The sequence below is a fragment of the Hydractinia symbiolongicarpus genome, chromosome 5 (genome assembly GCF_029227915.1).
Source record: "Hydractinia symbiolongicarpus strain clone_291-10 chromosome 5, HSymV2.1, whole genome shotgun sequence".
In the NCBI taxonomy this organism is placed as follows: domain Eukaryota; kingdom Metazoa; phylum Cnidaria; class Hydrozoa; order Anthoathecata; family Hydractiniidae; genus Hydractinia; species Hydractinia symbiolongicarpus.
In genome coordinates, this window is record NC_079879.1 from 16,656,222 (window position 1) to 16,792,377 (window position 136,156).

The 136,156-nt window shown below is 36.0% G+C and overlaps 6 protein-coding genes and 1 long non-coding RNA gene across 13 annotated transcripts; 1 reads left to right on the forward strand and 6 right to left on the reverse strand.

Moving 5' to 3' along the window:
- The first annotated feature begins 13,860 nt into the window (after nucleotides 1–13,860).
- On the forward strand, nucleotides 13,861–15,239 carry LOC130646002 (uncharacterized). The gene is made up of 2 exons (XM_057452133.1): nucleotides 13,861–14,025; nucleotides 14,110–15,239. Exon 2 carries the CDS (start codon nucleotides 14,112–14,114, stop codon nucleotides 15,237–15,239), a length of 1,128 nt encoding a protein of 375 aa, XP_057308116.1. The 5' UTR covers nucleotides 13,861–14,025; nucleotides 14,110–14,111.
- A 25,624-nt stretch (nucleotides 15,240–40,863) lies between these two features.
- LOC130645002 (uncharacterized) lies at nucleotides 40,864–45,516 on the reverse strand. 2 transcript variants are annotated; one of them, XM_057450828.1, is made up of 8 exons: nucleotides 44,905–45,364; nucleotides 44,157–44,207; nucleotides 43,930–44,016; nucleotides 43,407–43,454; nucleotides 43,088–43,147; nucleotides 42,772–42,825; nucleotides 42,585–42,680; nucleotides 40,864–42,458 (listed from the first exon to the last, which is right to left on the reverse strand). In XM_057450828.1, the coding sequence occupies exons 1-8, from the start codon at nucleotides 45,362–45,364 to the stop codon at nucleotides 42,316–42,318; spliced, it is 999 nt and encodes a 332-aa protein (XP_057306811.1). In that variant the 3' UTR covers nucleotides 40,864–42,315. The 2 variants fall into 2 exon arrangements, with proteins under 2 accessions (XP_057306811.1, XP_057306812.1); XM_057450829.1 differs by lacking the exon at nucleotides 44,157–44,207 and having other exon boundaries at nucleotides 40,866–42,458; nucleotides 44,905–45,516.
- LOC130645001 (uncharacterized) lies at nucleotides 45,460–58,237 on the reverse strand. Its single transcript, XM_057450827.1, has 14 exons — nucleotides 53,239–58,237; nucleotides 51,914–52,073; nucleotides 51,541–51,730; nucleotides 50,885–50,944; nucleotides 48,520–49,374; nucleotides 48,240–48,275; nucleotides 48,083–48,142; nucleotides 47,888–48,004; nucleotides 47,754–47,810; nucleotides 47,550–47,654; nucleotides 47,389–47,472; nucleotides 47,115–47,225; nucleotides 46,721–46,816; nucleotides 45,460–46,554 (listed from the first exon to the last, which is right to left on the reverse strand). The coding sequence occupies exons 1-14, from the start codon at nucleotides 53,360–53,362 to the stop codon at nucleotides 45,460–45,462; spliced, it is 3,150 nt and encodes a 1,049-aa protein (XP_057306810.1). The 5' UTR covers nucleotides 53,363–58,237.
- Nucleotides 58,238–61,555: 3,318 nt separating this feature from the next.
- Nucleotides 61,556–79,070, reverse strand: LOC130645004 (uncharacterized). Its single transcript, XR_008982667.1, has 2 exons — nucleotides 78,684–79,070; nucleotides 61,556–61,706 (listed from the first exon to the last, which is right to left on the reverse strand). It is a non-coding gene; the product is annotated as an uncharacterized LOC130645004 (long non-coding RNA).
- Nucleotides 79,071–82,381: 3,311 nt separating this feature from the next.
- On the reverse strand, nucleotides 82,382–111,239 carry LOC130645005 (testicular haploid expressed gene protein-like). 6 transcript variants are annotated; one of them, XM_057450834.1, is made up of 10 exons: nucleotides 110,905–111,078; nucleotides 110,040–110,088; nucleotides 105,063–105,094; nucleotides 104,845–104,902; nucleotides 104,695–104,754; nucleotides 103,005–103,145; nucleotides 91,386–91,523; nucleotides 90,596–90,737; nucleotides 90,199–90,357; nucleotides 82,382–82,694 (listed from the first exon to the last, which is right to left on the reverse strand). In XM_057450834.1, the coding sequence occupies exons 3-10, from the start codon at nucleotides 105,085–105,087 to the stop codon at nucleotides 82,431–82,433; spliced, it is 987 nt and encodes a 328-aa protein (XP_057306817.1). In that variant the 5' UTR covers nucleotides 105,088–105,094; nucleotides 110,040–110,088; nucleotides 110,905–111,078; the 3' UTR covers nucleotides 82,382–82,430. The 6 variants fall into 6 exon arrangements, with proteins under 6 accessions (XP_057306817.1, XP_057306815.1, XP_057306813.1 ...); XM_057450832.1 differs by lacking the exons at nucleotides 110,040–110,088; nucleotides 110,905–111,078 and adding an exon at nucleotides 111,103–111,239; XM_057450830.1 differs by lacking the exon at nucleotides 110,040–110,088.
- Nucleotides 111,107–113,868, reverse strand: LOC130645006 (uncharacterized). The gene is made up of 2 exons (XM_057450837.1): nucleotides 113,521–113,868; nucleotides 111,107–111,261 (listed from the first exon to the last, which is right to left on the reverse strand). The coding sequence occupies exons 1-2, from the start codon at nucleotides 113,831–113,833 to the stop codon at nucleotides 111,107–111,109; spliced, it is 468 nt and encodes a 155-aa protein (XP_057306820.1). The 5' UTR covers nucleotides 113,834–113,868.
- A 10,239-nt stretch (nucleotides 113,869–124,107) lies between these two features.
- LOC130646004 (uncharacterized) lies at nucleotides 124,108–125,550 on the reverse strand. The gene is made up of 2 exons (XM_057452134.1): nucleotides 124,766–125,550; nucleotides 124,108–124,723 (listed from the first exon to the last, which is right to left on the reverse strand). Exons 1-2 carry the CDS (start codon nucleotides 125,548–125,550, stop codon nucleotides 124,108–124,110), a joined length of 1,401 nt encoding a protein of 466 aa, XP_057308117.1.
- Nucleotides 125,551–136,156: the final 10,606 nt, after the last annotated feature.

Below are 136,156 nucleotides of genomic sequence, written 5' to 3' on the forward strand. Positions count from 1 at the left end.
TTATGGCTACTCACTCAAAGCTATACAGCTCTCCCGAAAAATATTCGCAGACAGAAGAAGCAGCTATTTATGTGGTATCCACACGAACGCAGTGATATGAAGCTGATAGACAAAGAGACAAACATAATCAACGAATGGAGTCCGATTAAAGCGGGGCTGAGCAAGTCTAAACACTCCTGCCTGTATGAGAGGCTGGAGCACCCCAGAAATTGGAGCATGTTGCATTGACTTTCAACTAAATAAATATGTTTTGTGTCGAAAAATTACGAGAGAAGCTTGAGGGAGAGATCCAAAAATTGGAGAGTACAATCTCCCACTTGGAAGCGATCAGGAGCTAGAAGATATCGGAGGGAGAAATGCATAATATAATGTCTGCACCGTAAGGTCATAAAATGTGCTGATTTAAGTTGTCCTTTTTCACCATAAAATTTCTGCTTGTTGATAGAACATTTTTAAGAAACTTTGAATGATGACGTTAAAAGATTTCGCAACAATTGTTTTTAAAGACCGTGTCCACGATGTTGTCGTCAAAACACTGAAATTTTAGGTTATTCTTAAGTAATAAAAATGATCAATGTATACATATCAGTGCATAGTCATGTGTTTTTCATTTTATCTAATAGAAACGTATAATGACACTTATGTTTCCTTCTTTTCTCTTCTTTCAAACTTTGCATTTCTTTTTTCATTTGACGTAAAGCGTCGGCATGATCTGCAACTAAGGGGATTTATTGATAAAAACTTATTAAAGGCAATATAAAAAAAGGTTTTTAATTGATATTCCCTTTACTGAGTTTACGCAGTATAGCTACATGACCAACTTACTTTCCTTGTCACGCCCCTCTCTCAGTAACTCAGTATCTTTTTTCAACGTTACCGAGGACTTTTCTTGTTCAATACCTAATTGGAAAATTCTATTGGTAGTTAAATGCAGATGTGTTCTTCTTAGACAAATAAAGTTTAATTAAAAGAAATTAATCGTTAGAGTATTTCTTTGAGAGCGCACCTCAGCATAATAATGTTCCACAATTCTTTTTTTAATTTTATTATCATTTCGTCTTCTTCCATAACTAAGCAAAAAAGTCATTTATTCTTGGCTGTGTTCTTTTAGATAAATAGAATTTTGAGGAAAAATAAATTGTGAATTATTAATTATTGACATGTGAATTAAAGAAGAATTAACAAAGTTTGTTTCTAGTGCACGTTTTTGCAAATACTCTGATAATAATACTTTGAATCGAAAAGCTATAGATTTTTTTTCAATCAAACTTTTTCAGTTCTTCTTCAGCTTACATAAAATTACATGGATTATTATACTCAAGATAATTGTGCAAACAATCGTGGGATACTTAATATTGTTTTCCAAATCATCCATCTTAAAATCTAGTTCTATTTCACCCATTTTAATATATTTATTACCTATAACAAAATGTGCGTGATTTGTTTAACTTTATGAAATATTATAATACACTTTGAAAGTAGAATAAAGAAAAGTTTTCGAAAAGGTCGGTTTAATCCACTCGATCCATAATTTTTGCAGCACTTTTAAAGATAATGCGCAGGTTCACTTCTATTAAAATTTTAACTTTTTTACCGTTTATAATGATGGTTAGATCTACAAAGCTATCATTTTTGTAATTTAAAAAATGCTTTGGCTTTCAGTTCATAGAAAGTTCCTTGTCCGTAGCAATTTTTTGTGGAAAACATTTCATTTGAAACAATTTTGTTCATTTATAGATTGAAGTTACTTTTAGTTCCGTACAAATTCGCAAAAACTTAAAACAATTGTGTGTAATTTTTATTTGAATCAAATAAATCGACATAATTAATTCGATAAGAAGAGCATTTTGGCTTTTATAATGGTCTGTAAAGTTACAATTTAGCCTTGTTCTTATAAACATTACTAAAAGTACGCACGATGAAAATCCAAGAGTCAAATTTTACAAAATTTCTTCAGTAATATAACTTAGCTCTAAGCGATGATGTTTTGCCAAAAAATATATTCGAAGTCAAAATAAAAAAAAATCGACCATAACAATGCAGTCTATTTGTAATCATGAACTACATAAAACTGATTAAAAACTGAATTCTAAGTCCGAAAAAAATCCTATGAAATAAAAATTTATAGATGTCAAATGAGCGTAAAATAACTCCAATATTATTTCCACAAGAACTGCTACGAATATGGTAAATCCACTTAACGAAGTGCACCACTGAAGGTAAACCATAGGTCCTTGCACTTCACCTAAAAAAACATAAAGCTAAGTCTTTATGATTCTACCCTTTTTAGGCCTGCACAACAGTTGGTGAACATTGAAAAGCAATGCAAAACAAAATATTAAAGTGAAAGATTTTAAATTTGAGTTAAATAATTTATTTATTGACGTTTTTTATCAGTGAATTGCACTGAATTCATGTATGTAATAAAAGTGCATTTGAAATTTCATTTTTGTAATTTTAAAGTAAATGTTAATCCATAGCATTCTTCTTGCAAGAATCATATTATCTTGCGCAGGAATTACCTTATCCCATCTGGCACTGTGAATTAACATCATACTTTCAGGATACGGTAACCCCCTTCAGAGTCATTTTTTTTAAAAAAAAATATTTTTTTTAATTTTGATTCTTTGGCATATTTTCCTGACATTTTTAAAAAAAGAATCAAAAATATTTATTGTTAAGAGGGATAAAATGGGAAAAATCCTTTTATCTTTTAGAGTTTTCAATAGTGTGCTCAAAGTTTAAAATTCCTCAAATATATTTAATCTGTATAATAATTAAAGAGAGTTAGGCAGAACAAATAAAAAATTGCATCCCTACATATAAAACAGGAATCATTTTCACTTTAATAATCTATACAAATGTATTATCATTTATCATCTATACCTTTATAAGTTATTTCTTTATTTTTTTCGTTTTTATCTTGTTAAGTTATGTTATCCTGTTGTCTGTTTAACAATAACTAGACCCATAGTTCTACGAAAACACTTTATCTTTAATTTTAAATAAAATATTCATGAGTTATTAATTATTCATAACGTTTAATTGGGTGTAACCATGATTCTTGCAGGTAAAAGCAAATGTCTTAGATTTGCTTTTTCTCGAAATAAAATTTTTAGTCGTAACGGTATATATTTTTGTCGAACACTCCCCTCCATCTTGTCGAAATTGTACGAAAACAAGTTAGTTGCGACAATTGTATCTTTGGCTACAAAACTTTGCTTTTTCTAACGCAGAAAGTGAGTAAATATCAAGTTATTGATCTATCATGCTTAAAAATAGATAAATCAGTCATAAAACAGCTATTGTAACACAAAATATGCTATATTTTTGGAACCACGTGTTGTGTTGAGTAAAAAAGCAAAGTTTTTTAGAGCTGAATAAGAGCTTCGCAATGATATTTTTTTCAACGAACAAAAATTTTACTGAGGGGAGTGTTCGACAAAATGAACTGGAAGGGTGAATTTTTGTATATAATTTTTCTTCTCCTTTTTGGATTTTTTTATGGAAATATTTTTTCAAAATTCTAGAGATAATTTATTTGGCTTTCAGAATATATATATTTGCTAGGCTTATTATAGCGAGCAGAGGAGATATTTTAAATATGGTGAGTATATGCCTCAGGGGTTACCGTATCCTTAATCAGAAAAAAGCAAGAACTCGAAAAAATTTATTATTAACGAATTCAATTTTAGAAAAAAGAAATAAATGTTTGTGAATTAATAATGTAAAAACTCAAATAATGTAATTTTTAACAATTGACCGTCCTAAAAAGAATGCTTTTAAAGAACTTAAAGCTTGTTAAAACAACTTTTCCGAAAATTTTTTTTTTTTTTAATTTTTTGTTTTATTTTGAAAAATAAAATTAAAAAAACAAACTTTTATTCTAACAATTTTAAACGGAAAAGAATGTGCATGTAAAAATGCCAAAAATGAATTCCTGCCAGACAGCCTAGATTTCTCAATTTCAAATATGACAAAAAACTGACTGTCAGCTGGGCTAAAGTACTTGCTGATAAACAACATTTTTTGTGTAAGATTTATTTAAAACATCCTTGTCTTTCTGTTCTTAACAACTTTAATATCGTTGAATGAACGCATCCTTGAAAAAGCCACATCAAGTTGACCATGAGAAAAGCAAAGTCTTCGGAGAAAAATCCCAACTTTTTCAAAGGTTTGTTCTTGTGCTTTATTGATTGCCATTGCATATGACAATCGCAACGAAAACTGACGCCTTCGGAGCTGAAAAGGTAAGCCAGTGTCAGAAGGCAACCTTTGGAATGAAAACTCTATGACCTTGGACTATACCAGTTAATATTTCCGCAACAATTGTGTTCATTCTTAAGTGGCGCACAAATAGCCTTGTGCCATTACACAATCCTGATTTTAAGTCAAGAAAAACTTTTAATGACACAAATTTTGTTCTTCAACATCATCTGCTACAACAGAGTCAGCGCTAATATATGTTATTACATCGCCTGGAATCTTTTCAAGAACTGAATCATTTATCTGCAACGTATCTTCATTTGTCGCAGATAATATAACTCTTGATGAATAGTCTTCAATATTAATGCCATCAAACATGATATCGATAAGTTTTTTACTGTTTTTAATACACAAGTAGGAGGTATTTCTATGCAGTCCGTAAAAGGATCAGCTGGTTTTGTGGGAAGTTGGTGACTTCCAACCTACAAAAGCCAATCTGCATAGTCCTGCTCTTGTAGTCCGGCTCGCATATTTAACCGTAGTTGAAAAGAAGTTTTTAATGGCCATATATATATGAGCTCTTTAAATATACATCAATTACTTCTGCAGGTCTTGCTTTTTTGACTACAGGTAAAATTTGTCTAAAATCTCCGCCTAAAAGAACAACTTTTCCTCCAACTGGTAATATTCCTAAGCATAGTGTCAATAGCCTGTAAAGCATACTTTGGAATCATGCAACACTCCTCAAATACAATAAGATCTTGTTCCCTTAAAAATAAAGCTTGATGACTTGTAGGAGACAAATTACACGTACTCGTATCCATTATAGCAACGGGTTGCCTAAATAAAGAGTGTACAGTGACACCCTTATTAAAAGAGTCGCAGCTATTCCGGTCCAAGCACAGGTTGCTACTTTCATCTCCCTACTTTGCAAATATAATGTAGTTGTAAGTATATGCTTTCCTGTGCCACCAGGACCATCTAGATAAAATAAGCGGGAGTTCTGTGGATTACCATTACAAACATTTGTTACAGCGCCAATAACGGTATCTGCTGCATTCACCTGATCACGATTTAATATAGATCGAATAAGCAGTTCAGTGAATTTTTCCCCTAACTACAACAAAATAATATATCTCCACTAACTTTATAAAAAACTAAATCGCTATACTATAAAAAATTAAAAACCATAATATCAACGTTGACAATGTTGAAAACATAAAAAACAGACACTGCTTTTTTGGGCTGTAACAACAGACCTGCACAAGAGGCATGTGCCCAAAAATTACAACGGCTGTTGTCGCAACCAATCCAAGTCGTTTTTCTTTGGCCACTTGCTTTTCTAAATGCAATATCCTCCTTAGATTAAAGAAGACGTATGATATATGTAAACAACCTCGCGAATAAAGTTTACAAAAAGCTGTCTATCAAATTATGACTACTTCTGTTACGAAGTTAGACACGACATATTTTGCTATTCGGATAAGCAATAATATTTGTTATGCAGTACGCAGTTATTTTTCAAAATTGATTTGTGAAATCTTCTTGAACGGAAAATTCCTCGAAATTTCAATTTTCGTTAGATCAGTCTGGAGTAAACTGATTGACAGGAAGAAGAAAGACCACAAGCTCCACCTAAAATTTTCGAAATTCAGTAATTCAGTAACCCCCCAAAAAAAACAAAAAAAAACAAACAAACAACAACAACAAAAAAAAACAAAAAAACCAGGTATAAGAAAGTCAAAAAGCAAAATAAAGAAAAATAATATGCGATCTTAATTGTTCGAAAAAGAAAAATAGCTTTAGTTAAAAAAAACCATATTACCAGAACTGTCACAAACAGCAAACTTCGATAAAAAGAATCCTGTACACTTATGGCGCGGAGACAAATAACAAGCAGGGAATCGAAAAATTTACCCTTTTTTCGGAGTGTTTCCGAAATCATATTTCACTATGTTGGCGTGTCATTAGCGTAGCGAAAAGAATTTCGTTCTCGTCATTATTTATATATGGTGGAGCGTTTCAGACTACTTTCCAGGATTTGGGCAGACCTTAACTCTGCCTACATTCACTTTGAAAAACTTTGGAGGAAACACCTTTACTTTACCAGTTAGTTAAATAAATCTTATTTTTTTAAAAAATACACAAGATGCAGCCGCTGCCTGAACTATCTCGCTATTAAAAATGCACACCTATGAAACATCGAAAATGGGACCCAATTCTACAATTTCTGTTAAGAAAAAATACAGCCTATCATTCATGGTTGAAAGTCGCGCGATGGAACGTCTATGGTCTTAAACGTTATTTAGTTGACAAAAAATTAACATTTTGATGTCACTATCATGTCCAGCATACTTTTTTTGTTAACTTTGCCAAATTTTGTCGAAAATAAAGTAATTTTAATTTTTGGACCAATTTTTGCCTAAAATGACATTTAAGTGACAAAAAGTAAAATTTTGATGTCGCCATCATGTTCAGCATACTTTTTTTTGTTAACTATGCTAAATTTTGTCGAAAATAAAGTAGTTTTTATTTTTGGACCAATTTTGGCCTAAAATGACATTTAAGTGAGAAAAATGAAAATTTTGATTCACCACCATGTTCAGCATACTTTTTCTGTTAACTTTGTCAAATTTTGTCGAAATTTTCGGACCAATTTTGGCTTAAAATGACATTTAGGTGACAAAAATCAACATTATGATGTCACTATTATGTTCAGCATAATTTTTGTGTTAACTGTGTCAAAAACAAATACCAATTTTGGCCTGAAACATCATTTAGATGGCTTCTAAGTACTTAGAGAGTTTAGGTACAAAGTTTAAATCTGTGACGTTGCAATTGACCATTTCGTTAGTTACTTACGTGTTGGAAACACATCCTCACAGGCGAGATAGATAAAAAAAGTAAAAATAGTTACCAAGATGAGATTCGAACACATGACTACTCCCGTGTCGGTGCTTAGAGAGGAAAAAATTTCCATTCTTGTAGGACAAATTTGCGTTTTAATACAAGCTCAAGAGCTTGTAATAAAAAAATTACACTACATTCTTTACACTTTCCCGATGTCCTTGTGCTGGTCGTATTGAAAGTCTTTTTTTTCACACCAGGAAGATTTTCCACTGTTTTTTTAGGTGTGTTTGTAGTAACTTTACAGGTGTCAATAATTTCTCTTCCAATTTCTCATCTAGATTCATTTTTAACAACTTTTTACTACATAAAAAAAGTTAATAAAATATATTATCTGCTAGCAGTAGCACATATCATCCATACAATATTCTAACCTATGTCTTTGTCTTTAGCTAGCTAGCTATAGGGTATCATTTCTTTCACGAATATTTTTTTACATTAGTTTTTTGTTAGTCTACTTAATTTTATTTGTTACCTACGCTAGCTAGTAGCTACTTATTTGTATTGGCTAGATAGCCGTTTTGGTGTATCCTGGAAGTATGCAGTAGCTCTGTCGTCTGTACGTAGCAAGAGACTCAAATATACTTATTATTCACAACCTAAGTAACCTTGCCTACTTCAAGACATCAACATAATAAGAACAATCTTTCCAGCATATTAGCCAGAAACAAATAGTATTTTACCATGTTGTTGATCCAAATAAATAAAAATTAATAGCGCCAGAACGGCACGGTGAATATCTTTTAATTGGTGAATCGGCGCAAAATACGCACGTGGCTTCATGTAAACAAAATTGACCCGCAATTTTTTCCAGCGGCTTTCCTTTTTTCAAAACAATTTTTTTCACAAAAAGTACTCACCCGATCCGGGTAAGTGTCAACTAATTTGGAAGTTGCAGACTCGCCCGATCGGGTGAGTCGGCGAGCCTTATCGACTAGTCCTATATAATAATACGAAGTGTATGTGACGGTCATAGTGGATGTGTTCGTTTCCTTTTGAAGTCGCCGAAATTTTCTTCTGAAGTTGCCAAAAAGTGTGCCTCAAATGTTAAATTTTCTAACGTTACGGCGCGACGCCAATAACACTACTTTAACGTCAATATCCTATACTAGGGCAGTGTCCACACTGGTGCGACCGCTGCGTGCATCAATTTTTCAGTTCAAATAAATAAGTTTTCTTGCGAATGGTCATATATATCATCACTTTTGTTGAAGGCCAATTTATATGTATATATATTACAGATATTTATTATTGACTGCCTTTCAGCCTATTTGTATACCTGAATCAGTTGAATATGCTGCTGGTTCCATACTTTCTATGCAAGAACTTATTCTATTTTCTGCAAAGCTTGCATATGCGCAGCAGTTGGAAAAGTGGTACGCTACGATAGGTGACCAATTTGCAATACCGCGAAATTCATTTTTCCATCGTTCAGTACGGCTAGGGCAGGTTAACTTTTCATTGGAAAATTTTTGGCCATGAAAAAACAGAATATAATACGCGGGAAGAGGCCACATTGCGTAGTTACTTTTCAGCATTGGAAATTGACGAAGCATGGTATAACAAAACCAAACGTACTTTTGTTTTTAAAGTAAATATTTACAATGTGAAAATAAAGAAAAGTCACATACCTATCAAAATAATAACAAAAAATAGAGAGCAAAAAAGTGGTTGATCTTTATGTGTTAGACCAGCTACATGTCGTAAAATGCATATTTTTATTTTTCACTGCACCTGAAAGTTTATACCGCAAACCACCCACTTCAATGATGGTCTGTATTTTCAACTGATTCTGCATTTCATTGAAAAACTCAATGAACAAAACTGTTGCTGGGGTGGTCAAAGCATTTGGCACAGTAGTACGTTCTCCACACAGAGGACAAACAATGTTAGTGACAAAAAAATTATGTGCAAATAAATACATATGCCAATTGTCATTGAAATGAGCAAGTGGAAGAGATCTATAATTGGACACGTATTGTACGAAACTGCACATCGAACCGCATATAATCCTCCCACAACACTCGCAACAATCATTATATTGAAAAGATGTGATAAATAATGCTTTTTCAGAATCATTCAAAGATCCAAACACTGATTCCTGAAAAATTTCTGAGAACTGAGCATTGCAGTCCCTCCTACGCAATGAGGGACATCTTGATTGTATCAAAGTCCAAATGGGATCCCTAACATTATAGGCGATCAAGTCGTAAATTAGTGAAGGATCAGTGACATTAGAAGATAGATGTTGGTCATATTTGACACATGCGTCATATATTTTGTGACAGAAATGTGTCATATCTGGATGAATATTTTTCAGATATGGATAAAAAACATAGTAACACAACTCTAAAAATGTGTCTATTGCACAGCTGTATATACCTGGACTTTTAAGGACCGCATTCAAGAAATGGTAGCGCTGAGAAATGAACATTTTTTAGACGAGTTTCACTTTACTGAACAATCAAATATGAATGAAGCTTTCATGCTCGTTCGAGCCTTCACGCTCATCCGTTGAAATAAAAATTCTATAATAATTCTACTTACTTGTGAAAATACCGCCACCACAAACACGTGCTTATAGAAAGTTCGTTTCGAAAGAGAGAGATGTGAAAATACCGCCATCACAAACACGTGCTTATAGTAAAGTTCGTTTCGAAAGAGAGAGAATTGAACAGCAGCGTGCACACTTGTTCTTTCAAGGGCAGTCTGCTGCTCATCATATGATGGCGAAGCCAGCAAATCTTCAACTGTTTTCAGCTGTATCTCCATCATTCCGCGACCTTTACATTCAACATGGGACCACAGCTACGAACGCAGAAATTTTTTGCAAGAAAGACTACGCACCCAGGGCCTCCGGAAGTGACCGCCTTCAGGCGGTCGATTAAATTAATAAAGCCATTATAGTGCACCTAAATCTTTAAGGCCAAATAACTTGGAAACGAGTTGGTGACGTGAATGATTCTTTACCGCGAGGGTAACTAGGGACCACCTGGAACCAATTTGGATAAATTTCCCAAACCTGGGACGGGCTAATGACGTCACCAAAAAACGTTTAAACCGTGTGTTAAAAGTACCTGCTGTGTATATAAATTTCCTTAAAAAAATTTTTTGGTACTCTTGGGGACTTTGCTGACGTCATCAAAATTTTTAAACCCCTATATCTCATTCACCGTTCATCAAAAACACATGATCATACACATTTTCTTGATCAGCAGTTTAAGCTCTGCACAATAGAGGCAACGAAAACAAGGTTCTAATTTTTTTTTGTGGAGACGTCATCAAAAAATATTTAAACCACAATATTTTTGTAACCCTTAGTCAAGAATACATGATCCTATACATTTTCTTAATCAGCCTTTCAAAATTTTAACGATCAAGGCAACGAGTATACGAATTTCTACAAAAAAAATTTTGTACTTTGGGGTGACTTTGCTGCCGTCAGCAATTTTTTAAGCTTTTGTATCTTCTTAACCGTTCGTCAAAGGCGCATGATCCTATACATTTACTCCATCAGCGTTTCTAGCTCTACCCGATAGAGTCAACGTGCAAACAAATTCCCAAAAAAAAATATGTGTATTGACGGGTCCTTGCAGATATCATCAAAATTCCAGTTATGGTTTTCATTTCCATTGTACTCCTGCCTAAGTGGATTTTTCCACGGGCCTTATTGACTAGTATATTAATAAGAAGAACGTGTCAATTTTCTTTGATGTCGATGCAAAATAAATGTCAATAGCTTAAATATAATTAATGAAGCCATTACAATGTAGTTAGAATTTTGGGACAAAATAACTTGGAAATGAGCTGGTGACTTCAGTCATTTTTAACCGTGAGTAACTAGGCACAACCTGGGACCAAAAGGGGTGAGTTTCCAAAACCTAGGTCTCCTAATTCATTTCGAAATGGACGGGTTAATGACGTCCACGAAAAACGTCTATATTTCCTTAACCGTTCTTTGAAAGCATATAATCCTATAATCCTATAATCCTACATTATTTTGATCAAAGCTTTAAGCTCAACAACACCTGTTTCTGTAAACTGTGATCTATAGACATCGGTAACAGGTGCGTACTGTGATACGATGGTCATCGCTTACAGCTGTATCTCTGTATCTCTGGAAGTTTACCGAACAAGCTTGATTCCGGAAATTATACATCTAAGAAAAGTAAAGTAAAAAAAGATGACAGCGATGCTACGAACGAACCCATTCCCAACGAGCGTGTTCAGTTTAGTTTTCCACATTTATCTGCCTTAATTTACTTTAGGGATTCGCTTTATCCTCACAACTAGCCATAGTTACCACTAATACGCCCCGAATTGCTAATAACTACGGTGGCCTCTATCTGCCAACAATAAAACACTTCAAAGAAACCATACAGAGTTTTTGCAGCAAACATTTAAATCGATTGTCAACTCTGAAAAAAGATTGCTTAGTCAACTCTATCTGTACAAATTGATCACTTAGCAAATCCTATCTATGCAAATTGATCACTTAAGGCTGAAATACACTATCATTTTTCAATGATCATTTTCCAATTATCATTGAAAAATGACAGTGTATACAGAAAAAAATGTCATTTTTTACACTCTCATTTCCAATGATCCTTAAAAATTAAAAGTTGAACATGTTTAACTTTTAATTTTTCAATGACATTTTTTTTATTGTTTTAAATCGAATCCATTGTTTTCGCACACGTGTTTGTTGCACGCGATGTAGTTTAGGCGTAAACATAGATAAAAACAAAGATTTGAATAAGTAATTCACCTCAGAATGAAGACGCAAGAAGCCACTGAACATTTTTTTGAGATTTGGAGAAGCCAGCCCAGTTTGTGGGATGTTAAATCCCCGTTCTATAAGGACAGAAACGAGAAGGCAAAAAGTTATGAGATATTCAAAGGCAGACTAGGAATGGAATGTTTGAATTGAATTGAAGAAAGTAAACAACAGCAACAAAAGTGGAGTAGAACGAGATGATGTTTACGAAAGTAAATGGCCATACTTTCAGTCCTTGCTATTCCTACGTGACTCCATCGTCCCAAGAAAAACAACTTCTTCGATGGTGGGTATAAATTTCAGACAAATTCTTCTTGCCATGGAACAGCACCGGTGGAGTTAAAGTACGCACAAAATTTTGCATCATTTCTGTAGTTGTTCAGATGAGATTACTTTCCGTACCCTCTTTCAGAACACCGCCCGTTCAATCTCCGATCCCAAGGAACTCTTCAACAGATGCCACACAAAATTACCCACCCTTTGTGTTGCCGCCGTTATCGCCTGTTTTACAGAATATGTACCGACACCCAGTGAACATATATCAAAACACTTATCAGAGTCGAGAAAGTTTGTCAGATCTCAACCCAGAAAGTGAGGGCTCACAAAGTGCAGGGTAATAATGTTTGACTGCTAGTTTAGTACGTTTGTTTGATAAATTACTGAACGAAATATATATTTACCTTGAGGTATTTTTCTTTTAATCGTATGTAAATAGCTTCGCAAACTTCAGCAATGAACTGTGACAAGTACTTTTCTGAACGCGAAATAAATACTGTAATTCGGCGTAATTTATCCCACATGAAAAAAACTTCAAAGTTGCAGCTTCTTTGACTTTAGCAGGAATTGGGTCTCGCAAATGCGTTTTTTTTTTCTCAATATCAACTTCAAGGAGATTTAGGAGCTAATCGAAAATATTCGGCGGCATTCTTAAAAATCGCGTATACTCTGCAATTTCCTCTACACGCAGTTCATACATAAGAGTATTGTAGATGCCAAGTTCATTTCGCCTATACGGCTTCACTCATACATTTCTTTGCTTTTTTTCCTATGTTTAGCTCTCTTTTTTGATAACATATACACAACAACAGCAGCTGCTATTTCTTCTTCAGAGTCCATGTTGCAAAGAAAACATGCTCAAGTTTCATGTTTTTAATGATAGTGTATTTGCGCCAAAATTTGTCATTTTTAATGTCATTGGAATGTATCATTGGAAAATGATCATTGAAAAATGATAGTGTATTTCAGCCTTTAGAGAATTCTATCTGTACAAATTGACAACTTAGCATATCTTATCTGTACAAATTGCACACTGAGCGAATGCTATCTATACAAATTGATCACTTAGGGAATGTTATCTGTCCAAATTGATCACTCAGCAAAATGCTATCTGTACAAATTGCACACTTAGCAAATGTTATCAATGTAAATTGTTCATTTAGCAAATCCTATCTATACAAATTGACAACTTAGCAAATCTTATCTGTACAAATTGCACACTTGGGAAATGATATCTATGCAAATTGATCACTTAGCAAAATGCTATCTGTACAAATTGACAACTTAGCAAATGCTATCTGTACAAATTGCACACTTAGCGAATTCTATCTATGCAAATCGATCACTTAGCGAATGCTATCTGTACAAATTGATCACTTAGAGAATTCTATCTATGCAAATCGATTACTTAGCAAATGCTATCTGTACAAATTGCACATTTAGCAAATGCTATCTATGCAAATTGATCACTTAGAGAATTCTATCTGTACAAATTGACAACTTAGCAAATCTTATCTGTACAAATTGCACACTTAGGAAATGATATCTATGCAAATTGATCACTTAGCAAAATGCTATCTGTACAAATTGATCACTTAGCAAAATGCTATGTATGTAAATTTCATACTTAGCAAATGCCATGTAGTAAAATCGTTTACTCAGCTGTACATGCGCACAACACGTAAACACTCCTCCTTTGATGATGTAAAATGCTGCCTTTTTATTGGCTGCCTTTTACCTCCCCCCGTTGGGGAAAAATATTCATTTGTTTTAAGATGAGAAACATTGCACCAAGCTTGCAAGGCGAAAGGTTTTGGAAGAATTAAAAGTCTTTCTATTTATATGGGATTACTGAGCAGGTTTGCTTTGATTGTTTCATAATGTATATACGTTCTCTCTGCTCACGTTTCTGGCTTCTAGGGAAGTTTTTGTTGTCATCTTAGATATGGAAAGCCTGGATGATTTGGTGAAACTTTATTTCAAACGTTGTTATTCCTATCGAGAAATTTTGTATACTTTACGTCATGTACACAATATTTCAACAAGCATAAGAACGCTTCACAGGACTCATAGGAGGTTGAATTTGTATAGAAAAGGGCATGTCTCGGATACAAAAGATTTGATAGAGTTTGTGAGAGAGGAATTAAACGGATCAGGCTCTTGTGTGAGTTATCGACAAATGCATCATCGATGTGTCAATAACGGTTTGAGGGTGAACAGAAGCTCCGTTGCTGCGGCCATGTCGGTCATTGACCCGGAAGGTGTGGAATGTAGAAGACGAAAGTACTTACGGCGCAGGATGTATTTTTCACGTGGCCCAAACTGGGTCTGGCATATTGATGGCTATGATAAGCTGAAGCCGTATGGTTTTTCTATCCACAGTGCAATAGACGGCTTCAGCCGTAAAATCATTTGGTTAGCTATCTCACGATCGAATAAGGAACCGCGGTTTGTTTGCTCGTTATATCTTAACCATGTATCGCAAGTCAACAGAGTACCGAGGATGGTTGTCGCAGACCTCGGTACACAAAATATATATGTTGCTGCTGCACAAAGATTTCTAAGAAGAAAACACACAGATTCCTCATCTGCATTTAATAGCTTCAAGTACGGAAAATCTACAAGCAACCAAAGAATTGAAGCTTTATGGTCTCACTTGAGGCGTGGCTGTACCAATTGGTGGATGAACTATTTTAAGGATCTCATCGAAGTAGAAAAATACAACAGTGCAAGCCCAATTCAAAGGGAGTGTCTTTTTTTTTATGATGGTTTGAATTCAGACTTAAAAGAGTTTAAACAGAGTTGGAATGGACATCGATCAGACGTGTTGTATCATACACCATCGTTTTCTGATCCTTCAATCCAAACTTACGAACAAAATGTTGATTATAACGATCTCAACCTACTTCAAACAACATTTCAATATGAGACAGTTACTAAGCACATTTGTACTGTGGAATTTTTTGAATTGGCTAGCATACTTATGGTTGAAAATAGTTTAGTTCCAGCAAAGAATGCAGAAGAAGCGCTATGCTTGCATGAAACATTATTGAGATTAATAGATGCGGTATAAATTCAATGTTATTATTTATTGCATTTTGTCCTTGCCATTAAAATTTTCATCTCATCCCGCGTTAAGCCCCAAAACGATTCGTTTATTTTTTCTCATTTCTCTGCGTGAGCATGGTCTCTCAACTTTCGTAGCAAAGTGTAGTGCGCTTTCAGCCCAAGGCTTGCTAATATGCATGCGCATGATTTGACAAAGTAGCAAAAGAAAAGCGACGAGAGCGAATTGATCCAGAAGAACGCAGGAAAAAAAACGGGCAGGACCACGAATTTACAATCGCTAAAGTTATGTAACCTCAACCTCTTGACCTTTATGCGCCTGTTTGACCTATCCTTGTCAACATTTTTGTGAATAAAAATCTGTGATCTAGCTTTGCATAGAAAATTTTTACCCCACTTGTACTAAACTCGACTTTTCTGTCACGTGAAGAAAGATGGCAAATTTTCTGCATATTTTAAATATCGAAATTTCTGATTTCAACCAGCTTTCTAGCTTATTAATTCATATAAAATAAGTACAACAGTGGCAACTACTTCTTAGACAGCTTTTTTAAACCTCGGGAGTAACAGAACTGTAAAAGAAAACCAATTTGCTGATCATTATTTTTTTCTTTCTTTACTTCACATATACAAAAAAAATTCTAACATACCTTAATTGTAGAAACTTTTGCGAGAAATGTTTTGGATAAACGTTCGCAAATAGAAAAGTTAAAAACATTTCGCTATATAAATTTATATTTTCGATTGAGGAAAAACACATTATTCTACTTTTCAATCCATCTGCGCAGAAATTCGAAAAATTTTCGCCAATGACAAAATTGAAATTTTTTTGCGAGAGACTAAAATTGCCGAAAGTTTCTTTTGCGAAAGTTTCTATGATTAAAGTAGTCAAAACAATGTTAATAATAGCGTTTCAAAATATGTTTAGTCATAAAAAACACAACATACAAAACAAAATATCAGCAAATAACGCTCTTCAAAAAAAGCTATATACATATATACATGTGCAAATCGAGACACCATGCATTATTTATCATAAATTATAGCACACTCATAGTCTGAAGAATTGTTTGAAAGATGCAGTTTTCTATATAAAAGTGTTATATCAAAAAAAAAGAGAAAAAATGAATAAAAAATGCATAATCAGCAAGTTTATGATCAACAAAATATAAAATGAAAGATCTTTGAAAAAAATTTAATGATCTCTAATTTAATGATTTCACCAGGTATAAGGTTTGATGATCCAGTTATAAGTCTGACAAGATCCAACAAAGCTTCCTGTTTCAATGAACGTACATAACGATGAAACCAAGTTGTAATTTTCTGGTGAACTTGATTTTTTTCATCGGCTTCGATAGCTTTTAAAAATCGTTCAGGTGTGGGATTTGTTTCAGCAGCTATAGCATCGGACATATTTTGGCTGACGTTTTCCCATTCCTGTAACTATTTCTTTCAAACAAAAGGTTGGTAACCTTATAAGTGAAATTTTTGCAGCTTTAACAAATAATTCAATCGCATTTTCTTTCTTTGGCATATCAAAAATACGAGATTCAGTCAGTATGTCTACTATGGGATGGATTTCACTTTTTTTCCCAGCTGCAAAGTTTTTTACATACTCGGCTTCTGATGATGGAATATAATTCATAAACGATTTGAACAAATCTTGATCAGTTATTTCTTCAAACAATGTATACTTCATATGGCATCATGTGATAATTAAAAAGGATATACATTATAAAATACAAAGCCAGAGGTAATAATTTTTCTCACTGTATTTAACTCCATCGCTTCCGAAGTGGGTATTGGTACTTTCTCAAAGTAGCCAACAAATTTTCCATACATTTTTTTAAAAAATAAAGCGTAGAGATAGAAAAATGGGGATTCTAGCACAGTCCACGGACTGTGCTAGAATCCCCATTCCCTAAATTTGCGAAATCCGAAATCCCAATACCGACAAATCCGAAAACCATCAATAAAAATCAGAGCATGCGCAATTGAGTAGGGGGAATTCCCATACTCAAACTACGACTGTGCCAGAAATCAAAAATCTATATAATAAAGATGAATACACATACTGTGAAACAGTTACATGCTATAGCGAAAACCCGTGGATTTACGGGATATTCCAAGCTACGCAAAGCCAACCTTGTTGCTTTGCTGGAGGCACCCCCAAGATCTGTTCCTGTTCCAGAATCAAGGCCACAAGCATTTACACCGGAGGCCCTGGATATATTTGAACGTCAAGAAATGGCAAAAACCCGTCCCATTAGGAGTAAGATAGAGCCTTGACTCCCCACACCCGAAGCCATGAATGTATTCGAGCGCCAAGAAATGGCGCGGACACGTCCAGTAGTCAAGAGTAAGCTGTGAGAGTGGTCTGACTGGCTTGTGAACTATGTACAAGAGGGTATTAGAAAGTCGGTGCAAGGTATATATGCATCAGCAAAAAATCATCCTTGCTCTTTATGATGGGGCAAGAAAGACCCTGATGGGTGAAGTTGAAGAAGAGGCAAAGGAGGATCATGCTGAAGATAAGCAGCAACCAAACCAAGGTTTCACGCCTCAAGAACATAAGCATGCTCACCATAGAACTTTCCACATCCCCGGAATAGACGGTACGGATGTCGATGGGTACTTGGAGATGGTGCGATCACACGTGAAAACCCTGGTTGAGAAGCAGGTTAAAGACATGGGGTCTGCTAAGGTGCAGTGTTCCCTCTGGATTCTATGGAAGAAACCGGTGGAAGGTACCAGCGAGGATGATACCGGCAAGTTTATCGAAATCAATAAGGTCTTTCAACATGCCTGACATGCTCCTGATGTTCGAAAGAGGTATCCGTGGAGGTATAACTCAAGCTGTGCACAGGTATGCCAAAGCCAACAACAGGTACATGGGGGACCAATACAATCCGGAGGTTGAGTCGTCATACTTGCAGTATCTCGATGCCAACAATTTGTATGGCTGGGCCATGCGTCAAGATCTACCCACGCACGGATTAAAATGGCTGTCGAGCGTTGAGACCTTTACAGAGAAGAGGATCGAGAAATTGGTCGCTGACAACAAGCACGGCTACATCTTGGAGGTTGACATCAATTATCCAAAGAGCCTACATGACAAGCACAACGAACTACCCTTTTTACCGGAGCGTAAGGTGGTTCATAGGGTTGAGAAACTGATACCACATCTCGAACATAAGCGGAAATACGTTGTACACATCGGGGTTCTTCATCAAGCCCTGAAACACGGGTTTGAGCTCAAAAAATTGCACAGAGTTATCCAGTTTAACCAAAAGCCTTGGCTCCGTGACTATATAGACCATAACACGAGGCTGAGAACTGCCGCCAAGAACAACTTTGAGAAGGACTTTTATAAACTGATGAACCTATCGGTCTTTGGTAAAACCATGGAGAATGTCCGTAATCATCGGAATATCAAGCTAGTCACGAATGAAGCTGCCTATACGAAGCTCGTTATGCAACCAAACTTCAGGGGTGGGAACTATTTCAGCGAAAACCTTATGGGTGTTGAAATGGGTAGGACGGGAATCAAAATGAATAAGCCCGTGTATATTGGTCAAGCTATTTTTGGATCAGTCAAAAACCGTCATGTACGAGTTTCACTACGACTATATGCAGCCCAAGTACGGTAGCAAGCTGCGGATCTGCTATATGGATACCGATTCCTACGTCTATCACATCAGAACAGGGGATTTTTTACCGTGATATTGCTGATGATGTAGAGACACGCTTTGACACGAGTGCTTATAGCAAAGATGCTATAAGCACTCCCTATAGGCCTCTCCCCATTGGTAAAAGTAAGAAGGTGGTAGGCTTGATGAAGGATGAGCTAAGCGGTAAGATCATGACAGAATTCATCACATTGAGAGCCAAGCTGTATGCATACAAAGCCTTAACTGAAGAGGGTGGTGATCGCAAGGCCAAGGGTATGAAGAAGTGCGTAACCATAAAATCCATCACCTTCGAAGACTATCAGCGCTGTCTGGAGGATGGTGTTGATGTATACAAAACCTGGGTCTGTATTCAGAATAAGGGGAATCAAATCTACACTCAGGAAGTGAACAAGCTGGCACTTAATAGGGCAGATGACAAACGGCAAGTACAAGCGAACCAGATCACAATGCTCGCCAGGGGTCATTATCGTTTAGCGGTTAAGGAGACATAATGACTGAGGTTTCCATGTCCAAAGTTTTGTGAAGTACTACTTCACGAAAGCAACAACAACAAAAAAAAACAATATGGGGGATATCAAGAAATGTTCAAAATGTAATCACTCTTTTACACTAGATAATTTTAGAATCGACAAACGTAATGGTCAATTGACAAAACAATGTATCAAATGCCTCGATGTTATGCGGGCTTCAAGAGAACGTATAAAATGTCCAAATGGAAAACAGAATGGTCATTGCAAAGACTGCAATTTTCATGGGTATCAACATCACCTTATTCTGATCAGGATTCGCGATCCTCTAAAGTATGACACGGAGATAGCTTCCACCGAGTACCTCGGTTGTAATATTGCAACATTCATGAGGCATATTGAAGCCCAATTCAGAGACGGTATGAATTGGGGCAATAGAGGTGCTTGGGAATTTGACCATAAGATCCCGATTAAGTATAGGGAGAATGGAGAATATCCCAGCGTGGAGGTACAATTATCAAGACTACATTATACAAATATGCAGCCAATATGGGCTATCGAAAACAGTCCAAGGGCAGCTGCTTTATCACTGAGTAGTTAGCGCGCTTTACCGCATAGTTCCAAAGGTGTGGTTAAGCTTCACTTTTACGCACAAAACTCCAATAAAATGGAGGTAATGTTACTGATCGCAATACTCCTCCCGTATATCTTGCTTGTTTCTATCGGTACAGGTTTATAATAAATAGAATGTCAGATCTCGCTAATATATTTGATGTTGCTGATACCCCGGCATAAGCGCTTGAAAAACCTATAGACAGGCGTCAGGCTTTGAAGGATGCAATACGTCAAGGTAAATAGCACCTTCTAACCAAGAAATGCACAGAAGCCTATATTGACAAAGCATCAGGCGAGGTGGTCGATAAGATACACACTGCATTCGTTCAGCGTGAAATCCAGGAAAATGGTGCAAAGATTGCCAAGGCACTCTCCTGTCACACCATTAGCATATATACCAAAGCTGTCAGCAACGTGGTGCCTCTAGATAGTGCCGATAAGCTCCGTCAAGACCTGGAGGAAGATCCTATCATCAAAGACTCTATGACAGATCTAGGTATTCTCGTCTATTCCGCATTCCTCTTAGTACCAGCCCACACTATCAACCATGTGTCCAGGGAAGGTTCAGGGAAGGATGATGAAGAGAAAGATAAGAATGGGAAACAGCCTATCGAAGATACACATGGGCAATCGTGAGTTGGTTGAACGGGCAAACAAGGTACCCACAGGCGGAAGAAGAAGACCAGCCTGCAGGTATACAGATCTTACAGCCGTTTACGGGGACTGTGCACGTGGTATAAAAATCCTGACACCTGCAAGAGATCGCTTCCCACCAAAAGCATATGATTTAGTGGCAACTAAACATATGAATAGGGTCGATGGTAGAAACGGTTTAAAGGTCATCAAGAGGAGGCCTTGTATGTTATGAAGAGTAAGCTAGGGTGAAGTTATTTTGTAAGTCTCACGACTTACAAATAAATGAGTGAACAACAGACGCAAGAAAAGAGAGTCATAATAAAGCAAGCCAGTAAAGCATCCGGGGAGAGTCGCACAAGGTCACAAGTTGGCGGCACTGATGAAGAAGAGGAAGGAAGATATGAAACAACAAGAGTGCACAGTAGAATCTACAGTCAAAACCTCTCTGGCGTAAGTTCTGTACAGTCAGGCAGTGTATATATTGGTGGAGGCCTTGTTGCTATACTCGCCTGTGTAGGAGTTGGATTCTATATTTACCGTAAGAAGCCCGTAGTGGCTCAGCAGCCTGCAGATATCCCACGTGCACCAGAGCAGCGTCAACCTTTAAAACCTCAAGCCAAGCCTGATATCGACTTTTTCAAGATGATATAATCTATAATATAAACATGAGTTCTAACGTTACACCCCTGCAGAAATAGATAATCGACGTTCTATATGAGACAGTCGTGGACCTTGGGTTCACATTTGCATATGCCATGGTTGGCAAGAGGTTCCATGGGATTAGTAGTCCCTGTACTAAGTTGGATACTAGCTATGTGATGAAGATGATCGCTTATTATTCAGCGGGACGGGGAAGTCGTAAGATGGCCGTATCAAAGGGATGGATTCCTGCGAGTATAGTCCCGAAGAAGTAAGCTGTCCAGCGAAAAAGTTGTGTATATCAGGTGGTATACACAAAAAATGGAGACCAAGAAATGTTCAAAATGTATTCACTCTTTTACACTAGACAATTTTAGAATCGACAAACGTAATGGTCAATTGACGAAATTTTGCATCGGTTGTCTCGATATTGACAAGGCGTCAAGAGAGCGTAATAGATGAAGCGAACATGGTAGACAGAGATTCCGATGCAAAGATTGTGTAGGTGGAAGTATATGCCCACATGGCAGACAGAGATCCAAATGCAAAGATTGTGAAGGTGAAAGTATATGACCACATGGTAGACAGAGATCCCAATGCAAAGATTGTGGAGGTGGAAGTATATGCCCACATAGTAGACAGAGATCCAACTGCAAGGACTCTTGGGGTGGAGGCATCTGCCACCATGAAAAACGAAGATCGATTTGCCCTATATGTTCCCTTGCTGGACATCTCGTTCATAATGTACGCAGCCGGGTCAGCCATACCCTACAGAGGGGTAAAGAACTCAGTTCCCAGGAGTACCTCGGGTGTGATATATCGACATTGTGAAGTCATATTCACACTCAGTTTTCAGATGGCATGACCTGGGATAATTATGGAGAATGGCATATCGATCATAAGGTACCGCTACAGTATCAGGAAAATGACAATGCTCATCGCTTGATGAGGTAGCGAGACGGCTCCACTATACGAATACTCAACCAATGTGAGCAAGCGATAATATATCCAACGGTAATCGATATATCTCCGACTAGGTTTGGGTGTACCTAGTGGTATACACAACTAGAATAAAATGCTGGACATAGTGCTACAACCTCATACAGCAATTTTTACTAGGCCTACCTCGTGCGTGAAAACACAGCGTGTACTCGATCTCCTGGAGAACGAGTAAAAGCACCATTTCTTCAACGTTGTCATCCTCTGCCCAACAATTTGCTGGAACAAGACTTATCTCGATAGAGCATCGCTTTGAAAGGATGACTATGTATTCCTAATTGAGCCAGGCGATAAACTCTTTTACTAGATCGAGCAACTATCAAAGCTCCTTTGGAGTGACGCGGACATCAGTTGTATCCCGGCGGGTACAACTGAAATTGGAGCATTTTTTGCCTTGACTTTCAACTAATAAATAAATATGTCTTATATCGAAAAATTACGAGAGGAGCTTGTGGGAGAGATCCGGAAATTGGAGGAAACAATTGAGAACTTGGAAGCAGATCACCAGGAAAGAAATTGGGAGCTGTATAGGTTGAATTTAGGGAAAAATACAACAACCGGATCGCTTTAATCCTGTGTTTTTCGTCGCTGGCGCTTACCATGATCCAAATGATGAAGTATTAAAACCCGGGTGTTACGGCGCTAGAAGTCGTAGTTTTGTGGTTTATCAAAGCCACAAAAACATAGAGCACAGTCCATGCATACACCATCCCTGATTGAGAACTTTTAAGATAAAAATGTCTTGTATTGTAAAATTACAGAGGAAGATTAGAGCGCAGAAAAAGCAAATTGAGGCTCTTGAATATGACCTGATAAAACGACAGGAATGTGTTGACTATAAGAATGAGAATCTCGAGTTCCTGAACGAATATCTCGAGGAAAAATCCCGGGAAATTGCGACACTTCGAAAGATGTGCCGCGCGCAGGATCTTGGGCAGGGTAGTGTGATGGTAATTTACCGTAAAAATACCACACCCGACGATGAAGAGTATCTTCTTCTCCCATATATGCTACAGCGTGTTCAAAGACGCGATATCCACAGCATAAGGAGTTGGTTCAAAGAGAAATTTCCAAAGTCGGAAGAGATTGTCGTCATGAACAATCCCAACCTTGCACGCGCCTTCAACAGGTTTGAGGAGGTAGGACTTGTCGAGCGATACAGAGGCCACTTCAAACTGATCGATCTTACTCGAGATGACTTGTACAACCTAGGTGTTCCAGCACTAGGGACATAAGCGCGCACATGTTTTTTTTTGTGGGTTATCAAAGCCACAAAAATTACACGTACAACTGAGCGGCTTGGCAGCTGCGGACGACCCGGTGAAATGGCCATCCTAATCGAGAAATTTACCATTCAGCGACATGTCACCAGCAGGTATATAATACGATATAAGGACGTCCACAACCGCCGAATCCAGATACAATTTTATTGACAGAAGCAAGCCTTTATTGCTTCCTCTTGAGGTGCGGTCATGTGGCAGAGTCCGCCTGACCATGATGCTCGTTGAGCTCCAAGGTTACAAGAAAATGGATCTCACCCTGTTTAACGCTACTGGAGTCATCGAGACCCTAGTAAACAACCAGGGTCAGCCTATGTTCAAAAGAGCCGATCTTGGAAGATTCTTAGGGATTGCTAATATTGTAGAGTCATATCGAGATATCCCAACCATTTCACGTCATGAAATAGACCTGGTTAGTAAGCAGGCCTTTGGCAAGACTAAAAATCCAGATGATGCTTTCGTAACATTAGACGGTGCCCTGGGGTAAGGTAAGTATTAAGGTGAACCTGTGGCCCACCTTAGCTGTCGGCAAAAATCAGGAGCACCGTCCTTGCATATACAACCCTCGGATCAAAAAAAAATTACAAGTAGATATGTCTCTCGTGGTAAATTATTTCAAAGGTAAACAAGTCAGATCCTTTCCCGTGGAGGGAAAGGGTTATTGTTTTGTAGCCCTCAATGTTGTTAAAGCTGTAGGATATAAGGATAAGGAAAACGGGAAGAGAGCGGTTCGAACCCATGTCCCCAGCAGGTATATAATACGATATAAGGACGTTACAAATGATCTGCATAAGGAGGTCCTTATTGACCCCCTTCATCAAGACATGTTATTGACAGAACCAGGCCTTTATTCCTTGCTTTTAAGATGTCATAAACCCGAGGCCGAAGCATTATATAGATGGGTTGTAGAGGATTTGCTGCCAAGGGAAATGAGAAAGCTTGCTGAATCGCTTGAAGCAAAGGACGTGATTATTGCTCAACAGTGCCAAGCCATGGCCATCCTCAATGCTGACCTCGAACAAAGGGATTTAACTATATCCAACTTGGAGGATGAGTTGCAGGATCAAGATGAAGAAATCGTTGAACTAAGGCATAGATACGTTCCACAACGCGATCCATATGACAACATTTTATGTGTGATTAAGAAGAATGATCCCGGCGAGTGCGGAAAAGAGGGTAAACACCCTTACCTAATGATTCGTTGTCATCATAAACGTGTGGGCAAGCGCATAGATTCGATTTTAACAAAACAATATCCTGATGGGACGGTACTAGGGAGATGTTACAATGCCAATGCTGTGCATGCCTGGTGCCGATTTAAGGACGACAACCTGGGGGCTGCGAACTATTACAAAAATCATTTTACACTCCCCGACGATGAGAAACGGGAGAGGTTCGAGAGGTTCCGTGGCATTAAAATTGTTCAGAACCCAAGATTTTTGTAGCTTTAGCAAGCCACAAAAACAATACATTTACCACTCCTTGACATGCTCCGGAGGTACACCCTCTGGTACTAGCATAAGCTCCTCCGCCACAAAGCTTCGATCAGGCCTATCTGCCAAATAGTACAGGAGAGGTGTACCTGTCACAATACGGTCGAGTCTATACGTTTTCTTGCTCCACCAAACATCCGTTGCACGTCTTTTAGCATCACCGTGCTCTTCTCCAGGTTGTAGCAAGTACAAGTATAAACCGTCATCAGGTAGAGGCTTTTTCTCAGGGCGCTGCTCATTTTTCATAAGCGGGACTTCATCCAGCTTGATGGCTTTTGAAGGTTTCATGTCGATCATAGCCGTTTTACTATTGTTCATGCTTTTCACGATAGTGTGCAAGTGTTTGACCCTTGTGGTACTAGTTTCGTTAGAGGCATGCTTTTGCGCATCTTGAGGTTTGAACAGTCTCTCCGCGAGCGCCTTTTTATAGGACTCCAGGAGCGCCGTGAAAGTATGGTGGTACTTGGTAGTTGCACGTTTTATCTCAACACCCTTGGTCTCTAGCAGCTTACTCACGTTCGACTTGAACTCACTGCCGTTGTCACACTGGAATATACTCGGATATTTAAGGGGCCTGGATTTTTATATATCCTTGAGCATGTCAGCTACTTCACTAGCTTTTTTTGTTCTCAAGGGTCTCGCTACCTTATACCTCGAAGCCACGTCGATGCCTGTGAGTATATACTTGTACGTGTTTCCATACACTTTATCGTGTGGCATGTAGAGTAAGTCAAATTGATGCATTTCATTAGGCTTTGTAATAGTGAAATGTGGGTAGTTGATGCGCTTGGGGCCTTTGATATGTCTGAGCCAAGCAAGCTGCCGAGTCAACTAGTGAGTAACACGCTTCTTAGAGAGACCACTCTGCTCAGATAGTAATTTGATCGCTTTGCGTCCAGTCCAGAGATGTTTGGGTTGGTAATAGGTTTGGCTTAGCTTTTCGGGTTCTTCGGCCGTAACAGCATGTGCTACACGCTTTGCTAATTTTGACATCTTTAATAATGGCAAAATACTTGCGCGTCGTTGCCATCATACCCATTTGTAGGCTTCAAAACCTAGAAGTGCTAAGGATCCGAGAATAAACATGAGCTCACCGTCTTGTTGTTGCTTGGAAGGTACGTAAAAATCTCAGAGTTTGGGGGCCTTGTCGATAGTGACGATATAGTATTCTCGCATGCCTTCGTCTAACTCTTTTAAACTTTCGCCAGCTTGTCTTTTAAGCTCTCGCTGCTGGTTGTACCAGCCGATCTTAGCTTGACGATCCCGCACCCACTATTCTTGAGCAGCTTGAAGTTGTTCGATCGCTTTATCGTGTCTTTTCCGCTCTTCGTGGCTATGCCCTGACAGTTTTGAAAACAGGAAATTTGAACCAGAAAACGCCAGAGCGTTAATCGCAGCACCTGCTACAAGAACACCTATAGTTGCCAATTATTTTAGTATTCCACAGAGTTGAAGCGCCCGTCGAGAATGTTCAACTGTGCGTCCTGCAACAAGTACACATAACATTTGATCTCCCCGGTTCCGTCAGCTTTCTTCGTGATATTGAGAGTGATACCGTCTGACAACCTCTGCAGGGGTCTCCCACTACCATGTAGGCTGTGATCGGGTTTCGCTCTAAAATCAATGAACAGAGCATAACGCGCAGTCATGAACTGACCAATGGTCACCTCCGAGTCGTGGCTACCAAAGAGTTTAACAATTTGCTCGAGATGATCTTTCGGGAGCATAGCATGCGAGTAGAGTTCGGTAGGCTCTCCTTCTACCGTGATTGCGATTTTCTCGATCTTGGGGTTCTAGAAGACCTCGTTAGCGCCAGCATAAGATTTGACTTTCCCGGGGTCTACGAATAGTAGTAAGACGCCCTTTAAACTCTTGGCAGGAGTGTCAATCTGGAGATTATAGCTGGTATCAGCCTTTTTTATCGTTATAACCTTGCTGCGGAGTACACGCTCATAGGGTAAGGCGAGACGGCTGTATCGAGACATTATAGCGCTCGCTAGACCCTCGTTTGTCACTTTATCAAACTCAAGCGCGATATTGGTAATTTTATAACCAGCATCAGCTTGCTTGGCTGTCGTGCTTCCAGCAGCAGCCGTACCAGCATCTTTGATGACTTGGTCGTAAGGTGCAAAATGTATTACAAACGGCAGCCTGTCGTGTAAGCCTGGTTGATAGAATGGCAGATCCCTCGTAAGTTCATTTTGCCATCATTTCGCCGATATGGATGCAAAAGGTGTTGCTGTAAGCTGCGACAATCGCTTTTTCTTCATCATTTCCAACATGGTCGCTAGCTTTTACCTGTAGAGCCCTGATGGTGCCGTCATTCGGATTTATGCCCTCTAAAATTAGGTTGTTCTCTCGGTCAAACTTTGGGATCCACAGATCCCGATACACTGCCAGGATGTTGTAGTCCGAGATGTTTTGCACTTCGTGACCGTTCAGGCTTATGCGAAGGTTTTGAACCAGGGCCTTGCCGATGTTGCTGACGATGGTGCGTTTGGTGTTGGTACCAGTAAGCTCCAAGAGAAGTTTGATGGAGCTTGGGAAAATTATATCATTCTGTCCCATGTTTGGTACGTCGACATACAAGTCTTCGTTCTGGTTAATCGTACCGGGGTTATGCAAGACTTTAACACGCTGTTTCTTCCCCTTCATTACCAGCATCACTTTTAATTTCTTCTGTGGATCTAACTTAGTTCCATACAATTATTAATAGGTTGTAGAGGGTTGAATAAATGCCGATTAATCCAATATATGAAGGAGATGACTTTACGCCGGAGGAAGATATTCCAGACGAATCTGAGGAGTTTAGTAGCGAGAGCGAGATCATTCGACCCAAGGATATTCCCAGAGTAAGCACTACGCCTGCAACACCTTCGGGAGGTACAACGACGCGACAACAACAGCTCATGGCAATGCAGAAGCTACTAAGATCGAAAGTTGATAGCCTTTACGAAGCTCTTAGTGGGGAGCCTAGTGCAAGATACTACAACGATTGTGAGGTCAACGGAAACCGGCTTCTTTACGATGGTGTAGAGCTCACGAAAGGGAATGGTGAATTGAGAAGCGTTTTTGAGATGCGGAGGAGGTTAGGTGCAGGGCGATTGAGCGGCCATGGGCCTTACCGACTATACTACACCACACAAGGGCAGTAAGACGATGGCTCAGAAACTCGTTAACCAATTGGATAATGTCAATGAAAAGGCTGATGACATCGAAATGTTGCCGCTACTCGAGAACGTGCTCGATGACACGGAGAGCCTGATCTCTGATACTTCCTTTGGCGGGGATATCACAGAGCGTGAAAGAAGAGGGTTAAACCGCGAGCTACAAACGCTAAGGGGTAACCTCAAGCGCTTGAAAGGTAACATGGTCTTCTACGACAGTGAGATCGACAAAGCAGAAGCCAAGGTAAAAGAGCTCGAGAGCAAGAAAGCCACACCTGGAGCATGCGAGGAACTATCTGGAACAGGGATATAGCCAAGGCCAAGGAAGACCTGGAACGACTGCATGATCAAAAAGAGGCTACTGCAAAAGCGCACGGTTTACTATTATCCGACACTCAAAGCCAGCTGCTACACATCAAAGAAACGTTGATGAAGATCGCAGGGGATGATAAAACTTTGGCTAAAAAACTCAGTATCCTGTTCAAAGAGCAGGGTATTACTATAGCAAGTCTCCGCTGTTGGTCTCCTGATTTCAACCATCGTGCTCGCCGTTACGGGAGGTGGAGGCACTGCTGGAGGAGCTGCTGGAGGAAGTACAGGTGGTAAAGGTTTTGTACGGAAACAGCTTGAAAGACTTGGGAGATTTTTGAAGTACCTAGCAGGCAAAGCAGGTGCAGCCCTTCCAGGGATTATTGGCAGCGTGGTCTCATTCTTTTTCAGAGCTGCAGCGAGAGTCGTCGAATTCGCGGCAAAGCACTTATACATGGTCATGGCTGCTGCTGTGGGGATTGTTGTGGCTTACGTCGGGGCTAAGAGGGGAAAAGGGTCGTAAATTCACGTCTAATTTGTTGATCAACAGATTAGACTTACTTCCACCAAATATATGCGAGGATCAGTCCTACTCCCAACGTGATAACGGTAGCCTTGGTATACTCATGGACATCCGCAGAACCGATCGGGGGTGGGGTGGGACCCTGCCCCATTTCAGGACTTTGTGCTTGATGTTTCAACGATTCGATAGTCTGCCTCGGAGATGTGGTGAAGGATGCCTCATGCTTGACAGCATGGCCCATGGCTTTGGTGTTCAGATCTAGCTCCACACCTACACCTATGTTAGAGGGCGCGATTAGAATGTTGTTGTTATACCCCACAATCTTTCCAATGCGAAGGTCCATGTTGGAGGGGAGCATGTACACGCTGGATATCACTGTGAAGTTTACTGGAGTCCGTGCATACTGGAGCACCTTTTGAAACTCGGTGATGTCTTGACCTACGTTTTCCTCACGTTGAACCATGGCCTCGAATTTCTGCAAGAGGATCTGTCTAGTTATCGGCGTTAGAGCTTAGGATTGAGGCCTTGGCACTTGCTTGGATCCTAGTAGCAAAATCACGTAAACGCGAATACTCTCGCTAAGCTTCATCAGGCCCTCCGATGTCAGACCCTGGCTAGTGGGGATGATAAACTTAGCCCAATCCCCATCAACCTGTGGCCACCATCCAATTTGTCAACGATGACACCAGGGCTTTGAACTTGTACAAAGCGTTGTGATCCGCACCGTACTTACGACATATTTGCGCATACCCCGAGGTGAAGTAGGGGTTCTCGTACGGGAAAAGCCTCTTTCGTAGGGCATAGGTACCTTCATTCTTGCGAGAGTACGTCGTCTCATGTGGTAGTACACGTGGAATTTGGAAATGGATTAAACGAGGGGTACGGAGCCACTCATGTGCTTGGCAGAGATCTCCAACGCCGTTGTCGCGCAATGACAAGCAAAATTCACCTGGATGTTCCTCTGTTGGACTTGTACTTTGCTCTAGGGTTATACGAGTAAATGCTCATGTTTCTTTAAAGAAACATGAGCCAACTGCATGTCACAGATATAAAGAACCCTACGATATTTGAGGACTACCTGGGGCAGGACACGAGGATCGCTCTGAAGTCGATCAGTATCCGCCCTAGGTGGGTGAACCTCTTCACTAAGATCGAGATCAACATCCAGAAGGCGGGGTCTAAGCCGACTGAAGTCGACTGAAGCCACCAGCAGCTGAGACTCGTATGCTCCCAGCTGGATCCGGATTATTCTCTTTTAAATGGTGAGAAATCCAATATACTATCCAATCAAAGAGCTAAACGCTTGGGGAGATATGGTGACATGGAGTTTTGACACTCCTGTATACCTCCCCCTTAAAGGTTCAACAGACAGGTTAGAGTTCATGCCCATCAAGGAGTATCAAGACGATAAGAACCCTTTCGTTGGAATCACCATGCACTTGCTCATAGAATAAATGACAGACATTGCAAAGCTTTACCCTACCTTACCTTCTGCACCTCCGAGGGGTACGGAGGACACTTCACAAGCCTACAGGCTCGGCCAAATTGATGAAGGGGAACAATACCTGCGTGCCGAGATTAAAGAGCGTGACAAGCTCGCTAAAAAGTTCAAGATGCATGGGACCTGGGCGCGCTTCTGCGACCACGGCTTGTTAAGAATCAGCATTATCACATCTGGTGTTGGAATCGGTGCATTGGCATCAGGGTTAGGAGTACCTATCTGCATAGCTATGGGCGGTATCACTATCGCCGTAGGGTTAGGGCAAGCCGGTCTACGAAACGCTTTGAAGAGGCTGGATACTAATAGTAAAAAGCATGGGGAGATAAAACTATTGGCAGAGACTAAGTTGAACTCTATAGTTGATTTGATTTCGAAAGCTGTGGAGAATGGAATCATCAGTGACTATGAATTTAGCTTGATTATGCATTAGAAACAGACGTATATGATGCTGAAGGAGCAGACAGCGTATCAAGAAAATCGTGGACAGTATCAATGAGCAGGAATGTATGCAGCTGGTAGCACAGGGAAGACAGGAGGCCAAAGATGAGCTATTGAAAAAACTACAATCTATGCAGCATGTAAGTGCTATGTAGAACAACCACCTGCCTACATCATCTGAGTCGTCATCCGAATCCAGGTAGAGGGTTGGCTTGAAATCCTCGATTTTATACTTGCATTCCTCCAGGGTAATCTGCATGTGATGGTTCGAGCCGTGCTTGTAAATACTCGCCAGTTTGAAAATGGCCTGGCACCTGCAGCTTTTCCCCAAAGGGACTTCTTTGGGATTGAAAGCCGTTTTGACCTTGCCTTCCCACTCTTTCACTTTTGTGGTAATATACTTACCCTTTTTAACGGGTTGGCTAGCAAAGTTTGCCCCTTTCAAGGCTTACCATCGTTATTATATCCAATTAAAGTGTGCTCATCCCTGCCCTTGTTGGCGCTAAAGGAATCACTTAGCACGATATTCTCAATGTTTACATCCTTGATATTTAATGGAGCCGCCTTGGCGTAAAAGTCTTTCGAATTAACAGTCTCGGTACCAAATTTAAACATCCTTTTATTTTGTGGAAACTGGAGTTCAACTAGGGTTTATTATAGGTACAGCTTCCACCATTATACGTAACGTACTAATACCAGCAGTACCAGCATAGTATCTTACCTTTTATGAAGAACCTCCGTCCACAGGAGCATCTGTCATAGGTGTCGAATAACCGTTCACACCCATCGCATTGTTCATTCATCGTTTATTTACTCCACAAGAGCTCAAGATCTGCCTTTTCATCCTCCGAAAAACACCAGTCTATGACCCTATCAGGATGCCATGCAACCGGAGCTAGCTCATCCCTAATTCTATACTTCTCCGCTTTTCGCTGATGATAGGCTTCGAGCAGATCATTGTTACCCATGCACATTTCCCGCGTCACGAACCAGTCCGGAACATACTGCTGCAGCAGGGAATCTTTCCGAAGTGCTATGATACACATCTCTCGGGTCTTGAAATGTTCCTGAACATATTTGAAGGCCCAGGCATAACCACAAACCGCTCCATCACACATTTCCTGCGTTCTGAATTGGTCCGGAACATACCTCAGCATCCATCCCTGTTTTTCGACTGCTATATTACACATCTCCTGCGTCTTGAAATGTTTCGGAACAAACTCGATCATTCGGGGCGTTGCCTCAACCAACCCAGTCCACATTTCTTGGGTTCTGAAATGGTCTGGAACATCCTTGAGTATATGTGGGTACAGCTCATCAGCCATGGTACACATTTCCGTGGTTTTGCATGATCCGGAACACCATTAAGCATCAAAGACGCTGCTTCAATCAACCGAGTCCAAATTTCTTGGTTTATGAAATAATCGCGAGTTGCATTACCATGATGTCGGCTCATATTTATATTACATCCTAGCCTCAAATAGCAATCACAACTCTATGGACTTTCCCCTACTCACTTGCGCAATCTCTATTTTTGTTGATGTCAGCATTATTCCCGTTAGTCGTTGGATTTTATCGGAATCGGAATTGGTTTTCGGATTTGTCGGAATTGGGATTTTGGATTTCGGGAATTTAGGGAATTTTCCTTGTTGTCCGTCGACTGTGCAGGAATTCCCATTTTCCTATCTCTAGCGTCCCATGCAACACCATCACCCTGAGCTTCCTCATTCTTGAATTCGATTGAAGCCTTTTTTATGTTAAAACACTCACTGGAAAAAAATGTCAACATTTAATCCAAAATATTTTCTCTGACTACAGTTACTAATTGTTCCCCATTATTGAATTCACCCTCAAGGGATAATAAACGGAATTTTTGTAAATCTTCGAAATTTACTGTTGTTATCAGTTCACTGTCTTCTTCCGAACTTGATAATAAACTTGTTGTTGAGGTAGATTGTTCAGTTACAGAATCATCGTTATTGGACTCTTTCTTTGTTCCAAATCCCATAAATGCTACTGAAGCTCCGGATCTCATGTTAACTGGATCATCGCGTTCTCTAATATGAAACATTCCTGATTGAATTGATGAATCTGGGACAATAACTTTTCAAGTAAAATCTAAAATATCATAATGTTCAGGTTCAATGCTCAAACTTCCTGCCCAATCATACACTACAGTCATTGTTTCTCGTGCATAAAAAACACATGTTTACGACCTTCTGCAGGGTGATGTATTGAAATAGTACAATGGTCATCAGTTTAAAGAGCTTCAGGAGGAACTATTGATTTTCGTGCTGCATTGAAGCTTTGTAACTTTAAGTTTCTTTTTTCTATATCAGCTTTTTCTTGTGCTTTCTTCCAATCAGATGCTAAAGATGCACAGTAGGCATTGTCCATCTCTTGTCTTACCTCTGCTCGTTCATGAGAAGTTCTAATCAATGGTGTCGATGTTCTAAAACCACAAGCTGGAACAAAATCATCTAATTCGTCATTGTCAGAACTCACAAATATTGGTGCTGTCAAGTCTTGTATCATTTGGATTGTCTTGCACTTTGTTCTGAAAATGAACTTGGTTCTAGCCATTTTTGTTTTCTGACAATACAGCTCAATTGTAAAAGGTTTGCATTGGTGGTTAAAATGTTATTCACAACTTCCCTCCGGATATCAACTAAAAAAAAGTAACGTCACTTGTACCAAATGTAAGAGGGTTGTCCCTTTTCTCCCAAAATAACTCTTTGCAAGTATTCAATAAATCATCATAGGATGCATTCGACGGAAGCTTGATGCTTCTCAGTCCACCTCCTCTGTCTCCTTTCACTAGAGCAATTTTTTTTCCTCACATCAATAGTGTTCCCAACTGAGGTAAACGACTCTTAGTTTCTTTGTTACACTTTTCCTAACTGGGGACAACACTCTACTTTTTTTGGTCTAGCTGATCCACCTTGAATAATGGACTTTAACTCAAGCTTTCGATCTTCTATTTGCTCATCTGAGGAACACATTAATCTGATTATATCACCATCCTTGGTGACACCATGTTTACGTAAAATGTTGTCGTCAGCATGCAGTACAACTATCTCAGTGAGCTTAAAAGGGAAACATGGATAAAGTCAGCCAAAATTGCAAGAAAAAAAAACAAACATAATTATATATAGCTACCATCTTTAGCGCGAAGACGCTCCTCATGCAGGGGGGAGGGGCACGGGGGTGTAAACAATCTCTTTCAAGAGATTTACTTTTCGTTGATAAAATTCTGAATCGTCATCTCAGATTGGTCCATTTTTTTAAATATTGAATTTCCTAAAAAAAAAATCAGTTGTAACTCGCTGAATTTGTATGCAAAGGAATGGACACCATATCGCCCATTTCCATACTAAAAAAGAAAACAAAAATTTCTCAATAATAAAATGATACTACTGAATTATTAACGAATCCAAATTAATAGTACACCTTTTATCAGTAAAGAACATAACAACATACCTTGTCCATGTCTCGCTCTTTCGCCGAGATCTTTGAAATCTAAACTAGGTTATGCACATCGTTGGACTTGATTCCAAGTCACCGCTAAGTGATCAATTTTCCTAAGTGATCAATTTGCATATACAGAATTTGCTAAGTGTGCAATTTGTACAGATAGCATTTTGCTAAGTGTGCAATTTTTACAGATAGGATTTGCTAAGTGATCAATTTGTACAGATAACGTTCGCTAAGTGAGCAATTTGCATAGATAGAATTCTCTAAGTGATTACTTTGTAGCTATTGGGCATATAAATATCAACTCAATAAGAAACAAATTTGAGATGCTTTCTGCGACTGTAGATGGTAATCTTGACATTTTGATGGTCTCAGAGTCTAAAATCGACAACTCTTTTCCCACAGCACAATTTTTTATCAATGGCTATACCAAACCATACAGGCTAGACCGAGACTTTCGGTGGCGGTATTCTGCTGTATGTACGGCAAGATATGAAAGATATACAAAATGATAATATTTTTAATGATAAATCTATTGAGACCTCGTTATCGAAATTTGCTAATCATCCAAAAAAAATTAAAGATTTGGATAAAAATAAAACTACACAGCAGTCTGACATTCCAACAAAAATAATACAGGAAAATTCTGACATTTTTGGAAATGTTTTGTGCAATAGCATAAATTATAACATCGACCAATCCAATTTTCCAAAAAGCCTTAAGAACGCAGACGTCATTCCAGTTTTCAAAAAGGAGGACCGTACGGACAAGTGTAACTACCGCCCGGTCAGTATACTGCCTAATATCTCTAAGATATTCGAAAAATGCTTATACGAACAAATTGAAGCTTTTTTTCAACCTATTTTTAACAAGCAGCAGTGTGGTTTTCAGGGAGGTTTTAGTACGCAGCAATGCCTTATAGCAATGATCGAAAAATGTAAAAAAGCCTAGATAATAAAGGATCTTACGCAGCGTTATTGACAGACTTGTCTAAAGCTTTTGACTGTATAAATCACGATTTTGCTAAATTGCACGCTTATGGGTTTGACAAGGATGCTTTGAGATTAATACATAGCTATTTAACTGGCCGGAAACAAAGAGTTAAAATAAACAACTCATTTAGTACGTTACTGGACATCTTATTTAGTGTGCCACAAGGGTCTATTTTAGGCCCACTACTCTTCAACGTTTTCCTGATAGATTTATTTCTGATAACGATTGAAACTGATATAGCTAGCTACGCAGATGACAACACCCCATATACGTACGGGTCTGATAAAAATCAAGTTGTAGAAGACCTTGAAGAAGCAGCAAAAAGAATGTTTATATGGTTTGCTGAAAACGGTATGAAAGCCAATGAAGCAAAGAGCCATCTTCTTTCTAGCTTACCACTTGATACAAAAGCTGTCGTTGGAGACACGTACATTAAAAACAGTGACCAACAGAAACTGTTAGGGATAAAAATTGATCGGAAATTAAAATTTGATTTGCATGTAACGTTAGCGCGTGTTGCACCTTACATGGATACTCAAAAAAGAAGAGTTATTATGAAGGCTTTTGTTACCTCTCAATTCAGTTACTGTCCTTTGATATGGATGTTCCACAATAGAACACTGAATAACAGAATTAATAATTTGCATGTAAGAGCACTTCGAATAATCTATTGTGACCATACATCAACATTTAAGGAACTGTTACATAGAGATAAATCAAAAACGATACACGAAAAAAATCTTGAAACACTAGCTATAGAAATATATAAAGCTAAAAACAAACTCTCACCTGATATAATAAGTGATATTTTTCTGTTCCGTAGTAGCACTTATAATTTGAGAAATGAAAAAGAACTTTGCTATCGCACAGCAAAAACGTCTAGTTATGGCACTGAAACTATCTCAAATTTCGCGCCAAAATTGTGGCAGATGATACCATCAAATATAAAAACATCTGAAACGTTACAAGAGTTTAAGTCAAAAATTAAGAAATGGAATCCAGAAAGTTGCCCTTGTAGGTTGTGCAAACCGTATATTAATGGATTAGGTTTTATTTGACAGGCAGACTTTTATTTAGTATTTATAGCATTTTGCGGTTTGTTTTTGTTGTTTTTTTTCCCGAATATTCTGGCATACCACTTCCTTGCAATATATAGGATCTCAAAAATAAAAGCTATAGTCTAACCATCCTTTATTTCAGGATGATGGTATGCAAAGCAAAGAAGTAAAATTAACTAAATTAATTGCCTTCTTCATTGACTTTAATTAGCGACTTTTCCCGAGAAGCTAGAATTTTTATTTTTTTTTTTACACGTCAATGTAAAAGAAATTGTTAATAATAATAATAATGTACAGATAGCATTCGCCAAGTGATCAATTTGTAAAGATAAGATTCACTAAGTGATCACTTTGCATATATAGAGCTCTCTAAGTGATCAATTTGTACAGATAGCATTTTGCTAAGTGATCAATTTGCATAGATAGCATTTGCATTTGCTAAGTGTGCAATTTGTACAGATAGCATTTTGCTAAGTGATCAATTTGCATAGATAGAATTCGCTAAGTGTGTAATTTGTACAGATAAGATTTGCTAAGTTGTCAATTCGTACAGATAGAATTCTCTAAGTGATCAATTTGCATAGATAGGATTTGCTAAGTGTGCAATTTGTACAGATGGCATTTGCTAAGTGTGCAATTTGTATAGATAGCATTTGCTAAGTGTGCAATTTGTATAGATAGCATTTTGCTAAGTGATCGATTTGTACAGATAGCATTTTGCTAAGTGTGCAATTTGCATAGATAGCATTTGCTAAGTGTGCAATTTGTACAGATAGCATTTTGCTAAGTGATCAATTTGTACAGATAGCATTTTGCTAAGTGATCAATTTGCATAGATAGCATTTGCTAAGTTGTCAATTCGTACAGATAGAATTCTCTAAGTGATCAATTTGCATAGATAGGATTTGCTAAGTGTGCAATTTGTACAGATGGCATTCGTTAAGTATGGAATTTGCATATATAGCATTCGCTAAGTGATCAATTTGTACAGATAGCGTTGACTAAGTAATCTTTTTTCAGAGTTGACAATCGATTTAAATGTTTGCTGCAAAAACTCTGTATGGTTTATTTGAAGTTTTTTATTGTTGGCAGATAGAGGCCACCGTAAATAACGACTTAAAATATTCAAATTTAGAACGGGATTGAAAATTAAAATGGAAAATGGTGGATGTTTGAAATCAATAAAAACTGCAGTGTTAGAACTTATTATTTTCGTTATTTTCACATTTGGTTAAGGCTCTATCTATAAAGTGGGATCCTGAAGACCCTTTCTTAGATCTTGATTAAATATATGTACACTTTAAATGCCTCTAGCCTGCTTGTTGTGTAATTTCTAGTAATCATTGCTTTTGAATTTTGGTTAAAATTCGTTTAAAAGATTTTTGCATACATTTTTGACTTAACAAATCTCCGAAAATTTTTGTGCTGAAATAACAAATTGTGTCCAAAAGTTTTTTTGCTGAAACATTTTCCGCCAAAAATTATAGTTCTGCGTTATAACGAATATGATAACAGAAATGCAGTACGGAATTGCATAGAGGCTTGTGAATAAGCTTATTGGCCAGGGGAAAAATATATACGGTGTATATTCTGAAACAATAGTTAAAGCTTTAACTAGATATTTTTATAACTGATCTCGATCTGAAAAATTCTGAAAATTCCAGGATACAGGATTGCTATGTATGAACTTCACGACTCGAATATATAATAACTTCTGAACAAGTTCAATTTCAATGAATTATTACTCAGTTAAGTTACCAATAAAATCCTTCAAAATTTCTCTTGTTGAAGATTTTTCAAAAATGCTGATGGTGCATGGTTTGATAACAGGTGATCTGAAAAAGAAAGTACATTTAAAATTGAGAAAAAAAAAACACAATTTTACCAGGAACTGAATTAATACTAGGTTGTTTAATTATTGTCTACTTATCTGATTTAAAGTTAGAATTTATTAAAAAAGTTTCGATATCATTGTTAAACAAGTATAATATTAAGCAGGCGATACAAGATTTTTAAACCTGTGGACAATACAGGACTTATTTTGTCAAAATTGATTTATTGAATTGAACAAATTTGATCATTTATTATCGAGGAAATTGATTGGTCATTGTTTTCGAATTGAATTAAACAAGTTGATACAAAAAAGGGTAGACACTCAATTAATAAATTTGTCAGATTTGATAAATCAACAACACATCATATTGTAACTTCAAAAGAAAACATGAAAAAATGAAGAAAAAAAGAAACCTGTAACATACTGTGGGTAGCGTCTAGTTGTACTGCAACGGCTAACTATGTTATGTTATTGGTTAATTTATCAGTTCAACTTGACTGTTCAGTGCAATGAACAACAATATTTTTTCATGCTTATACAAATATCTTTTTATATACCTGATAGTAGCCTCACAAAGGTTCCTTTAGAAGTTATTTTACCCACCCAAAACGCCTGCACATTTTACGGTGTATGTGGCTTATCAGCACCCTCGTTGATAAGATTACACAAAGCAGGATAAAAGCTTTTTGTTGCTGGTGACTTCTGAAAAAAAGGAACTCTAATGAAAGCACTATTTTGTGTAGTTCTAGCTTGATAGCTGTAGTGCAAGTAAGAGTAGTTTTACGACTATTACCTAATAAAATGCAAGAATTTAAAAATAGGTATTTACCTCCCTAGCTACATCAGTAAAGCTACTACGACAAGCCAGACCATCGGGAAGGGAAGACCAACAAAATGTAAGCAGTTTTAGTCATGGCCATACACGGAATGTTCTGTTCTTAATTGACTTTAAATTGTGATGCATTTATAAATTGCGGCCTTTGGATCAACGCCATAAACCGTTCTGAGTTTAATTTCATATAAGATATAAGTAATCCTTCTACTTACTTATTGTTAACAAGGTTGGCAACAAAGTGGACAAACAAAAACAAATCTTTTCTTGAAGATAAATTCACGTGAGCTGCAGCGACATTTAAGCACATTAAACGAGACAATATTACAAAGCTTCAAATTAACATAACAAAAGAATCTCGTTTAACATTTTTTATGGCAGTCAAATCTTGGGAGACAACAAAGAAAACGGGACAAGATAGGTTTTGCTCGATCAGTGTGTTTTTTTGTCTTGATGGTACCAAACACACAGGTCGTGTTATATCAAACCGAGGTTGGATGATCGAACCGAAGTCCCCCGCGGAGTTGAGAGTAAGAAAAAAACATCTCCATACACAAAACAAACACTACATACCCGCGGTCAACTAAATGTGCGCCCCTTCGGCGGGGCGCAACTATAGAATAGCTCAATGCTAGCTAGCTAGTTAAACTATAACTCTTTAAAAACTTCTGTCCATAGGTTTCCATATGTTCCATAGGTTGTGGCCATTACGAATTATTTTGGATTTAGGGAATGTGCAGCTTGCCCAAAGGTAGGAATAAGCTTATATAGTAATTATAAACTTTACTACCAACTTTAGGATCTTGTTAGAATAGTTTTTACATATATATATATATATATATATATATATATATATATATATATATATATATATATATATATATATATATATATATATATATATATATATATATATATATATATATATATATATATATATATATATATATATATATATATATATATATATATATATATATATATATATATATATATATATATATATATATATATATATATATATATATATATATATATATATATATATATATATATATATATATATATATATATATATATATATATATATATATATATATATATATATATATATATATATATATATATATATATATATATATATATATATATATATATATATATATATATATATATATATATATATATATATATATATATATATATATATATATATATATATATATATATATATATATATATATATATATATATATATATATATATATATATATATATATATATATATATATATATATATATATATATATATATATATATATATATATATATATATATATATATATATATATATATATATATATATATATATATATATATATATATATGTATATTCATTTATATATATATATAAGTATATTCATTATGTGGACATTCTTTAAAGGTCTATAATTCCTTACTAAAGTACTTTTTTAGAAAAACCTCTAGTGTATGGAACACAATACTCTGGCCCTCTGTTTCAACGGTGTTGCCGAGTCACGAAATTAATGCGTGTCCACCTAAAAATTTCCTTTTCCTAGGAGTAGTAATAAGTGGACAAACTACTGCTAACAGATGCATTATGTGGACACAAAATTAAAAGGATTATTAAGCTTATTGTGGACACAACAGGAGCAAACAGAGACCTTTGATCGTATAAGAAACAATATAAAGTACGGTATACACGGATAAAATGAAAGAATAATTTTCTGTCTTTTAGATATTTTAATTGATTTTATAAAAATACAAAGGGTATAGAGGATAGAACCTCTACATAGCAACTACCAACAGTCTGAAAACAAGTAGAACAAATAAATTTTATACACAGATATGTTTTGCAATGTCATTTTAATGGGCGATATTTCCATTATTAACAGCGTTCGTGCTTGGAAGCTGCGTGCTAATACGACTTCAGTTGCCACATGATGACGGCAAAGTATAATCTTTCCAAGAAGTCCAATGGCAATTTGGATGAAGTGCGTGAAAATAAAAATAATAAACTGGTCTTAAAATACATTGTACGCTACTGGTAGGAGTCTTTGTGTGAACCTCGCTTACAACGGAGGCACTGCAACATGGTTCTCAAATTAAGAAAAAGGGAATGGGGCTAAAAGTTCGCAATCTTATATTTAGGGAATTAGATCGACTTTTTTCACTCTATTCTCGACTCTTTCCAAGAAGTTGTTCCATGTCGCGCCAATTCAATCTCTTTATGTCTTATATCGTGAATTATCGATAAGTGGTCTGGGCGTTTAAATTTTTGAACTCTTTCACTGGGTGCTCTTTTGTGGGCGGATAATTGATAATCTATAGTACGCATGTTGAACTGTAGAACTAGTCCTTTTTTATTCGGCCTCCTAATGCAGAACGAAAATGTTTAATATTTTTAAAAGAAGATATTTTGTTCCAACTTGTCTTCTTCAGCGTTGGTCACGTGGTTGCCAACAACGAATCAAGGGCATCTTAATGGCTTAATATAGCAAAACTAATGCTATTGTTGAATATATGAGAAAATTTACGCGAAAATAAGGCATAGATCTCCAAGAATCTTTTGTCGACACGGTCCCCAGCCTGCTTTTTCTCTTCTTTCGTTTTTATAATTTCCACTTTATGATATCCATGAAAAGGCCGCGTTTGATTGTTTGCAAGAAAAAGAAAAAACATATGTAACTTAAACCTTTATTACTAAAATCTAAACCATCGTAAAACTTGTGTTGTATTTGGCTCATTGAAAATGACGAAGATATAAAAGATACGAGCCAATGCACAATACATAACAAGCCGTAAAAATAATGGATTTGTATCACGACTTTTAACAAAAATTTTTTTGTTTATAAATAACCAAGTTGCTAGGAGCTTGTATGTTATATGCAATCAATAAGGGCTGAGCGCCAAAAAAAGGCACTCAACTCTTAATTAAGCATAGTTTATTAAGAAACTATAAAATGCACTGCACGGTTTAAGCCTTAGTTTTGAGCAAGTAATCTCCACAAACGAAAGCAAACGAAAAAGCAACTTGAGGGACGTAACATAGGGCTACACCGAACTTTGAGTTCCTCATAAATACACTCATCTACTACCATAAGATTTTAAATTACACAGGAATAGATAGTTTTTTCATATTAAGCTGCACCAATTTATCCCATTTCGCACGTTCGTTGTTAATTTTGTTTCTTACTTTCGTAAATGCAAAGTCTAATTTATGGTCAGCAAGAAATTGTTTCATCGCTGCACGACCTAAAACAAACAACGGTAAGAAAGAATTATTGCATTTACTCTGTAAATGCAGGGACAAATTAGGAAAAAGGAATCATGTGAACAGAATTGAGTAAGCATAAAAAGGGGACAAGAAGCAGTACTCACTTGGCATTGGATCTTCTTCGGCTCGTTTAACAAATCCTCCAAAGCGCTTCATGAAATCATTTTCAGTGTCATCACTCCATGATAAAGTCCCATAACCTAAAATTAGTAACATATAAGAAATGAAATAGAATATATGATGTGATACTCGCATTGCGAACCATTGTGAAATGCAATATAAACGCCCCACCTTTCTTGGGTAGTTTTTGTACACGTTTACGCTTATTCAACCATTCAACGGAATCTAAGAAAGAAATCAGTTTAATATTACTATTACAACGTTAACACAATACGACCTACAAGTTCTGAAAACCCTAAAAAGGTGGCCTGGTATAGAGTACACGAAAACGAGTATGCTAATGTGTGTGAGTATAATAAGTTTCTCCTAGTTAGCTTCTACGGGGAAGCAACAACGCGGCAATGCCCCCTTTTTAGTTTTTTTAACTAACTGTTTGATAGACTATGTGTTAACTATTTAGAGACGACTTCTAAGTAACAGGTCTTACCGACTGTTTGTTTTTCATCATCATAACTGTCTGACTCACAAAAATTCTTTACAGACTCACCTACGATAAATAATTAATTAAACAACAATGTAACAAAAAAATGTAAGGAAAAACAAAATCCTATTTCTCAACAAAAGCCCTTGTATGTTCACTTGTGATGTTATAAAGAGACATTAAATGTCGTAAAGTAATTTCGCTGTTTTAAAACTAATACAGACTAAAAAACTGTTTAACAAAGTAGTAAAATCTCCTCTTTCTGTTCGTATTTAATATTTACACAGTACTTGACTAGTTTAGCTCAATATAAATCCGTACATACCAGTTAGCCTGAGGCGTTTTTTGGAATTTGATGACGGATTAACAATACCTATAAAGGATAATCGGAAACAATTGCATACGCATTTCTGAATTAATTTTTGAGAATCAAGATTTGGAAACGAGAAAACACAGTTGTGCAAATGTGAAAAACATTTTTATAGAATATTGCAGACTTGTTCTGCTGACAGTATAGTGACTGGGCATTCAACTTGTACTCTACGTTTCTGGTTCAAGATCCCACCCTGATGCACTATAAATGTAGTGTTTTCAGCCCACTTGGAGCTATCTACTGACAGCAAACTAGTTTGTGTGGCAGGCAATCATGTTAAGGCAATGCTATACGTATCTCTGGCGGTAATGTAACATAGTTACTGTCGGAGAGGACGAGCCAGCCGTTAGGAAAGAATCCTCAAGGATAATAAAACTTCCTGTTTCTTACTTACTTATCAATAGTGTAAACAACGAAAGAGAGGGCGTAGAACAGGCGTAAAACATTTTCACAATATTCTAAAACATCAACTTACTATTTGAGTCATTTTCTGTTTTTTTGCAATCATCATCTGTAGGTTTGAAGGTACTTTTCGAATCACGAGCATTTTGTTTTGTAGATCCTACAAATTAAATAATAATACTAAACCTATATGTGAAAAAAGAATAATATTTACATTCATATTGCAATGAGACTTTTAATTTCAGCGACCATAGTAATTCTATATCGAGGAAATTTTTCATTATTATAAGAACCTTATACCTCGTAATCCGTATTTACACTGTTTAGGTCTTTGTGTCAAATCATCGTGATATAAATATTCCAGCGTCAACATAATAGGAATTTTCAGCGGCACAAAAAAATGAAGATAAACACAATTCCTGATACTTAAAAACCTAATATTCAAAATCTCTATTTACAACTGTATGCCAATAATTTGCTCTTTCTTTTATTTGAATCTTATATGTGTACTTAAACATATTTAAACAAACTGAATGAAAACCTAAATAAATAAAGCTACCTACTTAGCTAGGTTTAGGATGCTCTCTTAAAATCTACGTCTACAATTTTACGTTGCTAGAAAGTGTGATGATCCACTTATCTTAATATGTGAACACACAAAAAACGCCAAAATAAAAAACTGTGAGAAGTCAAAAAGGTTAAAAATTTAGAATATTATTATATTATTAAAAGACTAGACGTTTATCTTTGGAAAAAGCCACAGGGTCGCCCGTCCTTTATATATCGCATTTCATATATCACATAGAGATTGAGGTGCTGGAAGTATATACCAAGTATATACCAAAAGTAAGACAAAATAATAGCATTTATATAGATTGACCTAACTTTCCACAAGGTTTAACTTGCGGGCCGAGAGTTTATAGCATTTTGAACAACTGACAGAAAATATCGAGCCTCCTCTTATTAGTATAGATAAACATTAAAATTTTAAAATAACCAAGCCATATGCTGCAAAACGGACCCTAAAAGTATATGATAAACTTATTACCTTGATCTATTTCCATAAGCGGTTTTCCTATCTTGGTTACTTCCATTAATGCCAATGGTGCCTGATATATCTGTTCATTTATTTGAGCAGAATGACCCATATGTTTGTAAAAGTATTCCCTGTCGTTTTTTGAAAGATCCAGGGCAGCGAATAATGTCGATACGCGATGCCGATTTGTCGTAGCCTTCATATTTTGTGGCTCTTTTAACGGCAAACGGTCACACACATTATGCATTGAATGCCAGCCGGAAACATGGTTTTCTGATAATCTGGTTGACGGGAAAACATAAGGATTGTCCCCTCTCACCCCAACAGCACATCTAACTTCTAAATCACACAAAATGTCGATGGCTACGGTTGTGTCTTCAGGTATAAGTAACGGCACTAAATGATTGTTTCCCTTGCCAGTTAAATATGTGACTTTTAACGAATCAACTATCATCCTGTCAAGTTCATCCATAGAATCTTTCCTCTGCTTATCAATCCACTTGTTGGATTTCGCATCGTTCCACTCCTCAATGGAAAGTCTAGCAGGCTCCCCACCTCTTCGTCCATTTAATACTGTAAGCCGCGTCCACTATCTCGGAGTCGAACAAACATGGATTCGTCAAAAAGCAAAAACTTGTCACTTGTTAGGGACTTTATAGTTGAAACGACTTCGTTTCTCACCAATGTCACATCACCCTCATTTGGTAGATTCTCTGGACGCCGCAAGTTTATTTGGCGCCTCTTATTTAGTTCGTACTGCGAGTCTCCAAAGATAAAATCTTCCCATAGTTCAAGGACATCAGTGAATGACCCCACTTCCTTAGCTTCGTCATCCATAGACTTAGCCATATAAACAGCTTTCATTACCTTTGCTGATCTCTTTATCAAATACAGTAGATTTTGTTTCAAACCCGGCTTTAATTTCCCACCTTCGGTTGTCGAGTATAAATCAATGGCTTCTCTAAGACCATCAAAATTACATCTTAAAAACATGTCATTACCATTGTTGTAACGGGCAGTGAGTCCAGGTCTCTCCTTGAAATGCAAATAAAGGTGTCCCAATCGCCTCATCTCCAGCCTAACTGTTTTCTTTACTTGCGCAGCTTTGTCTGTTTTTCTCTTTGTTCGCCAATAAAATACAGATCCAACCTTCAATATTAGTTTATCTTTACAACATAATCTGCCCACTTTATTGTCACGTAATTTAGCTAGTATGTTTGTTTTAAAATCCTCGTCAAGATCCTCACTCTCCGGGACGGAAAGTAATGACGTTGGTACACTAATAATGCTGCGGCAATGATTTTTCTGACATCTTTTTAAATGTTTGCTAAAGCCTCTGGTTGCAATAAAGGCATTGCAGGAGCCACACGATTTTGTACTTTTCCATTTCAATCCTTTTCTTTCTCGTTGATAGATAGGATTTTCAGACCGTGCCTGCTCTTTGTTGTAGCACAGGATTCCTTCCCTTCTAAATTTGTTGAATTCTCCAATCCTCTGTCGCTTTGATAAACTCATGGCGTGCTTTACCCTTGGCTCCAGTTCATGACAAAGCCTTATGTGCCTTGAGAGTTTAGTGTGAGTCTGCATTCTCCTACAAAAAATGCAAATTCTTCCGGGTCTTTCGGACGCTTTCCCTTTCTTTCTCTGTGTTGCTTGATTTTTCTAAAAAAAAGGAACAGACGCCAAATGCCTTAAGGTCACAACTCTTTTTAATGCACATAAATGAAAAATTATTAATCAAAAGAGTCTGCACACCAAAGTACTGTAACATTTTAGTGTTCTGTAATCTTAGATGGTCATAAGAATTAATTCTAGTAAAAAATCATACCGTTAGGGGTTTCTTTTCACAAGAGTTCAAGGTAATTGTCTTAGCATTTAGATTAGCGACATTGGATATGGAGGGTAGAAGGTCTTTATTTAATTCCTAAAATAGAAAATTTGCACACTATAGAAGAGCAGGGAAGGCATGTTAAAGAAGCAACATTATAGACCAATTGGTATGAAATAACACATCTAGCACTTATATTAGTTAAAAAAGCCAGACTGAAGGAGGGTCAAACTCACATACCGACAGATTGATTATTCTAGAACGAGAAATTTTAAGCAAAGACCCAGCTAGATTGGTACCAGGCTTGCGAAATTTATAATATATAAATAAGTTTTATTAAAATATGTATTTTATCATGGATTTGCTACTCTTAAATAGATACAATGTTGTGTACCTTGTTAATCTCTTCATTAGCACTGTCTTCATTTTCTGAGTCTGTGTTTAGAACAGACAGGTCAGCGTCAATCAAAAGAGCAGAGTCATTGGAAATTGACTTTTGACAATTCTGAAATGAAAGTAAGACTGTAAAAAACTCACAATTCATATCTTTCAAACCTCTTAAACATTTTCGATGCAATTGAACTTTTTTAAATTCAATAACATTCTCAAAATTCTCCAAGCAAATTCATCTAGAGTATCATCATTTAATTAAGGCCTAAAGACATTACCATGTTTTTTGATGGATCCGCAGTCATCTTGTGTTTATCATAGATATTTCTAATTATGTCTGATATAGGAATTCCAGGAGCCATCTAAAAACATAACAATTAATGTTTTATTATCGTTATCGGATAAACTTACAAATTGCCCAAATGGGAAAAGAGAATACCTCGTTATTGGTGGAATCGTCAGAATCATCGAAATCAAGAGAATTTTTGACATAATTGCCACAATCCTCACTTCGCTGAGTAATTTTAAAATCTGCCATGTAACTCTAAAGTTAAACAAAGTCCATATTTTTGAGCCATGTGGACAAAAAAAGAGAATGAGACAGAGATTTGAAATTTACAAAAATAAAAAAAATAAAATTTACCTTCACATTTTGCATAACCGGAGAGATTTTTTGAACAGATTCAAGAACTTCGCTCACCTTAATTAATGAAAGAACAAAAAATAATATCAATCTGCACCTTTAAAGGCATGTAAACATCAACACGAAAAGCTTACCAATTTTGTATCCCTTGGTGACGATTGATTACTCTGCAGTGGACTACATGGGACAATTCCTTCTTCAGCAGCCTTATTATTATTCTTTATCACTTCAACATCCCCTGCCTCACTTCCCTATTTGAAGTTAGGCATAAAAGTAAAGACATCCTGCATAGTGCAAAGTAGCTTTAAAAACAACAACAAAACACTTACTGATTTCATACGCGGAATATGCAACAATTGTCTTTTTGTATCCTCTGTTAACTCACTTTCCTATATATATATTTATTTTATATATAAGAAATGTTAACATCACCTTTGGGTATATTTATAACTTGCAACTTTTAACTGATAATGAAAAGTTACTTACCAGTGAATTTCTCATATCAGTAAATAGATTCAGACACTACAAAAGAAATTTTATAAAAGAATAACAGTGTAGCTTTTGTGTAGTTGGACGTGTTGCAGAAAAAACAAGGTAATATTGTTGATCTTACTTGCATTGACTATTGTTATATTGCTGGTGTTTAAAATTTAAAATGTTTAGCTTTGGGTTAAAATTTGGCTCCCAAAAAACTTAAAAACGCATCTCAATTGGTTATTTTAGGCATTAATAATCTGTCAAATAAAATAATAAAATTTTATATTACCTCTAAAGCACTTGGTCTTTCCACAAATTCAGGACTCCAAGCTTTCGATATAAGATCCAGGACTAATTCACAATGCGGTAAATTGTACAATTTTGATACATGGCTAATATCTGGTCTTAAATCATCTTTTAGAGCTTGTAAAAGCAATTCATCGTTCAGCAAAGGTAAAACATCTTGCCACGGAGAATGAAGATCAGACATTATTTCATAGCACGAAATAGCCAAGGAATAAGTATCTGTTGCTTTTGATGGCTTTTTTGCAGCTCTGGAACACAATTCAGGTGCTGTATAGGCAAGGGTCATGCCTCTAAGATTATTAAAAGTGATGGTGCTTGTGATAGTTTGTTGCAAGATAACCATTTCATCAAAGTCTGTAATTTTTATTTGAACATGTTTATTTTTGTTAGTCACTAGTAGATTGGTAGGTTTAAAATTCCGGTGCACTATGTTATTTTCATGCAAAAAAATCAGTCCCCTCGTAGCTTGCTGGATGTAATTTAATCTTTCATCAAGGACAAAATTGTCATTGCTATTATGTACTGATAATAACTGACGCAAATTGTTTACTTTCTCACCTTCAAGACATACTTCACAAAATTCAAAAAGAAAAGCAGATGGTTGAACACTATAGCCCAGAAATTGTACAATATTCTCATGCTTCAATTTACGTAACTGTTCAGCTATACTGATTAAATTCTTCTTGGTTACTTTTTGTTTAAAACACTTGACAGCAGCACATCTTTTTTGTTGTAGCAATTTATAAACAACGGCAGACATTCCTTCATCAATTTTGTGTGACAGGTTTATTGACATGTTCAAATCAAAAACTTCATACTTAGAGATATCAGGCAACTTCTAAATTGAAGAGAGAAAATACATATGAAGTTCTACTCCCTTCATCCAAAAAAGACAGATTGATGTGGCAGCCATTTAGATATTATTATACAGAATTTTTTGCATGATTAACTCAGAATTTGACTGTTGCACTATATTGCACACACTATTGTGTAAATGTTTTTAATTCGCTGAAGAAAAATGCTTAATGTGCAGAAACAGGAGGTGGTCAATTATTTTAAAATTATTTTAAAATTGAATTAATAATAGTATCCACGTAATTTATATCTATGTTTTTCCAATCTGCTTCTTTTTTGTATCTACTTGTATCTATCCTGCTGCTTTTTCTATTCCTGAGTTTTTCTTGATAGACAACATAGAATTCGAAAATATCATATCGAACATATAATCATTGCAGTTTTTTGATTTTCATAGTAAAATGTGATTACAAGAACAATATTTTTGATGAAAATGATGAGGAGTTTGTTAAAAGTGAGTTGTCAAATTAAGTTATTTTAAACTTGATATTGATGAATTTAAATGAGGGTCAACTTTTCTTCACATAGAAAAGAAAAACAACTATCTTATAAGGGGTCGTCTACAAATTTCGTATGATATTTTATACGAATATATACGAATTTAATTGCTTTTAATTCGTATAAAAATCGTATACAATTCGTATAGCGTTAAATAGTTATACGATTTTTAAAAAATCTAATACGAATTTTATACGATTTTCATACGAATTGTCATACGAATTATATTCTCTTTTATACGATTTTCATACGAATTGTCATACGAATTATATTTCGTTTTTACACTTTTAAAATGCGATCTAACAAAAACACTTCTATCGCCATTTTTCGTTTTTCAACTTTTAACATGCGATCTAAAAAACATTTCTATCGCCGTTTTTCGTTTTAAAACTTTTGAAAATGCGATCTAAAAAACACTACTATCGCCGTGTTTCGTTTTTAAACTTTTTAAAATGCGATCTAAAAAAACATTTCTATCGCCGTTTTTCGTTTTTCAACTTTTAACGTGCGATCTAAAAAAAAACATTTCTATCGCCGTTTTTCGTTTTAAAACTTTTGAAAATGCGATCTAAAAAAACATTTCTATCGCCGTTTTTCGTTTTTAAACTTTTAAAATGCGATCTAAAAAATATTTTATTTTGAAACTCATATACGAATTTAATACAATGTCAAACGATTTTCTTTTTTTTTAAACCATACGCATCTAATTAAAATCTCATACGAATTTTTTGTTAAACTCGTACGAATTTAACTCATACGAATTTAATTTAAAACTCATACGAATTTAATTTAAAACTCATACGAATTTAATTTAAAACTCATACGAATTTAATTTAAAACTCATACGAATTTTATACGAATTTAAAAAAATTTCATACGAATTTAATTACTGTATGGCAAAAGAAAATTCGTATAGCATATACGAATTTTTTTTATACGAATTGCTACGAATTTTGTAGATGACCCCTAATAATAATTTATGTTCATGCACTTACTTCATGAATTTCTGCATCTTTTAAATCAGCAACTGTATATGGCATTTTCGTCTTTTTATTCTAAAACATAGCCAAGTAATGTTGGGAACTTGACACATAGGACAAGAATAAGAAATACAAGGTTTTTTATTATTTTTTAATATTATATATAATTATGGTAAGAACGTTAGAAAATGCAAAGTATAAAACCATGATCTTTGTGTACACAATATTTTCAAAATAACTTGCAAATTCAAGCTAAAAAATATTCTTCTTATATATATAATATGGCATAAATTATTAAAGTAACATAACTTTGACACAATAAAAGGTGTTTATAAAATCAGTTGTATTATGTAACTTTATGTAACAACTTTCTTGTTGCAAAACCTAGAAATGCTAACATTCCACACTTTCTTCATAGTTTATGTTTCCCCACCTTTTTTAAGAACCTGCGCCTGAGCTTAGCTGAAACAACATTTCTTTTAGCTCCTTATTTAACATGGTTTTCAAACGTTTTATTTCACACATGCCATTGATTGGGAAATAAATGTTTAATGACTACTGAGAATGTTAGATTATACCCTATATACACCATCTATACAATGATAGGAAACAACAGAAGCCCTAGCAGATCACGAAAAACTGAAAGAAATTCACAAAAAACAATATTGTACCTGCTGACGCCACCACAAGTTCGGAGCACAGTAGTCATATCTGAGTTCAGTTCCAGATGGGATTTCTTGATTTGAATACAAACAAAGGTGTATTCGATCATTAAGATGGATTTTTTTAACCCTGCAGTTTCCTTTTGGAGAGTCATTCACATATCTACCAATTCTGTTTTGGGAATTTGTAGCATCGATACTAATGTGTAACCACAGAATAGTATTATTTCAAAATGGTTAATGGAGAGATTATTAGAAATAATTTAGATATTAATTTTAAAGTTTGCCCCTGTACATCAATTTCAAATAAACAAAGTAAAATCTATGAAGTTTGTAGATCACCCTTTACAATAAACATACAATATAAATGTAGCCTACTTACCAATATTTTTGGAAATTATCCTCAAAGAAGTACAGGAAACAACCCTCCTTTTCATAATTAGTTTCTCTAATTTCTCCTTCTTTTTTTGTTATTATTTCCCCTGCATACTCCACTAAAAATGTATTCTTGGGAATTCTTTCTTTAGTGAACACACCCTTTCCTAAAAAAAAATATATGAAATATGTGACATTTTTTGAGATTTGGGGTACTCATATTGAAGCTTAAAGGAGCAGTTCTATGCCGTAATTAATGTCATAAATTGTTTTATATGTCATATTAAAAATTTTATACGGTGAAACAAAAATTTTCTACTCAGTATTTTTTTCAGGGCGTTTTTACCACCTTAAACGGTAGTAAAATCTCAATCTAAAAATTGAATTTTAAACTCAATCTTATAAAATGAAAAATATTTGAAACAGAAAAATAAAACATTCAGATACGAAAAAGGTTGAATGATGGATAAAAACAGAATAAAAACATCAACACGAGGTATATTACAGAAAAATATTGGTTGTTACTGAAAAAACTTATTTTTACTCCGAATGGTGGCTGCGAATTGCATGTGTGGCTGCCATAATCTATAATGCGAAGTCTGTGGAAGGGATGTTTTGGCATTTGTGAACATAAAATTTGAAAATTTTCCTCCAATGCTAACCGCAGGTTGTGCCTCCGGGAGACTCTAAACTCAATCTTGATGAAAACGGCAGTGGCTTTAAATCCTGGAAAAATCCCTGCTAATACGCAATAATTTCATTTTTCTACACTACAAAAAAACATTTCAATTTAAAAAAGTGTTCTTATGGGTCTTAAACATCGCTATAATTTATTAAGAAAACTTCTTCTATACAAATCCCTTTTTATTAAAATCTTACAACAAATCCCTTTTTATTAAAATCTTACAAAGTTTTTGCCATAAAATTATTTAAAAAAACCCACATATATATATAAACCACATATAATGGGATATTTGTCATCATGTGACCAAACATGTCCAGGGCTATATTTTCAAAGAGTTTTTGGGGACGAGAATGAGACTTAGTGTCACTTATTATTTTTAATTTACACACAAGTTATGCTTATTTTATTTTGGATAATGTTTCTACTTTGCTCTATTATTATTCATGCAAAAGGAAGTTTTTTTCATGTGGAACTATAGCAATTTCAAAAAACATTTTGTTGATGATGTTTTATGGATAAGTTTCAATGCAAAAAAAGACAAAAAATAATTATTTTCTTCCTTATACAAGATAAGATAAGCGTATAATAAAGAAAGCATGTGGTCGTTCTGTCAAGGTGGTTGTTTACACAGGTTTTCTTGTACTTACCAATATCTTCATTAATATAGGCCACAAATAACTCTGGTCTGTCTTGTTGGTTTAGTATCCAGGTTTTGGCGTCTTCAAAGTCTGAAGTCCTGTCCCTTCTTGATGATCTAGTACTTCTTAACATGTTGAATTTACTAAAAAAAATACAAAAATAATTTCACCACTAGAGACAGAACAACTAAAGAACAGATTTTATAAGCAAATAATACTTAGATTTGAGCAATTGATAGCACCTGCAAAATGACAAATTTTATAAGAAGTTAACCAGTGCAGCACACCCAAAAACACACCTAAAAAACTTGAGGCGTGCTTTTTGGCACACACGTATTAAAATTTTCCTGAAAAGGCCTGAAAACTATAGAATTTTATGCAGTATATATATCACTTTCAAATAAGATTTTGGTAGTGTTATATGTATTCTATTTTTACACCCATTGTTTAATACATACAAAATGATAAATTATCTCTGAAACAATGAAGTTTTTGTCAAGGCATGCCCTTTAATTTTCTTATGTAAGATGTAAGTTGGAGATTGTTTCAGAATTTCAGTAAAAACTACGAAACATTCTTTTCATTTTTGTTTATTAAATACAATTTTAACAAAAGACCTATTTCAATATCCATTTTCATTCCACAAAATACACGGCCAGAAGAGACATACTAACATGGAAAACGGGGTTAGTTTAGAGATAATTTTAATTTTCCAGCAAAGTGATGCACATTTAGTTTGTTTAGCTTCATTAATTGTCAAATTAACTTGTCAAATAGGCAAATTATGAACTTTTGGTTAAATGACTAGAAAATGGCATTTAATTTATACCTATTGGATTAATTTGGATTTTATATTAAGCTAGCTACACTAGCACTAGCATTGGTTACTATTAGCCTAGAGCTTTAACCAACGTAGTTGACATATTATATATATATACACTTTATTCTTTGTTATTGGATATCTTTTATTTTATAAAACATCTAACATAAATATATATATATATAAAGTTTTAGTTATAACATCTAAAACAACAAAAATCAGTTCTATTAGTATATGTCATGCCATTTTCTTACACAAAATCTTCACCTTAAAGTTTCACAAGGCACAGCCTGTATATTAAAAACAACTAAGATCAGGTATTTTGGTCTATTTCATACCATCCTGTCCCGAAGAATTTATATAAAATGTGAAAATTGAGTGGTAAAACAGAAATTTGCAAAATTCCAATTTTTTTATATGCATATTGTATATGCCTTCTACAACAATAAGTTAATCCAGAATGTCAAAAAGAAGAAAACAATAGCTTACAAAGAGTATAAAACCAAAATCAACAAAGTAGCTAACTCTTTTGGTGTATATGCACAAAAGTTTACACAAAATGTAAAAAACGGTTGTGTTTAGTAATTCTACGTCAACAAACGTCAGTTTTTTAGCATGCTGATTTATGTCTTTGCCCACAAACTCTTACATGAATATGTCAAAACCATAATTTGGAAGAAAATAAATTTACATTTTAAAAATAAGTATTTCTGTACTTTATTTTTAGAAATCTTTGCAGAAAAAGAACTTCGCAAGTCAAAAAAAAGAACCAGGAAAATGTTTAAAATTTTCAGGGTTAATAACTTTTGATGAATTTTGTGGGAATTTTACATTTTGTATATATAATATCAATTGAATTTCTCATTTTAATATAAAAACTGGAATGCCTTGCAAGGTGTAAAGTAAAATTCTACAAAAATTAATTCTTTCGGTATATTGCATGATTCTAACACATAACATTTCAAAAAACACAGAACAGTTTGTATATATTATATACATTATGTATTTATATATATAAATGAAAATTTACCCCAGCCTTTCATGTACATTTTTTATATTTAGGGTAAAAAATGTGAATCCTTCCATTGCCTTTCCCAAAAAAAAATAATTATAAATATATAATAAACAACCCATGTCAATACTGCAACAAAATCAAAAATGTGAAAAAGCTACGTAAAGTTTCCCCATAATGTCAAAAACATCTGTCAAATAAGAATTATATAAAAAACACAGGTCTTTTCGGTGTTGTACTCCCTCAAAAAAGTTTTCTTAAATAAGACAAATTGTCATAAACAAAAACATTTTAGTCAGAACATCTAGAACAACAAAAATCACTACACTTAAGGTACCATTACTACATTTTAAATAAAAATAGTTTTCTCATATTGCATGTAACCGATCTATATATAAGTTTAGTTACACAAAATGTGAAAAATACATTATTTGCATACACAAAATGTGAAAAATACATTATTTGCTTAAAAACAGTCCTTAAACTATTCTTTTTTAAAAGTTGTTGTGGCTTGTTAATCTAAGCTTAAAATGTCAAGTGAAATAAGTTACAGCCACATTCTTAGCAAAGACCACTAAGATAACTACGGTAGCTCTTACATGTAAAAAGCAACATAAAAATCACAAGTTAGCTAGGTACTTGGAATGTCAAGTTTGAAGCTAACATAAGCTAGCTACAGCAGCTATAGCTGCTCAGTTGAATATAAACTGGAGACTTAGCTAGGTATAAAGAACATGGCTACATATTTATAAATTCCGAGCTAGCTAGCTAATAGGTTGTTGTTGGTGTGGTTGGCTTTATGATGCTAGCTAACAAACATGTCTTGCATCAATAATATCATCAAAACGTTGCTATACTTCATTTACATACCATGTCCTTTTTCAAATGTTTTTGTAGATTTATTTTGTAAGAAAGAGAAGACAAATGGAATCGCGGAAAGAAAAGAGGATGTTTAACATTTTTTAAACAAAAGACAGCAAAGTTTAGGCTTCATATGGAAGATTAAGAACAGTTTATAACCAAAATTGATATTATTTAAGCAATACAAGCACTTTTCAACAAATTCATTGCTAAATACAGTGAAGTTTAAAAGCTTCGTAGGAGTTTCTCTACAGGTCTTGGTAAATCACTCATTCCAATCTCAAGATATATATTTCTTATACCGTAAAAGATATCATATCACAGCAACTAACACATTTTGTAGCAATAGACTGCATAATGTCTCATGTCAGAATAAATACCTATATACAGGGTTTCACCAAAAATATGGCATCAAATTTCCTGACTTTCCCTGACATTTTGAGGTCAAATTTCCTGACTTTCCCTGACTTTTTCAAGAAATTCTACACCCAAGCAGAAAAACAAATTAACTAAAACCGTTTAACCGTATTTGTCGCAGTGTAACTTACAAGAGCTTTAATTCATATACTACATAAAATGGTCAAGAGTATGTTAGTTCCACTGAATGACTAACAGAGCCTGTCAGTAATTATCAAAACAATTATTAAGAAGAGCTATCAGTCTAAGTCAACTTAAAAGACAAAAAATTCCCTGACTTTTCCCTGACTTTCCCCCAAAATGGGTCTTTTTTCCTGACTTTCCTTAAACACAGATAAAATTCCCTGACTTTCCCTGATTTCACTGAATCGGTGGAAACTCTGTATATAGCTACAAATTCAAGAAACAATCGAAACCTATTAACCCATGGTGGGTTATACATGAACACTTAATAAAATCAAAGCTGCGCACAAAATAAGTTCTATTTATTTTGCACAATCAAATTTATAAAGGTCTAGGGCACTACTTTCTTGAGATATAATTTATTAAAGCATAGTTAAAGACTAGACTAGCTAGCTACTTCCATGTTTTATCTTCCTTAGCTACGTCCTCTTCATCTGATTTTACAAATGAAGTTTTTGGCTGCCATTATGGTAGCGCGCGTGTTTTGATATATTTTGATTTGCTTATTTAATTTTGCAACAAGTTGAATATGAAGTTCATAAAATTTTAAGTGGACTAGTCGATTAAGGCCCTTGGGAGAAAAAAATACCTCGTTTTAAATTTTTTTGTTTCCAAGTTATTTGGCCTCAAAGTTTAAAGTGCACTGTAATGGCTTCATTAATTTAATCCCCATCTTTGCCTATATTTGCAGAACTTGGAATTCTTAAATTCTTCGACCTAGTTAAAGTCCTTAACATTCAATTTATCCACAAATTCCTAAACTCTAACCTCCCATCTAACACACTTACCTCACTCAAATTTGATCGAATCTCACACTCTCATGAAACTAGATGTAACACAATTGGTTTGCTTATTGAACCAACAGTTAACACATCGACGTTTGGATCTTTTTCATTCTCTAAAATCTCCACATTACAGTGGAACAATCTGCAAAGAAATTATCCTGATACTAACCTCACAAACTGTAAATTAAGCACAATCAAATCCCTAGCTACAAGTTTCTACATGAGTCAATACATCAACTAGCTTTCCTCTTCATTATTTTGTCTCATTACTTTTTTCTATTTGACTATATGGTACTGAATTTTCATTTATACTAATTATAATCAATAATGCTTTTTCATTTTAATCTTTGTAAACTTACAGCATTTACTGACATATGAAAATATTTCACATTTTTCTTGGTGGCTTTCTCCTTTGTTTAGCCTTGGCTATCGGGAAAGTCTCCTTCCTAATTGCTAATTTATTCTTTTAGTAATGTAAATTGTCATTTCTTAGGTAAATAAATGTTTACTTACTTAATATAGGATATCGACGTTATGTGTTATTGACGTCACGCTGTTAGACAGCGCTAGAAATTATCGACGTTGCAAAAAATGAAAGTGGCATAGTGAGAGATTTTGAGATTTTAGTGCGAGTGAAGTGAGTTACCAGAACAGCTGGGGTCCAGGGAAGCTAACGCATTTTTAATGTCGTCGCATACTATCAGAGCCCACGCTCCAAAAAAGATGCCACACTGAAGAAAAGTGTTTCAGAATGTCGCCGCAAACTACATAAGAAACACAAAGAGCCAATAGAATGTCTTTAGAATTTACATATTTTTACTGGAATACTGTCGCCCATAACTACAACGAAAATCTTTAAAAAAGATGTCACACTGAAAGCTGCATAAGAAACAGAAACAGTCAATACATGACTTCCGTTTGTTCTGATTCTGCGAATTGGTTACACATGCGTAGAGTCTTGGTTGTCGATACTTGGCGCCAGTGTCGAACTCTCACATAAAAAATTAGACAAAATGTCTAATGTGAGCGTTACACTTAATTTCAATATTACTCACTACATTTAAACCCTTGCTAAATACATACGATGTACTACGTATAAGTTAGAAACAAAATAAATCCATGGTCAAACAGTTATATTTTAGCCTGGATATATCCAGGCTAATCGTGATGAAATTACCGTGAACTTTACTACTTCCTAACTTCTTATGGCACGTCATAAATGACCATGCACTGACTTTGTGTCATAGATGAGCACCTCAAAACCATGGTCACACAAACTTTACAATATATCTGTGACATAAAAGCAGATTTTGTAGAGTATGAACATCTGACGCAGTTGATGCACATTGCCTTACAGTGTAAAAAAATGGAAGCCACCTCTTATACAGCTACGAAAACGACCAGCGATCATGCACAGAATTATTTAAAGATTTGTGTCCACCTAATGTCGAGATATTTTGCACATATATATGTCCACATAAGGTAACAGTCGTATACAGCTACAAAGACGACAAGCGATCATGCACAGATTTATTTAAAGATTTGTGTCCACTTAATGTCGAGATATTTTGCACATATATATGTCCACTTAAGGTAACAGTCGTATACAACAGCGGAAACGACAAGCAATCATGCACAGAATTATTTAAAGATTTGTGTCCACTTAATGCCGAGATATTTTGCACATATATATGTCCACATAAGGTAACAGTCGTATACAGCTACAAAGACGACAAGCGATCATGCACAGATTTATTTAAAGATTTGTGTCCACTTAATGTCGAGATATTTTGCACATATATATGTCCACTTAAGGTAACAGTCGTATACAACAGCGGAAACGACAAGCAATCATGCACAGAATTATTCAAAGTTTTGTGTCCACTTAATGTGACAAATTTCTGCACATATATATGTGTCCACATAAGGTAACAGTCGTATATAACTGCAGAAACGACATGCCCTTAGGCCATCATGCACAAAATTATACAGAATTTACTTCAGGCTAAAAAGGTCTTGGGAGAGGAATTTGTTAAGGGATTTAATAATAAGCACATTTAACCAGATTTAAAATCTAGACTTTTTTTATTATTATCATTACTATTATTTACCCAGGATGGCCTCTTCAGTTCCTAATAGAACTGTTACCAATGAGGGTCCTGCATAGGGGTCCCAGTGCATTTAAAGGTTCCATTTCAGCTATAAAAGTCGTGCAAGCACAACAGCTGCTCAACTAGATAATGGCCTAAAATATCAATCCTATTCTCATGCTAAACGTTGAGCAGAAAGTTTCAATTCACACTTTTTATAGTATCTGGAATGACTCGGTCGGGGTTTAAAGCCAAGACCTTCCGCACTGGAGACGAACGCTTTACCAAAAGGCCACTAGTTGATTTTGCATAAAAACATGTAAGCGTTGGGTAAATTAACTAAAATTTTAGATGTATTTTTTATTTTCGTTAAAATCATCTCGTGGAATTCTAAAATTGCATTAGTTTTGTCGCGTTTTGTCATTTCACCAAAAAACACTCTTGCTTTACATTACATTGTTACGCCACTGTTGTTTGTTTGTTTATACAGAGAGTTTTATTTTGTTCAGTCAAAGGGAAATTTCCATTTGCTGCTAGGTAGGAGACCCAGCACAATTTTTCTTATCAACAGAAAATCGGAATTGCTGAGGTGGGAAAAACTTCGCTGTGTCTTAAAATTGGTTAGTTTTATTGTTCTGTAATGAAGTATTCAGTATCGGAAAATCCTTTGTTTTGAGCCTGAATGGCCTCACTTTACTATGAGGGAGATTTTAATTTTAGGGATTTGCTCTGATATTTATTTGAGTCTAAGCTTTTGCTTGAGGGAAACTGACATTGATATCCTCGAAGAAAGCTTACTTAGCTAGACTAACTTTCTTTTTTCTATGTGATCACGATGTCTTTGTATCGATATACACAAAATGATAACATTACATGGCTTCTTATTTTTTAGATTATTCATTAGGTTAAATTCACATTGACAAAAAAAAGTTCCGTGTCGCAGCCGATATCAAAAAAGCGAAAAGAGGTGCTGGGGACGAGGTTGCCTGTCCTTTAGTTTGCTGAACGTGCCAAGAGCCATTCATTTTATCACCATAGTTTGTCACAAAAGCAAAAAACTAATTCTGTTTTTTCGAAAGCGGAACAGAAAGTTTATGATTCACTTCTCCGCGTTCTTTGTTTTTTACTTTTTGTATTTTTTTTCTTTTTGTTTTTAATTTATTTTTATTTCGGCTAATTCGGCTTAGTCCTTTTTTCCTCTAATAGACTCACATTTAGTCTGATTTTTTATAAACAACATTCAATTTTTTAACTAAAATCAAGAATATAAGCTACCATTCGGCATGCTAGTTTTATACTGAAGCAGCTGTAAAACACCCGTGTAATGCGGGTACTTACTTTCAAATTCAATACTGAACCAGTTGTAACCTGCAGCAAGTTTCTGATATATAAATATGTTAAGAGTTTAATCTTCAAACACGATGAATGCACACACTGAGCGGTTGATATCTCTCCTTGTCGAGTTAAATAACTTGATTGAGATTACGCCGTGGGTGGCTTCTCAGATCCGGCCCTTGGCTACAGAGATTGAGATTTGTGCTGTCACTGCCGAGGAAAACGGTGAAACCGAACTTCTTGGTAGTCGGCGGCCATTGATCCTATTTCTGCTGAACAAATTATGTTCAGAAATATATGATCGAGCCAGGGTCGACGAGATGAGATATGAGAACACCCTATTTCATCTGGTTTCGGCCAGGAAATATGTGCTTTTCGTCGGCATGATTGACGAATGTGCAAATTTGTTAAGCCTTTAAACAGCCCACATTATTTTGTTTTGTTTTGTTTTATCCGTTCCTACGTTTTAGTAGGAGCATATTCAATTGGCTACCTCGAGTAGAAAACGAGATTCGCAAGCAAGCTCGTTCCCAGCAACCTCGTCCCAAGGGCATATTTTATATTTTCTGCCCGTCCCAGTATAAAAAGGCGCTAGGAACGAGGTTGCGTTGTGTCTGTTTTCGCCGTGTTAGATGTGAAATTAGTTCGGAAGAGCCGCAGTAGGCTTTTAACAAAACGTATAATCACCGTGTTGCAACAAAATCAGCAAAATGCGGCCATAAGTAGTTAAACTTCGGTGAAAACTATAATACTTCGGCGGAGCACATCGAAGGAGAGTCGAGCCTGGGCAAACACCTTTTAGGCAAGTGCAAAAGTGACGAAATTTTAATCTGCTTGCAAATCCAAATAAGGTTAGCAGGATTATTTATTTAAAAACAAAATAACAAAAAGCTACATCCATATGTGTAGGTTCTCGTTGTGTCATCGGTTGCGTTGCCGCGCCATCAATAAAGCGGATGCCGTATGAGATGTAGCTAAAACGAAAAAAAAAACAATTACACTTGCGATATAACCTTCATACAGACGGAATTGTAAGGAATTAATGAAATCCCAGGGAAAAAACACTAATAAAATTAAAAGTTTTTTCAGAGACAGGCAGTTCAAAATCAGAAACATTTCTAGTAAGACAAGATCAATTTAAAGTCTTAACCCAGTCCTAACAGAAACAGTATTGGGTATGTAAGTATTTCGGCGACACTGAATCAACATTCTGATGATTGCTCCAGGAAATAGGGTGAGAATAAATGTTGATGCTACCATCATGCTCCACATACTTTTTAAAACTCGTTTTCAGCGCTTTTGTAGTTTTTGTTGGGACGGAAACCTAAAGAAACACTTTCTTCAGGTTTCCGTCACAATGCAGAAAACTTAAGAAGCGCTGGGAACAAGTTTGTGCGTTTTATGTTCCCTTTGCCATTTATATCTAAAACAGATCCAAGTCAGTCAGGTAGTCTTAGAAACCTCAAAGATGCACAAGAAAACGGCGCTTGCATTAGCGAGGCATATTATTTAATGTAAGGAGAAAAATGGTTTTCTCCTGTTCGGAGGTATTAACGATTTCAAATGAATCATTTTTTGAACACTGTTTCTAGGGAGTTAAAAACGTTAGAAATTTAATCCAAGAGAAAGAGGCGGGTCCAGGTATGATTTTATTTATATCATGGTTAACCATCACAGGTTAGAGTACAAAAACCAATGGAATTGTTTTTACTTTGCTTACAATACTTCACTTAATGTCGAAAAAACCGTATACAACAGCGGAAACGACAAGCAATCATGCACAGAATTATTTAAAGATTTGTGTCCACTTAATGTCGAGATATTTTGCACATATATATGTCCACTTAAAGTAACAGTCGTATACAACAGCCGAAACGACAAGCAATCATGCACAGAATTATTTAAAGATTTGTGTCCACTTAATGTCGAGATATTTTGCACATATATATGTCCACTTAAGGTAACAGTCGTATACAACTACAGAAACAACATACCTTATTTTTTTGATCGAATCAATAATTAGTAGAGGTAAGAAAATTTATTAATTTATTACTTGGGGCGTCTCATGATTATTGTACTAGTATATCATAACATAATAGCGATTCACTGGATTATGGAATCCGGGTCCGGTGATCTTTAAAGTGATAGTAAAGTAATTCATGAATGACTCGTTCAAATTACTTTAATGTCGATCAGTCTCTTTATTTGCAGAATATGTGTCATTGCAATTTAGTTTTTTTTTACATTTTCATTTTACAGACCAGAAGCAAAACTCACGCCACGGTCTGCAAAATACACGGCAACCATCTAATGTAGTTAAAAATGTTCTTAACGGTAGATATTATAATATATCTTTATTTGACAGAAATTCAAGTTAATAGTTGCTACAGTCCAAAACATATTCGTGGTGAAGTATGTTATTAGGGAGTTTCCAATCTGGTCAGTAAAATACACAAAAGCTATCAAAAAAATTACCACTATCTTATTTCATTTATTTTACCATATAAGTCCTAAATATATTAAATCTTTTCATTTAACACGAGAAAAATCGAAATTACAAGTTGGCTCGAAGGTCGTTAAAAATTGACTGGTATATATATACAAAAAAGTCCTAGAATGTCCGTTATTCTATGGAAAACTGAGAAACTGTAACCACTTTAGTATATGATGTACACTGACACGTGTACATGCAAACACCACCCAAGATATATTAGAATGTTAAAATGTATCATTGTTTTAATCACCTTATACACCGTGGTGACAAAATGCTACTTTTTTCTATTTTCACAAAATATACACCAGTAAAAATTAAATGTCTATTCCACAGTGTTGCGCGATTAAAAAATAAACATATTCCTAACACTTTGTGACTTTGGTCCGTACAATACATAGCATAAAAGGTTATGAATTTTAGCCTGTAGAAGAGGAGGAAATATGGTTAAAAGTTTTAAGTGGACACCAAATTGTCCACCTAAGGAACATGTCCACGTAGTGATACATTTTTTCACTCGCTGTGTCTACCTAAGAAGCTCATAGACATATATGTAAAAACTATTCTAACAAGATCCTAAAGTTGGTAGTAAAGTTTATAATTACTATATAAGCTTATTCCTACCTTTGGGCAAGCTGCACATTCCCTAAATCCAAAATAATTCGTAATGGCCACAACCTATGGAACATATGGAAACCTATGGACAGAAGTTTTTAAAGAGTTATAGTTTAACTAGCTAGCTAGCATCGAGCTATTCTATAGTTGCGCCCCGCCGAAGGGGCGCACATTTAGTTGACCGCGGGTATGTAGTGTTTGTTTTGTGTATGGAGATGTTTTTTTCTTACTCTCAACTCCGCGGGGGACTTCGGCTCGATCATCCAACCTCGGTTTGATATAACACGACCTGTGTGTTTGGTACCATCAAGACAAAAAAACACACTGATCGAGCAAAACCTATCTTGTCCCGTTTTCTTTGTTGTCTCCCAAGATTTGACTGCCATAAAAAATGTTAAACGAGATTCTTTTGTTATGTTAATTTGAAGCTTTGTAATATTGTCTCGTTTAATGTGCTTAAATGTCGCTGCAGCTCACGTGAATTTATCTTCAAGAAAAGATTTGTTTTTGTTTGTCCACTTTGTTGCCAACCTTGTTAACAATAAGTAAGTAGAAGGATTACTTATATCTTATATGAAATTAAACTCAGAACGGTTTATGGCGTTGATCCAAAGGCCGCAATTTATAAATGCATCACAATTTAAAGTCAATTAAGAACAGAACATTCCGTGTATGGCCATGACTAAAACTGCTTACATTTTGTTGGTCTTCCCTTCCCGATGGTCTGGCTTGTCGTAGTAGCTTTACTGATGTAGCTAGGGAGGTAAATACCTATTTTTAAATTCTTGCATTTTATTAGGTAATAGTCGTAAAACTACTCTTACTTGCACTACAGCTATCAAGCTAGAACTACACAAAATAGTGCTTTCATTAGAGTTCCTTTTTTTCAGAAGTCACCAGCAACAAAAAGCTTTTATCCTGCTTTGTGTAATCTTATCAACGAGGGTGCTGATAAGCCACATACACCGTAAAATGTGCAGGCGTTTTGGGTGGGTAAAATAACTTCTAAAGGAACCTTTGTGAGGCTACTATCAGGTATATAAAAAGATATTTGTATAAGCATGAAAAAATATTGTTGTTCATTGCACTGAACAGTCAAGTTGAACTGATAAATTAACCAATAACATAACATAGTTAGCCGTTGCAGTACAACTAGACGCTACCCACAGTATGTTACAGGTTTCTTTTTTTCTTCATTTTTTCATGTTTTCTTTTGAAGTTACAATATGATGTGTTGTTGATTTATCAAATCTGACAAATTTATTAATTGAGTGTCTACCCTTTTTTGTATCAACTTGTTTAATTCAATTCGAAAACAATGACCAATCAATTTCCTCGATAATAAATGATCAAATTTGTTCAATTCAATAAATCAATTTTGACAAAATAAGTCCTGTATTGTCCACAGGTTTAAAAATCTTGTATCGCCTGCTTAATATTATACTTGTTTAACAATGATATCGAAACTTTTTTAATAAATTCTAACTTTAAATCAGATAAGTAGACAATAATTAAACAACCTAGTATTAATTCAGTTCCTGGTAAAATTGTGTTTTTTTTTTCTCAATTTTAAATGTACTTTCTTTTTCAGATCACCTGTTATCAAACCATGCACCATCAGCATTTTTGAAAAATCTTCAACAAGAGAAATTTTGAAGGATTTTATTGGTAACTTAACTGAGTAATAATTCATTGAAATTGAACTTGTTCAGAAGTTATTATATATTCGAGTCGTGAAGTTCATACATAGCAATCCTGTATCCTGGAATTTTCAGAATTTTTCAGATCGAGATCAGTTATAAAAATATCTAGTTAAAGCTTTAACTATTGTTTCAGAATATACACCGTATATATTTTTCCCCTGGCCAATAAGCTTATTCACAAGCCTCTATGCAATTCCGTACTGCATTTCTGTTATCATATTCGTTATAACGCAGAACTATAATTTTTGGCGGAAAATGTTTCAGCAAAAAAACTTTTGGACACAATTTGTTATTTCAGCACAAAAATTTTCGGAGATTTGTTAAGTCAAAAATGTATGCAAAAATCTTTTAAACGAATTTTAACCAAAATTCAAAAGCAATGATTACTAGAAATTACACAACAAGCAGGCTAGAGGCATTTAAAGTGTACATATATTTAATCAAGATCTAAGAAAGGGTCTTCAGGATCCCACTTTATAGATAGAGCCTTAACCAAATGTGAAAATAACGAAAATAATAAGTTCTAACACTGCAGTTTTTATTGATTTCAAACATCCACCATTTTCCATTTTAATTTTCAATCCCGTTCTAAATTTGAATATTTTAAGTCGTTATTTACGGTGGCCTCTATCTGCCAACAATAAAAAACTTCAAATAAACCATACAGAGTTTTTGCAGCAAACATTTAAATCGATTGTCAACTCTGAAAAAAGATTACTTAGTCAACGCTATCTGTACAAATTGATCACTTAGCGAATGCTATATATGCAAATTCCATACTTAACGAATGCCATCTGTACAAATTGCACACTTAGCAAATCCTATCTATGCAAATTGATCACTTAGAGAATTCTATCTGTACGAATTGACAACTTAGCAAATGCTATCTATGCAAATTGATCACTTAGCAAAATGCTATCTGTACAAATTGATCACTTAGCAAAATGCTATCTGTACAAATTGCACACTTAGCAAATGCTATCTATGCAAATTGCACACTTAGCAAAATGCGTAACTAATGTGTTTGTCCTAAAATTCAAAATGCTACATAAAGCTGTTAGCTGACTAACAAACGGAAAACTTTGGTTTGTTGAACTTACTGATCACTGTAATGTTATTATTTTTACATTACTATTGTTTCTCTTTATATGTGTTTTACTAAGCATAAATAGCTAGCTTTAGTTTTAGCTAAGTGTTCCCAGTTTAAGTATATTTAACTGGGTCTTAGCTACTGTTAGCTAGCTAATGTTGTCCTCCATGGGCTAGCTCTCTAACCTATGACTTATATTGTTATTCCTCTTTTTTAATTATCTATAGCTAGCTACCTTAGTTTCCAAACTTCTTTTCTTTTATGAGCACGAATTATGATGTAACAAGCTAGCTAGCTACCTACCTACAAAATCTTTAAAGACTTGAACTTTTGCAGATGTATTTTATATTTCTTTTCGCATTTCCTGTTAACTTTACAAAGGGACCACGTGCAATATGACAAGTGGAATATTTTTTTTTCCAGAATTTAAAGCGTGTGTGTTAAGTTATTTTTTATTGTTTTGTTTCTGACATCCTGTTTAACTTTCGTCAGCCTACATGTAAAATGCCAGGTTATTTTTACAGGGGGGTGTAGCTAGACATTTGATTGGAAATTTACATGGGTTTTTGACTTTATTTTAATTTATGAGAGGATGGTCATTTGGTTCGGGAAGGTTGTTCGTGTTTTTGTTTGTGTTGCAAACTGCTGTTTTTTAAAATTTTCTGTAAACTTTTGTGGGAAAAAGACCACATGCAATATACTGAAAGCACAAATTTTGTAGAATTGGTCTCCACTAAAGGCTGTTGTGTAAGCTAATGGCTTTTTCATAGTTCGTATTATCAACTTTTGTTGGGGAGAACTAAACTGTATGTGATGTCATTTTTGCTGGAAGAAAATTCCATGGTTTCACGTTTTTGTTAAGAATTTTATAATTGTGGTAATATATAACTGTGTTTGGTGATGATGAAAAAACTTTTTTGTTTTTTATATTTTATGAAATGCCTGATTTTTCTGTAATTTTTGAAATTGCTATTATACGTGTTGTGACTGTTGGTGTTGTAACTGTCGGTCTTCTTACTGTCGGTTTTGTGAGTTTAGTGTTGTGAGTGTCGATGTTGTGAGTGTCGTTGTTGTAACTTTTTATCAACTAGATTTTACACCTTGCAAGCTGTTCTGTTTTATTTTGTGTAAGATTTGTGTGGAGGATTTAATGTGATTTGATATTTGGCATTTTGTGTAAGATTTTAAGAACATTTTTTTGTATATACACTGCTGACGTCAGAAAAACATCTAAAAGAACCTATTTTCCCATTGTCCTTCTGCCTAAGTGGATTTCTCCACGGTCCTTATCGACTAGTCTATATAATAATACGCTAAGTGTGTCTGTCTGTGTGTCTGTGACAGGCAAAGTGGATGACTTCATTTTCCTTTGATGTTGCCGAAAAATGCATCTCTAATATGTCAAATTTTCTGACGTTACGGCACGACGAAAATAACACTACTTTAACGTCAATATCCTATATTGATATAATGAAGCTATTACAGTGCACCTAAAACTTTGAGGCCAAATAACTTGGAAACGAGGTGGTGACGTCAATGATTTTTCACCGCGTGGGTAACTAGGGACCACCTAGGACAATTTTGGGTAATTTTCCCAAACCCGGGTCCCCGAATCCGTTTCTGAATGGACGGGTTGATGACGTCATCAAAAAACCTTCAAACTCTAATATCTCTGCAACTGTTTATCAAAAGTACATGATCCTATACATTTTCTTAATCAGCGTTTCAAGATCTATGCGATAAAGGCAACAGGTATACAAATTTCTAAAAAAATATTTTTAGGTTTTGACGGGCCGTTGCTGACGTCAGAAAATGTTTTAAACCCTTCCTCACCTCATTAACCGCTCATCAAAAGCACATGATCATATACATTTTGTTGATCAGCGCTTTAAGCCCTACGCAATAGAGGCAACGTGAAAATAAGCTTCTGAAATTTTTTTGTGGATGGGTTGTTGACGTCATCAAAATTCAAATAACGCTTCTTTTTCTTTTTTATCCTGGCTCAGTGGATTTTTCCACGGGCTTTATGGACTAGTCTCTATAATAATACGCTAGGTGTGTCTGTCTGTGTGTCTGTGACAGGCAAAGTGGATGTCTTCATTTTCCTTTGATGTTGCCGAAAAATGCATGTCTAAAAATTTTTTAATTTAATTTTTTTAATTTTTTAAACCTTTATATCTTATTAATCATTTATCAAGCACGTGATTACATACATTTTCTTGATCAGCGCTTTAAACTCCGCACAATAGAGGCAACGTAAAATCAAGGTTTTTTGCAGATGGGTTGCTGACGTCATCAAAATTCATATGACGCTTATTTTTCAATTTTATCCTGCCTCAGTGGATTTTTCCACGGGCTTTATCGACTAGTCTATATAATAATACGCCAGTTCTGTCTGTGACTTTTGCAAAGTGGATAAAATTTCTTTGATAAAGTCTATAAAACATCGCCTATAAATTTGTTCTGTAAATTAGCAAACTTTGACGTTAGAGCAATATTGACGTCAAAGGAAAGTATATTAAGATTAGTGAAGCCAATGCATTGCACTTTTAAAATTAAGGCTTAATAACTTGGAAACGGCTGGAAATAACTGACGTCATCTCCTGCGTGGGTAACTAGGGACTACCTAGGACCAAGTTGGGTAAGTTTTCCAAACCTGGGTCACCAAATCCGTTTCGGAATGGACAGGTAAATGACGTCATAAAAAAACCTTTAAACCCTAATATCTCTGCATCCGTTTGTCTCAAGTACACGATCCTATACATTTTCTTGATCAGCGTTTCAAGATCTATACGATGAAGGCAATAGGTACACAAATTTCTTGAAAATAAATTTTTGGGTTTGACAGGCCATTGCTGACGTCAACAAAATTTTTAACACATTATATCTCCTTAGGCTTTTGTCGAATACATATGATCCTATACATTATTGTGATCAGCGTTTTAACCTTTACACGTTATAGCCAACGAATAAACTAAACTTGGCCAATTTTTTTTGTATCTGCACTGTTGACGTCAGCAAAAAATCTAAAACAACCTATTTTTCCATTGTCCTTCTGCCTAAGTGGATTTCTCCACGGGCTTTATCGACTAGTTTTTATATAATCGAACTACAGCTTCATAAATACATTTACAATATAACTTTTATTTACCATCTGCACTTTCACTTGAATCTGATTATATTTCACTGTCCTCAGAGTAATACGCGAAATCTATCGTTTCGTCGTCTTCGTACATCACTAGCACATCATTCGCAAGTGGATTTTCAATATCAACGAAACTATTGAACAGAGCTTTATTTCGATTTAAAGTATCGCTCACGCGGCCCATAACTTCACTGATGAGAAACTTTTCGGCAGGCTTGTCGCATGTTTCCAAGTATTGTTTTAGTATTTGAAATTGCTCTTGCCAATAATCTATAACGCATGACATTTCATGTTTTATAAAGCCAATCTCTTCAGACGCTCGTTGCTGTATCAAATATAATTGGACGCAATTTCTCTTCACATTTTCTGGAATTATTGACGTTTTCTAAAATAACAAGTATTGCAATATGCACGTGACATGTGCGTAAAACTTACTAATTATACTAAATTATAAAAACATGGAAACAAAAATCACTTAAAAAATCACGAAATACGGCACACGATTTAAACACTAACATGGATTGAAATACTTTGGTGGACAGCTGAGTTCACATCCAATATTTCACTGTATATGAGGTTAGAATAGCTCTCGTTTAACTCCTTCCGTATGTCATTTAATCCGTCCAGCTGATTCTTTTTTTCTCTACACACTTTATTTATTTGCGCGCTGAGACGATTAGCAATTGCAGATCCATCTAAGAGAGAAACCCAAATAGTTTGATTATAGTAAGAGCTATTACGCCGTAATAAACTTAGATTAAGAAGGTTAAGTTTTTTAAAAAGAACCTCGTATCAAATTTGAACGATTAACGATGGTATGTTAAGTCAGTAACAAGTCATCAATTCATGGTAATGCGAACTAAGGACAATTGAATAGTTCATTAGTACCTCCGTAACGCTTTTTTAATACCAACAACATCATTCGTTCTGATACCCCGTAGTATAGTTGGCATATGGCTTCATCTTGTGATAATTGTAAGGCGTTTTTATGTTCGAATGGATATTCAGGAGTGCTATCGGTTCAACGTGCAAGAGTGTTATGCTTCTTTTCAAGACTTGATTGAGAGTGATATCAGTCCTAAAAATCGCAGAAATGGTTATCTTTTTTTTCTTATATATATGTCTATTATATGTCTATTATATGTCTATTATATATGTCTATTATATATGTCTATTATATATTTCTTATATATATGTTATACTACTATAATATAACAGCGCAAACTTTAGGATGCCTAACATAATTAAATAATTAGGATGTCCACCTTGCTGCTTTAGAAATATGGCAAGCTCGATCTGATGGCTTTTCACTCTAGTGATTCTCCCTTATTCTCGCCTACGCGCGCCCGTTTAAATTACTAAAAATTACCTTTCGCATTTGAAGGCTGTTTTGTTACCACTTCATCCTCCTCGCTTTTCCACGCATTCAACACGCCTGATGTGATACTTACTAAGAATACAATTGACAAACAAATTATATATAGGCTTTAAAAAGTACTTTCTTTAATTAAAATTCTCTGCCCTCGATGTTTTAACAAAAAAATGTTTTTTAAATATCTTTCTGCGTTCGCAAGTTTGACGCAGAAGTATTCTTAATGATAACGATTTAAAATATGCACATGCGTGAAAAAAAAAACTCTGAGAAAAGAATACTTTTCTTAGTATTTCCTGTCTTAAGGTTGTAGAACATCTTCACTAAGTAACATACCTTGAAGTTTTGAGCATATTGCATCAAGTTCATCACAGCACGACTTCATCGTTTTATTGGCTTTTTCATAAAGATTTACCAATGTATTTCTTAAATTAATAAACCTTTTATAAATACTACATTACTTAATCATGTTTACCTCTTTTGCTTATTTTACCTATGTATAACTATATTGCCCATTTTGATTGATCCAAAATGCATTAAAGCGTCACCCAGTAAATCCATGCGATGAGCGGGGCTCATCTCTTTAGTAATTTTGGAAAACGAGCGCAAGTATGACCAAAGTCTTTCCATTAATTCTCCGTCCATGAGACCAAATGACTCTAGTCTTTGAATGGAGTTCTTTATCTAGGTATACATTACATTGAAGTATATTATGATCTTAAGCACTTAAACAAGTGATAATAATTACCTACCTGGCAATTACCGTTGTGACCATATGAATGAAACAAAGGTATACCAAAATTGAAATGTTTGTACTTCGTCATGGTTTGTTTTTTCTGTAAAAAAATTGTATTATAAAACATTGTTTTATCACTGTTAAAGAACCGCTTTCTCATACACTTGATATTTAAAAGTTTTTGTAACTAACCTCAAGTGTCGCTTTAAAACACATGCTATATCGTGTACTATATGCACATTTAATTCTTTTCCATTAGATTCCTGCAAAATCTTATCTAACAGCATAACAGCATAACCCAACCTGAAAAATGGCAGTCATCATTTTTCCTTATATGAAAAAAACAAAATTTCCCATCATAAAAATCATGAACATATCTACAAAAATTTAACCAAAAGTAAGTATATGCTTAACCCACTGGATATTTATGTCGACACGACATGCCAAACACACCAGTAACACTGAGTTTATTTGTCTTCCCCTTAGAATGGATGTTGTTGCCAGCTTGCAAATTACTGCAATCCTAAAATATATATCACATATACATATATATATGCACATAATGTCACATACATAAATAACATTTTTGTTGATTAAAGTTAAGTGTTTTTGTATAAATATTTTAAATATATTACTCACTTTCTTTGTTTTCCCTTAATATATTTAAAATATTTATACAAAAACACTTAACTTTAATCAACAAAAATGTTATTTATGTATGTGACATTATGTGCATATATATATGTATATGTGATATATATTTTAGGATTGCAGTAATTTGCAAGCTGGCAACAACATCCATTCTAAGGGGAAGACAAATAAACTCAGTGTTACTGGTGTGTTTGGCATGTCGTGTCGACATAAATATCCAGTGGGTTAAGCATATACTTACTTTTGGTTAAATTTTTGTAGATATGTTCATGATTTTTATGATGGGAAATTTTGTTTTTTTCATATAAGGAAAAATGATGACTGCCATTTTTCAGGTTGGGTTATGCTGTTATGCTGTTAGATAAGATTTTGCAGGAATCTAATGGAAAAGAATTAAATGTGCATATAGTACACGATATAGCATGTGTTTTAAAGCGACACTTGAGGTTAGTTACAAAAACTTTTAAATATCAAGTGTATGAGAAAGCGGTTCTTTAACAGTGATAAAACAATGTTTTATAATACAATTTTTTTACAGAAAAAACAAACCATGACGAAGTACAAACATTTCAATTTTGGTATACCTTTGTTTCATTCATATGGTCACAACGGTAATTGCCAGGTAGGTAATTATTATCACTTGTTTAAGTGCTTAAGATCATAATATACTTCAATGTAATGTATACCTAGATAAAGAACTCCATTCAAAGACTAGAGTCATTTGGTCTCATGGACGGAGAATTAATGGAAAGACTTTGGTCATACTTGCGCTCGTTTTCCAAAATTACTAAAGAGATGAGCCCCGCTCATCGCATGGATTTACTGGGTGACGCTTTAATGCATTTTGGATCAATCAAAATGGGCAATATAGTTATACATAGGTAAAATAAGCAAAAGAGGTAAACATGATTAAGTAATGTAGTATTTATAAAAGGTTTATTAATTTAAGAAATACATTGGTAAATCTTTATGAAAAAGCCAATAAAACGATGAAGTCGTGCTGTGATGAACTTGATGCAATATGCTCAAAACTTCAAGGTATGTTACTTAGTGAAGATGTTCTACAACCTTAAGACAGGAAATACTAAGAAAAGTATTCTTTTCTCAGAGTTTTTTTTTTCACGCATGTGCATATTTTAAATCGTTATCATTAAGAATACTTCTGCGTCAAACTTGCGAACGCAGAAAGATATTTAAAAAACATTTTTTTGTTAAAACATCGAGGGCAGAGAATTTTAATTAAAGAAAGTACTTTTTAAAGCCTATATATAATTTGTTTGTCAATTGTATTCTTAGTAAGTATCACATCAGGCGTGTTGAATGCGTGGAAAAGCGAGGAGGATGAAGTGGTAACAAAACAGCCTTCAAATGCGAAAGGTAATTTTTAGTAATTTAAACGGGCGCGCGTAGGCGAGAATAAGGGAGAATCACTAGAGTGAAAAGCCATCAGATCGAGCTTGCCATATTTCTAAAGCAGCAAGGTGGACATCCTAATTATTTAATTATGTTAGGCATCCTAAAGTTTGCGCTGTTATATTATAGTAGTATAACATATATATAAGAAATATATAATAGACATATATAATAGACATATATAATAGACATATAATAGACATATAATAGACATATATATAAGAAAAAAAAGATAACCATTTCTGCGATTTTTAGGACTGATATCACTCTCAATCAAGTCTTGAAAAGAAGCATAACACTCTTGCACGTTGAACCGATAGCACTCCTGAATATCCATTCGAACATAAAAACGCCTTACAATTATCACAAGATGAAGCCATATGCCAACTATACTACGGGGTATCAGAACGAATGATGTTGTTGGTATTAAAAAAGCGTTACGGAGGTACTAATGAACTATTCAATTGTCCTTAGTTCGCATTACCATGAATTGATGACTTGTTACTGACTTAACATACCATCGTTAATCGTTCAAATTTGATACGAGGTTCTTTTTAAAAAACTTAACCTTCTTAATCTAAGTTTATTACGGCGTAATAGCTCTTACTATAATCAAACTATTTGGGTTTCTCTCTTAGATGGATCTGCAATTGCTAATCGTCTCAGCGCGCAAATAAATAAAGTGTGTAGAGAAAAAAAGAATCAGCTGGACGGATTAAATGACATACGGAAGGAGTTAAACGAGAGCTATTCTAACCTCATATACAGTGAAATATTGGATGTGAACTCAGCTGTCCACCAAAGTATTTCAATCCATGTTAGTGTTTAAATCGTGTGCCGTATTTCGTGATTTTTTAAGTGATTTTTGTTTCCATGTTTTTATAATTTAGTATAATTAGTAAGTTTTACGCACATGTCACGTGCATATTGCAATACTTGTTATTTTAGAAAACGTCAATAATTCCAGAAAATGTGAAGAGAAATTGCGTCCAATTATATTTGATACAGCAACGAGCGTCTGAAGAGATTGGCTTTATAAAACATGAAATGTCATGCGTTATAGATTATTGGCAAGAGCAATTTCAAATACTAAAACAATACTTGGAAACATGCGACAAGCCTGCCGAAAAGTTTCTCATCAGTGAAGTTATGGGCCGCGTGAGCGATACTTTAAATCGAAATAAAGCTCTGTTCAATAGTTTCGTTGATATTGAAAATCCACTTGCGAATGATGTGCTAGTGATGTACGAAGACGACGAAACGATAGATTTCGCGTATTACTCTGAGGACAGTGAAATATAATCAGATTCAAGTGAAAGTGCAGATGGTAAATAAAAGTTATATTGTAAATGTATTTATGAAGCTGTAGTTCGATTATATAAAAACTAGTCGATAAAGCCCGTGGAGAAATCCACTTAGGCAGAAGGACAATGGAAAAATAGGTTGTTTTAGATTTTTTGCTGACGTCAACAGTGCAGATACAAAAAAAATTGGCCAAGTTTAGTTTATTCGTTGGCTATAACGTGTAAAGGTTAAAACGCTGATCACAATAATGTATAGGATCATATGTATTCGACAAAAGCCTAAGGAGATATAATGTGTTAAAAATTTTGTTGACGTCAGCAATGGCCTGTCAAACCCAAAAATTTATTTTCAAGAAATTTGTGTACCTATTGCCTTCATCGTATAGATCTTGAAACGCTGATCAAGAAAATGTATAGGATCGTGTACTTGAGACAAACGGATGCAGAGATATTAGGGTTTAAAGGTTTTTTTATGACGTCATTTACCTGTCCATTCCGAAACGGATTTGGTGACCCAGGTTTGGAAAACTTACCCAACTTGGTCCTAGGTAGTCCCTAGTTACCCACGCAGGAGATGACGTCAGTTATTTCCAGCCGTTTCCAAGTTATTAAGCCTTAATTTTAAAAGTGCAATGCATTGGCTTCACTAATCTTAATATACTTTCCTTTGACGTCAATATTGCTCTAACGTCAAAGTTTGCTAATTTACAGAACAAATTTATAGGCGATGTTTTATAGACTTTATCAAAGAAATTTTATCCACTTTGCAAAAGTCACAGACAGAACTGGCGTATTATTATATAGACTAGTCGATAAAGCCCGTGGAAAAATCCACTGAGGCAGGATAAAATTGAAAAATAAGCGTCATATGAATTTTGATGACGTCAGCAACCCATCTGCAAAAAACCTTGATTTTACGTTGCCTCTATTGTGCGGAGTTTAAAGCGCTGATCAAGAAAATGTATGTAATCACGTGCTTGATAAATGATTAATAAGATATAAAGGTTTAAAAAATTAAAAAAATTAAATTAAAAAATTTTTAGACATGCATTTTTCGGCAACATCAAAGGAAAATGAAGACATCCACTTTGCCTGTCACAGACACACAGACAGACACACCTAGCGTATTATTATAGAGACTAGTCCATAAAGCCCGTGGAAAAATCCACTGAGCCAGGATAAAAAAGAAAAAGAAGCGTTATTTGAATTTTGATGACGTCAACAACCCATCCACAAAAAAATTTCAGAAGCTTATTTTCACGTTGCCTCTATTGCGTAGGGCTTAAAGCGCTGATCAACAAAATGTATATGATCATGTGCTTTTGATGAGCGGTTAATGAGGTGAGGAAGGGTTTAAAACATTTTCTGACGTCAGCAACGGCCCGTCAAAACCTAAAAATATTTTTTTAGAAATTTGTATACCTGTTGCCTTTATCGCATAGATCTTGAAACGCTGATTAAGAAAATGTATAGGATCATGTACTTTTGATAAACAGTTGCAGAGATATTAGAGTTTGAAGGTTTTTTGATGACGTCATCAACCCGTCCATTCAGAAACGGATTCGGGGACCCGGGTTTGGGAAAATTACCCAAAATTGTCCTAGGTGGTCCCTAGTTACCCACGCGGTGAAAAATCATTGACGTCACCACCTCGTTTCCAAGTTATTTGGCCTCAAAGTTTTAGGTGCACTGTAATAGCTTCATTATATCAATATAGGATATTGACGTTAAAGTAGTGTTATTTTCGTCGTGCCGTAACGTCAGAAAATTTGACATATTAGAGATGCATTTTTCGGCAACATCAAAGGAAAATGAAGTCATCCACTTTGCCTGTCACAGACACACAGACAGACACACTTAGCGTATTATTATATAGACTAGTCGATAAGGCCCGTGGAGAAATCCACTTAGGCAGAAGGACAATGGGAAAATAGGTTCTTTTAGATGTTTTTCTGACGTCAGCAGTGTATATACAAAAAAATGTTCTTAAAATCTTACACAAAATGCCAAATATCAAATCACATTAAATCCTCCACACAAATCTTACACAAAATAAAACAGAACAGCTTGCAAGGTGTAAAATCTAGTTGATAAAAAGTTACAACAACGACACTCACAACATCGACACTCACAACACTAAACTCACAAAACCGACAGTAAGAAGACCGACAGTTACAACACCAACAGTCACAACACGTATAATAGCAATTTCAAAAATTACAGAAAAATCAGGCATTTCATAAAATATAAAAAACAAAAAAGTTTTTTCATCATCACCAAACACAGTTATATATTACCACAATTATAAAATTCTTAACAAAAACGTGAAACCATGGAATTTTCTTCCAGCAAAAATGACATCACATACAGTTTAGTTCTCCCCAACAAAAGTTGATAATACGAACTATGAAAAAGCCATTAGCTTACACAACAGCCTTTAGTGGAGACCAATTCTACAAAATTTGTGCTTTCAGTATATTGCATGTGGTCTTTTTCCCACAAAAGTTTACAGAAAATTTTAAAAAACAGCAGTTTGCAACACAAACAAAAACACGAACAACCTTCCCGAACCAAATGACCATCCTCTCATAAATTAAAATAAAGTCAAAAACCCATGTAAATTTCCAATCAAATGTCTAGCTACACCCCCCTGTAAAAATAACCTGGCATTTTACATGTAGGCTGACGAAAGTTAAACAGGATGTCAGAAACAAAACAATAAAAAATAACTTAACACACACGCTTTAAATTCTGGAAAAAAAAATATTCCACTTGTCATATTGCACGTGGTCCCTTTGTAAAGTTAACAGGAAATGCGAAAAGAAATATAAAATACATCTGCAAAAGTTCAAGTCTTTAAAGATTTTGTAGGTAGGTAGCTAGCTAGCTTGTTACATCATAATTCGTGCTCATAAAAGAAAAGAAGTTTGGAAACTAAGGTAGCTAGCTATAGATAATTAAAAAAGAGGAATAACAATATAAGTCATAGGTTAGAGAGCTAGCCCATGGAGGACAACATTAGCTAGCTAACAGTAGCTAAGACCCAGTTAAATATACTTAAACTGGGAACACTTAGCTAAAACTAAAGCTAGCTATTTATGCTTAGTAAAACACATATAAAGAGAAACAATAGTAATGTAAAAATAATAACATTACAGTGATCAGTAAGTTCAACAAACCAAAGTTTTCCGTTTGTTAGTCAGCTAACAGCTTTATGTAGCATTTTGAATTTTAGGACAAACACATTAGTTACGCACCAGGGGATACATTAATTATGCAACAAAAACATAAACAAATATGGTGGCTAGGTTTGTTTTTAAAAAAGCGCTAAAATATGAAACTTCAAGAATTTGAGGCTTTTCTTGGAAAATGCGAGTCTGCTTGCTCCAGTGACATAAAAACTAAACGTCTAAAAACATCAAAGTTCTTACTATTTGTGATTTCAAATCCACCTCAACCTCTAGCTTCTATTTTCTTCTTCTAACTTTACTACTTTACTTCTAGCTCTAGCTACCGCTTCTCACTTCATTTCTTGGACTTTTCTTTCTCTGAATTACTTTTTGCAATTTTTCAAGAGGTAGGGGCTGTTTTCTTGTTGTTGCTTTTGTGTCGAGGGTTACCATTTTTCGGGAGTTAGCCGTTAAAATTTTTTAGATCACGTGAAGTAAACAAAGTAAACCCGCTGGCAAAATGGATATAACTTTTTCGGAGACTTCAAAGGAAATTTCGGCTACATCAAAGGAAAATGAACACATCCACTTTGCCTGTCACAGACAGACGGACACACTCTCCGCATTATTATTAGAGATACAACGGCAGGGAATAAGGCGTATATACCCAAAAGTGTTGCGCATGGCTTGTACCTGAAACAACCATCTTCCTTAGACTTATTCTGAAACAAAACAAATGTATTTAATGCCTAAGATATTTTTTTACATATAGTTATATTTTATTTTTGTTTTAAATTTCATGACTAGATATTAAAATCCGTGTACCTTACTTAACTATATAATATAATTGTTGGCGTAACTTCCTTCCCACCTTGTTTCTTCACGAACCTGTTGCCTGCGTAGCGCAAAACGATAATTGTCACAGTAAGAAAGACGTAGAAATGAATCAGCGTCAAGCCAATGTTTACTCTGGTTAGCCTATGGCCCATACCGAGTAACTCGGAGGCTCTGATACGGTTATTTCGAATAATGACAGAACGAACTTTATAAACAATGCCGCAGTGAATCAGCGTCAAGCCAATGTTTTACTCTGGTTAGCAAATGGCCTATAAGCATATTCAGAACAGATTTTCATTTTGCATAAAGAACATACAATATTGATAAACTTCTACGATTTCACAAAACCAAAAGAATTTTTGAATAGTCCGCAAAGTAATTTATCTTAAATTAAATTTTACAAAAATGCCCAAACGTTTAGTTGTCCCCGTCTATTTAAAACAAAAGCTGTCTATAGAAGAAGCAACGATGGATATAGTGTATCATATACTAGAGTGAAACATTAGTAATCGGTTGTTTGCAATGCCGGACGCTATGTTACGTTCAAATCCTTAGTCGTGAATCCAAACGCTGTTTTCACGCCAAAACCTATTCCTATTTTAGTTGAGTATAACGATGTGACCTCCAGCACAGTAACGAAAAGAACACAATAATCGCAGGAGCAACTTGATATACTAGAAGCTATGTACGGCAAGGGAATGACGTGTTACGGAAGAGACAACATTGGTTCTTTGACTTTGCTGAGGGAAGCGGTAGAACAAACAGGGCTAACAAAGATCCAAGTCAGTTTCCGCTCTATCGCTATTTACCAAAAGACGATGAGTCACGAAAATAATTTTACACTTTATCTTTATTTAGAACTGGATTGATCAAAAAAGAAGTGAAAAGCAGGAAAAAACAGAAAAACTCCGTGCACGAACGATGCGAGGATTTGATATTTCGATCCGAGTTTATTTCCTCTCTGACAGGCAAAATGAGCTAGTTTTTGTAAAAAATAATAACATTCATTTCACATGTTAAGATATAAGTTTAATTTTGAAATGATATATTTTAGGTACTAACCATATTAGCGCTTTAGCATTAAAAAACGCCAATCGAGCATGGGGTGGATTGTCAGAAATTGAAGTCATCGTACTGTGATCAGGCTACAACTTTCAAACTTCCGGAATTCAAAGACATGAGCGCAGAGCAACAACGGCTAAAAATTCAACAGACTCGCCGAAAGATTGAATCCTTGGTAAATATTATTGACTATCAGGGGAGAAATTTCTGTAAATTTATTTTAGAAAAGGTTCTTTAAAAATTATTAACGCAATAGAACCCAATGTTGAAAACATTCTTACCATTACCATTACCTTGTTATTCTAGTGCAAAGAAATGTTGTCATTTGGCATAGAAACATTGGTTATTGATGTTGATTGCGAGAGGAATAGAGATCACACTTCTGTGTACGGCAGCCAACGAGGTGTAGACTTTGTAGAACAGCAACATAATATCGAGTGGGAGTTTTCATGTTTCGCTGCAGGTTTGAAGTTTCCGACAAAAATATGCTTTCCTCCAAACAACGTGAATAAAAATGTTAGCTTTAGCAATTATTCCGCTATTTTTAATTTATAGATGTTTCTGAGAACAGTGCCAAAGCTTCAAAAAGTGATGGAGACAAAGTTACTGAAGCGCTTAACAAGAAGATATGTAAGTATTTTTGCACTTTCATGCATCAGAGCTAATAGCGTTCTTTGATATGAGGATTATATAAGATATTAAAAAAAACGCTACAGGCCCTAAATTCGACGCTGGTATACGAGGCTTTCTGCGATATTTATGATGTTTATACAAATATTTAAATAGATTTAGCATCATGTGGGAAATGGACGCGTGTACCGTAACGAAAGATAACTGAAGGCGAAATAGAAGTTCTCGGAATACCACCGGGTTTCATTTTTAAGAAACCGTCAAACTGTACAAAATTGGAACTATCCATAATATTGGATAACATCATATCATACCAGGGAATTAATTTTGCGGGAAAATGTTTCGAAAAGAAAAATGATTTTCGCGAAGTTAGCGAGTCCTAATATTTTTGCGAGAATGAATTCCTTAAAAATTAATTCTCTTATGGTCGGGTCAAGTGCCAAAAATAATTTACCGCAGTCTAAGTCGTTTGTTTCTATTTGTCATTTAAAAAGATTTATGAAAATAATATTTTTTCAAGGAAAGAAACTTTGCGGTTTCGCGGTTTTTGCCATAGTTATACAGCGAAAAAAACGATCCCACCAGGGTCACCAGATTAGTCTCCAACCTCCTACAGACGCAGTCGTAGAAAATAGTGAGGTTGTCAATGAAAATATGGAAGCTGCGGTGACTGAAATTTTGACAGATCCTCTTCCCTCAAATGTAAAGAAAAGAAAAAAAGGAAGTCATAAAAAAATGAGTCAGCTTGAAGACAATTGTCAAATGCTTGAGCTGACCGATAAAGTCCCGAACACAAGAGGCCTCGACATAACCCTTCAAGAAGTAATGTCCCAAGCCAGTGTTGATGAATGCTTTGCCGATTACATCCTGAAGGATAGAGAAAGAGAAAGTGGAGATCAAAATATTACTGAATACCTGATAAAGTGGATTGGTTATGAGATACCAACATGGGAACCGGAGGAGAATGTAAATTCGGCTGATGTAAAAATATATTTTTTGAACAAAAAGTAAAGCGTGTATTTTTATTTTAAAACAACAATTTTTTTTGCGCCTTCGCTAGTTTCTTATATTGCTTTCTGCACAAGTAGTGAACGATAAAAATAAAACTAATCGGCCCCCAGGATCGTAGTGGCCTAGGAGGCCGGGGGCCACAGCCCTCTACAGTCGCCATGTTTTTTTTTAGCCTAATAGGCTGAGACCGATAGCCAGCGTTGTCAGCTATCTCCAGAGATACAGACATATGGCTGTATCCGATAAACAATGCACAACTGTTGCCGATCTATATCGCATACAGTTAACAGAAACGGGTGCAGCAACAGATGCATTGGGTTAACAAATTTTTTTAAAGAAAATTTACATATGCAAGGCTGACATCATCAAAATTTAACGTTACGTCAACGACTAGGTAAATAGATAAAAGCGTTAAAATGTCTTGTTATGAAAAATTTCTTTCAAATATAAATAAAATATAGAGTTATATTACTTCGAAAATTTCGGACCTCTTATAACAGGTTGGGCCAAATCGTTAATTCTATCGGGTACTTTTCCTTTCAGTGCACTCTCTTTTACTTCAAATGCGAGCGGATCAAATTGGACGTGATCCATTGTGTCACGAACAATAGGCGCAGCTAGTGATGTTAATCTTACTGTGACACAAGCTTTAATCGCAGAACGTGGCACTTTCCATTCGACATCACGATTAGGACGATATCCGTCCGTTATTTTTTTGGCTTTTGCTAAATCCTAAAAGAAAAAAGACACAAAAATGCAGAAGTCCTACAGATGAAATACGCTCTAAGTCTGTCTGATGTAGCATTACCTTTGTAGACAAAAAAAAAACTTGCTGAAATACACCACAAACCAAAAAACAAACACTTATACACGTGCAAATAATTTTAATACAAGTAACTTTCTGTAATTTCGATTAAAGCATAACAATTTTCTGGTAAGAAATAAAAACAACAACAGGTCTTTTTCCAGTCTTTTCAGCCAGAGTGGTAACCCTGTAATATGAAAATATATTTTTGCAGGGTTTGTAGATGGTTTCTAAATTCATTTATCATTCTTTACGGTGAAAAAGTAATTTTGGATTATTGTTAAAAATAGCTTTTGCTCCTCATTATTCCCAACCCGTAAAAACTAATTCGGATAAATGTCCTTCCGACGTTGATTATACAGGATGGCCACAGATTTAAAACGTCAGAATTTTAAAAGATTTTAAGAGGTTTTGGTTCGTATTTTAGAAGAAAATACTAAAAAACTTATAAAAATTATTTTAAATTTTATGACATTTTGTCAAAATTTTAGGAGAAAACGAAGTGTTACTAATAATCAAGCCTTTTCTTTTTTGAATGCCAGAGAGGCATTTCCAATTGCAATAATTATCCTATATTATATTACGCTTGTGTGAGTGACTATGTGAGTTCACGACACAAAAATCACGATCTACTTTCTTATGGCTGATACATTGTCTCCCCAAAGCGTAGCGTTACGCCAAAATTTACCAAAAACCGCCAAACGAGAAAACAGGAGATCCATTTGTTAATTAGGTTACAGCTGTACGGGGCCGTTATGTTAAAAAAAATAATATTTTTACCCCTAGTTTAGCATGCGCGTGTCGTATCTCACGGAAACAAGTTGTTTAATCTAAACTAAAAAGAAAAAGCCAAAGCGAAGAGGGTGTCTCTTTTCTTTTTCTTTTGTACTCATATCCTCAAAATTAATCGTGAAAAGGTTTTTCGCAACAAAGCATGTCAAAAGTTTACAGACCACGAGGTTAATTTAAAGTCTGTTAGTATGGGTTTTTAAGTATAGAGATCAGTGACAGTGTTTATCAAAAATTAATAAGCAGGGGGTCCTAATAAGCATTTATTTGGCTGAATTGTATCAGACATGGCACGTTTGCTTTGTTTTCTTAATACGGTAAAAGGCCGACAATGATCAGACCTTTAATGCTTTGGCATGCGACTATATTACATTGCTAAGCTTACCCTTATCTGCGTTATATGAAAATATTTGAAAGATTTACTGCACGAACGCACGAAATCATTGCAACGTTTTTAAACATTTTTGAAAAGTGTGTGTATACCCACTAAATTCGGCAAGAGCCCCGCAGAATGTTTATTTTAGCTTTACATAGTAGAGTAGTAAGATTCTGAAAGAAAAAGAATGTATATGTAAGGTCTAGTGAGATCATCAAAAATTCTCATAATCCTTATACTTCTTAACACTTCGTGATATGCACGCGATTCTATGCGTTATTTTGATCATCGCTTGAAGCTGAACACACCTGGAAGGATCAGCGTGACCATCTTTGACAAAAATGGTAACGGTCATGACATAGTCATCAAAATCCGTAACTATTTGCCTCCTTAATTAAGTGAATTTTTCCACAGGCTAACTAATTATTTATATTTTGTGTAAACGTCTGTACAAGGGGATGATTTTGTAATTTTACATTTTGCAAGGAGGACAATCTCTTTAATAATAGCCGTATTCCGTCTGTCTGTTTGTGGGCGAGAAAAAAGTGGTGTTACGAAAACGCTATATTTAAAAGACGGGCGAACCCGTGGTTTTATCCACGGCTACCGACTTCATTAACTTCTAAAAAAATTTGGACGTTTTTATTTTCGGACAAAAGCTTGTCCGAAATTTAATTGTCCGAATTTTTTTAAGCCTAAATTTCAAAAGCGTAAAAAATGTAAGGGTAAAAAATTAAAAAAAACATTTAGAAAAAAAAGAAGTATTCCCTTGACTTTTTTTCGAAAAAAAATTCAATTCAATTAACATCTTTTTCCCCGTCGTCTAAAAAAAAGCATCTTCGTCGTCAATTCCACCATCCCCGTCATGGCTGTTAAAACTGTTTGTGGTTGACTGTTCACCAAGATCAACATTTTCGAATCCAATATTTGGGGACTTGTAGTTCTTTTAAACCCATTCAACCAGTCTTGAAAGATAGCGTTTCTTTTCATCGGAAATTTAAATGTCACCAGTGTTACGATTTCTAACCTTTCTTTTGGGATCGGAGATTCTTCGCATCTTGCACGGTACACCTTTTCTTTCATTTGTCCACCTCTTTTTAAAAAGTAGTGCACGTCTTGACATCTTTAAGGGGATAATTCCGACGGTAACTGGTACTAAATACTCTTGATTTTTTGGTGAAAGCAATGGAGTGAGGGATCAAATATTAATGCAACAAGATCAGTTTCTTTATTGAAACTCAATGCTTCATCTTTTCTTGGCATTTTTTATGTTAATTTTTGATACACCTACCAACCCCGAGATGCAATCAGTGTCGTAAAAGATGCCGTTATTGTTTGTATCTTTTCTCAACAAAAGAATCAGGCCATCTTTTTAAGAAAATAGAAATTTTTTCTAATTCTAATGTTAAATTGTTAAAAAACTCAATAATTAAAATTGGGAACGTTTTTTTTAATGTTCTGATACTAGTCTTAAAAACATATTCAAGAAAGGTATAGTCTCCGACATGTTTACTATCACTGATTATTTCAAACGTTCACCAACCTTCACAAGTTGTAACACATTTTCAATCTTCTGATTCACGAATCGAGAAAAAGGAGAGGTTGCTAAAAAGTTGAGTGAAAAAGAAAACTCAAAAAAGCGAAGGAAATGCGGAACATGGGATCTTTTGCAAAAGCTTGCAATTGGTTTATACGCAATCCGCCATGGTAACGCTGCGGCTTTGAGACATTACTCACAGAGTGATTTTAAGAAGGTATGTGAATGAAATAGTTATACAATTTTTAAGAGCGTCTTCTTTTCTTACCTTACCAAATTTTTGAGCTGTCTTCCTCTGTCAGATGCACAGAAAGTGTAATCTCGTCGTAGGTGGTAATTTAATAATCAAAAGAAAACATTTTATTTTACTTTTAGGTTGCAACGAACAACTAAGGCAAACTCCCTTCAAAAATCAAGACTAAGAAACGAGGTAGACCAGGTTACTATGGTAGAAGCATTGCGTTTAAAGGGTGCACCAGTAACTGCGGAAATCATCAACAGTGTTGCAAAAGGATTGATTATAGCAAACGAATGATCTCTTCTAATTGAGAATGGTGGCTACATCTCATGAAGGCACTAATGGGGTCACAACGTTCTCTACAGGATGGAGCAAGAAGGTAAAAAAATGTGCAGACGAGAAACTACAACTGCGAAAATCCCAATCGCACCAGGTTTATTGAAAGACACGAAGCTAAATTTTCAGCGCAAGATAAAGGAACTTCAAGATAAAGGAACTTGTATTAGCGTTTTTGTACCACAAAATCTTACACATGTTTTCCAACCAATAAATTTATCTATCAATGCTGTGGCAAAATCTTTTCTCATAAGCAAATTTAGCGATTGGTATGCCAACGAGATTTCAAAGGGCTTTGACCAAGGAAAAGACATCCACGAAATAAAAATCAATAAGACTTTGACCATTATGAAACCGACTAATGCCAAGTGGATAATTGGTTTATATGATCGCTTGAGAAACGACCCAGAAATGGTAAAAAAGCGTTTGAAGAAGCCGGAATAATATCTGCGATCGAAGAAGAAACCAACCACTCAGTCGATCTTACGAGGATTTGGACTGAGAAATTTATTTAAAATGGTGCTTCTGAAAAAAGACAGATATAGCTAGAGATGTTCGGAATTTAAGTCTTTATTTGTCCGCAATTCTCGTCCGAAATCAGTCCAAAATTCGAAAAATTTTTGTTTGAAAATTTATAAACAGTCTCAAATTTTTTGAAGTTAATGCAGTCTCTATAATAATAGCCGTCGTCTGTCTGTTTGTAACGGTGTTAAATGCGCACGAAATACAAACCAGCTAGCACAGTGGCGAGAAACCTGTAGCGGTCCTGAAAGTTCCCGCTGAAATAAGGGACCAATCAGGAGCAGATTATTAGATAAATTACTAACCAGAAACTAACGCTTCCCCGAAAGCTGTATGAAATTTGGCATAAAGAACGAAGCAACTCAGTGCTGGAGAAAAGAAATTTCTGTTTGTTTTATTTTTTTTTTCTTCGCGATACTTCTAAGAACACTATTTGTGTTGTAACAAGATTGCAATTTCTTTCAAAACTACTTGTCGGGCATTTTTTCTGTTTGTTTACATTTTTGTTTAATCTTCAGAAGATTTTAAGAAAATCCTCAACCTCAGCGTGTTTAGATCCAACTTTTGGAGACCTTTTTCAGTTACTAAATCAAAAACAACACAATAATTTTTTTTCCAGTCAAATATTAAAGTAGTTTTTTTTCTTTAAAAAAACAAAAGATGTCTCAAATTAAATACAGAACTATGTCATTTACATCTGTCGATAAAATATTGTAGTTATTTATAAAGAAAACAAAGAAAATAGAGGAAAAAAATTAAGAAAAAATTTCGACATATAGTCAGGCATATTGCTAAGAAAATTGAGGCTCGGGTCAAAAAACGGTTTTCTTATAAAAAACGTGTACCAACTTTAACACAAGTCTTATGTTCATTGTTTCAATGAGAGAACAGTCTCCATTAACCTGTGATACTTAGGTTGTTTTTTTTTAACTGCAATCAATTTTGAAACAACAGCCTCTAGGATGTGTTCTTATTTACACTGGCAATTTTGCAAATTTCTCAAAAACTTATTCCGCAAAAAAAAATTGTTAACTAATTTATCTTAGGTCGACGGGAGGCTGTTTCCTTTGTTTTTATTTAAACGTACAACAAAATTCTTACTTGATAATTCTTATGCTAAATGCAGTTAGGTAGCTAGCTACACCTTTTTTAATTTTTATAAAAACTTTTTCTCAAAAATAAAATTGCTGACTGATTGTTTTAGCTGGAGGGGTTACTACAGGCTGTTTCCTATGTGTGTTTTTTTTAAACCGAAGTTCCGATAAACTTTTTTTGAAAACTGTATTACACCTGTACGGATTTGCCACACGGTTTACCTGTACTAAGCGCTCAGCCCGGTGTCACGATTAATTTTTTAACTTTTTTATTTCAACTATAGTTGCAAGAAAGTTATACTTCGAAAAATGTACTACACACGAAACAACATGTTTTGTGCGCTTCACTGAACATACTGTATACTTGTACTAAAGTGTTCCACCTGGATGTGCGGCACAGTTTACAGTGTACAGCTTTATTATGCGCTCAACGTGGCATTCAACACCGGGTCACACAGAAAAAACTATTTTTTGTATAATTAGATTTTACACCTTGCAAGCTGTATGCAATAGACTGAATAGCTAATTTTGGAATGATGCGTTACAAACTGTAGATTATGGAACTTTGTAATAACCGTTTTTGTACGACTTAACGAAACATGTTGGAGTTTTTTAATGGTTTGGTATATAAACTTTTTTTCCTGGTGTACTCTTCGTATGAACAAAGCAAATACACATTTTTTGTACATTTACCTTTTTGCGCAACGGTTGTGGGACACCTTCGATTCCGTTGAACATTTTGCGTTTTATGATTTCTTGTTGCACCTGCCTATATTTCAGACGTTTTGATTCAGCGGGTAAAAATATGGAATAATGCAGATTACTGTGTTGTATGTTTTTGCAAAACTTTGATAACCTTTACATGGATTTAATGAGAAATACAGTGAATTCTTCCACGGGCATATATATGCTAATGTAAATATTATTCATCATTCCTACTGTAGGATAAACAAATGCTCAATTTTTCGTCAAATAAAACGTAAAAACAAAAACTTTCAATTAGAAAAATGTCACCATACATAATTTTAGAGAATGTTAGGAGGAATAATTATTTTGGGTCCACATTTTAGGTTATTTAGGAGATTTTAAGATTTGTGGCCATGTTTTAAATTAAACTGTTTTGAATTCAATAGGAATAAAACTCAAAAACGTACCTTGCTCACGATCAATAGGGCCATCTAAATATACTAATTTACTATCCTTCTCCTTTTCAAAATTTAAAGTTATATTTGCATGTTTAGAATTAAGGTATTCATAACATTTATTAACATGCTCAGGAGATTTAAATAAAATAAAAATATCGTCCACATATCGCCTATAAAAGACAGGTTTAAATTCTAACGGACAATCATGTGGCGAGATTATTTTTATAGCGAGAGTAGGCCCTAGAGGCGAACCTATAGCTACACCGTCAATTTGTTTATAATAAATGCCTTTAAAAACAGAAAATGGATTTAGTAGTTGCTAACATAAGAAGATGTTTAAAATCACTCTTAGGAATTCCGTCAATATAGTCAGAATCGATGTCAACGATGATAATATCAATAGTTTCACGCAAAGGAATATTGGTAAAAAGAGAATTGATTACGGTTTAATTTATTCGCTACTCTGGCTAAGTTTCATTTCGAAGTGTCTCAGCTAAGACACATCTTGGAAGGAATGGGTACTCATCGCAGGTTTCTGCCTTTTGCCATAAAATCTTACTGAGCAAACATGGTCAGCCTAAAGATCCGGTACTCCTTGCTCCCAAGAAAGAGCTGCTTCTCGTTTTACCGTTTTTAGCTAAGATCTCATCACAACTAAGAACGCGTTTGAATCGTTTATTTAAACAGAAGTTGCCTCATTGTAACCTCAGGTTGATTTTCTCTTTCAAAAGACGGTTAAGTAGTTGCTTTTCCTTTAGGGACAGATTACCAAATTATTAACGCTCAGGACTTGTTTATTGTTTTAGATGTAGTGGCTGCAACGCCAGTTATTATGGCAAAACCAAACGCCATTTTAAAGTTCGTATGTCCGAGCATTTGGGTATTTCTGCTCTTACTGGAAAGCGAATCAAAGTTGGTCCCCAGACCACTGCTGTGTTTGACCATGTTTTGACGGCTGATCACTCTCCTGCTACGTTTCAGAACTTTTCCATCTTAACTACTGAGTCGAATGACTTTAAGCTCACTCTGATAGAGAGTCTTCTTATAGAGCGTGACTGACCTATTCTTAATAACACACTTAAATCAATGCCTTTGAAATTATTTCAATAATTTTATTGTTACCAAATTTATTTTTTGTACATTTGAAGCATTTAATACGTTAGAAAACAAATTTGTAATTTAGTGTGATTGTGCCAATCTGAGAGTTAGCGTAAGCTCGCTTTTAAAAAACAAAATAAAATATATGTATATATCAACTTGAATGGTAATTTTCTCAACATCAAAATTAAGAAATAATTCGATTTTGAAGAGGTGCAAGTGCAAAAGAATACTTAACATACATGAGCAAGGGGTTGTGTCGAAGGCATAAAATTTACAACGGTAAAACTAAATACCTGAAGTCGGTTACTTGCTTGAGCATTTCTGGCTCCTTTTCCTACAACCCATTGAGGATAACGAAACGGTCCTTCTTTTCTTTCTTTGGGGTTTGATAGCATTTTAATACGAGTAGGGGTAGTTGCGTTTTTAGCCGCACTGGACACTATCCATTCAACCTGTAACAAAATCAGAAACATTGTACATTATATGGCCCCGTTCCCTAATAGATTCCCCTTTTCAGAATTCCCTTATTTGCGCTAAACCACAAATCATTCTTCAAAAGCAAGTGGAAAGTGGAGGAAAGGGGGGGGGGGAGAAGGAGGTCAAAAATTTTACTATGTAGGACTATGTAAGATTTTTATTTCACAGTAATAAGATAGTAGTGGATTTGTTTCTAAAATTATAAAAACACACCTTCCGTGGTGGTTGGTAATCTCTATGCGTTGTTTTCGGTTGAGCAAGCTGAGTGGTTCGTACTCGTTCCTTAAGTGTTTTAGCAGCATCGCTCACTTCCCAAAGAGGTGAAGATCGACCACAGCCGAGAACATAACCAGGTCTTAAATGTATAGAGTGCAAGCGTTTGGGTTATATTATTGGTAGTACCAAATACGATGGCAACAGGATATAACAACGATGCAATAATCAATGGGACAACAAAATTTAGGGGTTAAATGTACTTTACCTCCGTGTGTATATTCACTATTTGCTGCATGACAAATTATTTCGATGTTATGTAATTACAGCGATACATTAACCATAGCTTACAGCCACAACTTTTGATGGCATATTATTTTGATGTTATTTAAAAACAGCGCTACACTAACCATAGCATTACACCCATACCTTCTGATGAAAAATACATTTAGAACCGGTAGTTTACGCGTCTAATGCTGTATCAGGTTTAATGGGAATCAAAATTTAACAATTTGGTACGTGCTTTTAGAAAACCAAAACACCGAATCGAAAAGAGGTCTGTCACATTGTTTTGGTTTGCTTTTCAAGAAATATCTACTAGATGTAAAGGAAGATATAGCGAAAAGTGGTTTATGTTTGGGAAATCAAAATATTTAAAACCAGTTAGTCTGTACAAGACAATGAATGCTGCACTAGTTCTATGATTTCTTATGTCATTGTAATGTATTCAAAAATTTCTAGCCCAGATACCCCGTATTGTTCCCACGTATAAGAGTATCATTAGCCTCACCTATTATCAGTATATCCAGTTATATGACGTTTGGGTTTAGCTAATTCTTCTATTCTTTCACTTGCTGCAGCCTTCATAGCTAATGGACTGACGTCAAGAATCACGGATGGTCGCCCACATGAATACATAAAATATTCCCTTCAATACAATAATGTCAAATTATGTAAGAGGTCCAACCTAGGCATAACCTACTTCCATCAGAGGGTCAAATATCTGGTTTCACTACCAACATACTGACTTTTAAAGGTTAAGGCCGGCGCAAATGCATCAAAAATTTCAAAATTCCTCAAACTGGTGATTTTATGAAAATTTTGATGCATTTGATTTGAATCAAAATTCTCATCAAAACTGAAAAGAAGAAAAAAAAAATCGATTTTGATGGATTTTGATGAAGTTTGTTCTTGAACAAACTTTTCATCAAAATAATTGCGTTTATTAAAATAGATTTTAGTTTTTGGCGCATTTGAGTTAATTTCATCAAAATTTATTTCTTATTCCACCGCATTGAGTGCAAAAACATGTAAGATGGAGTGTTTTTCGAATGTTTTACATTCGAAAATTCGAAAGATAAAAACAAAACAATTAAATTTTACTACAGCTTTATAGTCAAAAGCAATCACGTGGTCTTCAAATAATAGTGATAGTGAAAATGAAAGAAATCCTATCAGCAATGGGGATTTATTTAGAAAGAAAAATGAAGCGAAAAGAAAAAGAAAATTGATGAGAAAATTGATGAATCAGATCAAAAGAAAAAGGAAAAGGGTAAGAAAACAGACCTCAAACCAAAGCGTGCAAAAGAATGGACGGATGAAGATACCTTATTACTGATTGACCAACTTGAATCGAAGCCTTGTTTATGGGACGTTTATCATGCTAAATATAGTAAACGTGATATTAAGGAAATAGCTTACTTCGAAATGGCTTTAGCTTTCGATACCAATATCTCCTCGATTAAGAAGAAATTAAACAGTTTAAGAACACGCTTTGGTTCTGAATTGACAAAGGAAAGAAGTACTAAGAGCGGCCAATTTACTGATGAGTTGTACAGAAGTAACTTTATAGCCAGCTAGTCTTTTACCTCCGAAAGTGGGGACACGTTGAAAAGAATGAACACAGACAAAGAAGATGAGGATGAAAAAAAGGTCGCACCGAATAAAAGCAGGAAAATGTTTGCTGAGAAGAAGCTCGATCTACTCTCACAATGTATGGCAGCTCTTACAGCCAATGCTAAGTCAAGGCCTCCTCAGGTGAAAGAATCATCAACTCCAAAATTATCGCCGTTTGCTATTTATGTAGATGAGAAACTATCAGAGTTAAATAAATGCAACCGAAGAATAGCAGAAAAAAGGATCTCTGATATCCCATTTGATTTAGAGATGGTGGATGATACTTGGATGGATGAAAGAACGGTATATTCTCAACGAGTCGCAACGCCTAGAATGAGTCAAGCTGTTCCTGGAATGTTACTTTTGTCACCATCTCGTGGAATTCTGCAACAAAGAAAAACTCCACCCCCTATGATATGCAGCGTTAAACAGGACAAGCCGGAATGCAAAGACAGCAGGTCAATCTTATGCATGGACTATAATCATTTGATATTGTCTTCATTTATATGTGCACATTTGTTTAAAAAAAGAAACAGGAATGCCCTGAAAGATAGAAAATATAGGATTTCAGGTAACAGAGAAAATGTCTTATTTCACTGGTGATGAAAAATCCATAAACACATTTCCAAAAACTTTACGATCAAAAAAATTAAGAAATAAGGAGAAAATAAGGAGAATAGCTAAAATTTTAATTTTTTTAAGTATATTTAAGTACTTTTAAGGAGATTCTTTTTTTGTAAGGTTATTTAAGGAATTTAAGGAGGAGTGGTCACACTGTCATAATTCTTTTGTTAATAAAAATTCTAGTATTATTTTTCCCTAGACAATATAATATATATAATATAACAATATTTCCATCGCCAATCGACTGCTTTTTCATTAACAAAATATTCCTAAGATTTCTCTAATAGACTTAGCGTTAATTGAAGAATTGTGTCCAGATCGTGGTACTTGCAACGAGTAAAGTAAACCACTAGATTCATTTTTGCGCCACTCTCCTTCGAAAATTTCTCCGCCATCTAATATTGTATCAGCGAAGGATGCGGGACGATAAAAACGTGCTGAATTTGAGCTTCGTAATAACATATTGTGTAGAATTAGACAAGTGAAAATCAAATCCTCGACATACTTCGGATCTAAGTTTATAACAGTGAAAAATACTCTCCATCTATTTGTTAAGATTCCAAACAGATTTTCGGATATTCTTTGGGCCCTACTGTGTCTATACTTATATATGGTTTGACTGCTCCTTTTCTGCAGTCAAACCTTGCTGAGGAAATAGTTTCATCATAAATGTTTTAAGTGCAAAAGCATCATCTCCCAGAAATACATAAGATGTAGTTTCACCATTGGACAATTTGTCATCAGGGGATAGTTTGAATGAGCCGTTTTGAATACCTTGCAGTAATAAAGTTTTGTTCAATATGCCAGAGTCATTGACCCTTCCGTTAGCTCCTACATCGACATAAAGACATTCATATTCAGGACCTGCTATAGCCATCAGAATAATAGAATGGGTATGTTCATAATTGTAATAGAACGAGCCACCATTTTTCGGTTTTTGTATTCTCACGTGTTTCCCGTCGATAGCTCCCAAGGCATGAGGATAGTTCGGTAATTCTTCGAATTTCTTAGAAATCTCAAGCCATTCAGCCTCAGAAGATGTAACTTTGAGATAATCAGAGGTCATTTTTTCTTCGATAGCCTTGCAACAGCCTTTAATGATGTAAGATACGGCATTCAAAGAGATCCTAAATTGATAGTTCAACGATTGTAAGGATTCACCTGTAGCTAGAAAGCGTAGTGTGAGTGCTAACCTCTCATTGCCTTTGATGGATTCTGTTCCTCTAAGTCTCTCCTTAAGGCTTAATTGGTCATTTACTTTGGCCAAAACAGATTCGAAATCAGTGATATCGATTCAAAACATTTCTTTAAATCCAAAACGATCCTCGACTCTTAATTATTTTATTATATTATTAAAATGTCCCTTATTTGGTCTTGTTTTCACCCAACCTCAAGTTGGTCCTTGAGTAGGCTTTTCGTCGACTGAATAAACGAGCTCACTCAACAAAACCAAAGTTGCTAGCTCCGCCATATTGAATTTTAAAATGAATAAAACGCCAAAATTCGAATGTTTTCATCAAACTAATTTTAATGACATTGCAAATGACAAATGAAATAAAGAAATATGCTGTCATGCTCGTCAGAAAATGCTTGGACAAAGCAGTGTGTAGCAATTTTGAAGTTTTCTTCGAGATAAGATCGCACAGTAGAAACACCCGAAACAAAAATTACTTACTGACAATACCTAGAGTGAGACTTGAAGTAAATAGATCTGGTTTTAAATTTATGGGATCAAAGATTTATAATGACTTGCCAATCGAAATTTGAAAATCGGATACTTTACCAAGTTTCGTAAGAAACACCTAAAGCTATTTTAACCTGTAATAAATTATTTTATGCCTCATTGTAAAGCTAGTATTTTTAACTCATGTCTTTAAATGTTATATAATAATAATAATATTTTATAATTTTAATTTTTACAGGACATATATTAAGAGCAGCTTCTTAAAACTGAATTATATCCATCCTGTATAAACATAATAACAATAACAATAACAATAACAATAATAATAATAATAAATTCGATTACATCAAAACATTCCGATATTGATGAAGATCTCTTCAAAATCAAGATACTCGATTTTGATGAAAATTTTGATGCATTTGCGCCGGCCTTTTCATCAACGTAGTTATTATTTAACATTATTACCCGGGTAAAAGGGCAGCATCGATATTTTTGAAAGTCGCGCAATGTGATTGATGAGAACTTACGTCATAGCGGTCAATATTTCACGGTATTGTCCGCTATCATAGCAACCGTGTTTAAAGTTTAAATATGGTAGCAATAAATGTAAATAAACACGGAGAAGAGTAAACAAAACGCGAAACAGAAGTGAAACTTACTTTTATCTTTTAAAGAATGTTGTAGCTAAAATAAAAACCTGTAATGCTTACACGATAATCGATTTTAAAAAATTATATTTTCAGTTCGAATGTACGTTCCATATGGAAATAGTTTCTATAAAGATATGCTTTCTACATCTTGCTTATCTCTATAATAATAGCCGTCGTCTGTCTGTCTCTGCGCAAGATGGCAACTACAGTAGCGAGACATACGAAATGCTGTATATACAGGACGGGCAATCCCGTGGATTTTTCCACGGGTTAACGACTAGTCTCTTTAATAATAGCCGTCGTGTGTCTGTGTGTCCGCGAAAGCCGCGTCCCGTAACGGAAACACAAATTTTTTAAAAAGTGCACCAATACTAAATGCGATATATTTTTGTCCACTTTGTTGCGACGGGTAAACTGACGGGCGACCCCGTGGATTTTTCCACGGGCTAACTAGTCTCTATAATAATAGCCGTCGTCTCTGTCTCTGCGCGGACCCCCCGCTGAGTTAGAAAATGATGTTACGGAAACACGAATACCAAATACGATATATTTTTATCCACTATGTTGCGATGGGTAAATATAAAGGACGGGCGACTCCGTGGATTTTTCCACGGGCAATGACTACTCTCTTTAATAATAGCCATCGTCGCAAAACCCGCGCCCTGTTGCGAAAACACGAAATGCGATATATAAAGGACGGGCGACCCCGTGGATTTTTCCACGGGTTAACGACTATTCTCTTTAATAATAGCCGTCGTCCGTCTGTATGTCCGCGACAGGCGCGTCCTGTTACGGAAACACGAAATGCGATATATAAAGGATGGGCGATCCCGTGGATATTTCCATGGGTTAAGGACTGGTCTATATTATAATACCCGTATGTGTCTGTCCGTCACGCAAAATGGTTACCAATATTCGTTTGTACTTTCCGCAATTTTTAAAAACCAGGGCGTTTTTTACTCGAAAATCTTATTATTGATTAAAATGTATTCGAGAAATTCATTTATTTCCTCAAATAATTTAATTATTTTAATTTACCAACCTTAATTAAATAAATAAATTAGGTGATTGAAACAAACGCATTATTTAAATACGCCATTTTTAATAATAATCACCACCGTGATCTCAATCGTCAAATCCGCTTGGGAGCCACAGAAAATAAATAGGACAGTTTTACTGACAGTTTTATTACTTTCGTTTGACCGCTCGCACGTAGTATACTACCGTGGCTGATTACAACGTTTTGATTTCATCTAATATAGGCACACAGTATAAAGACTCGGCCGAGTAAAATTGTGCGCGGCCGCGTGTTTGTAGGAGTTGCCGCGTGTTTCACCGCCAGTTTTACTGCAAGTTTCTAAATCTGGTCTGCAGAATGTTAAAGTTAGAACAGGTGCTAAAATACGCGGCCGCGTTTTTTGCCACTGATTTTGCCGTTAATTTTAAGGTAAAACAAGCGGTAAATGACGCGGCCACGCAGTTTTCCTTGAAATGTGATTCGATGTGGTCCTGAGAGTTACCACCGTTCAATACAGTGGCAGATTAGGACAACTATATCTTACTTCAACCGCCGCGGTTGATATAAGCGGCTATTAAAACTGGCAGCGGCATGTTTAGGACTGACGTGAGTCGAACAATCTGATCCTGCAAAAACACAATGGAGTCTGTGTTTTATACCATATGAACTCAGAGGACCGCTAAGTATATTCGGAGCCGCTTATTCAAATACGCGGCCGCTTGTTTAAATAGGCGGCCGCTTGCTTGAAATGAGCAGCCGCCTGTTTCAATAGGCAATCAGATAGCGGCAAAGACACACATGTTTATTTACATCTCAACCTTCAAGATCGCAACCAGCGACGATGTCAATTCGTACGCGAAGGAACTGATATTTTAAATTTATTTGGGTATTTATGCTGGTATACATTCAGTTTTTATAGCATAAATTTTTTTCAGATGGTGTTTTTTTTTTATAGATCGACTCATTTTTATGTGCATGTTCTATGGATTATCTTTTAACAACCTTTATTGCGAACAAAATCGATGATTCGATTGCTCATCTGTGCACCGAAGATAAACTTTTGGAAATGGGTTTATTGTATGATGAGCTGTTGTCGTTGACAGACATTTCCAAATATGCCTGTTAGCTAAATACAAAAAAGTGGTGGAGGTAAAAAAAATTATCGAGAAAGAGCTGGATTCGACAAAAAAATTGACATTTATTTCGAAGAGAGAATTTTTCAAAAAGTTTCTACATGCGGTTTAAATGTTTTATTGCCTATTCAGAACATGCCCGAGAGATTGAGAATAGCTACTGTTTTTGGTGCAGGCTTTGGTTGTGTTTAATGTATTTACTTTATGAAACTACTTTTTTCTCTTGTTACTGATTTGGTCAAAGTTTTATATTTTGTTAACTTTTTTTTATATCAAGTTCCTTTCGACACTTTTCCATCTGATTTTAAGGGTATCTTTTGTTAGATTTGTGTTCTTTTTATAATTCTTTGATAACTGTGAGAGAAGTCTCTCTGTCGTTTAAGCTTCACCCTTTGACTTGTAAATATGTTTTTTATAAATATGCGTGATAGAATATCTAATATTGATTTTTAAGAAGATAAATACCGTAAAAATACTGTATACAACTATACTTGCCTATTTCTTGAACAAAATGAAAGTATTATACGTCGAATCTATCGTTCTCAAAAAAAATAAGTAGTTTTACGTAAAGTTCGAGTGCTGTCTCGACACCAACAGCTCTTCTATAATTCTTTATTTGTAAATAACACTCAATCAATTCGTGAATTTCGACATTCTTAGCAATAGGACAGTGCTGCAACGGCTATATCACTATCAGTAATATCGAAGCCTTGGTCATGGTACCCAATTTGAGTAGGAATTGCATAAAGTAAATCTGCTTTTCCTCCAGGAACTGATGATGATTGTCGAACATGGCTTGTATTCCAGGTGTGTGCAAATTCATTGAACTCGCATTGCAGAGTTGGTAAGAAGAAGAAGATCAAAATTTCCGCGTGCGTTTCAAGATGTGACTTGCATAGAAATTTCCAATAACCAATGGATCATTGTTAGTAGTTGCCACTTTCAGCCATAATAACTTCCGACTGAATCCATCTATAACTCCGTGTATAAAAATCCCCATTTCTTGAGTTTGTCGTTTCCGTCTATGTGTTGCCCATCGTCAGGGTCCTGAGTTTGATAGATGCGTCGTTTAATTACATTTCTAGATCTTTCTCGACACCTTTCGAACCAATCGATTTCAATACAACGCAGACCTTTTCCATACCTTACTTGATATGATTGATGAATTCGGCCATTTGACGATAACCAACTTTTCTGGTCGACGTTAACAGTTCGTTCGAAACACTGTCGTGCACAGTTTGCTTAGAAATGAAAGAATATTTTTTCAGCCCAAGCTTTTCACGCAAGAAATTCAACCGACGAGTTGTAATAGCTCTCTTTTGCACAGAATTCAATATGCTGTACATCTCATTAACTGTCAAAAAATTTTGATTGCTAAATACTTGACCAGTTCTTCGTCGCTTTGATTAGAAGCGACGCGTTCATGCAACAAAGAATTCATCGCGATAGTGAACATACGTTTAAAAAGGGTGTGTTGTGGTCAAATGGATAATTTCACGGACCCGACTAAATTTCAAACGGACCAGAAGATGGCCAAAAAAGAATTTCAGACACGCGGCTGCCTCTTTCAAAATAGCCGCCGCCAGTTAATACAAATGCCTGCTAATTTCGACCCAAACTAGCGGGCGCTAGACTTGAATAAGCCGCCGCTAGTTTTAATACGGGGCTGCTTGTTCGAAACAGGCAGGCGCTTGATTGCAACCACGGCGGATAAAGTAAGAATCTTCCAATGTGTCATTGGAAGATTTAGTGGCGTATTATCATAGCCTACGACCTAAGTTGCAGTATTTGGAAATATGTATGGTGATTAACAAAGTTCATCACAAGTCATTATATATAAGAAAGTTTCGATCAATATGCACAAGATTGGGCTTACGTCGAACTAGCAATGTTTCCCGCAGTATCCTTGTAGTGTCATCTTAACAAAATATAACAAAATATAAATACTTCAATTAATTTTTCATTTAAAAAAAGACTAAAAACACTTTTTCAATAATGTTATACAAAACATGAATATTTCAAACAACAACAAATCCAGTCCCACCAAATTTAGCAGCAATCTTCACATTATGCTGAACATTTTTGTTGGTAGAGTGGCATTACGTCCACATGTAGAAATTTTTGGAAGTTGAAATCACAGATAATATCAATGTTTTTATCCAAACCCTTTCTGGGAATTTTATCCATTCCAGTGAATAAAAACAGTATGTCTTTAAGAGATATCTCATCATAGTTTCCATTAGCAACATCAGCTAAAAACAGCTCACAGTCACAAATGGCATTGGAAATATCACGAAATTAGAACCAATTTCTTCGACGTTGTGAAAGCATAGAATAACAAGAAGCTCATCAAGAGTTAAGATCTTTTCATCTGGCAATAAAAAAGCTTTCATAGTGTGACAATTGGATTGTAACATAAATTCTGGACATTACTTTTTAGTCCTTCTCTAAATTGTGATATTGCAGCACGATTTTTTATCACTAAATAACTGATTGTAAAAACTTGCTTGTTCTTTTCGATATCGGGTACAGAAACAATGTTCAAATCAAGTAGATTTTCATTCTCGCCACTCTCAATTTTATCCAATTTATACTTGAATTCGGCATCATTTATTTGTGTTATTTTATCAGGATATGACAAATCATACAACGCATTGAAAATAAGCTCAGAGAAACATTCGGGACCTCTTCCAACATGTATAATAGATGCACCTGTTAACTGCCCAAGCTTGTAATAAACTTTTTTTAATACACCATCTGGCATTAATTTGAAACAAATTCCTTTGTCATCGAAAAATACACAAGGGATAGTGGTAAACCGTCTTATTGACAATGAGAAAAATTCGTGCAACAGTCAATCTGCATCAGCACCGGTTCACCTGCAAATCTGATGGCTATTTTTTCAGACGAAAGATCAAAATTTTGACGTAATAATACAGGCCAAAAACGCTGTGAATCCTGTTGTATGATTATATGCTTTGTGTATATTTTTGGTAAGTTGGTAAAGTAGCTTTCACAGTTTTGCATAAATGATACAGAATCAGTTTCTGTTTTTTCAAGCTGTGGAGTAGCATTATCAAAATTATCTGTCTAATAATTTTCCATAAAACAATTTACTTCATTATAACCACATGACGAACTGTCCTCAGTTGATTCTTGTTGGATAGACAATGAAGGTGAGCCAATTAAGTGTCTATATCTCACTGGTTTTTGTCAGTTTCTTGAAAAATGTCTCAATCTTTATGTCAGTTCTAGCAGTATTTGTCACAACATTTTGACCGCGTGATGCTAAAAAAGGATCCTCTGTCATAATGTTATTTGTTTGATCTGCTAGCAAAGTTTCTGTGTAACCCTTCATGGTGTAACTTTCATTTTGATCACAGCGTAGACAGCTACCAATATACCTACAAGAACAAACGCTGCATATACTTCTGTCAGCAAAATTCGATCCTGGTAAGCTAGGTGGCACAGTAATTGTTGAGGTATCTTCTGGCCATGGAGATGATACTACTGTTTCTTCTGGTCCAAGAATTTCTGTATCTGATTCAAATATGCTTGAATATGACTTATTGCACAACTTTGTGCATTTTTTGCGCCCTTCCGCCATCTTTCCCGCCAAACGACCATGAACCAAAATGGGAAAGTAAGTGTTTTCTGACCTTTCCATCATGTACTATCAGGATTTGAAGTCAGACCTAGTGTACATTGAAGTGCATACTCAACCCCCCCAGGCTCCTAGAGTAGTGATATATCATAGTGTTTACATATTTCGTCATGTAACTCAGGGTATTTTGTAGATCGATTAAATAGTGTCAAATAACTTTGGTTGTTTTTCATTGTATATTTTGATAACTTATCTTTACACTTCAATCCAACATTAACTTTGTAGGTTTCCCTTACAGTTATCGGACGGTTATGAATATCATATTTCTCAGAATGGGCTCTTTTCAATATTTTTCCTAGTTCATCTGCCTTTTTCTGATAGGACTCTTCAACCACAGGGAGTGCAAATATCAGCCGATATGATAATATCTCTCCATACGCCAACCCTAGCTCCACAAACTTTTGTTGTTCAACTTGAGGAGCTACATTATCGTCAATTTTGTTAAGGATGAATGAATTCAACAAATACCTCTGGACTCAAGGAAAGTTTTTACATAAACAAAACATATAGCTATTATCAAAACTGACTTGTGTGATGTAAAAGATTTCCTTAGTCAGTGTGTTTCTTTGCCTACTATCTTAGTCCATTTGCAATAAATAAAGCGAAATAAGCTAGCTAATTGTTTGTTTACCTTTTTAAAGCTTCCAGCTGAAGCTGCCATTTTCTGTGAGTTCTAAGAAGTAACTTTCTAAAAATTTCGTTCTAGTGTTCAGAGCTCTAACTTGCAGACTAGAACACTGCGCCCTTGGCTACATGCTGCGGTTTTTCGAAAATCTTCTGAGGAAAGAAACGCGCAGCTGCGTCATTTACCGCCTGTTTTACCTTAAAATTACCGGCAAAATCAGTGGCAAAAAGCGCGGGCGCTTATTTTAGTACCTGTTTTAACTGCCACATTCTGCAGACCAGATTTGAAAACTGGCGGTAAAACTGCCGGTGAAACACGCTGCCACTGCTGCGGACACCCTTTTTAAGACATAATTTCACGTGACCGCGTCTTTTACAGTACGCCTATTTTAAATGAAAAGAAAACGTTGTAATTAGCCACGGTAGTATACCAATCAACACGCCTAATTCTTTGAAACACCAATCCAACATTTACGTGGCCTGGCGATGCCAACAAAGGAACATGATGACGAAGGCCATTTTAGTTTTGAAAGTGGTCGTCGCCAGTGCTGGTTCTGAAGGTCTGTTCAACCTTTTTTGTCTTCCGAAAGCTTTTAATTTTGTGATATTTGTTAACTATATGTATACCTGTACTAAAGTGCACCACCTGAATTTGTGGCACAGTTTACGGTTCTTATTTATAGAATTTTTAAATGCTGGGTAACACTTTTACTTGTTGCTTACCCCGGCATGTGACTACAGGCTCCCTGGCTAGTAATGTTATATTTTTTGTTGTAAAATGCAGTACCCGGATAATAATCCATATAATAACTGTTTATTTCAAGCAATATCTTTTAATATTGACCTCTGTCACGTAATACTTTGAGGTGGGTCAATATTCTGCGGTATTGCCCTCATAAACAGTTATTATTTATAGGGTTAATAATATGCAACTATTCTTAATAATTGTGCAGTAATTGTTGCGGTTGTTTAATAAAAGATGCATATGATTACATTATAGCAGGTTCTAGAAGAAATACGACTTTCTATACTTGTTTCCACCAAACTTTGTGGTAAATTGTCAAAACTTGGCCCAGGGTACATTTATTTAACTTATTTCGTGGCAGACCTACTTACCTACTACATTTCAATGGAGCATCCGATTGGAAATTTTTTTTGGGAGTTGCCAAGTTTTCCAGACGTTCAGATGCCTTAGCGTTCATTGCACTTTTACTAATTGGTCTCATTGGGTCTTGGTTACCCCATACTAACCGTGGTCTAAAAAAGAAATATAATTTGTGGTTCTAAATAAAGCTTTCACTTAGTTTTTTCTGCCATTTTTTTCACCTCTAGCTCTTTATAGCCCTAATGCTTTTCGATCCTGTTTATTATAGTTTTTATCTTAAGAAAAATATTTTTTTATATATACATATCAACAAGTCTATTATAATAATAAGCTGTGTCAGTGCGTTTGAGAGGGGCAATTTCGATATGGGTTTATTTTCTTTTGAAGTCGCCGAAAAATGTTTCAAATGTAAAATTTTCTGTAAAATTAAATGAATGAAGCTATTACAATGTACTTGAAACTTTGAGGCAAATAACTTGAAAACAGGGTAGGGACGTCAGTCATTCTTCACCACACGGTAATTAGGGACAAACTCTGACTAAATTGGGTACTTTTCCAAAACTTAACTCCCCGAGTCCATTTCAGAATGGACGGGTTAATGACGCCATCAAAGAATCTTAAACTCGATCAGCATTTTAAGATCTATATGATAAGGGCAAGGGGTATACAAGTTTTTAAAATTTTCCTATTTCAACAAGTCCTTGGTAAAGTCAGTAAAATTTTAAAAACCTTACATCTCATTATGCGTTCATCAAAATCACATGATTAAAAACAACATTTTGAACTTCAGTAAGTTTCCCAAACCTAGGTGACCAAATTCGTTTCAGAATGAACTGGTTGATGACATCATTAGAAAACCTTTAAACCTCAATTTCACTGCAACTGTCTGTCAAAAGTACATAAGCCTATACATTTTGTTGATCTATATAGGATGCAGGCAACGAATATACACATTTTCAAAAATAATTTTTTATATTTTGGCAGGTCCTTGCTGACGTCAGCCAATTTTTAAAATCTTTATATTTCCTTAGGCGTTCGTCAAAAGCATATGATTTTGATCGGCATTTCAAGCTCTGTACAATAGAGGCAACGGGTAAGCAAATTTGCAAAAAAATATTTTTATATATTGACGGGTCCTTGCAGACTTCATCAAAATTTCAATGATGGTTCTCTTTTCCATTGTTCTCCTGGCTAAGTGGATTTTTCCACGGGGCTTATCGACTAGTTTTCGCAACAAAACATTTGAATAACCGTGTTTAGAATTTTTAAACTTGTTTTAAAGCGAAGTTTATTTTTTGTCAGAAGAAGAGTCTATCTCACAAATGCTTGTTGTGCTGATGAATGTTTATATCAAAAATGCAGTTAATATAAAATTATCAACATTTCTTTCTGTTTTTCTGGTGGCGTGATTTAAGATTTTGGATTTACTGTAACTTGATTTTTAAGCCTGCATGTGGCTAGCTTCTCTGGTGATGTCATTTGTATACATTTATAGCTACTGTTTTAGTTGCTATGAGGTTAAAAGTTATACTGTGCTGTGTAAACCCCAATGTGAAGGCTGTTTAGCCAATCAGCGCTGCGGACTTCCTGTAAAAACCAGTGGAAAATAGCTAACAGTTGATAAATGGTAATATATAACTTTATTTTCATATAATAAGTTTATTATTGATATATAATGCAACTATAAATAAATTTACATACTCTATGGTGGGCCAAACAGCTTTTGACATTTTCGGCATAGATAACTGGATTATTCGGTTCCTGAAGAAAAAGAAATAGCAATAATAGTGTAAGATTTTTTAAGCCTACTGTAGCCTGCTGTATTTGAAAAATGCATTTGTAAAAATGTACCTTTTTTTTTTTTTGTCTTCTTTGAATTTTGTTGTATTAGTTGTGAAAGGCTTTTGTTCTATGAAGGAAGCTTACAAATCAATACAAAAGTTAACTGAACAAGGGGAATGCTCAAATGAAAATATTTTTCTGTAAATTTAAGATCAATCAATGAAAAATTATTTTGTTAATGAAACATAATACAGCAACATGTTAGTTTATTTAACAGGTTCACTTACCCAGCGGCTTATCTATTTCTGACATTTTTAATCTAGAAGCAAAATGATACAAAATTACGTCAGATACATTTATCTGCTGTTTAAAGTCTCTTCATTATAAAAGGTTTCGTTTGTTTACAATATTTTTATAACATCCACCAAATTTGCATTATAAATCCTTTAAAGAAAGGTATACCTATATATTAATGTAAATATTATTGAGTAAGGGTAATGCATTGGCAAGGTTAATACTCTCTGGAAATGTCAAAAATAACAACATATATTCAAAAGTCAGGTTGTGCAATAAGCGAACACCTTTTAAATAATCAAATTGCTTGATTGGATTATAACTGACCATGCTTGTCTTTCCACATAAGTTATTGGAATAATGCTAATTCGTGAAATTTGAAAACATAAATTCTTGTTAAATTTAAGCATGAAACAATGCAGGAAACAAAAGATCCTCAAAATGTAACTACAAATATTGTACAACGGAGTACAACTTGCAAAACAAAACACCAATCAAAACTAACCTCCGAATAACAAAACGGACTTATGCAATGCATAATCTTCATTAATTTTCTCTTATGTTGTGAAAGGGTCTGTTTAAATTTTATGCAAATAGTTATTTAAACTGATGTAGCAGAGCACAGCACTTTGAATAAATACAGACAGGGTGGTGGTGACCAAGAAATTAACACATTTAACATAGTTCATTGTCTTTCAAATAAAAGTTTCAAGTTGCCACAAAAGACACGTCCAAATTTTTTTGAGAGGTAACCTCACTTTAGAATACCATAGCAAAAATAGCCAATAAGCCAACAACTACTGCAATTTAAAATGAGAACATCATTTGGGCACCAGAGCCAAATAGGACAACAAAACGATGAACAGTCTTGTTGTTTTCTTTTCAGTTTGCCAAGAAAACATTCTTCATTGGCTGAGTTGGCTTGTTGTCTATGTTGGTTTGTTGGCTGTGTTTATCTGTTATCTCATTCATTATCTTGGCGTGTTGATTATGTTGGATATAGGTTATATTGTTGGTTCGTTATAATATTCTAAAGTTGTTCCTACCCACCTGCATCCATCAGAATTTCCTTGTGGGAAAGTGAGAATGGATGTGGCTTCCAACTTTGGTATGGATGCCGCGCATAAAGAAAAAAGAAAAGAAAAAAAGGCTAAAAAATGGCATTTCACAACATGTAATACAAAGTATTTTTAGCAGCGACGTATACAGAGTGTATTTGATACCGTTTTACCAACATGGGATTCCAAAATCTTATCCCAAAAATCAAAAAGCTAAAAATTGTTTTGTAGCAATTATTTCATGAGCAAAAAAACTTTAATTGATGATTCACACTCTCGACATGTTTAAAACAATAATATTCTCATGTATACTCCTTACTTATAATCGTTAAATCTTAATGTTATTACCATCAACTACAACTTTGCTGTTTCTTATTAATGACACTTAATATGCAATTCATGGAATATGCTTGTTTGAGGAACCAAAACTGTGTCTCTCAAAAATAAGGCTAAACTTAAGGCCTTAAACTTGGAAAATTTTAGCTTGGCCAAAACCCAAATTATTTCACTGTTGATTATCTAAAGTAAAGTTTGCTGGGGAAATATTGTCTCCATGTTTTCTTAGGACCAATCAAAACACTATAAGAAATAAAAGCATCGATGACATTTATTTAAATTTTTAAAACAAGACCAGAAATTTCTAATTTGTTATATATTATATAAAGATATGTATATAAATTTAGTCAAGCTGGCTTTCGATATCATTGTTAAACAAGTAACATTTTAAGCAGGTGATACATGATTTTCAAACCTGTGACCAATACAGGATTTATTTTGTCGAAATCTATTTATTGAATTGAACAAATTTTATCGTGTATTATCCTTCTTTGATTTTGAGGAAATTTATTGGTTATTGTTTGTTTGACAAATTCAAACAGTTGAACATATCTAACTTTTGAAATTTCGAATTGAATTCAACAAGTTGAAACAAAAAAGGGTAAACACACAATTAATAAATTTGTCAAATTTAATAAATTGATTGTCTTAACATGAGATTTTTAAAATCAAGTCTTTTCTAAAGAAATCTTAGAAAAATATATTGATAAGGTAAGGTCAACAAAGTTTTTCAAACAAATTAGGGTCCATTTTTTTCAACAAAATATCTGGCTATTAGGCACTTAAAGAGATCTGATAATTAGCCAGTAACAGAATGGTTAGCCGATGCAAAATAATTATATATAGGGTGCAGTATATACGATATAAATTTTTTTGACTAAGTTTCCATACATTTCTTCGTTATCGATCTCCCAATAGCCATCTATATTTATTTAGATCCACATAAGGTTCAGACATGTCAACTCACACGCATTGAGCGTGTGACACACACATTTTCCTTACCTCACAAGCTGAAAGAATATTGTTAAAGTCACACGCATTTCCTTTAAAAAAGCGAGAACCTCAATTTCCGCAAATTTTTACTTCATCTCGAGTCTCTTTATATGATAAAGAAAATCGATTTTGTCTCTTCCATCTCAATTTCACCCTTTGTCTCACTCATGAAATCGATTTCACCATTTGTCTCAGATCTTTTACTAAGACTATGTTCACACATTGCGGATAGGTTTCATTTAGGAATCGTTTTGTTCCAGAATGACGTGTGAACATGATTTTTGAAAAGTAGAGGAGCGGAATCATTTCACTATTTATAGCGGAACGGAATCATCCTGTTTCGCATATCGGATAGCTTTGAAACTGTGTGAACGCGAGGCCTACCTGCAACAAAAATCATTTCGGAACGACATCTATCCACAATATGTGAATGTAGTCTAAATTCGTCCCGTATTTTTCTCGTTCCATGGAATTCAAAACTGGTGGGTTAAATAATCGTGCAAAAGTAACACCAATTCGTGATATTACTTAAATATTAAAATGGCGGTATAGGTGTGCGGAAGTGCATTTTCCAACGATCTAGAGTGTCCAATTTTAAAAATTTTCCCTATGGTGCCTAGGCGCCTCCGGGAGATAGTAACAATAAAAATTGACATGCATTAGGATTTACAAAGTTGGCGTCTCTGAAAATTGTACCTCAATTAAAACCAAAAATAGGACAAAAAATGCTTGTCCCAAGAAGATGGTGTTACTGTAGCAGTATGTCATAATTTAACAAGACACTATTCTGATTTCAAGAAAAAACATGAAAAGTAAAGAACACAAAGAAGCCTGTAACAACAATTATACTGTGGGTAGTGTATAGTTATACTGCAATGGCTAACTATTATGTTATTGGCTAATTATCAGTTCACCTTGACTGTTCGGTGCAAGCAGCTTTTTGAATAAAATTATTGGTTGTCCTCTGAAACTGCGTGCACTTTCCCAAACTCTCGCTAACTCAGCCGGAGCATTCACGAAATACAATTCCTTGCAACCTACAATGCGGACGACAGTTGGAAGAAGGCGCTTCTTCGGGCATCTTTTGCATTATGCGCATTTTTTTTAAACAATACTTGAATTTTTTCAAAACGCCAGACTAGCCCTAACTCTTTACGGTGTATGCGGCTTATCAGCACCCTTGTTTATAAAATTATGCAAAGCAGGACAAAAGTTTTTTAAAGGTGATTAAAGCACTATTTCCTGTAGCTAGCTAGCTGGCTAGCTTGATATATAGCTAGTAAAAGTAATTTTAGAAGAATTTAAAAATAGTATTTAGCTTCCTAGCTACATCAGTAAAGCTACAACGACAAGCCAGATCAGGAAAGCAAGACCAACAAAATGTAATCAGTTTTAGTCATGGCCGTATATACACAAAATGTTCTGTTCTTAATTAACTTTTTTTGTCGCAGTCAAATCTTTAGAGGTAATTGAAATCATAATGTACCTTAACATCAGATTAACTATCAAATTCAAAACAAGCTTATGGAGTTGTTAAAGCTCACTTTTGAGTATAATTATTTTATTTTAAATTTAAATATATATCTAGAGAAATAATAAAAAGTAGGCGCATTGAAATATATTTTCTTTCATCAAGTTATAATATTAACTTATTCACATTCATTTGTTTTTGTATGAAAGGATCCCTTTAAATGGATGCAGGCGTTTTCTAGCATAAACTTGAATTTTTTAGAACAGTGAACTGACTTGAAACAACCTTAACCATAATAACCAAATTATTCTGCACTGCAGTTGCATGCAACTTTATTTTTGATCTTCTGCAGAGTTATTTAACAAATGGCAGTACTGAGTACAGTATATTCTTAGTTAATTAATTGATTAAAATCAAATAGGAGTAGCACCATCTTTATGGCTTAACTTTAAAATATGTACAGACGAAAATATAATTTAAAATAAAAACTACAAAGCACCCACTAATCCTATCCGGGTTGCATCTTTTATATGAGGCTCAGAGATTCACACTGTTCCATATCTGAGTTTTTGCATTGCATTTTTTCAAATTATAATTTATTTTTGTATTTCTAAAGTTGCTCCGTTTTTATAAATTAACCAATCAGCATTTTCTTTAACTTTGCGATATATCATCAACAAAGTTAAAAAACTTTGTTGATGATATAAAAATGGCGTGAATTGGTGATGCAGTCGAACATTGAATGAATGAAAGCATATTTATACAAACCAAGTGGACAGCCAAGATTTTTTTTGGTTTTAAGGTTTTAAGAACTTTTTAAGTTCAGTAAAGGGGGATGAGTCTCACATCAGATGCCCTGTTTTTCCTTTATTTTTTTTGTTACCTACATAATAACGTATCCAGAGATTTTTTGGTCATACTGTTTGCTTAAATAATGTCACCATGAGGTACCACCATGGTTGACGCCGAGAAAATTTTAAAATTTGTCTTTAGATCATATCTTGTAACTTACATCACCTCTCTTGACAAATATGGTTAAGTTTCTTTCTTGATTTGACAAGGAGCAGGTAGACCATCGTCATACAACAATTTAAAAATATATATATATTTACCTTGTGCATTACCTTGTGCATTTATTTGTATCTTTTTAATAAATTCTCACTTTAAATCAAAAAGAAAGACAATAATTACACAACTTGGTATTCAGTTCCTGGTAAAATTGTATTCTTGTTTCTTGTTTTAAATGTACTTTTTTTCAGATCAACTATTATCAAACAAAGGCACCAATAGCATTTTCGAAAAATCTTTAATGGGAGTAAAATTTTAAAGGATTTTAACGGTAAATCATTGAGTAATAATTCATTGAAATTGAACTTGTTCAGAGGTTATTATATTCAAACTGTCAAGTTCATACATAACAATCTGTATCCTAGAATTTCAAGAATTTTTCAGATCAGTTATAAAAATATCCAGTTAGCTAAAGTTTTTAGAATATATATATATGTAAAAAAATTATTTCTTATTTTTATTTATTACGTTGTATTTTAGGTTAGTGACAATAATAATTGAGAATTAGGATACTTATGATTTGTTTACCCATTGTTTTCCTTTTTCAAAGGCTATACTTCAAATTTCAGAATCTTCCAGGCTAATGACGAAAATCTTCAAGCCGCAGGGTTGTTTATTTATAATTTTTCCCCTAGGCAATAAGCTTTCCACAAGCAAGTCTCTATTCGATTCTGTTCTGCATTTCTGTTATCATACCCGTTATCAAGCAGTTAAATGAAACATCAAACATTTTCCATTTTAAATTTCGATCCCGTTCTAAATTCGTATTTTTTAAATCGTTATAGCAATTTCGGGGCGCATTAGTGGTACTATGGCGGCTAGCTATAGTTTAACCATTTCTTTACAACACTTGTTGGGAAGAAAATATGCAAATTTATTAGTATTATAAGAAAATGAGTTTAAACTTACATCAGTTCAGTTAGCTACAGTGACAACAAAAACGAAATATGCTATGAAAATGACCACGACGAACGACACGATCACTATGTGGAATTGGGGATCACCATCTTCTACCGCCATTACTAAATTTATTGGTATCCCTTAGATACCAATACCATACTTAAATACCAGATCCTTTAACGGTCAAAATGTCCCCTTTCCTCATACCTTGTCACCCCAGGGGCATATGCATTTTTTGTCTTGGATGATATGTAACCTCTCCTTCGTAATAATGAAATCTGCTTTGCTTTGCCTTAGAGGTTCCAGATCCTTGAATGCCAAGTTGCACACAGAGGTGGTTAATGATTTTGTTCTTTTCACATCTTCCTAACAATAAATTAGAACAGAAAAAAACAAAGCTAAAGATTTAAACTTAGCAAAGCCTTCAAATACGGTTTTACTGGCGGTATAATTATAAAAATAAGGATCTAATAACAAGTAATCTTTTACAAATTCGTAAAAATAGATTCCGTTCGGAGTTAACAATGGCCAGAAATATGATGATTGCCACATAGGGACTAATAGAACGCCTCGACCGTTACAAAGTTTTAGATGATTTAGAACATCGCCCACTAACGAAATAGGGGGGCACAACTAATTAAAATCACCGAACCAATTGTAAGTGAACGCGTTAACACCACGCGAATTCGGACAAAAATATTTTGAGTTAAAGTTGTTAATTTTCTTATTTATGTCATCGGCGAAACGATCGACTGTAAAAATGCCAAACTTCTGTTGAATGTAATTAAATGATTCGTAATCTATCCCCCAGTTGTCGGAATCAATTATTTTTGATAAAAAATCTGATTTGTTTTTTGCCTCCCTCGGGATCCATGACGATTGTAATTTGATATTATAAATCATTGAAGCATCAAAAATTTCTAAAGCGAGTTTTTGTAAATGCGGTCTCCTGCTGCCTACTTCTATAATTCGAGTGACATTAACATTATCGGAAAACCATTGAACTGATTCATTTTTTACACGTGGGCCTACCGCTTGCAGAATAAGTTTAACAGCTAAAAGTTCCCGGTAAGTAAAACTTGTACGTCTTTCTTCCGCAGTAAAATTTCCCCTGGCGATAATATCTCCCAACCGTTGCCCAACATAACCCCCATAACCACTGTCACCGGCGTCGGAGTAAATAACCTTGGTTGTTAAGGTGTTCTTTTTTATTTGATAACCGTTTGTGTTGAAGAGGTTTCTGTACCAAAAAAGAAGATCTGACTTTAAAAATTCATCTAACGTTTCTAATTTTTGCCAAGTTATACGAGATTCTATAAAGCGGTACATGTGCCTTGTAAAAAGTCTTGTTAAAGGGCCAATAGCTAAAGTCATTGAGATAATTCGTCCGGCAATTTTTGAGATAAATTTTGCGCTTACACGATCGCTGTTTAATGCTAATTTCACAAGTGAGAAAAGTTTACTTAGTTTTTCAAATGTAAGGTAAAATTTGCGGGTATCGATGTTAAAGCCGAGCCATTTTCCAGTTTACGAGGCTCAAACTTTGATTTTTCTAGATTAATGGTGAGTCCTGCTCTTGCTAAATCGTTTTGAATAATCGCAGAATGCTTTTTTGTTGTCTCTAATAATTTTGAACCAAAAATACCATCATCTAAATACATAGTACATCTTATACCGTCTTTTCGCCATTTTGTTAACAAAGGTCTTGTCAGCTTTGTAAACGCGTAACAAGTGCTAGCCAGACCGAATGGTAAAACGAGAAATAGATAATATTTGACCGTGTTATCTGGAAAAGTCCAGGAAAATCCTAAATACTTTCGATCATGCTCATGAATGGGAATGTGATGGTAGCCATGTTTTAAATCAAACGTTGAGAAGTAATAATCTGTTTCAAGATGCTGTGATACGATTTTTAAATCTTCGTATTTAAATTTTGGAAAAGTTAAGTAATCGTTCACATGTCTTAAATCTAAAACCAATCGTAATTTATTTCCTTCTGCTACTGTAAGCGGATTGCAACAATATGGAACGTTTAGGCGATAGCCATGCTTTATCATACTTAAAACGAAAGGTGACGTATCAAGCTCATCCTGCCAGAATCTTAAATTTTGTTGAAGTTTTCCCACTACAGAATGTTCTAAAACAAGTAAAAACGCAAAGAATTACATTAAATTAAAAACGTGTTAAACTCAAAAAGTAGATTCGAAAACTAAAATTGTTTGTCTCTTTTCAATTCGTTATGAGTGACTTGTGGTACCATCGTATTGTTGCTTCGTGAAAAAGGACAACGTGCGGAATAATGACCCAGTCTACCACAGCCCCAGCATACAATGTTTTCGCTTAGGCGAGGACTTTCTCTTGTTCCAGAATACCTTGGGCCAAAATGCGTTTGAAATTGGGATGCTGGTCTACTACGATCAAAGTTCATTCGTTGGGGAAAAGTGCGTTGCTTTAATTTTCTACGCTTTTCGCTTTTAGCATTGGCTGAACGGATTGCTCGATTTATAAGTTTTTCGTCTTCTGAATCAGACGCTAAGTCGTCACTTAAATATTCATTAACCGTTGCCCAATCTTCTCTGTCTGCCAACTTAATGAGTTTAATACGTTTCTCAACCAAGGTCTTACCTTCAGACAACAATTTTTGCGCTTTTTCGATGTCCTTATCCGCCAAACTGTCCGCTGCCTTGTCGAATTTGTCCATAACGTTTTCGCAAAAGTTAAATTGGTGTTGATTTCCTTTGCCTTTTAGATTGACGCTGGCCAATTTCTTTTGAGATTCCAACGCTTTATCAATCTTTGACTGTTGGCTGTCTAAAAAACGTGAAGCAATTGTTTCAGCAACAGAGGTAGCAGCTGCCAATGTTTGCTCTTGGTGACGTTGAAGTGTATCTTCCACCAGCTGTTGGATACGTGTATCGAGTTCTTCAGGATTCGACATGCCATTTATAGTTTGCGATGCTTTCCACGCGACCAAAGACCGAGGCTTGGCCGAGGATACAACACGTGCATTTATACTATTCTCATGCGCATGCGCATAACCCGAAAAATCAGGTTACATTGTAGTGCAGAATCCGAAAAGAAACTTCGTTCCCGACTTATCGCAGAACGTCGGAAACAGCGCATCTTGCCTGTGTAGATGCCAGAATATAAAGATTTTATTTTATTTATTCACCAATGCGCGCTTCTCTTCTATTCAGTCAAACACTCGTGTGTGGCTCATAGCCTTTGACAACCTCGTTCCCAGGGCAATTTTTCGCTTTTTTGATATCTGAGACGGTGCGAAGAAATGACCCTGGGCCAGGCTGGTTAAAATCAGCTAGCACGATTCGTGCTGATTTTTAATTTATGCAAAATTTGGTCATTTTGTTAAGAATTGCATGCGGACCGCCGAGAACACCGTATTGCTATAATTTATGCACAACAATCTTGGATCTGTTCTGCCCGGATAATGAACATTGGCCTGATTAAGTACGGCAGCTTGCACCGGTTAAGAACAGGGCAGAAAATACATAATCAGGGCAACATAATCAGGACAGGCCGGCTTATTACTCAAAAAATATTATTTGGCACTTATAAAAGGGACATATAATCAGGGCAGGCCAGTTTATATACGACAGTGTAATATTATTTCTCATTTATTATAGAACGAACATAATCGAGGAAGGCCGGCTTATGTAACAAATATAATCGGGGCCGACCGCTTTTATATCATTCGTCATCACTTCTGACAAGCGAATAGCCCTGGTAGCAAAGTTGTTGTTGCTCTCAAATGAAACGAAATTTCGTGGCAAATACTAAATTTTGGGATTCGCAAGTTTAATAACTTTTCACCAAACTTAATTCCCTCAAAAAGAATAATTTAGGTTCCGTGAAATTTTGTTACTTCAAAGTATATTATGCTGAAATGTATTTACTACAAGATTAGTTTTAAACTAAGAATTACGTCGAGACTTTTTTCTTCCACCATCTCTAGTTTTTAGGGGTGTTCTATCTTCCAGAGAATGTTTAATTCACAAAAGTTCGAAGAAAATGCCAATCACAGCCTGCCTGGCCAGCCATTATATCAGCGTTCATAATCCGGTCACCACTACATAACCAGTGCAAAAAAAACATAATCGGATCATGTGTACATAATCCGGCTGTCCCGGTTGTAAACAGGCCGTTTTCGCAATCTGGGCAGAACAGTTACATTTCTTATATTTCTCCTATAACGTTAAGTGACTTTATTATTATTATTCCGAATATTTATCCACTTCAGTGTCGGAAACACTGTTATCAATGTGGGTCCTGTGTTCGGAATGTATACAATAAGTATACACCGGAAATACCTAAACAATTTCCCTCACATGGCATGGGTTGACCCATGCCATGTGATTACAATAGTTCGGGAGGTCGGATGTTATCGTTGTCTTGTACACGACATTGGAAGCAAGACAGTTTTGGTTCATTGGGCATAGATCTTTCCTCATGCAGTTGCAAGTTCGTTGATTGGTGGGCGGTGTTTGGGGGCTTGATGATACCAAATTTCCATCTACCCTGAAAACAATCCGCTCAATAAAAGAACAGAAATTGTGTCGAAATGCAGACACATGAACAAATTTTATCTGGCTACGTACGACTAACGCGACTGACGTCATTTTTACATCTTTTTTACGTCCATTTTTGATACCATTGTATTGTAATTTTTTATACCACTGTATTGCAACTTTTACGGTTAGGTTTTATTACTACTAAAGATTGTCGTCCGTGTGTCGGCGTGAAAGTATAAGTTTAGAAAAAAAAGATTTTCTTTACTTGTGAATTTTAGTTTATAAATTTTGAATTTCAAAATAAAAAAGGTTAAAAAAAATGAATTGGGGAGCAACTTTACAATACCACCTACTAAATAAACGTTAGAATCGTTTCAACCAACGACCAACGACCAACTACCAACTACGAAATGATTATAAAAAAAAAATATAATTGCATGACCAACGACCAACTACCAACTACGAAATGATTATAAAAAAAAATATAATTGCATGACCGACGACCAACTACCAACTAAGAAATGATTATAAAAAAAAATATAATTGCATGACCGACGACCAACTACCAACTAAGAAATGATTATAAAAAAAAATATAATTGCATGACCGACGACCAACTACCAACTAAGAAATGATTATATAAAAAAAATATAATTGCATGACCGACGACCAACTACCAACTAAGAAATGATTATAAAAAAAAATATAATTGCATGACCGACGACCAACTACCAACTAAGAAATGATTATATAAAAAAAATATAATTGCATGACCGACGACCAACTACCAACTAAGAAATGATTATAAAAAAAATATAATTGCATGACCGACGACCAACTACCAACTAAGAAATGATTATAAAAAAAAATATAATTGCATGACCGACGACCAACGACCAACTACGAAATGATTATAAAAAAAAATATAATTGCATGAACGACGACCAACGACCAACTAAGAAATGATTATAAAAAAAAATGTAATTGCATGACCGACGACCAACTACCAACTAAGAAATGATTATATAAAAAAAATATAATTGCATGACCGACGACCAACTACCAACTAAGAAATGATTATAAAAAAAAATATAATTGCATGACCGACGACCAACGACCAACTACGAAATGATTATAAAAAAAAATATAATTGCATGAACGACGACCAACGACCAACTAAGAAATGATTATAAAAAAAAATATAATTGCATGACCGACGACCAACTACCAACTAAGAAATGATTATATAAAAAAAATATAATTGCATGACCGACGACCAACTACCAACTAAGAAATGATTATAAAAAAAAATATAATTGCATGACCAACGACCAACTACCAACTACGAAATGATTATAAAAAAAAATATAATTGCATGACCGACGACCAACTACCAACTACGAAATGATTATAAAAAAACCCTAAATCTAACCCTAACCCTAACCCTTTACCATATCTTATAAGAAGGTAAAATTTATCAAAATAAAGAAAACAAAAATACAATTTATATATGTAATATATTTAATGTTATTGAAACACAATATTACCGTTACTCGTGTGTTGTCTTTATAAAAACGAAAAAGTTCCTAAATTGCGCTTGAGTAACTGTTGGTTCAACTTGTCAGTAACGGTAAGACTTCGTTCTCACCTGGCACTAAGGAGCACTAAAGAGCGATAGAAATTGAGCACTAAAGAGCACTGAAAATGACCTTCTGTTTTAAAGTGATTCATGCTGTAAGAGAAAAAACACTTAATATAAGAACTCTTTTGAGCATTGAACGTACTCTATTTTGTCATTTGGAAAACATGTTCTGTACAAACTACTTCTGCACGAATGTCGGCAACTTTGATCTCTTTAGTGCAAGGTTGAGAACCACGCTTAAAGGATATTAAGATATGCAGCTATCAATAAATTGTGGAAACTGACTTTAAGAATTCTAAAAATCGATCACTATCCTTATTTGCATAACGCCACATAAATTCACCTAAATGTGAATCAAAAAGACGTTTATTCGTACCAAATGATGGTAATTGTGCTTTTGCTTGCCTCCAGAGTCCTTCTATTTTATTAGTATTGTCACCTTCAGAATTAACGAACTGTATTGAATGATTAACTTTAAGATGTTGGTAATCTAATTCGCTTAGAACATCGTATGCTTTCCAGCAATCAGATATTATAATCGACCCTGGTGAAAGGTACTGTTTAATTATTGGCAACAATGTTTGCCTGTCACGTTTCTCTACAGCTACCATGAAATTTCGCCTTGAGTGTTCTTCAATCCCTCCAAATACCCATTGTCCATCAACACGGTGGCCTGAAATCAAAATTAATTCAATATTTTTAATTAACTAATAAAATAAATTTTTGGTAAAAGGAATGTATTAATAATATATATCAATAAAACCCGTCGGTAAAACATAAAAGTGCTTTAAAATAAATTTTGTGCAAGCCAATATTTTGTTTACAAAATAGGGAAGGAATGCACGAACGTACCTCTGTGGTATTTTCTTTTCCAAATTTGGATTCGTCAATTTGAACCCTAACACCAGGACCTCCAATGGGTGATGATTTTTTCATCATAATTTCATCACAGATTTCTCGACAGAAATTGGCCCAATCAACTGCTGTTTTGGACGATATAGACATCTGATGCATAATTTCTTTCAGTTGTATTCCTTACAAAAAAAAGTAATAGTAATAAGAATTTTTTTATTAAGTGTTTATTACCATAAATTTATAGGATGATTTTTATTGCAAAATAGAAGGACGTACACACTTCGTACCCGTAGCCAACAAAACAATTAGCAGTCATGTTTGTTGAAAATTATTATGCATTATATATTTCTACATGTGGTCCATCAATACGTTAATTCAATAATCTCTTCCAAAGTCATATTGCTTCTTGCAAACCACGAACCGTGTCTTATTTATACATCTTTCGTATGGTTAACTTTTTGGCATCTCCACTTAAAGCCATCAGATGAATACGAAGGGGAAGACTTGAAGTACATTTCACATTTACAAATTGGGCAAGCCACACTTGATTTTAGTAATTTATTTTTTATACACCAATTAATTGTTGATTGTTTATCAGGTATAATGTTGTTAAGCAAGCACCTGAAATTAATGTGGTTAACATTGTTCAGTTTTCGATTATAACTGCTAAGAGATACATACAGATACTACTGACCGATTGAGACCAATCCACGAGCAATACTTTATGCTTTGATTTATTCCTTCTGCTCTACTTAGTCCCAATTTTTGTTCATTTGCTCGATTGTTTTTATTTCTTAAGCCCGTCGATTAATAAATATATTTAATATATGTATATTTTTTTTTATTATATATTTTGGTGTATAATTTTCATTTTCATATGTTCTGGTCTCAATTCTCCGTCAGAATCTATTATATCGATGTCTTTCAATCCTTCGCCACTTTGAACTCTGCTAATCTTGTCTACAGTTTTACAGTGTCTTTTTTTATAGAATAACTTATTTCTTTATTTAAATATTATTATTATTTTAATAGGACGAATAGCCATTGTAAAATATGGAAGTGCCTGAAAGACAGTTAATAAAAAAAATAAAAAAAAAAAAAATTTTCATTATTAGTAATAGCCTAAAAATGAAAATTAATAAATAAAAGAAAAAGCGGAAGAGTAATAGAATTTGTTGCAAAGAGAATGCGATATACTGGAAAGTCAATTTAATAAATTACCAAAAGTTATGAATAAATATTAACCATGTCAACAATACATTAAGAAATAATGGAATGATAGCGGTATGACAGTATAGTAAAACGTAAATTTGTGTACATCATATAAAATGTATGTTATATGTTATATTATTACCATTAAAAAATAACAAAAAACGCAATCAACATTAAAATGCAAACACACAAATTGAGTTAAGTGAGCGTAACAAAGCGTTGCAGAGAAAAAAGCACAAAAAAGTAAGCAGAAGCCGGAGGACTAAAGTAGTGAAAGAATTAAGTTGCAAGAGAATGGAAAAAGTAATTGACTGTTGTTTAGATTATTATGTGATATTATTGATGTTTTCATAGAAGGAAACAACTCTTGAAAATTCGAAAATTTGTAATGTTTTTTGATCTGTAAATTATTAGGTAAGAAGTGAAAAATTCAAAAAGTTCGTCCGTAAAAAAATAAATAGATAATGTCAAAGTATATTTTAATGATGGCTAAGCTTTACCATATAACTTATTAGAACAGTATAAGTGGTTGCAAGTGAAACTGGCGCAAACGTTTTAGCTATTAATTTTATTTTGAACAGCTTAAACCATTTTATAACTGATGCTAATGGGTGGCTTTGATGTATACTTCTGATTATAAATTGATTCTTCTACGTAACTTTTTTTATCTATGGGTAAATCTTTAAACATCTTTTTGACAAACACTTTAGAATCTTTCGAAGATCCTTCTAACCTGACTGTAATTATACTTCCCAAATTGTCTTCAACAAAACTTTCAACGATAGCAAAAAACTCTTTTGATAGTAACGCACGGAATTTTTTCGATGAGCTCTGTTTGAATGACCGGTATGTAATCATACTTCCAGGAGTGTATAAAATTGCCTTTTTATAATCATCGTGTGCAGGTGGACGTTTAATGTATACGTTTTTATTCGAAGTTTATTCACTGATGAACTATACTAAAAGTTCAAAAAATATGTTTATGAAGATTGATTTGTAATGAAAAGTAATTTGACATATGTACATATCTTTTGAAAATAATGTTATGGATTGGTCCTTGTGCATGTATTAGGTTATGTAGAAACGGATTCGCCAGCGGGCAAATAAACACTACAAACGAATATTTTATAACGATGAAGGACTTACGTTGTAGAACAATTCTTTCTGCTCATCAATTGAATCAATACACGAAATAGCCCTTTTCAATGTTTTGAACCCTTAGCCACCTCCTTTTCTTTAAAATACCACGTCTTTGTACACGGGCGCAGTAATATGGAAGATAGTGGTATTTATCGTCGTCAGCTCTTGTATGTTTGCGAAATATCATAATTACATTATTCCTCCCTGGATTATACACATGTGGTGCATATCTCTGACGTAACCCTGCAATTTCCAATGTTCGTAGATCAAGCTGGTTCTCTCGCTCATGGAGGTCATCGTTAAGAATCGCAATAGCCATATCCCTCTCCTCGATCGCCTCCTCTAATTTTGAAATACCTTTTAACGCCAAATATTTCATGACCTCAAGTGCCTTTGGTTTTCTTGAACGCGCACAAATCTTAAGAGCAGCATCCAATGTCATAAAGGCATCATGACAATTTTTAGTTTTTCCAAGGGCCTGGTTTGAAACCATACCCATTTCATCACGGAAAAATGGTTGGAATATCTCGATACCCCTCCACAATATTAGCAATACCTAAGAACCTCCCAAGATCAGCACGTTTAAACATGGGTTTACCTTGATTGTTTAATAATATCTCAATGGTAGGCAATGTGTTAAATAAGGTAAGTGACATTTTATTTTAAATAATGGATCCAACCAGGGAAATCATTAGGACAGACATAAATCCGAAAAAATACATGGTGCTCCTATGGATTCTTTCTCTCTCCAGAACATCACGAAGCTCCTCTTGGAGGGCTTCCAGTTGACTTTCGAGATAACGAATGCGATCGAGCTCTTCATGGCAAGCAGCCAGCTGATTTTCTACTGTTCTGATATATGACATATTTATTCTAGAACAGTCCAAGCCATGGGATGCTCGAGACGAATAAGCAAACAGGTGTGCTTGGATCTCCTGAGTTGATTTTTGATTGGATTCCAGTCGTCTATCAGGTTGGTCTCTTGATCCAGCAAAACAAGATCACTTTTCTCATGCGGGTACCAAAGGAACAACTGTTTCTTTTGCCGACGGAGATTTTTAGGCAAAGCTGTGTAGGATTGTGTGAGAAGCTAGAGGCTGTGCCGACGATGTCTCCCACTGATTGCGAGCTCAAGTAAGGGTTGTCTGCGTTTATCCAGGCTCTCGTCAGCGATCATGTCATCAATAATCAATAATGTTTCTTCGCCTGCAAGGAGGTTTGAAAATTTGCTTATCCAATCGAATAAATTATCACCTGGGTCAATAAGGAACACATAATCATCCTTCCAAAGCGAGTATCTCTTCAAGTATGTGGTATTCCATCGTATGGTGGGGCAAAGGATTACGATATATTGTGGAATTGCCCCCTGTACTAGTGCTCAAGCAGGTCCAGAACTCTTTGAGTTTTACCGCACGACGTAGGCCAGGTAAATATTGTAGTGCACGGATTTTTTACGATGTTTAGAGTCATTTATTCTTCATGTATACCACGTGGTATACACAAAATTTGCATGTGCTTACTTAGGTTTTAGGACTATACTCGCGGGCAACCATTCCTTTCCTCACTGCCATTTCACGGCTAGGAAGCCCTGCTGTAAAATATGCTACCATTTTCATAACGTCATTCGTATCCAGCTTTGTACTGGGGCTCGATATTCCTAAAAATCGTTTACCGAGCATCGCGTATGCGACTGTGAAACCGAGGTCCACAACTGTTTCATATATCATATCAATGATTTCCTTTTGCTGAGGAGTTACGTTTGTAGCCATTTATTATAAGCTTATCGCATGTGGAATATGTCAATCTCTGCCTTAGGCTCCTTCCTAACGCTTGGTTGCTGAGCCACTGCAGCAGGCTGCTGAGTACTCGCGGATTTTTTCCGTAAAAAATAATATACACCTCCAATACATGCAATTATTGCAATAAGGCCTCCACCAATATATATACCAGTGCTTGACTGTACAGAACTCACTCCAGAAAAGGTTTTGACTGGAGGTTGTACAGCACCATCTTGTTGTTTTATATCTTCTTTTCTCTTTTTCATCAATGCCGCCAACTTGTGGCCTTGGGCTACTCTACCTGGGTGCTTTAATGGTTTTGTTATTACCCTCTGTTCTTGCGATTGATCAGTGTTCATTTCTTATAACCACCAAGATACCTTAATTTACTAATATGTGGAATCACTATTAAATCATATGCCTGTGGTGGAAATTGGTCTTCTGCTGGTGTTAGAATTTTCACAAGAGGTATTCTATTGGAATCACCATATATTGAGATCCAATCCGTATACGGAGCCCTTAGTCTGTTTTTATTTTTTGAATCTACTATTCTACTTCATTTATCAAAGAATTCACGATTGCCCATGCATATCTTTGATAGAGTATTCCCCATTGTTTTCTTGTTCTATATCAACCTTACTTTCATTCATTTTGGAAGCGGGTAGTTGACAGTGGTTAATTGTATAGGCAGCTACCAACAGAGGCGCGAGGAATCGACCAAAGGCTGTGTAAACCAATATACCCAGGTCAGCCATGTTTTCCCTAATAACGGGGTCGTTTTCTAAATCAGGATGAAGAGCCTCGGGAATATCAAGCGGTACAATATTGCCTATGACCTTCGTATACATACTTATTGCATGGGTACTGAGAGCCAAGGCAGTCTTTATTCCTTTCTCATGGAGATCGCGTTCAGTACAATCATTATAAATTTTCTCAAAAACCTCAGGTGATGCCTTATCGATGAACGCCTCTGTGCATTTTTTTGGTAAAAGATGAGGCTTGGTCTTACGGATGTCTTTCAGGATTTGGCATTTGTCTATAGGTTGATCAACAGCCTCGGCTGGAGTATCGAAATCAAAGATATTAACGAGATTTGACATGTTTATTATTACCCGTCTATATTTCAAATAACCGAGGATGACTAAAATATATGGGAGCAATATTGCAATCAATAGCAATACATCCTCCATTTTTATTTCTTTAACCGATAATGACCCCGGGCAAGCGTTGTTATTTGGTCATCCTGAACAATCCGCTTATCGTCAGTTCTATTATCGCGATTTTTGTGACTTCCTGCGTGTATATATTGTGACCTTTGTTCTGTATCCAACGCCAACTCTTATTTATATCAATGCCTTCCTCTAGACATCGTTGATAATCTTCAAAAGTAATACATTTCTTGGTGACGGTCCTCTTCACATCCTTTGCTTTGCGATCACCACCCTCTTTCGTTAATGCTTTGTATGCATATGCCTTAAGCCTAAGGGTTATGAAATGCGTTATAATTTTGCCACCGAGCTCATCTTTCATTAATCCGACCACTTTTTTATTTTTGCCGATGGGTAAAGGTCTGTTGTGATCCTTGTCAAAAGCGCTTGTATCGAATCGTGTATCGAATCAGCAATGTCGCGGTAAAAATCCTCCATTCTTATGTGATATACGAACGAATCAGTATCCATGTAACATATCCGTTGCTTGCTACCGTACTTTGGCTGCATGTAGTCGTAGTGGAACTCATATATGACGGTTTTTGACTGATCTAAAATAGCTTGACCAATATATACGGGCTTGTTTATCTTGATTCCCATTCTACCCATTTCAACACCCATGAGGTTTTTACTAAAACAAGTGCCGCTCTTGAAATTTGGTAGCATGGTCAGCTTCGTATATGCGGCTTCATTCGTAACTAGCTGTTGTTAGGAATGTTGCGATGATTGCGGATATTTTCAATAGTTTTCCCAAAGACCGAGAGGTTCATCAACTTATAAAAATCTTCCTCAAAGTCATTCTTGGCGGCAGTTCTCAGCTTCGTGTTATGGTCTATATATGGCTTAAGCTAGGCACTATGTTTGAATTGAATAGCGCGGTGGACCTTCTTAAGCTCGAGCCCGTGTTTCAGGGCTTGATGAAGAGCTCCGATGTGTACCACGTATTTCCGCTTATGTTCTAGATTTGGTATGAGATTCTCAACTCTGTAAATCATCCTACGCTCCGGCAGGAAAGGCAGCTCGTTTTGTTTGTCGTGGAGCTCCTTCGGATAATCAACGTCTACCTCCAGGAGGTACCCATGCTTATTATCAGATACCAGCTTCTCGATCTTCTTTTCATCTATTACCTCAATATTCGACACCCATTTAAAAACATGGGTTGGGAGGGGTTGTTGCATGGCCCAGCCATAAAGATTGTTGGCGTCAAGGTACTGCAAGTATGACGACTCCTCCCCATAATCATATTGATCCCCCATATACCTGTTATTCGCTCTCGCGTAGCGGTGCACCGCTTGAGTTATACCACCTCGAATACCCTTTTCAAACATCAGTAGAATATCAGGATCTGTTAGGAGCTCCAGCTTGATATTCGTGTACTTGAGTGCTGCTTTCCATGCTAAGCCGGGTGCACTGTAGAAATGGGCGGGATCAAGCTTGTATTGATTCTGGCAGACCCCCCAAAAGCTATGGAAGTTGTCAGTCAATAGCAGGACATCCGTCACTAACTAAGCATCGTGGTAATCACCCATGGTAGTCTCTGGGACCTTTGGGGTAATTGCATTCCATACTTTCTGGGCATGAGCATAGTCATGATCGCTTATTCCCTTCATATTTAAATTGCTATAGAAGGCGTCCCTAGGTGGTAGCTCAGTCTCTTTGAATTTTTGCCAACTATCCATGTATTCATATGGGTATACTCCTTTTTGAAGCATGAGCCGGAATAACTCATCATCGCTAAAGTAGTAGCTCATGGCTGGTGTATTGGCCTTCACTTGATCCTTATCTAATATTAGATTCGTAATATTAGATTCACAACTGCTGCACCAAAAGCTTTCCACATACTCGGCGTTAATGCTCTGAAATTCCAGACATGTATCAGCGCACTGCTGGCATTTCATGCCTGCCGGGTTCGTGCCAATAACGTTACTTGCCAATTTCTCCAAGCTTGATGCCATAAATCGACAGCTGTCAATGAGCCTGATCTCGATCTTCTTATTGAATTCACCGTCACCATACCCCATACCTGCAATGGGTACCTTGATTTTAACATTAAACGATATATACTTCTCGGTGTTTTCAGCGATACAACCAATATCCTGAGTATCATATTTTTCGCCCAGCTCGCGAATGAACAAGTGGGCGTCATAGCCACTTAAATTATGAAATATCACGGGTACGTGATTGGGTATCTTATACTTAAGATTGCAGGTATTGTGGGCTGCTCCTCGATATAAGCCTGTATAATGGCAATGGTCTCTAACTTTTCTATTTTCATCGTTGAACAGCTTCATGCATATATGGCAGGTATTTGCAGCATCGTGATGCCTCTTCTAATCCTCAGTCAGTTCCAACATGGGCTTCTGTGGAAACAGCGAGTATAACCGCTTAACCTCATCTTCAAGGTGTTGAACGAATAACTCTACACACCCCTCACCCCTGCACTTGTATAGCGGATCAGGGACCTCTCCATAAGCAAAGGTACTGTAGGTACACCAACCATGCGGTTGGTGTTTGTTCAGCGTCTTAGTCTTCGTATCCCGAGCATTCTCTTTCATTTTGATCAGTAGGTTTTCAAAGTCCGCATAGATTACGAATGGTATTTTGAATTGAGGCTGACCATTTTTCCTTCTCGCTGGGCATCATGATCTTTACCGCTTCATTGTCCTTGCAGTAGGTATAATGATTGTCTTTGATTCTACTGTTTGGAACCCTTGTAAGCAACTCATGCAAAAATGCATTTTCCCATGATTCTTCGATATCTCGCTACCCAATAATCTCGAAATATTTTCGATGTTTGTATAATGATTTTTCTTATTATCGGTAAGCAATAACAGATTAGCCTGCTTCTCTCTTTCATTAAAATTTGATTGCCGCAAGATATTAAAACTCTTCCCTGTTGTATACAGAACGTTTACGGCAATGTCAGGATTGTTTCTTTCGAATTTGATGATATCTTTGATGGATGTTGGGAACTCAATACCCTGCCAGTTGTATCGATCCACATAGGGTCGCAGCTTGCTTAGGCGTTCTGGATTATATTTTATTTCCTCATGATGTAGCGCTGCTATGATACTCCACTTGAAATACTCTTCATCATTGTTCTGTGGATTAATGGTAGCCTTCTTAGTGGATATCCACTTTGGTGCTTCAATGTATCAGGAGCCTCTCGTAAGCTTGAGCTTGTGGAAGTCCACGTCAAGATGTAGGATGCGGCAGATGCTAAACCCAGATTTGGGTAATGCGGGATTTTCTACATGTGTTCTGATTTGGGAAAACATCGTTTCCATCGATTCATCCACGATGGTTCCTTGAAATATTGATATCATATTGCTGTGGAATACCTTATCTACCCCAATAAACTCGTTAGTACCATCGATTGACTTTTCCATAGGATCCATAGGGAGCACTGGATTTTCAGATCCCATGTCTTCCACTTGGTTTTCGATGAGTGTTTTTACATTTGATCGAACCATGCCCAGGTATCCATCAATATCTGTTCCATCAATGCCAGCTATACGATAACTTTTGAATGTTTTGTGTAATGCATGCTTATGTTCCTGAGGCGTAAAATCTTGGTTCGGTTGCTTTGAAGCACGATCCTCCCTCGCTTCTTCCTGGACCTCGCCAACCAGTGTCTTCTTAGCACCATCATATAGTGAAAGTATTCGTGTTTTTATCGATTTAAATGTTTTCCTTATTGGTTTCATGATACTCTTTGGTATATGTGATAGTAGCCACTCTGACCACTTTCGCAGCTTACTATTAATTACTGGACGAGTTTTCTTCAGCTCCTGGCGTTCAAACTCGTTCATTTCCTCGAACGTGGGTACATGTGGCTCGATGTTCTTTTTAATTAGTCGAGTTTTTGCCATTTCATAACTCTCAAAAATATCCATGGCTTGTGGTGAGAATGGCTGCGTCTCTAACAAAGCAACAAGGTCTGCTTTGCGTAATTTTGAATAACCCGTAAGCCCACGTGTTTTCGCAATGACGTGTAATTGTTTTACGGTATTAGAATTCAAATTCATCTTCTTTATTATATATATTTTTTGATTTCAATCAACAATTTTTCTGGTGCGGTCATATTTTTGAGTAAGGGAATTTCCCTTACTCATATTCTATATATATGAGTATATGCCTTTGCGCATGCGTTAATGATGTCATGTATTATTGTTTATATCATTTAATATTATTTTGTGTTAGTTATTGGCATATGATATCATTTCATATTATTTTGTGTTAGTTATTAGCATTTAGGGAATTTCCCTTTGGTCGACGTTGACTGCACCAGAACGAACATTTCTCTATCTCTAAAGTTGTCTTGTTACTATTCATAGACCCTGAAAAAGTGAAGCCCTATTCGGGCGTAAATGAGGTTTTCTACAACCCCAAGATTGAGAGGATAAGCGTGACGGGGGAAGGGGAACCTAACGAGCTCTACTAACACGCTATGCTTCCCAAAGAACATCTCGCGCAGATTGTCAACATTTTCGGTGCCCACAATAGCAATGTCACAATTGGCCAGTTTTTCAATGAAAAGAATGCGTTATTCATCGATTTTCGAGCCTCTCCCGATGATATTTTACATGGTAGCGGAAGACCATTACAACGCCTAAGCGATGGGATAACACTACATATGACCAAAAAGGCCGATGGAACCGGGGATTTTACATGCTATGTATATCTACTTCAAGACGCCCAAATGAACATTCTGAGTGGCAGGCTCGATGGTGTGGAGTATTGAATAAAATGGCTACTCTTATGATCATGGAACTTGCAAGACATGGTAAGGCCGAACATAAACGGCATGTCGAGGCAGTTGAAAAGCTCAATGCAGCTTAAGCAGAATGGATCAGGAAGAGGCAAGCCAAGCTCGATTGGTTCAATGAGCAAAGGGAGATGCAGCTCAGGGCTGGCAAAAGCCTCAAAGAGCTGGTTGGCGACATGCTTCAGAAAAGAAGGCCCCACAATTGAAGGATTTTTACACACCCTCGAAGCAGCAACAAGATAGTGAGTTAACGTTCGTCATTGGTTCCTTATCCCTACAAGGCTTCGTGGCTTACAAGCATCTGTAAGAACGTGTTTAAATAAAGACATGTCAAAAGCATCACATATCGTTACAGATGAGGAGGCAGAAAATTAGGCCAGATTTACTATATGCCGAAACATCAGTGGACCGGCCGCAAGGCTATCAAATTACTCGCGAAGGAGAGCGGTCTCTCCAAAAGCTAGTAACTCATTGGCTATCCAGGCAGCTTTTGTGGCTCCGGCATATTCGGGGTCCGAAGCGTATAGACTACCCCCATTTTACCGTTACAACACTGAATGAAATGCCCCAATTTGATCTTTTGTACATGCCCCATGATCGGTTGTATGGCAATACGTACAAGTATATTCTCACGTGCATTGACGTAGCCTCACGTTACAAAGTAGCAAGGCCGTTGCGCACCCAAAAAAGCCGGCGAAGTCGCGGGTATCATCCAAAATATACACAAGGCAGGGCCTTTACACTGCCCAAAAACCTTCCAGTGTGATAACGGTAGCGAGCTTAAATCTGACGTAACCAAGTTGCTAGAGGATAAGGGGTGGAAATCAAGCGGACTACCACAAAATATTACCATACATTTAAAGCCTTTTTAGAGTCGTACAATAAAGTATTCGCGGAAAGGCTATTCAAGCCTCAGGATGCACAAGAGCTAGCTTCTGATGAGACTAGCAGTATATGTGTAAAAATCTATATACCATCGTCAAAAGCCTCAATAATACCAAGACTGCCATGATTGAGATGAAGCCCAATACGGCAATTAAGCTTGAGGAGGTACCACTCACGAAAAGTCAGCAATATCCCGAAGAGAAACTCCTACCTGAGGATGGATTGTACTTATACCTCCTACAGCCTGGAAAGGAGCATGGCGACTCGAAAAAACGTGCCACGGATGCTTTCTGGAGTAGGAAAATGTATAGGTTGGACCATATAGTGGCTGGTAGCCATGTTTTATACTATTTGAAAGATGGTCCCGAAAGGAGCTTTGTTTCGGAAGAACTCATGGTTATCTCGGAGGATGTTCAGGTGCCTCCGGAACATGTTAAAGACTGATAGACTCCTCAATTACCATACCTGATCGGCGGCATCTCCCAGAGCCCCCTTGGACCCGGAACATTGAAGGTGTCATGCCCATTTTTAGTCTTACCAAGTGGGAGGCGGTGGCACCACCCCCTTTCAACCCCACAATTTTCACTACCCACAAGAGTGGTAAAAATTAGCGTCTGCCTACGACATATTAATATCAAACATCCCTTCGAATAGATCCCTCGTGTCATCATCGGGTAACGTGAAGTAATTTAGGTGCCCAGGGTATCGTCCCTGAATCGGCACCAGGCATGTGCAGCATTGGGATCGTCGTATTCCGGTTTCCTCACGGTCATCTCGGGGTACATCTCCCCTAACTTGATTATTCTTGCACCGAGTTGCCTACGTTGGCATCGGATCATGTAAGGCCTATGCATGCCTTTTTTTCCATGTTCGTGGGGATCGTTTATATCAACCACGCATAGCACGGTGTCATCTTGATATCGGTGTGGAACATGCCTATGCCGTAGTTCCGAGTTGTCTTGTTTAAGAGCACTAAGTTGTTCATCTCTATCCTCGAGCTCATCCCCGAGTGCCAGGAGTTGGTTGTCCCTATCCTCAATTTCATCACCGAGTATGGCCAGAGCATTATCCTTATCTTGTAGGGCCTGACGCTGCTCTTTAATTACATCTTATAATTTTTGGACATCTGCCCTGGCCAGCCATTTGATGACCCCTACAGCCTTTGGTTTTCGGGAACGACGAACGATCTCCAATGCGTCGCCCAACGTAAAAAAGCGTCATACCTACTTTTGTCTCCTTTTAGTGGTTGGTTAGTAACCAACCCTATCTCATGGCGTGAAAGGGTGGAAATATCTCGATAAAACTCCGAAATCTTTTCAATACCCAGGAAACGTCCCAAATCGGCGCGTTTAAACATAGGTTGATCCTGGTTGTTGGATAGTGTCTCGATGGCTCCTGCGTTGAACATAACTTGCGACATCTTTTTAATATATCAACGTAAGCCGGAGGATTTCAACGTGGTCATTCGAGAATCTCCCAAGCCCTGGGATGTTCCAACCTCACGTACAAGCACGCGTGCTTGGATTTTTTCAATTCAACCTTGATATCATCCCAATTGGGGATCAAATTCGTCTCTTCGTCTACCATTTTCGTGTCACTTTTTTCATGTGGATACCACAAAAACAGGGCCTTCTTCTGCCTCCTCAAATTTCTGGGTAAGGCGGTATATTACTGCGTTAAGAGCCACAACCTATGCTTCCTATGTCTTCCCGAAATAGCCAATTCAAGTAGGAATTGTCGACGCTTGTCGAGACTCTCGTCGGCTATGACGTCGTCAGCTATGAAGAGACTGTCTTCACCTGCCAGCAGCGAGGACAATTTTTTGATCCATTCAAACAACTCATTCCCGGGGTCGATCAGGAACACATAGGGATCTTTCCAGAGCGAGGCCCTCTCTCAATAGGTCGTATTCCACCACAAGGTAGGGCATAATATTACAATATTGTGCTTCTTATACTCGTTCTCGGTTAGATTCAAAACACGTTGTGTTTTCCCACATGATGTGGGTCCTGCGAAGATTGCCGTATGGGGGTATTTAACAACGTCCATTTACTAATAGTTGCTCAACTTCCTGTCGTGAATTTTGGGGTACAAAGCTTCATATGCAAAGAAATCCATACACCGCCGTGATTGTTCACCAAAGACTCCTGACAGGCAGGGCAGATCTTGGTATTCTGGGTCTTATATTCGAGGGGTAGTGGAGTATATATTAATTTAACCTGTAGGCATCGCAACGCCTTGCAATATCTCTTGACGAGTAGTGCCTTCTCCGGGCTCTTTCTGATGAGTTCGGCGTACTGGGGTATACTGTTGTATGTGAGCAGGGTATACAAAAGTAGGTAATCTTCATCCTGCTTAAGCTCTCTAATTTCCCTATCAATGGCAAGGGGGTCTATTTCATACTCAACGTCATTGATGTCCTTGCATTTAGTACAACGCCTCCTCTCCCTCGCTTTATCAAGGCAGCCTATACAACTCTTGGTTCGGCCGTGCTTGCACTTTATGCATGCTTTATCCATTTACTATCCATTTGCTCGTACAGGGGCTGATTGCCGGTGCTGCCCCTTGACAATTTCTTTCCGGCTAGGCACCATATGCATGTCTTTGTAGTTTGACCATATTTTCCTTGATATTGAAATTGTCTAGGGTTAAAAGGCGTTTACATCTCTGGCACTTGGTTCCTTCCATATTTCTATTTGCCCCAAGGGTAAATAGAAATAATATTGGACACTCTATTCCGTAATGTATCGATTGCCCTTCGATATGTTTTCACTCGCCCACATGGGCTGAGTGTTGGTGTAGTGCAGCCTTTTCGCTACTTCGTCAAGCGATGGAGCATCGCCTTTTTCCTTATATTGAAGTGGCACCTTGTGATCGATATGCCATTCTCCATGGTTGTTCCAGGTCATACCCTCAATAAACTGGGCTTCAATATGGGCACGCAGCGTGGATATATCACACCCGAGATACTCGTGGGAGCTGAGCTACTTGTTTTCTCGTAAAGCCTTGCGGGTTCGACATCGTACAACAGAGGCGAGATGTCCATGAAGGCTGCAAATGGGGCATATTGCTCTATATTTTTGATGGTCACTGCAGATGCTTCCACCCCCACAGTCCTTACAGCGAGATCTTATCATCCGATGGTCGCAGACGCTTCCACCCCCACATTCTTTGCATTGGGATCTCAACCTTTGGTGGTCGCAGACGCTTCCACCCCGCAGTCTTTGCAGTGTGATCTTCGCCTTTCATGATAGCAAATCTGACTGCCCCCACATTCTTCCACCCTTGCAGTCTTTACAGGTGGATCTTATCCTTTGATGCGGACACTTTGTACGCTCCTTTGACGCCTAGAGAACGTTCAGGCATTTGATGCATATTTTTGTTATCTGACCGTTACGCTTAATCCTAAAATTGCCCAAAGATAGATAGTGTTTACATTTTTGACATTTCCTGGCCTCCATATTGACTTGTTTTTGTCCTTGGGACAAACACGAGTTTTTACTGGACACTTATTTCGGTTTGGGAACTATGCTTGCGGGTAACCACCCTTTTTTGACGGTCATTTCAAGACTCGCCCTGCCTGCTGCAAAGTATGCAACCACCTTGAGGACATCGTTTGTATCCATTTTTGTGGATGGTCTTGTTATACCCAATAATTTTTTACCTGCCATGGCATAGCCAAAGGTGAAACCAAGGTCTACAACGGTTTTGTATAGCATATCCAAAATCTTCTTTTCTTTCGGGGTTACGTTGCTTGTTGCCATTTATTTAGTGTCATTTTTTACGAAAATTCAATGCATCTTGTTGAGGCTCGGGATGAGTCACCGGCTTGTTAGATTCTCCATCATTTTTGCCTATGCCAAACCTATACCAAACCCCAACCTTATGGCAAGCACGGCCAGGGTCCCGACCCCATAAAGGTAGATATCCGTAGAATTGTGAGGACCTGCGACAGGTTCTTGATCACTTGGTGAAGAACCTTTGCTCACGTTCCTCTGTAAGTCGGCATTGTTCTTTCGGTTCCATTCGACAAGTCTCTTACCGGCAGCAACACGGCCTTCATTCTTCTTGGTTATGACTCTCTCTTCTTGTTTTTGCTCTTCCATTTATCTTAAAGCACCGTCTCTGCCTTATCCACTTCCTCCGCATCCTCTTTCTTCTTGCTCATATGCCTCGCAGTATGGCCCGCTACCAATAGCGGGGTTAAACACCTCCTAAAGGTGCAGTACACCAAAATACCGGGATCTGTATGGAATCTCGGATTATAGGATCTTCTTCGATATCTCGACGTAATTCGTCAACACCGTCAATATCTACAATATTCCCAATCAAATTTGCATACAGGCTAATCACGTGAGTCGTCAACGCTTTGGCCGTCTTTTCCCCCTTCTCTTGCAATTCTCGCTGTACGTACTCGGTATGTACCTTGTCGATTGCCCATCAGGGGCCTTGTCGACAAACCCTTCTGTACACTTTTTCGGTAAAAGGTGCCCCTTGCCCTTACGTAGGGCCTCCTTCAGGACCCGGCGTTTATCGATTGGTTTCTCTATCTGTTCATATTCTGCAGAGGTGGCTTTATCGAATACTCTTGCAATATCAGACATATTTATTAGTAGTCGTTTGTAACGAAAAAGTACATAGGCGGTAATGGCCACGGGCAAGCGTCGTAATTTGATCGGGTTGCACGAGCCTCTTGTCATCTGCCCTGTTAAGCGCAAACTTGTTCACCTTTTTGGTATATACCTTATGATTCTTATTTTGAATCAGCACTTGGCTTCTGTATAAGTCAACGCCTTCTTCCAGACATCGCCTATAGTCATCGAAGGTGATGAATTTTTTCGTAACACATCTCTTCAGGCCCTTCGCTTTGCGATCACCGCCCCCTTTGATAAGGCTCTTGTAGGCATAGGATTTTCCCCGTGAATTCATCCTTCGTGAGGCCTACCAACTTCTTGTTTTTCCCTATAGGGAGAGGCCTACCATTATCTGGATTATAGGCACTTGTGTCAAAGCGCGTTTCAACGTCCCGCGCGATATCCCTATAAAAATCCTCTGTTCGTATGTGGTATACAAAGCTGACCGTATCCATGTAGCAGAGCCATATTTTAGAACCGTACTTGGGCTGCATGTAGTCGTAATGAAACTCGTACATGACTAGCTTCGACATGTCCAGGATGGCCTGACCAATGTATACGGGCTTATTCATCTTGACCTCTGTTTTAGCCATATCTACACCTACTAGGTGCTTGCTAAACCTGCTTCCACCCTTGAAATTTGGTTTGATGACAAGCTTCATGTACTTGTCCTCATTGGTGACCTGATGGATGTTGCGGTGGTTTCTAATACTCTCCATCGTCTTGCCAAATACGCTTAAATTCATAAGCATTTAGAAGTCCTTTTCGAACTCGTTTTTTGCATCCGTTCTCAGCCTCGTATTGTGAACGATGTACCCCTTCAGCCACGCCTTCTGGTTAAGCCGGATGACCCTGCGCACTCTCTTCAAATCAAGCCCATGTTTTATAGCCTTATTTAATGCCCTTATATGTACCACATACTTTCGCTTGTCCTCCAAATTTGGTACCAATTTCTCGACTTTGTGGACCACCGTGCGTTCGGGTAGGAACGGCAACTCGTTATACCTGTCGTGTAATCAATATCAACCTCTAAGATGTACCCATGCTTATTGTCTATAACGAGCTTCTCGATCCGCCTTTTGGTAAAGGCGTCAACGTTTGACACCCATTTGAAGCCATGTACCTACTGTTTGCTATCGTATACCGGTGTACAGCTTGGGTTATACCTCCTCGGATACCTTTTTCGAACATCAGGAGCATGTCGGGGTCTGTAAGGAGCTCTAACCTTATCCCGGTATACTTGAGTGCTGCCTTCCATGCCAATCCAGGTGCACTGTAGAAGTGCGCCGGATCAAGCTTGTAGTTTGTCAAGCACACGTCCCGAAACGTCTCGAAGACGTCGGTAATAGCAGGACGTCTGTGCTGAGGTACACGTCGTGGTAGTCGCCCATGGTAACGTCATCGCCTTCTGGGGTGATGCAATTCCATACTTTTTTCGCGTATTGATAATCTTCATCGCTGATACCCTTCATGTTCAGCTTGCTGTAAAAGGCCTCCTTTGGTGGCAGCTCCACCTCTTCGAATCGCCGCCATCCATCCATGTACTCATTCGGATAGACACCCTTTCTGTGCATGAGTTGAAACGTGTCATCCTCATTGAAAAACCAACGGAGATTTTTACACTGTTCATCGTTGAGGTTGTTTGCAAGTTTGTCTAGGTTTGATGCCATAAATCGACAGGAATCTATGAACCTAATTTCGACCCTCTTATACGTCTCGCCGTCCTCATATCCCATACCTCCAAGAGGTACCTTGATTTTAACATTGAAAGAGATATATTTTTCAGTATTCTCCGCTATGCAACCAATATCCTGCGTGTCGTATTTTTCACCCAATTCCCTCATGAACAGGTGTGCCTCATACCCTGAAAGATTATGGAAGATCACAGGTATGTGACCCGGTATTTTGTATTTGCGGTTACAGCTGTTATGGGCCGCCCCTTTATACAGCCTTGTATAGTGACAATGGGCCTGAACTTTGCGGTAATTTTTGCAATCATTGAAGGGTTTTAGGCAGATATGGCATTCTGTAGCCTCGTTGTGCTCCCTTTTCAGGACCTCCGTTAGAGGTAGCATGTCCTGCTGCGGGTAGGTATAATATAGTCTTTTCACTTCATCCTCTAGGTGGTCCACGAATCGTTTGATACAATCCTCACCCCTGTAGACTGTTAGGGGATCCGGTACATCCCCATATGCAAAGGTACTATACGTGCACCAGCCAGATGGTACATGCTTGCTCAGCCTTTTCGTCTTGGTATTTCTGGCATCTTCTACCGGGACTAGCAGGTACCTTGAATTGTTGTTGGCCATCCCTATAGTATAGCCATTTCTCGACCTCTGTTAACATTGTGATTTTAACAGCCTCATGGTCCTTGCAATATCTATAATGCCTATCCCTCGATGCAACCGCGGGAAAGCCCTGTAGACAGTTTAGACAAAAATGCATTGCATTCCTATTCTTCGAGGTCTCCTTGCCCAGGAACCTCGATAGACTTTTGACGGCTGTGTAGTGGGCCTTTTTATCATCGGTGATAAGCAATAGAGTCACCACCTTGGTACGTCCGTTGTGCACCGATCGACGTAGGATGTTGATCCTCTTTCCCGTTACATA

Excerpts from the sequence above, each read along its gene's own strand:
- LOC130645006 (XM_057450837.1), bottom strand. The coding sequence starts at position 113,833 with ATGTCGAATCCTGAAGAACTCGATACACGTATCCAACAGCTGGTGGAA. Across the intron at positions 111,262-113,520 it reads GCAAAAATTGTTGTCTGAAG|GAAGATGTGAAAAGAACAAA; the intron begins GTAAGACCTTGG and ends ATTTATTGTTAG.
- LOC130645001 (XM_057450827.1), bottom strand. The coding sequence starts at position 53,362 with ATGTTAAGAAGTACTAGATCATCAAGAAGGGACAGGACTTCAGACTTT. Across the intron at positions 49,375-50,884 it reads AAGATGCAGAAATTCATGAA|AAGTTGCCTGATATCTCTAA; the intron begins GTAAGTGCATGA and ends TCTTCAATTTAG. Across the intron at positions 48,143-48,239 it reads CTGATATGAGAAATTCACTG|GAAAGTGAGTTAACAGAGGA; the intron begins GTAAGTAACTTT and ends ATATATATATAG.
- LOC130646004 (XM_057452134.1), bottom strand. The coding sequence starts at position 125,550 with ATGAAGCTGTTCAACGATGAAAATAGAAAAGTTAGAGACCATTGCCAT. Across the intron at positions 124,724-124,765 it reads GGTGATTACCACGATGCTTA|CTTTTGGGGGGTCTGCCAGA; the intron begins GTTAGTGACGGA and ends CAACTTCCATAG.
- LOC130646002 (XM_057452133.1), top strand. The coding sequence starts at position 14,112 with ATGGAAAGCCTGGATGATTTGGTGAAACTTTATTTCAAACGTTGTTAT.
- LOC130645005 (XM_057450832.1), bottom strand. The coding sequence starts at position 105,087 with ATGTCAGAAATAGATAAGCCGCTGG. Across the intron at positions 104,755-104,844 it reads GAAGACAAAAAAAAAAAAAG|GAACCGAATAATCCAGTTAT; the intron begins GTACATTTTTAC and ends CTTTTTCTTCAG. Across the intron at positions 103,146-104,694 it reads GCTGTTTGGCCCACCATAGA|ACCACGGTTAGTATGGGGTA; the intron begins GTATGTAAATTT and ends TTTCTTTTTTAG.
- LOC130645002 (XM_057450828.1), bottom strand. The coding sequence starts at position 45,364 with ATGGATGAACTTGACAGGATGATAGTTGATTCGTTAAAAGTCACATAT. Across the intron at positions 44,017-44,156 it reads GTGTAAATACGGATTACGAG|GATCTACAAAACAAAATGCT; the intron begins GTATAAGGTTCT and ends TTTAATTTGTAG. Across the intron at positions 43,148-43,406 it reads AAAACGCCTCAGGCTAACTG|GTGAGTCTGTAAAGAATTTT; the intron begins GTATGTACGGAT and ends TATTTATCGTAG.